The sequence below is a fragment of the Calonectris borealis genome, chromosome 15 (genome assembly GCF_964195595.1).
Source record: "Calonectris borealis chromosome 15, bCalBor7.hap1.2, whole genome shotgun sequence".
NCBI classification, from domain to species: domain Eukaryota; kingdom Metazoa; phylum Chordata; class Aves; order Procellariiformes; family Procellariidae; genus Calonectris; species Calonectris borealis.
The window spans coordinates 21,824,102-21,964,713 of record NC_134326.1 but is presented as its reverse complement, the minus strand read 5'-3'; the positions used below and the strand labels follow the sequence as shown (position 1 = coordinate 21,964,713).

Below are 140,612 nucleotides of genomic sequence, written 5' to 3'. Positions count from 1 at the left end.
GGCGGGAAGGACCGAGCTCCAGCCTAGCACGGATAGAGATCCAGAGAGGGCCTGGGATTCCTAGAAAAATTAGTGCTATTTATTACATCCAATTAATGCAGATGGAGAAAACCAGCCACGATATGTGGGACACACAAACCCTTCTCCATCGGTCGGTTTAATTGCAGCCCCAGCTCCCTCCAGAGCGCATCCCAGCTCGCACCCAAAGGCACCCCGGACGGGGATGCTGGTGCCGGCAGGTAAAGGCGCACTCACCGCTGCGGAGCCGGTTGTGGGTGGAGAGCTGCAGGGCGCTCTCGGGGCAGTTCCAGCGCTCCCACCCGAACTGGAACTTGCACTCCTCCATCCCGCTGTGCGCCCCGGCCGCCACGCTGCTGGAGTAGGTCAGGTAAGCCTGGCACGGGAAAGAGCGGGGTTAGAACCCGCCGCGTTTTACCATTTATCAATGAAAACAGACATAGAGGGGTTGCAAGTCCTTTCCCTCCTTGCTCGGCAGGATTTGGAGCCGATATGCTCTGGGAAGTCTGGTTCCTTGGAAAAGTACTATTTCCCGTTTGCAAAACAAAATTGCTCTACTTAAATTCCTGACAGTCCGTGTGCTAATTACCTTAGGTCCTGTCATCAGAAAGTTATTCACAGACCTGAAACAGAGAAAAGGAGATGAATCACAGTTTACCACAGGCTGAAGAGCATCCCTAAAAAATGCCCTTTCCACTGAGTTGGACCCTACCATGCTGCTGCGTGGAGAACGGCGCCGTAGACCCCCGCGATGGAGAGGATGAGGAAGGTGCTTCTCTTCATGGCTGTCGCAAGGAGCGGGGTTGGATGCCTTGCGCTGGTCCGTAGCTCTCCGCACCGCAGGTCCCCGAGTGAGCAGGGCCGCCTCCCTCCGCTCCTTCCCAAGGTGAGCTATGGGATGGAGGAAAGCTGCGGGAACCTGCAACCCTGATATTTATAAGGTGAAGTTGTGAATAGTCAAAACCCCCCATTCATTTGCTACCCAATGACTTAATGTGGTAAAAAAGCTCCCGCTCCAATGGGTGACAAGGCACCGCCTAAGGTTGCACTTCAAAAGGCGGCGCGGTGTCCCTGGGAGCGGGATGGTCTGAAGGAGAGCAAACTTCCCTAACAATGGGGCACTTTTAACTCTCTTCCCCACCGCCAGCCATCCCTTTCTCTTGGCCCCAAGTCCGCTTGCCTTCTCCTTTTCATCCCCTGCTTGCCAGCGGAGGCTCAGTCCCTGCGTCCCTCCGAAATAACAAGCTGATGCATTTCTATAGTTCCCCTGCTATCTGCCTGCTCTCTCCTTCGAGAACTCCCCGAGGAGTTTTAACAACCCTTCTGTAAAGATCTATAGGGGATAGACCTCCCAGGTCTTCTTGATTTGAAGAGATGCGTTTAGTGGCGGGGCTTTTTTCCCTCCGCGCCTCTTTATGATGAAAGTTTCTGCATTTCCATCCTGATAACAGCGTGCACGGCTCGGGAGTGTTTGGAAATCTCTCTAATTTACGCGGCTGCAGCTTGGGAACACTGTGTGAATCATTTATGTGGTTTGCTCCATGCTCCAAAGCTGTAATTAGGGGAAGAGTTTTCTGGGGTTAGCAATTTCCCTACGGTGAAGGCTGCCGCAGCAAAAGCTCGGCTGCTTGCTGGCTCTGCAGGCAGGAGCGCTGCCCGTACCCCGCGCGGAGCGAGGGGCCTCCACCGCTGCCGAGCCGTCGGCTGTGCTCAGGAAAGGAAAATCCTTATCAGAGGAAACCCAAAAAAGCCTCTTAATAGTTACGGCCAATATCATTAAGGGCTGTAAAAAGCTGTAATGCTGCGAGGTGGTGTTCATGGAAACTTCTTGGTCTCTTTTCCCTGGCTCACCCCGGGCAGGAATCCTGCCTGCCGAGCAGGGCAGCGTGGGTGCTTAGCCCGAAAGCAGTGCCGTGCTGTGCCGTGCCAGCAGTGCCAAGCAGCCCCCCGGCTCTGCCAGGCACTGCCCCGTGGCACACGGGTGCAGCACGCATGGCAGGGCAGCGGTGCTGCCCTCCTCCTCCTCTCAGCTCCCGGCTGACCCCTGGGCACAGCCGTCTCCTGGCGTTAATCGCTGCTACTGCAGGGGACCCCCGAAGGGGCTGCAAGTGTGAGGTTCAAGGGAATGGGACTGCACCGCACGCGGCACCCGGGGGGCTGTGCCACAAGCAAAAGGGGATAAACCCCACCTTGGCCCCCGGGCGAGCAGCCGCAGCCAGCGGCACTATGGTCAGGCAGGACGCTGCGCCTTAAACACGTTTGCGAAGTACTTTGCTGTCTTGCCGTGAAATGCATGAGAGCATTGCAAAGCCAGCAGCCTGCCCTATGGTTTTACACGTCGCAGCGCTGGATGTCTGAAGCGCAGGTCTATGGGCTCCGGTCCCAGGCGGCTGGGGGGCTGTCGCTCCTCTCCCTCCTTCCCAGGAGCGGGCAGACGAGCTCCTCGCTGCTCCTGGCTGCAGAAAGCGCGGGGCTCTCCCTGTCCTGCCGCCCGTCAGCACGTTAGCGAGCGAGAGGAGAACCCTCTCCCTCCAGACCTGCAGAAGGGACACCCGGAGTCAGCTGGGCAAAGCCGCAAACAACTGTTTGCAGCCAGAGGATTAAAATTGCAGATTGGTTGAAAAGCAGGGATGCAAAATACCTTCCAAGTGAGCACAAAGCTGGTGTAGTCCCGCCAGCATGGCAAAACCCTCTGTGAGTCAGCATTTTAATCATTACCATCCCGAACAGATCCTACTTGTTAGAGCTGTCAAAGGACTTCCCAAATTACTGGGAATAAAGTGTTTCCCATGTATCGGTGAAGTTCATTGATTAAAGCCCATGCATACGGTTTGGAAATCTGCTGTGCATTTTCTATATGCACGCAGGTCATTTTTTGGGTTTGTGCCTGGCTGTCCCTGGGGGCATATTGATGTTTTTTGGTTTTTTTCTTGTCTGAGCGAGCTCGTACAGCTAAAAAAATGTTGGCGTGTCTGCTATGTCAGTTCACACGTGATATTCCTATCACACGCCAGAAGAATAACAGCATCTCTGGGCGTGAAGCTCTGCCGCGAGCAGTCGCTGCAGTTGGCAGGATCACACAGCTATTTGCCTGGGCTATTAAAAATGTCCCTTCCAATTAAAGTCACAGGGATCTTAAAAGTCACCGGCAACGTCGCCACTTACGCTAGCTGTTAGCAAACACAGCAGCGTGCTGGGACAAGCCTTCCCGCACTGCTGCAGTTTTTTTCTGCATTTACAGCTCAGTCCCGGCAAGCGGAAGCCAGCGCTTCTGCTGGGTTATCCAGCCCGGCAGACGGATGGGACTGCAACGATCCCGGTCGTATTGCTGCTGGACTTCCCCACCTTAGGCAAAAGCACCTTTGGTCTTGCTGTGTTAATAAATTTTGCACTTATAGAGCGCTTCATGCAATGTCCTTGCGGTAAAAGAGATTAAATATAGCTGTCTCTGTTTTACAGTTGGGTAAACTGAGGCACAGAGCCAGGCGGTCTCAAGATCTCAGGGTAAATCAGTGGAGAGCTGGACTGGGCGCAGCTCTTCGGAAGGTGATTTTGGTGCTTTGCTCCGAACATGGCAGGGCGTGTGCGGGCGAAGCCCGGCCGGGCTCGGGAGGGCTGCAGCGGGGCTGGGTGCTGCCCGTCACCCATAGGAAGAGCCTGCAGGTCCCATCTCTGAAATGATGCTGAAGGAGTTTCTCTTTGGCTTTCCCGCTGCCTTGGGGGAAACTTGCTTTTTGTTTGGTCGTGGATGGGAGGAAAAAAAAAACTGAAAGGAAAATTCTGTTGAATTTACCCGGTTATGCAGAAAACTGTCAGTCGTTCTGGGCAGCCTCGGACCGCAAAGCGGTGGCACGGCGGGCGTTTGCCTTGGCTCCAGGCTGTTGCAGGGCAGGCTGTTTGGAAAGCCGTGTCTTGAATGCCAGCTGGAGCCCCTTGGCTTTACTGATAAAATGTTGATGCTTTGTTTCTTATTTTCTTGCTACGTGACCAAAGAGCCAGTGCTTTTCACGGGACGATCGAAATCCTAAAACATTTTGGTATCTGCCCCAAGTCAAGAGACAGTGATAGTTTATACAGCCCCATGCACCCATAAAACCCTCTTCACATCAGAATGTAGGTTTTGAGGGAAGGCAGACAGGAGATAAATCAGTTTATTAAAGTGCCGCACGCTCTGCCGGGCGGTGGGTCCCGCGGGGACGGGCTCTCGGGGCTGTGAGCCCCATGGCTGTGGACAGCAGGAGAATAAAGCGCGGACCACTTGCTAAATTGCCCTCGGCAGGTGACACATTCAGACCCCTAGCGTCAAATCCTGCACTGCTGGCTTCGTTACAATAAAAATCCACCTGGGTGATTAGAAAGCCGGCCCCTCGCTGGCGAGGTGGAGGGTGTTTTATGGTGCTCTCCCGCACCGCTCGCCCCGGGAAGCCCCCGAGCCCCCGCGGGTGATGCCGTCTCCTTGGTCTGGACGCAGCCAGCCACCCAGCACCAGAATACTCCACCACGGAGGACGGCAGCCGCGGGGCAATCCTCCTGCATGCTCAGCTTATGCAGGAATTGTTCTTTTTTTAAAATCTTCCCAACTTTCCCGTACTGGGGAAAATAGCTTGCTCTGCCTGCTGCGTGGTCCCCCCAGACTGCTGCGGTTCCCAGCAGGACCCCAGCCCCGGATCCAGCGATGCTGGTGGGAGTTTTGCCTGTATAACGAATATGTTTTGATTAATGAATGGTAATTGAGGATGGAGGTGAAACTGAAATCAGGTTTTATGCCACACCTATCCCACGGGTTTAGTCCTCTTCCTTCCTACTTTGGCACATAGAAGTGGCCCAACATTCACTGAAAACAAGGTTAAAATGTCCAACTGTGACGGTTTAGGTGTGCTTTCCTAGTGACAAGATTATCTCAAAGAGTTCCTGTCTCCTGCCCCTCTCAGTTGCACCAGTGCAACCAGTCTCTCTGTCTTTTAATCCTGATTCCCAACACAGCCCCACGTACGGCGTGATGGGCAAGGAGCGAACTTCATCAGAGAGGCCAGGAACGAGCAAGTCCAAGGTAAGAGGCTCTGCTAGTGAAGGAATCACATCCCGGAATAGAATACAGGACCATCAGGATGCCAAAACCCAGGACCACAGGAGGCTCCAGGTTGCACAGTCTGGGCTTTACGTCTTTTGGTTTCAGGAAGCAAAAAATTTGCGTTTGGAACCAAATTCTGTTTTTTCCAGCCACGAGCCAGCTGGGGACACGGATGCTTCCCAGCAAGGGCTGTCAAGGGGATTCGGGAAGAGCATCAATGGGGGTCTTAGAAATGGCCCCAGAGCACCACAGAGCCCTGGGGCCTGGGTGCACAGGACGTTTGGGCTAGAAAAGAGAAGGAGCAAATGAGGGAGGAAAAACCTCTTTTCTCCATCAGCAAGAGGCACAGCAAGAGGCTCAAGGGGGAGATTTAATTTGCTGCGGGCCCATCATGTGTCAGGACTGAGACGGGCAGTGGCGGGGGCACGGGCTGGGTGATGGGTTGGGGCCCCTCCAGCCCGATCGACTGCTGCTCCGCTCTTGGGGGCAGCGGCTGGGGGGGGGGTTCACCCTGCGAGCAGAAGGGCCCGTTTCCCTGGGGAAAGCCGCTTGTTGATCCCCAGATTCCCATGCGGCGCTGCCAGCCCTGGATCCCAGCCGCCGTCCCCCGGCACCGGGGCGTGGAGCCGAGCGGCTTGTCTGGCTGGGATGGCTGCCTGTCGGCGCGGGGCGAGCCGGGAAGGCTGCAACCCCTGGCCAAACCGTCTGGGGAAGGCTGCGGGCGCTGCTGCGCTGGAGGCGCGGGCGAGCTGCACGCCCGCCGAGGCAGAAGCTCACACGAGCGTTCGAGACAGCAACCTCAGCCCAGGAGCCACGCCGGGACATCGCTGGTGGGAACAACAAGGCTATTTCACTTGCAAGCAGATAAAGGGCACTTCTTCCCCTTCCTTCCCCCTGGTTTTGCATTGCGTGTTTCAAAGCTGTACTTCTCCACTATCTTCTCACTCCTGTGACTTCCCCACTCCCCTCCTAAGCCTCCGTCTGCCTGTCCTCGCCCGGCTCCAGGCTCCCAAAGGCAGCTCCCCTGCCCTCCCAGCATGGGGGCCATGAGCAGAAGAGCCTGCAGAGTCAAAGGTCTCGACAGAAGCTCTGGCACATCCCTCTGCGGGGGGAGGTCACATCTCCTGCCCCAAACTTTCCTGGCCCTTCCGGTGGAGCAGAACTCTTCCTTGCTGAGCATCTGCCCCTGGGTAGGGAAAGGGCTGTTTGTCCCTCCTGGCTGAGTTTCCTAAATCCCAGTGACCACTCCGCGCCTCCATCTCCACAGCATCCAAAACCGATGCAAAGCTGCTTGTGGGCAACGACATGTCTGAACTTGGTCCTGCCGCGTCTCGAGCCGCCCCGAAAAGCGGGGCAGAGTAAAACGCCCGGGTTTAGATCAGCCTCCAGATCTCAGCGACTCTGGAGAAGACTCAGCCGCCCGGTTGGCAGCTCGGTGACCTGATCAGCCTCACCTCACCTGCCTCCTTGAGGTGTGTCCTTCAAAATACAGGGCTGTTTACGCGGCAGTGCTATAAAGCAGGGACAAGTGTTTTGTTTCCCTCTCCTTTAAAGGAAGCGTCATGCAAAACGGCGTTAGTGCAGCAGGTAGGTTACTGCCTGGGCATCTGCATGGGGGGATCCTGGGACAGATCCCTGTCCCGGCAATGTGTCACCTCAGCAGATAAAAGCCCATCCAGGAAGAGATTGGGCACTTGATAGGAAGGAAAATTATCGCCTCTTTCTTAATCATTCCTGGCCAAACTTGAGTTAAATTAACTGATTACAGCCTGGCTCATGTGGTGCTCCCCAGCCTTTCCCAGTGTGGTTCCTCGCACTGTCCCTTCCTGGCCGTGGCTCTGTCACCCCTCCTGTCCCCATCCACTTTGTGTCACCAGGAACAGATTAAGCCCAAAGATCTTCATTTCTGAGCTGGAGGGTACGTGTGACAGTGCTGGCTGTGTCTGGCGCAGCGAGTGTGGGAGGTTTTGAGACTTGCAGAAGAAAACGGTGATTTGAGCTATGAATATTTTCTTAAAACTCATCTTTATTTCTTTGGGCAGAGGCGATTCTGAGTGCAGAAAGCTGAGGCTTCCTCTGGGGGATCCTGGGCCAAAGAGCAACTTTAAAAGCACTTTGAGTCTTGCTGGGAAAAACAAAGCGAGGAGGAAACTTGCTTCTGGCACCTGCTTTGCCCCAAGAAGCGGCGGGGAACCTGCGCTGCTCGGGGGCTCGCTCCCCCACGGTGCCCGCTGCGGCTCCGGCACTTTGCTTTTCTCTGCCCCCCGAGGAGGCTCTTCTTGCCCCGCCTGCCTGTTCACAGGGGCCAAGCTGCCGATTTCCGTTTCTTAATGGCGGGGGCGTTGACGTCATGTTCATATAAATGCTTTAAGCAGCCTGCGGACGAAGGATTAATCTTTGAGGTGGGAGGAGACACCTCCAGTGTCACCTGAGTCCAGAGTGAGGTGACAACTCGTGGCAAGGTCTCTGGCTCCACTAAACCAGTTTTAAGCCTTTACTGTTTGGTTTAAAGCTGACACAATGGGAAGGCGTGAGGTGGGGATCGGTCTCACCGGTCCGGCTTGTCAGCATCCTCCAGGCACGGAGACCCGTGAGGACCCTCCCTGGACGAATTTTTCCCAGTGACACCCTTGGATTTCCTTGATCTTCCCCCCCGAAAACCTGAACTGTGGTAGTTTTGGAGGGAGCTTTGCCCGGTCCCTTTGAGGATGAAAACAGCGCATTTTGCATCCGTTAACTCAGAGAGGGTGGAAATGGAGCAAAACCTACAGTGCCGGGATCAAACACAGCGGTGCAGCGGAGCATGAGCAGAGGGTGCAGCGGCTGGCGGGGATGCCCGGGGCAGTGTCCCCAGGCAGTGTCCCCCAGGCAGCGTCCCCAGGCAGTGTCCCCAGGCCGTGTCCCCCAGGCAGTGTCCCCCAGGCAGTGTCCCCGGGCAGTGTCCCCAGGCAGTGTCCCAGGTCAGTGTCCCCCAGACAGTGTCCCCCAGGCAGTGTCCCCAGGCAGTGTCCCCGGGCAGTGTCCCCAGGCCGTGTCCCCCAGGCAGTGTCCCCGGGCAGTGTCCCCAGGCAGTGTCCCCAGGCAGTGTCCCCCGGGCAGTGTCCCCCAGGCAATGTCCCCGGGCAGTGTCCCCAGGCAGTGTCCCTGTGCAGTGTCCCCAGGCAGTGTCCCCCGGACAGTGTCCCTGTGCAGTGTCCCCCAGGCAGTGTCCCCGCAGGCTGGTGACAAGGCTCCCCCCTGTGGGATGTCCCCGCACCGCACACCCGTCCCACCCCCCCACCGCCGGTGGCCCTTGGGTGGCCGGTGGACACGTGTGGATGGGACAGGCTTGCAAAGTCCCCCCACTGAGCAGCTGAAGCGGCAGCTGGGATAAAAGCCGCCCAGCGACCCCCCTGCCGGAACAACCTCCCGTGATTTTTCAGTGCTCGTTGCTCGGGTTTGCTGGCTCACCTCTGGGTTTTTCAAGCTGTATCAAGAAGAAAAAAAATCTGTATTGTGGCTCTGTGGTTCGTCTGGCCACGCTCGGAGCGAGGAGGAGCTGTATTTTAGCAAAATGTCCTTCCAGGGACAGGAAAGTGTGTCTGCACGCAACTATTGGGACAGAACGGAGACTGTATTCGGGGGTCTGCGTTGCACCGGCCTTCTGCTGCTGTGTGAACAGGGGGGCGGCTGCCCCGGCGCCTCTTGCACCCCGGGGTGGCCAATGTCACCGCTCCCGATTCACACGTGGTGAAACCGAGATGTAATGAGATGATGGCACTTGCTCAAGGGGAGCAGCAGGAGCAGGCCCGGAGCGCAGGTTTCCAAATCCTGCCTGGTTCACCTCCCCAGCAGTGCCCTCGCTTAAATCCCCCACAGTGCGATCGGCATCGTTAGTATTTAGTAACCGCGGGGTAAGCGAGGTGCTGCCGGTCCTGAGCGCCGGCAGGTCCGGCTGGAGGCTCCGAGTGCCTGCAGGGAAACCCGGCCTTGCTCCCGTCGGTGTTTCAGGTCCTACTTGGCTTATGCAGGAGTTAGCACGGCCGGGGTTAACCTCAGGGCTCAAGAAATTGCCTTTCCGAGGGGTCCGTGTGGCACCGTCCCCCGAAGCAGGACCCCTCCCCAGGGACTCGGTGCACACTGATGCAGAGACCAAAGCCGCCGACGGGTGTTGCTGGTCGGCGCATTTACCCCAGTGTTAGAGAGAAACAGCATCCCTGCCTTTTGAGCATGGCTCGGGGATTTATATTTTTTAGCCCATTCTGAATAGTGAGTGCTATTTTAGGTTAACCTCTTTTGTTTCCTCCTTGGCCATGCACCACTGAATGCTTCAGACATAAAGTTTAGAAAAGAGGTGAGTTGAAGCTTTATTAGTGCTTTGTACAGCTAGAAAATAAATGAAACCAGGGTCAGCACCGTGAGGAGCCAATGCTCACATCGAGGCAGCTCCTGTTTGAAATAGTCTTCAATTATCTATTGTGAAGGGAGGCAGATTCCTGCGGCCGATACAGCCACGCTGGTCTCCTGACATTTCCAATTCCCCGGGTACTTTTGAAACACATTAAAAGAGAAATAAAAATTAAATTGGAGCCCCAGCCGTGTGCATCACGCTTGGGATGTTATAGCAGCGGGATAATAAAATGGTGCCAGAGGTATGTTAAAACAGAAAGGCGATGATTTTCAGCTGGGTGCGTTAGAAGAGGTGATGCCAGCGCGGACCCAAGCGGGGTGGCACACCCCTGGGGGAGAGCGCTGTGCCGTGCCGTGCCGTGCCGTGCCGTGCCACTCCGGGGCTGCCCCGCGGCTGGGGGATGTCTGGGCAGGCCCGTATTTACCGTGCGGTCACGGCAAATCCCCACTTGCTCATGCTGGGAGCAGTTTCCCTGCTCTGAAGCCCTCCGTAGAGCAAACACCTCCCTGTGCTACCTGACCAAGATGTGGGGAGCGCTGGGTGGGCAAGAGCAATTCTCCAGCGGCGCCCGCAGCCTTCCCGCACCCAGGCTAATATCATTTTAGCTGCCCCCATCTCACCTGGGTTAATGCCACCAGTCATTAGCGTTACTGGGGATGTCTGCCAACGCGGGAGAACTGCAGCTGGCACGAAAGTTGTTTGACGCCCCCTCCCTCCGAACGCCCTCGCTCCTTGCCACCCTTGCCGGTACCAGGTGAGGTCTGTGCCGGAGCCGGCACGAAGCAGCGCCGCGGGCTCGGGTTACCCGGCTCCTGCTGAACTAGGAGCCTGGACAGGACAGAAATAAAACGGTACAAGTCAGGAGGAGCAGCGGGGAGGCTGGAGCTATTATAAAGCCATTACGGAGCTATTACAGCACTATTAGCTATTGCTGCTCCTGCTCCCGGGAGAGAAGGGTCCCAGGAGCAATGCTGCTGCCCCGGGGCATCCCTGCTGCCTCCATCCCCTGCCCTTGGGCTCAGCCCCGAAAGGGTACGCCTTCACCCAAGGCATCTCATGGCTGATTTCTGCATTGCTAAACGAAATGTGATATAGGACCCGCACGTGCGTTTCTCTAAGACTTTGAGGTGGTGACTCTGGTGCTACCAGGGATGGGGGGACCAGCCGTGGTCAGGCATGACCTGGGGTAGCTCCCATGGTGAGACAGAAAAAGAAAAACCAAATTCTTTCCTCTGAGGAGGAGAAATATTTCCAGCATCATGAGAAAACAAAGCAGACCAAGAGGGATTATTTTCCCCAAAGAAGATGCTGTTTGAAAACACCCACTTGGAGTCACACATCATTTTTTTCTTCCCTGTTTGTTGCAACTTTGCCAAATCCAAAAATTTCAATACTGAATTGGCCTCTAAATTCACGAGACCAGCTTAAAATTCCTGAGATTGTTGTTTTATTTTGAAAAATCTCATTCTTTTCATTCAGTGCTTACTGCTGGAGCCCTAAAAGACCCCATTTTCATGTGTCTCTCTGACCACAGCGGCTAGAAGCACCCTTTTGCTGCCCCTCTCCGCCCTCTATTTTCCTGATTCCCCATCGATCGAATGAATTCTGGAGCCGGGCCTCGAAGCAAACACGAAGCGTTGGGAGATTTGCAATTGCTGCTAGGAGTTGTCAAGAGCTGCTGTCAGCGCAGCGTCCAAGTTGTGTGTGAACCATCCCCAGCAACTGTTCCTTCCCAAGCCAGCTCTCCCGACAAGACAGAGAGCACACGGCGCGCCTTTCCCAGCACAGATACCCGCCGCAGAAGATGAAACGAGGGCTTGCCCTGCTGTCAGTTTGAGCGGCGTTGGGTGTGAGCTGGAGGAGCACCCCCGCAGACGCGCGCACCTGCTCCCACACACTCTGGCCCAGCCCCAACCGTCCCCGCGCCGCGTTCCACGCTCCAGGCTGAGCGGGTTTTGCTGCCAGGACAGGTCTCGGTGCCCAGGATCGGGCTGGGACGGCCGGAGCTCGCCGGGCACCCACGGACCCGCTGGGCGGGAGCAGGTGGAGCGGCCGGGGCCGGCTGCCCGTGCCCGGGCTCTGGGAGGACACGGCGGCTTTGTTTGCCCGTGTGCGGCGTGGGAGGCTCCCCCAGCTTGGCACCAGAAGGTTAGTGCTTTCTAAAAAAGACTATTGTTTTCACCCTGAGTTTTTGGAAAAACAACAGGGGAGCTGGGCAGAGGCACAAGAGCCACCCTGGCTTCTTCTGCCTCGGGTTTCTGCTGCTGTGGGCACCTCGCCGGCTGCGCTGCTGGCCCCGACCTCCTCCTTCCCAGGCAGCCGCACTCGGACCCCTGATCCCGCGGAGCCTGTGTTCCCTCACATCTCCCCCTTGCCTCTTTCCCTGTTCTTCCCTTAGTAGGAGAGGCCTCCGCTGTGCCAGGAGCACCGCCAAGAGCAGAGCAGAAACGCACAAAGGTGTTTCCCCAAAGCTAAGGCTTGGCCTTGCACGGGCATCTCGGCTTTCGTTGCGGTAAACCAGCCACCCGGCCAAAGCTGACTGCCCTCATCGCTGCAGAGCTGGACCTAAAGATCCGCTGTGAGATGCCTCCGCAACCACGGGGCTAATCACCCAAATAAGAGAGAACCCCCAAACATTTTTGGAAAAAGCCCCACGTGTGCTTTGGGACTCGGTCTGTGGCATCTGAGCTGGGGTCAGCAGGATCTCTGGGGGGTTTTAGCTGGGCTCCAACTGGGAAGCCACACACACATGCCCTTTTCTTAGGAGAGCTCAGGATTTGTCCTCCCTGGCTTTCACTGTTATCAAATGCCTGCCTAACAAGATTTATTAGATCAACTAACTTCTGTATAATAACGATAGGAATGCAGATTTCCTCTGCTCAGCCGGGGCTTGCTGCGACTGTGCAGAGCAATTAGAGGTGACTCACGGGCAGGTGGACTCGGCCAGGATCCCGAGAGGGCTGGCCCTGTCCCCGGGATGCAGGGGGCAAGACTGGCTTCACGGTGATGCCAAGAAAGCGGGTGTTTATCTGTATATAATTATTTTTTTGCTGTAACTCGATTAGCATGGAAGGTGTTTTTCCTTTGGAAGAGTTGCAAGGTAACGTCTCGTTATGTAAAGGATCCAATCAGCAAAGGGCTGTTGCTAATTGGCGAAAATATTTAAGTTTCCCAGCTGGAGCTGGTTGTGTTTGCTGATGCGGTTGTCTGCAGCTCAGCTGCCCGCCAGCATGGAGGCTGGGGAAGGACCCTGGCTCCTGGAGTGGGTGGCTGTGGGTGAGCCCTGGTGCTGGAGGATGCTCTTCCAGGGAGTGAAGGTCAGGAGCAAGTTAACACCCAGAAGGTATTTCCTAGGTGTGGGCAAAGTGTTTGGTTTGGCTTGTCTCGTAACTCCCTCCCAATGGCAGGAACAAATATTTCCTTAGTATAATGACTGGAATGGTGAAAATTCACTGTCTCAGCCTTAAATGATGAGCAGCTTCCTGGTCTGTGTCCCCAGCTTGCCCCCCAGATAAGGGCTGTAATGCTCTTTGATTAAGATAACAGGGAGCCAGACCTGTCCCTGCTCTTGACAAATTTTAATCTCATGATCCTGTTCCTGGGCTGAAGTGGTTTCGCACAGCAGCAGCTTCTTAAATCGGGGTACTGTAACTGCATGTCTTTAACTTTAAGCCTCTCTTAACTGCTAATGGTGAAAGAAACAGTCTCCAAGCCCCGCCACAAAGCCCAGTTCCACCTGGGGCGGGTGGGTGAAGGGTGGGAAGATCTGGCCTTTAACCCTGAGGAGTTTTCCGGGCGTGCAGCTGTGCACTCTGCTGCAGCTCGATGGCTTTTGCAGTCAGATCCAGGGCTGGGGAACTTGGCTAAAGTGTTTCTTGTCTACGTAGCCTTTTCAGTGGGATGAGACATGCGAATAAAAGCGCTGAGACTTTGGGTTTACAGTGTCAGGCTTCAAATGCAAACAGCTAAATGGGGAGGAGGTTTCGTGGGGGCAGAGCGAGCCCTGCACGGCACCAGGAGCAGCTCCGAGCCCAGCGCTTGGGCAAATTTGATACCTCTATCTCCAGAGCTGTAGGCAGTGCTCTGATCTCTCACATCACTCCTAGAGCCACACTGCTAATCCTTTGTATCTGTGCAAACACGAGAGGAGGATCTCTCTGTTGTTTTCTTGCTCCGGGCAGACCTTCCTTCCCTTCCTCCTGCACAGTGCAGGCTTGGGGACACAGCCCAGACCTCGAGTTCCTGGGAGAGCTTGGGGCCACAGGCACTGGCCACTGGCTCCGCTCCGCCACAGAGGTTTTTGGTGATTTACAGCTTACTGTGCTGAGCGAGTCGGCAGAGATGCTCTGAGCTGGCAGAGAAGGAGGGAGATCGTCATGTGGAACAAAGTGCTGTCTCCTGGCAAAAACAAGGAGAACGTCTACTCTGCGGGCTTACCGCCGAGTGCAAGACTGCTTAAAAGTCATCCTGCGGGACAGGAATGGGTAATCTGGTTGAACGGTGTTAGCTGTATGAGTTTCCAGTAGGTGTTGTTGCTCTAAGTGCTGTCTCTGAATGCTCTCTCCATGAAGGAACGGTCATCAAAGTAGATATTTAAATAATGTCAAAGTCCTTGACCTCGAAGTGTGTGGGGGTGAGGGGAGGGCATGAGTCACAAAGAAGATAGCACCGCTTTCCTTGTGCTCAACCTTTCACATTCTTCACCCTTTAAATAAAAACGAGTATTAATAAACCCAACAGACCCTAAAAAAACCCCTTAGAGTCAGGTGCCAAGGGGAACGAGGTCCCGAAAGGAGAATGTGCAAAAAAACTTGATCGTGAAAAGAAAACAGCCGCAATGTTGAACGGAGCAGTAGTGATTCAAACAGCAGTCTTGGCCCTTTGAACATCATTGACGTTAATGAAGCTCTGAAATCACTAGTCCTGCACGCCGTGTGTTTTCCTGTGGTGTCTTGGCCACCTCTGTTTACTTTTTGTTGCCACTGAGGGTCACCTTTTTGTGGCTACACTGCTATTGTTTAATTACAGTTCTGACTATTCACGTTAAATGTCAAGTGTCTTAAGTGAACGAGAGCTTTCTAAACACCACCCCAACCATTTGTTTCTGTTTTCTGAAGCCTGTAGAACAGCTTCTGCCTCGCCTTACGCAGGTACGAACCCAGAGTAACCCTGCTGAAGTACACAGAATTATTCCTATTTCACAGCGCAAGTAGGATCAAACGGGAGCTCCAGGGACAGCAGTTTATCTTCCTAGAGTAAACACTTGTTTTTCTAATATGATTGCAAATTAATTCTGGAGATAATATGACACCATGTAATTGAGAGTCCCCTGAGCTGGTACCAGAGCTTATTTTTGCCAAGCCCTCTGCAGACCAGTGTTATTGCACCACCAGAAGATTTAGGGAGTCCTTGCTTGCTTTGAAGGTTTGTGTCCTACACCCCTGTGCTGCTGAAGGTCTCTCTCTCATCCCAGAAAATCAGTGCAATAATAATTTTTCTTTCCTTCTCCCACCTTCCCACTTTCCTGTATTGCTTGATATTAGATGGGCCAAAGGCTATGTGTGCTGCAGTTGTCCCAAGGTTGATTGGACCTTGGCAGGCTAAAGAGAGAAAAAAAGCTGTGGAGAGGGTGCTGCAGCCCTTCTCCCATCTGGGACGCTAATTTGAGTATTTCCTCAGCGCCATCGATTTTTCATGGAATTTGTAAGCAGGTACTTGTCTCTGAGTCCCTCTAACCTACTGTTGGACAGGACTGAAGCAGGCCAGCAGCTTCCCATCTTATTCATGTCTGCTGCCAAGCGGGGGGGTTAAAACCTTAGGAGCTACTAGCATACAAAATTTGCCCCTCGGAGTTCCCCTGAAACACCCTTTTGAGCGAGACAGGGAAAGGCAGTGAAGCCTGCAGGCGGCTGCGAAGGCAGTTGGGGGGTGCCTGGGGCTCCGGGAGCCTGCAGGACAGAGGTGCTGACGGAGGGGGGCTGTGTGCTGGTCCGGGACCTGTCGGTGCCTGGGGTAACTCTTCCCAACCTGGCCGTGCTCTCTAGACGCTGTGGCAAACAAAGCGAGAAGGATGCTAGTAAGAGTTGCAATGTAAAGCCTATTTCTGCAAGGCTCAGAGACAGCCGATCAGAAGAAATCTGTTTATTGTGAGATTTAGGAAAACAATTTTTATGCAAATTGCTTTTTTTGGCAAGTAATGGGTTGATACAGAACTTGGAATTACAGTTTTAAGAATACAAATACATAGTATCTTGTTCAGCAAACACAAAACAAACTTCTTCCCCAGGGAACATTAAATGAGCAAATGTTTGCTAAAATAAATGGGCAAAACACGGGACGGGACGGGGACACACAAACCAAAACAACCCAACTCGGAAGCCAAAACCCCACGAAGAAGCAGCAGTCACATCTTCAATTCTACACTCAGGCTGTACTTTCACTTTGCTTTTCCTGTTCGATAGCTGCCAGAAAACCAGAGGAAACAAAAACATCAATAAACATTACAATGATTCTGCAGGATACAGATTTCTACGGTCATTCTTAAAGCCAGGCGATGGTAAGTCCCCACTTGCTTTCTCTGGCCACCTGGAAATGCCAACCCGTTCCCACGTCTGCGTAGCTAGCGGGGTGCAGTTCATGATGTGCGAACCTCCTCTCGTATTTACAGCTTTAGCATCAGTAGGGATAAAAAAACAGGGGAAAACCCAGGTATCTTATGTGGAGGGACAGTGCGTCTCCATGGCTATCAGTACCGACAGATCCAAAGTGCTTAGTGATACTCTCCTGAAGGCAACCACTCACAACGTCTGGTCCAAGTGCAGAGAAATGCCATTTTCACATCCGAAGCTGAATGTGAATCACAACCCTCACCTGGCTGCCGGTGTACGGCAGAAGACGCTGCAGGAGAAAAGCCCAGGGGTGCTTTGCTAAGGAAGACTGCCTGCTAGATGAGGAGGATGATGGGTTTCTCTTGCTGCCTTATTCCCAGAGAAGGTGCCTGGAGCTCTCCTGGCCAGGCTGACAGCAGGTACCAGTGGCAGGCAGCAGCTCATCATTTAACACGTTAAATCCAGAGCCCAGGCACCTTCTGGGGATGCTGCCTGGCCCGCCAGGGACGTGCAAGGGTTCCCCTGTGCGTCGGTGCCTCCGAAGAGGCTGGTAACGTGGTAATTACAAACAGTTTGATCCCGTTACCTGCAACCAGCAGAAAAAACTGGTCTTGCTTTTAGCAGAAGCAAGAGCAATCTCATCAGAAAGGATTTTTCAGGCAAAACGCACCATCAGTTATAACTACTGGTATCCTTGGAAGCCCAGCATAGAGTACAAGTCTTGCTATTATCCCCCGTTAAAGTCAGGGATGAGTTTGAGCCTGTAATCCTACGATTAGTATTCATTTTGCATATGAACTGCAATACAGATTGTGTCCTTGCTACTCGTAGTTCAAACAGCCTCATAAGCACTTACTTTCTTTAGTGGGCAATGGATTTTTCTCTCTGGTTTCTGTCTTCTTCAGCTTGGTCTTGTCAAATGTTTCAATTTCTGCAAAATCTGGTTTGTCGGACATGATGGGTCCTGACAAAGAAAGGAAAAACACACCCGTGGCTTCATTAGCTAGTGCTGTGATATCAGCCATCTGCAAAGCATTTTCTGCTCAAAAGAAAAAATATGAAAATACTATAAAAATGTTTATTCAAAAAACCCCCACAAATCTAACACCTCAATCTGGGACCTCTCCCTGAGGCTTGGCTCTTTCAGAGCAAAAGAGGAAAGGCATAAATAGAATTTTATCTAGATTTCTCAGACAAAATTTCTAAACATCATATTTTGCACATGGAAACAAGAATATCTCAGTAAAGAAAAGACAACGCATTAATTGCCAATAACCCACGGTGCCTCCTGACGCAAACCTCTATTTTTAGGAATGCTACTAACAGAAAGTCTACAATAAACCCCAAATCCAATATGAACAAAGAGCTTCCGTTATGATTTTGTCTTAATTAATAGGATTTGTCTTTAATTCTGAGCACCCTGTCCTGAGTGCGTACATACCCCCGTATCTGGATGAGCTGCTGTGGACACTTGTGCTTAACAATAGAGGACCGGTTCACCCAGCCCTTTGTTTGCTCTCGCACTCAATATCCCAGTCGCAGGCTCAATGGGTTTGATTATACCCTATTATAAGAGAAATCCACAAAGCACACTGGCATTCAACACTTCACCTGTCAAAACTTCCCTAATCCAATTACTGTTTTTAATAGAAATTCAAGTTAAAATCCAGCCTGGCCGTTATTCCCCTGATTTCAGTGGAGTTTCCCATCAAGGCGAGGTTTGGCCCGGAGATGGCTGATACAATTACACTTTTTCCTTCCCGAAGACTTCATTGCTATCTGCACTGAGACAACAGAAGTAAATATTCACAGGAAAAAAAAATAAGATGAAAAGCTACTAAAACCACATGGCATTACCGTCTGGCTGCTCTCTCCTCAGCTGCTTGGTGGCCGTCTGAGGCAGTGTGAGTTGAAAAAGGTCAGGGTAATCCCTCCTCTCCTCTCCTCTCCTCCCCCCGCCCGAGCCCATCGCTATTAATATTGATTAGTTTAGTGCTGGGATTGCTCGGCGTTTAGGGAAAGGACAGATTGCTGCTGCAGAAAGCGCACAAGGGAGGGAAATGGGAAAACTGAGATGGAAGACTACCAAAATACATCTTGATTTTTTTTTTTCTTTTTTCTCTTCTTCTCATTTACCAGGACAATAATATTTAAGTTTCCCTTCCTGCCCTTCTTTTACAGCGCTGAGGTTCAGAGTTCATGTGAGGTCTGGAGTTCATTTAAGGGCTGGTGCTGCATTCGCGGGGAGATTTTAGGTGCATTCAGCAAAGCGCCTGGGGATCGTCCCCCTCCCGCCCGGGCTGGCAGAAGCACATGCTCGGGGCTCGGGAGGACTCTAAGCACAGTCATGGTACGATTGCCGCAATCGAGGGCCAAATCTGAGATAAGCACGGCCTGAGCACCACGCTGGTGTCCGGGAATGTGTCCTGAAAGGAAGAACAATGAATCTTTCATTCGCTCCCATTTTGGGAGCTACAAACCCTCCTGCTGGTGCCTCCCCAGCCCGACGGCGCGTGGCTCTGCAAGCCGGACCGGGCAGCTGCCCGCGGCCGACCTTCCTGCCTTCCCTCGGGAAGAACCCGCGTTCGCCCGTCCTGCTTGCGTGGCCGTTCCCTGTACTCCACCCATCCCGGTGGCGTGGACCGCGCTGGACTCGCTCCCAGGGAACCTCTTCAGTTGCAGCGAAGGGAGAATGCGCTGTAGGCGCCGAGTGATGTAATTTCAGAAAAACCTTTAAAAGGGAAGTGGTTGAGTCACCATCCCTGGAGGGATTTAAAAGACGTGTAGATGTGGTGCTTAGGGATGTGGTTTAGCGGTGGACTTGGCAGTGCTAGGTTAACGGTTGGACTTGATGATCTTAAAGGTCTTTTCCAACCTAAATGATTCTGTGATTCTATGAAAATGGCTAATAGCTCTTGCATTTATTTGCAAGCCGTGTTTTGTATTAGATGAGAAACTGCATGGAGACAAGATTGTGCAGTGTGTGAACACTACCTGTACCAACCTCCTAGAGGCACCGCTCTCGAGGGCTGTGGACACCCCTGTGGCTGTGACGTGGCTCCAGCTACACCTCCTGCTTTGCAGCACAAAACTACTCAGGGAATCCTTTTTCAGGGCCCTCGGGTTTGGGAGGGAAGGGCTGTGCGCAGGCTGTAACTTTGGATGTCTCCATCTGAATTACTTGTCTAGACTCCATGATAGTCAATAGGGAGGCAACTATCTTGGGATAAAATTAATTGTGCCCTAGGAGTATCCGGGTTTCTCTATTGACTATAAAGGGAGCCTGGGCAACGAGCTCAGAGAGACAGAGATGTCTCACAGCTGATTGAGAGCCCCGGGAAGGTGCTGTGGATCCTTCTCTTGGCATACTAGGCTTAGGTAGAGTGGCTTTGAATCTGCTATGTGTTCATGGAGAAAATGGTTTTAATGTGTTTAAATGTGTTTTAAGGACTTCTTCTTCCAATGTGTGTTTAAATTAAAATAAAGAAATAAATGCAGAAAAAAAGACTATTTTTACTCATCAACATTCATAAATAGTGGTTCCTTTCCACCCAGTGACTCTTTCCTCTATCCATCCTGTTTTCCGTATCTTCAGAGAGTGCAGGGGTTGCTGCATGCCCTGTAAACAGCAGCCTAAGAGCAGGTTTTCTCTGTGGCCATGTCTGCAGTATTGGAGGTAAAGGAGAACGGAGGAGTACCGTAGTGGTGGAAAAACCTGCACAACGCTGCTCAGCTGGAGCTCCGAAGGGATGGTCTGGGTCCCACTGAGCTCAGCCCTGTGCAAACCTGGCTGTGCTGCTTCTGGACTGAAAATTGTCCTGGCACTAATGTAGCTACATTTTTGTCATGCTAAAAGCTCAGTTGACTTGTGCAGACTGGCTTGGTTACCTCTGCATCTGCACTGACTGTCCCTGCAAAATCAATGTGTGTGTGTACCGCTCATATTTAGCATCAGGACTCAGTTCCCTTGCTTCCACCCCCTTACTCCAACCAATCGTCAAAACTAAAAAGCTGTGTTCTTGACCGAAACCCCCTGGGAATAAGCAGGAAGGCGGCCGCTGGGTGAATATTTGGTGTAAGCCATAGCTCAGATTTGGCACTGAAAAGTCTTAGTGTCTGTTTGAAGAGAGAGCATTAGCCTCTTCTTGTTAGGCTGGACACCAGATTTAGATCGGAAGATCAGAGAACACTTTAAAACGCAATCTGAATCATTCATGAATTCAGGCAGTTCCTGAGTTTCAGTTTTTAAAATATTTGTCCATTTTTACAAGTAACAGAATTCTTATCTGACAAGAGATTATAAAGGGGAAAAACTAAGCTTTTAGACTGGTGCAAATTCTCTCAGATGCAGAGAGCAAACAAAGTGTTCAGGACAGCGAAGGAGAAGAATCTCGCTTCTGGTTTTCTGTGTACAGTCACGGGCTTGGCCCCTAGCATCCACAGCTGAGCTCAGACTTCCCTAAACATGCTAAGACAGGGTGGGCACGCGTGTGTTTTCACCACCACCATTTTACTTGCCCAATTTATTGGCAGACCTAGTATTAAGAACAGTTTGGGGGGAGTTGTTTGGGTTTTTAGGCTGAAGATGACCAGGCTTTTAATTGATACTGGGTTGGGTTTCCAAGGAAGGTGCAACAGTGTTAGTCCACGTAACAATGATGAGAAGTTACATGTTCTCACTCTCAGTTGAAATCAGTAGATACTCAGCTCCATAACGAACATCTTGACCATTGCATAAAGTGCCTGTCAAGTTTCTGTAGCTTGTAAGTACGGTACTGCGGTGAAACACAGCTCATGTTGGATACAAGCCCCATGTTTACATCCTCTGTGAGGACAGACAGCCGTATGTAGTTTTCATATAGGAAGTTTGGAGTTGGCCTGAGGGCGTTGCACAGTGCGTTGAGGCTGGTCATGGGAGGGAAAGACGGGGAGGTAATACTTTACTCAGATGCCTTTTACTTTCACTGGGAACAGAGATATTCTTGCTATATAAGCAGCAAAGCAGTTATTTGACAGGTTTTTAATGGCAGGATTTCAGAGTCACCACCTTCAGTAAAGGGAACATGGCATTTGCCTGGGCTTGGGATGACTGTGGTAGCAATGAGCCATAATGGTCTTTGGGGTGCACAGAGGCAGCTGAATGATCCAGCATACAGCAGTGAGAAAAACCAGCAAACTGTAGGATCTTTACAGATCCTATACACACAAAGCACGTAAAGCCATATTGGTATGGCCATGTCCGAAAAGCTGCCTCAGATACAATGGCAATTGCATTTTATTTCAATCTGCTGCCAAAGGATGAAGGGCTGAGTCAAACCTGCCAGGACTGACACCTCTGATACCAGTGAGTCACCCGCCACTGACAGCATTAAACCGTGCCTGGCAGCCACCGAGTGTCTGTCAGACACCCACAGAGAAACAGGGGAAAACAAATACTTGCTACCAGGATGCAGTAATAGGTGAGAGGAAATGTTTAAAGGGAGCTCAAGGGCAAAGAAAAATTTGGAGGGGAGTTTGAAGAGTGAGGCTGGGAGGTTTGAAGCCTGCTGCCACTCAGCTCTTCCCCTTGGCTGTTGTCACTTGGAAGCAGCGAGCCCAGCCTGCGCGGGGCTGGGGCTGCAGGGACATACATGTATATGTATATAGAAGGACCATAGCGTTTCACGGGCTGGGGCGATGCTGTGCTCATGATTGGCACAAGAGGGAAATGCCAAGTTTCATGAAGACTAGGTGGGCAACTGCAAGAAGAAGGGGTTTCTTTCTCTTTGGTGCAGCAGTGGGAATCAGATCGCGTCTATTTCTATGCGGAGCTGAGGAGGGACAAAGCACCCTAACGCGAGCAGCCGGTTAGAGGAACAGACGCTCGAGCAGATCAGTGTCTGTAGCTGAGCCAATAAGCTGACACAACTGATTTTATAATCACATTAGCGCTGTCTCGAAATAACACACCCACTCAAATATAACAGTGATTTCATTTTCAAAATGTTGTGGTATTTTTGGTGCTAAAGGTAGGGGATTAATTTTTCAAGGTCAAAAGCTGGGCTGGAATCTGCAAGCACCCTAATTCCTTTAGGTCCCTATGAGCGTTGAGCACCTTCCAGAAAGGTAGCAGGATTGGGCGTGTTATAAGCTATCCTTAGAAGGTTTCCCGTCCTCAGGGGAACAGAAAAAAAGACTACAGCTTCACTGAAAGGGTTTTCTTAGTTCTCTTTGTGCCTTTTGTTCTGTCTTGCTGCCAAAAAAAATATCCATGTTTGGGAACAGAGACAGGTTCCCAGGCTAAGAGACAATGAATCCTGGGGGTGTAAGGAAGGCAATGATCTCTCTTTGGCAGGGTGTCTGCTGTAATGCTGCACTGCTAGTGTGGAAATACTCGATTCTTGTCTTCTACTGTATGTTTTATCATCACCTAAAGTGTTTCATTTTCCTTATTGAGACCACTGAGCCTTAAGGGTAGGTGCGTATAGAGGATGAGGGGAGAGGAGGGGCTAGTTGTAGATAGTCCTTCTGCTTGGGCTATTTTTTCCAACCCCATGTTTTCCAAATAGCTCTGGAGTTTAGACAGTCTGTACTAGGAGCTCCATTGCAGCAAAGAGCAAAAAGAGAAAACATAAGCTAGTGGGAGCGGAAATTTCCTCTCTCCCTCTTTTTTGGTCTTACAAAACTCAGTATGGGGGTGAATTTTTAAAAGTTTGACCAGATGGAGATTCTTGCAACAGAACTTTCTTGAGAACTGACCCAAAAGCGTGTCTTCCAGCATAAAATACTTGGCTTCGGCCTCGCCTTTTCTAGCAAAATGCAGTGACACATGCGTGCATTATTAAAGGAAAAAAAAATTAATACAAAATGTCCATGCACATGCTTCTCTCCCAAAGACAAGGTGGGGAAAGAAGCATGTGATTTATTAGTCACATTAGTTAATATGCTATAGAGCACGTGACAGTTTGTGATGAATACTGTTCTAGAAACACTAGTTTAGCATGACGTCCAGTCTTTACTCACAGTCTTTTTTTCATCTCTCTCCTTTCTGTCCCTGGACAGAAGCATCTCTTGCAAGCAGCAGCTCTGAGGGCAAGAGCGAGACAGAGAAGTCTTGGGTGAGCGTTGGGAGTGTGCGCAAGCGTGGCTCTTCTCAGTGCCACTGGCTACTCTGGAATTAAACAATCCACTGTTCTCACTCTCTTTGGTTTAAACAAAAGGAAAATCGCCTTGAAGATTAAATTGGGGCACCCAGTGTGCAGCAAACAGATAACCAACATAATCCAAGATAAGATAATCAAAGATAAGATAATAAAATTCAGAGATCTACTATCGATATTAATTTCAGATTTTCTTTTTGCCCAGAGGAAAAAGGACAATAGGTGGGTCTGTCGTGCTGGGGTAGATACGGAGGCGTGGTATCCTTGACTTTTGGAACACAGAGCTGTGGATGTAGTTTTGATGGGTGCCTAACCAGCGCTTCTCTTTGTGTTGCCAATTCATTCCACTTTCGATAGCCTGGGACCTCCTGGCAGCTTAAGTATGTTTTATGTTTCGGGGAAAAGAAGATAAACCCGAAGTTTTTCAGCTGCTTAAGGAAACAAGGCTGCTGAAGCAGAGGAACAGACTAGGCAGACAAGTATCTCTTCTAGCTGATCTCTGTGAGCAATTTCCAGAATAAAAACTTGTATTTCTACTTGAAGGGATTCATACATCATCTTTTCCAAAAATCATTTTCCAATTTTATAAGCTTGTTATACAGTCTAAGCCAAACACATAGGTACACAGACTGTGTACAAGGTCAACAATTATGTAAGAAAGTGGTAATCAGTAAGTTCCACATCTGTTAACTTCTGCCTGTTCAAAAAGCTGTTAAGTATATTGTGTTAAATGCTGTTTTTCTTCCCTAAAATGTCAAAAAAAAAAAAAAGATGACACTATTTTTCTCTCGCAGCATCTATCTCTTCAGAACCTGACCAAACTAGAATGTTTTCAATGACTACTTCTATGGCTTTTTTCTTGCAAATATACATAAAGTGCAGAAATCTGTTGCAGTCTTATTAAGGCTATGTCTTCCTAACAGGGTTAACTTGAGCTCTGTGCACTCAAACCGACTCCTCTGGAGTTAGTATACTTTGAGTGTGAGTGACCACACCATGAAATAACATGGGAGCAGCAGAGAGTGATTGTGTTGGCAGCAGACAAATTGTGCTAACTTGAACTGTAGCCTTTCCCCAGTTCAAGGTAAAAGCAAGTGTAGATCCCTGTAAGCGCAAAGAACAGGAATTCAAAAGGGATGGGGACATTCAAGCTTTAATTCAAGTTAACTTTTCAGTGGAACCTAGCTTTAGGGCACGAGTTCATGTCTGTCCACAGCCCAAACTGGTGAATGCAGAGAAAAGCAAATAGGAAGTGAAAAATGAAAGTGTGCAATATTGTAATTTTCGCTTGTCTGATGCATACATTGACTGATTTTTCCCTTTGGATGAATACTAGCTTGCATAAAATTCAAATAACTCAGCTGTCTACAGATGGGGGGGGGAGTGTGGGAAGGGGAACAGAAGGAAGGAAATGGAACTGAGAAGACTGAATTAACCTTTCAATGTCTTGAATTTCAAGAAGGGAAGAATTATCTCCTGTTAAGTCTGCAGCCATGCAATTAAAATGTGAACAAGCCCTAAAAGCCACATTTGCCCCATATTCCTAGATCTCTACTTTAAAGACAGATCTTCCAAAACCAAGATTCAGATCAAAAAAGTATTCAAAGGCAGGAAAAAAAACCTTATGCTGTAAATGTTTATTTTAATCACAGAACTCTGGTAGAAAAATGAGTAAAAATGTCTGACATTTACGTAGAACATGTGCCTTTGATACTGAATTCAGTTAAAAAAAATCCTTACATATGTGTCTAGTAATGGCAGACAGTCTTTGAAAAGATGAATGGTTTTCTCTGTGCTGGATTTTCTGTTTCCATAAAACAGATTCTTTCACCTGTTTGCTTGAGCATTGTGAAGCTTCATTTGTGCCCATTCAGGGCAAACCTTTAAAAATGGACTTTGATTCTTAGGTGCCCTTTCGGACACCGTGAGTCAGAAGAACTGAATACTTGCTGATTCGAAAGCCTCCCTGGAGAGTTAGGGATGTCCAACATGGCCAAGCGTCTTGTGCGGGGCATCCTGAAATAAAATGTTTGTTAGAAAATTTTATAATGCTGGAAGAGAGGAGCAAAGTAAAGACTCCGTTTGGGGACATGTCTCTGTTTCTGGATGAAATATGCAGGAAAGGAAAGCATTTTGCAAAGCAACCAGCTGGAAAGTGTTACTGTTTGCTAATTCTTCTTTGGTGTTGAAAGGACTCACATTTGTTAATATTTTTGCAAGATATCAATAGGATCCATTTAAGACAAAAATTGAGCCCTTCCAAGTCCAGGAGAGTATACAAAATAATTTGTTTGTAGATGGACAATTAAACCCAAAACCAAATACTTTGCTGACACAGGGATAATTTTCCCCCAAGTAAAAACCGTTGGCATATAATATACAAGTATTACAGCAGACAGTGTCTTGCTTCTCTATGCATCAGATTTCCATTTCCTTCCACTAAGATAATGATCCTGTATGAAGGTAAAGAATTGCATGGCAGGTTATCAATCTTCAAAGGATTGGGTGGCATTGCAAAATTGATTTAAGTTCTGGAGTATTGTAGCTCAGTTTGTACTAAGCCTTGTACAACAGTGAGCACAGTTCAGATAGGGCCATTTTTCTTTCATTTGCTTCAATTTCTGATGAGGAGTAATTCAGGGCTGTTGCTGGAACCAGACTTAATTGGAAACTGAAGTGTAAGAGAATATTTATTCTAAAGTCATACTAAGTTGGGACTGACATCCAGGACCCATGAAGGAAATACGGCTCCAGTTCTTCTGTGACATATACTGGTAATAATGACTTGTGCTCATGAATAGCTCTTCCTGAAAACAAGGGAATTATACTAGTAATAATGTCAGATCTACTGAGTTACTTTGTGAGCACCTAGCAGCTGAATCTCTGCAAAACTTTCAGGCTGAGCAACTTAGCTGGGCTTGTAAGGTAACACAAGGAGCTCGCCCTTCGTGGTGTGGCCCTGGATATGGATTTACTGATGAGACAGGGATGCCATGGCACTCTGGCTCTTCAGTCCTAAGAGCCAGATGCTGACCAGACGCATCTGCCAAGCTCCCGGAGCTGTGCAGCAGCTGGGGAATGGGTCCTTCTTCTCGTGAGCAGCCCCATGCTGCGGCCTTGTCACTGACTGCTTGCAGGACAGTGCATTGTCATATGTCCTGACATGTGGGTGGCAGTCCTATGTCACGCGGTGGGACGGCGGCCATGCACCTGCACAGCCCCTGCTCCTGCTGGGGCTGCTCCGCCTGTGCCTGCGGGTTCGGAGGGGGTAAATGAGCCTGTGAGAGCTCCACGCCGCCTTGGCTAGACTGCTGAAACTGGGCTGGGTGTCTGAGCTCTGCGGCAGTCTGCGTACCCTGTCAGCGGGAGAATTACAAAATGCTACCGTAAAATTTGAGCTGTGCCCCGAGATAGTGGAAAACGGATGGGGACAGCTACCACATTGCTCCATTGTAATTTTTAGCAGTGATCCGAGAGGCAGACGCCTTCAACAGCTGTATTTTAGGGGTGTAACCACGCAGCTGCTCATTAACTTGTTGCCTCCATTCCCTCTATATTTACTATCTTAGAAAAAGTGGCTAAAGCACCAAGACTCCCAGGTTCTCCTCAACCTTTCAGAAACAGGCAGCGAGCACACAAAGTGAGCAGAGACGACTAAAATGGCAGCCTGGGACTGCATATGTCTGCCCCCTGCAAGGAACGTTGGAAGCATTTGAAAGGAGGGAGGATAGGCTGGCACGAAATGGCGTACTCGGAGCCAGTTCAGAGGAGGGAAGACGCTGTCTTGGACTCAAAACCAGCAAACAGGTGCTGTGCAGCGCCTGCCTACCTGCCTGCCTCTGCTGTCTGCCTCCTCTCGCCGCGTGTGTTTTCTGTGTCAGGTTTCTTGCAGTTTTATTCCTGTCAACTGGCCAAGATATCTGCTGAGGAGCCAGCTGGAGTCCGCTCTCTCCCATGTTTCATCAACAAAATTGCCAGCTTGTTCTGATTCAGTATCTTTATTGTTGTTGATGAGGCTAAATGAATCAGAAAGAACACAGCGATGTATACAAAATACAAATTCGGAAACCTCATCCTGATGCGAGGAAATTTTATTAGCTGTTCAAGTGGAGAAATCTCCTGTGGAAGCAGACTGACAGCAAATACAGACCTCCTGAGAGGTCGTTTCCCCTGACCCTACGCATTTTATTGTTTTTGTATGGCCCTCCTAGTGATACCGAATCTTCTAGCAGGAAAATATAGTTTTAGATCTGATTAAAACCAGTCTAATTTACTGTGGGATTGTGACTCTCCCTTCTTCGGATTCTAAATGTAAAACCTCTTAATGAGTCTTATAAACGTATCTCTAGATAAAATTTAGAATCCATGTTGGAAAATCTGAAACAAAACCCTCCCAGCTATTGGCAATACAGAAGTTTCAATTAATCCCATCCTACTTCTATGGTTTTTCTTCCTTTCATATATTCCTTGTCAGTTTTTCACATGAAGAAAAGGTTTTCCCGAGAGGATTTTTACTAACTAAACCCAAATTTCCTTAAACGCTTTATTAAACCCACTACCTATGGCTGCTGGCACTGCACGACAGAAAAAGCTGTTGTAGTTTCAACGTGGCATGTGGGAACCGCAGACTGCCAGGCACGGCTTTTAACACTTCTGGTGTGAGCTCGCATCGCCTCACCAACTTACGCTAACTTAGTTTAAGGGTGCTAAATTTTGTATTTCAAAATGCATTAGCTCTTTGTCAAAGGGCACTTCGTTACTTCTGGCGCGCTTGTGCTTGGGAAATGTTTGGGAGCGATCGCTCTTGACGCTTTCATTCAGAAAATTTACAGGAAATGTTTTAATATGGTCACGAGAAATGCAAAGCTAGCGGAGCAGGAGCCTGCCCGGTGACACGAAGGGCCGTGGTCACGCTCTCCGCGCCCCGGAGCCCGCGCGGGCCGAGGCAAGCGGATGGCTGAGTCACTGTAAGGTTAAGAACAAGAGAAAAAAGTTAATCCCTGGGTCATCGCTCGTTGTTCCCGCGTGCGGTGTGGCAGCGGTTGAGGCTCCGGGCAGCCCGGGGCCATAACGGACGGCGGCCCCACCGGCCCGGGGCAGGCCGCGCCAGGCGTCCCCCGGCCGCCAGCCCCCTTCCTCGGGCGGCTCTTCCCGCCCGGGGCCCGCGGGCCGCCGCGGCGGTACCCGGCCGCCGGCCCGAGGGAGCCGCCGCCCAGGGCGGGAGCCGGCTCCCCTCAGCGCCGCCCCGCCCCGCCGCGGCGCCACCAGCGACCCCTCCCCGCCCCGCAGCACGTGACCCCGAGGGAGGGGGCGCGCGCTGCACCTGTCAGTCAGCGCGTCACTTCCGCCAGTTGCCGCCGCTACCGTTGGGGACCCCCCGCTCGCGGAGGCGCGCTCGAGCGACGGAGCGGCTCTGGGGACGGACGGCGCCCGGGTCGGCAGCGCGGCGGCCGCGGCAGACGGCGGGGGCGGCGGCGGCCGAGGGAGGAGGCCTGCGAGGAGAGCGGAGCGGCGAGGAGAGGCCCGCGCCGGCCCCCGGGGTAGGAAGAGGCGGAGGAACCTGCTGCTGGTGCTGAGGACGGCGGGGAGGGCGAGTCACCCGGCAACGGTGAGGGGCGGCGGGGCGCATGCGCGGCGTGCGGGGCTGCGCGGGCCGGGGGGGGGGTCGCCCCTCTGCCGCGGGGGCGGCGGGCTGCGGCCCGGCCCGGGCTCCCCGCTCTGGAGGCGGCTTGTGGGGCAGGGGGGGTGTCACGTCAGGCTTCAGGAACCTTCTGGGAGCAGCGCTGATAAGGGGCGCGGGAACTTCCTCGTCTGGGCAGCGGAGGTGGCAGAGCCGGGCGTGTCGCAGGGCTGTGCGGTGGCAGAAGTTGCTAGAGCCTCTTGGAGGGAGCTGTCAAGCGGTGCGTTCGTTTCCCAGGTTGCACTTGTGTCGGTAGGACCTTCGAGGCAGCCCTGACAGCCAGCAGGGATTTCTTGGCTCTTCCAGCGGAGTTGTCTGCCGAGCCCGTTCCCTCCTCCCACGGTGGATCAGCCTTATCCCCCCCTGCGATGGGACTTGGCGCGCTGACAGCGCTAGCCTAGCAGCTCCCTGCCAGCAAAGTTGGTTACAGAAGTTAAAGAAGGGTAGTCACTAAATCTTCTGTGAATACGAAGGCGGCGCTGGCATTAAGAACGCTAGCTTATGGACTTAACGCTCCAGCCTGTGACCAAATGTCTCTTCTGAGGAATCTGTCAGGGTGGGTTTCCATTGTTCTTGGAAGCTCCTTAGGGGTTTAAACATTTGATTGTAAATGCTGCTTGCTACCAAAAAGTTGCTTTAACACGAGATGCTCCAGTGTTAGGGTACTTTTTCCAGGTTTGGGGAACAAAAAAAAACCACCAACAAAGAAACTGCGATCAAACACTGCAACTTGAACTTTTAATACACAACTCTTTTACTCCCGAGTTCCTTGGTCTGGCTGCATTTTTAAATTTTTACAAAATTTGTAACTCCTGTCAGGCTCGAGGGGGGAGAAAAAGGTAACGAATGAAGAAAGTAAATACCAGCTAATCACTCTTGCCTGTTTTAAAAAAAAAAAAAGAAACTGAATATACAAAAACCTACACAGTAATTTATTTTTGTCAGGCATGTACTCCTGAGTGTCCTCAGGGATGGAATAGTTAGTATGTGACTTTGGAATAAATTGTTGAACTGGATTAGCATTTAGGTTTGAAGTTTTTCTGTCTTCCGAGCAGGTTAATCTGCCAGCATAAAAAAAAAAAAAGCTAGTTTGTTGGCCTATATTATAATAAATTCAGCTGTCTTGTTAGTCCATTTGTTTTCTATCTTGTTTTTTTTTTACTGCTATTATTAGTAAATTGCTTTACGTGTTCTTTGTTGCATAGATTTGAAGGTATTTAGAATCTTTTTTATCTGCTTTGTCTATATTTTGTATATTGTCTGGCACATAGGGATCCTTTCCTTGTCTTGACAACATTACAATAATGAACCAAATATCTCAATGTTTTGAAAGCATCGAACTGGAAATTTACAGTATTATTTTAGAAAAAATCAATCAAGTAGACTGTTTCATGGTTACATTTAAAGAAGTTGACTAGGAGAGCTCCTGATAATTTCTAATGCTTGCAGATTTTGACATGGACAACATGTCAAAACACCTGAGTTTAGCAAATGATAGTTCTTATCTGCTCAGTCTTAGTCAGTTTGGGCTCTTGCTGTATGCACTGCTTGTAACACTGGAGGACTTTCTAACAGCCCATTAAAAGACTTAATTTAACATTTGTCATGTGTGGCTCATAATATGAAACGTGTGCAAGCAGTGAAGCTTTTCTTTCTAATGTACATAACAGCATGTTTGCAAAAGCAGGTGAGGCTGAAGAAATATTCCATGCATTTGGAACAGACATTGGTTAAGTTTCGTGAAACCCCCTGCTTTCTGTGCATGAAGGCTTTTTGTGGTGATTTTTTCCTTTTCAAATACTCAACCTTTTGATCTCTGGTCAAATGTTTATAGCTCAGCAGTGATACCCTTTTCTAGGGCTCATTAGAAAGTGAGTAAAACTTGCCAAGTCTGAGGTGATTTTTTTTTTTTTGGTTGTTGTTTTGCCCCACACTCCCCCCCCCCCCCCCAAGCTGCAGTGCTAAGGAAGAGGAAGTGATGTTGGTAGGAGAATGCCTTCAAGTTGTCCTTAAATTCTGTGTGTAACACCGGGTTATTTTTTGCTGCCATGTTAGCACACAAAACAAAAATGTAAGCCATTGGGTTGAGTGTGAATTGACATCTTGCAGGGCAATTGAGTATTTGGATCTGTGAGGATGAAAGATGGTAAACCTTTTAACTTTTTTTCTTTGGTCTGGTATTGCAGACCCAGTTATTTATTTATTAATCGTTTCAGATGTGAGGACTGTTACTTAGGAACCAAAAAAATAACACTTTATCCAAAACATCTGAGGAGGAGATACAGAATTGAAGTAATATTAAATCCTCTATGAAGGGCTCTGGAAAAAGGGAGGTTTGTTACTTGTCATGCAGCTTTTAAAGTGACTGATGTATCAGTTATTCAGCAGAGAGGCTGTATGTCTCATGTCAAAATCGTATTCAGGCAAAGATTAGAGGAATTTTGCATTGCTCCCTGGAAAGTTAGTAAAATTGGGCCATTCATTTTTGAGTCTCTTGCTGTTATTTTCTGTAAGTTATAAATTTTATCTGCAAAAACTTTGTTTGAGAATAATGACTAGCTGACTCAACGCTTTAGTAAATTCAGATTTGGCTTTGTAGTTTTGTACTGGCTTCATAGCCAACTGTTTGGATTTGTGAAAGTTCAGTCAATTCAGGTGAATTCTATGTATTCTTACAGCCTAAAAGATAATGTATTTGTTACTGCATCTTCTCTGGGGCTTTTTTTTTTTTGTAAAGCTGATTGTTTTGAAGTCTTGAAAAACATAGTTTAGAAGGTGGTTACGGTGCTGAAAACCTGTTCTGTTTGCAACATATGGGTGGAGTCATTCAGTACAAGAAGTGGGTAATAATTTGCAGCTGGATCTAGGACCATATTCTGATTATAGTGAAATGAATGGTTCTTTTGTGATAGTAACAAACAATTCTGCTCTTATGGTTTCTCACCTGTGAATGTGTGAAATTTTATCTTGTATATTTGTCTTAAAAGAAGAAAAATATGACAAACGAGCTTAAAATAAAGGTACTAGATTATGTTTGTGTATGAACAGTTTGTAACAAAGACTGTGGTTGCAGAGGCTTTTTTATATTGAGAGATTTAAATTGTTTATTTTCTTCACTGTCTAGACATTTGTAAGAATATTTGGGTGGGGCAGCTGCCTGATCAGAACAGAGTATCTGGTGGGAACCCTGAATTGATTGTCCAGGTTCCAGTCTTGCGAGCTGCTCTCTTCATACGTCTCTTCTGTTCAGTGTTCCCTGCACTGTATTCAGGATTAAAATTTGTGCTCAGCTGTGTAGATTAATAATACTTGGACGAAATTGAAACTATGAGAGCTGGAATCTTATGAATGTGGATCTTTCTTCCTTTATACTCTTTTTTTAAGCGTGTATATTTGAAAGGTTTTTTCCCCTTTTTGCTGAACTTCACCTTTCATTAAATCTTTTGTTGTCTTGTCACTCTTTTAATGTAATCAGGTTACTTAATTTTAGTCTGCAGTGTTATTTCTAACCTTGTGATTTCTGGTGGTATGTTCAAATTTGGTCATGATCAAGTTGCGACAAGAAATGGTTGTGGAGGAGATCTCATTAGCAGTCCTCTCCTTCTTTCTTTTTTTTTTTTTTTCCCCCTCTCAAATTCAAAGAGTCATTGCTACAGAATTGAACTCTTCATTGAAATGCTTTACTCCTTCAGTGGGGATGCTAAGACCGTCCCTTATTTTGGTGGCACGTGGTCATCGTTATGACAGAGGCAGTGTTTCTATCGCTAATGGGTTATGTATTCCATTTGGTAATGTTTTGAGTTCCAATGTGTATTTCTGCCTACCTTTTTGGGAGGGGGAGAAACAAGCTGATGATAAATGTATGTAATATGATAACTTATGTATAATAAATTAAGTGCATTATATATTTATAGTTTGCTTTTTTGGTGTCTCTGAGGTAGCTTGACTTCTGTTCCAAAGTCTGTCTTAACAGCAGTGACGATTGTTAAACTGCTTTGGTTTTATAACGTGAACCTCTCAAGTTGCATAGTTTTACTGATAATTTCTTCCTGTCTGTTACTTTACCGTACTTCTGTAATGCCATTGCACTTAAGTTCTGTATTAGCTGATGTAGTGGCAATTATATACATGTGTGGTTGGTGGAGCACGGCTTTACTTTGGGGGGAGGTAAGTAGGATGAATATAATTAGCTGTTATACAAGATACAAAAGCCTTTTTATTTATTAACTACTGTTGTTAAGAATGTGATGGGATCTGTGCAAGCAGGAAGTTTCTTTATGATTCTGCACATGTGCATTGGCAGCAGCAGCTGAGAGCAAATCTGGCAGTGTTCAGTGGTGGGTGTGAAGCAGCAAGCAAACACCTACTTTTTTCTAGTATTGCTGATGGTTTTATTTAATTCCTCTTGCTACAGTATAGTTGTAGAAGGATTATGAGTTGCTGTAATGCTGTTAAAAAGCCTTTGGATGTTATCTAGTAAGTGCATATAAAATGTTATCTTTGCATATCAAAACACTTGAAAATCAGCTAACAGGTTTCGGTGATCTCTCAGCTTGCTCTTTTAAAATGTAAAATTTTTTCAAATGTTGCTTAAATCAGTGACTGTATTTGAGGCTTTACTGATGTTATTGCAATACAGTTGCTAAATGCTTAATTTGCTTCTTAAAATGTGAAGTTCTGTGGTTCCTCCCCCCTCCCCCCCCCCAAATTTTGCATTTAGTCTAACTAAAGCCTGTCTACTTTTCTGGAAGTTTGATATGCCTCTCGTGAAGATCTGTATTTGATGATGGGCTTTTTCAGAGAAAGTGTAATCAAGTTCTGTCAGCTGAAATTGTAGACTAAACTTTAATGACTGGAGAATGAATACTAATCAATACTATGGTTTCTTGGCTTGTAAATTTTAAAAATAAAATCCAAAGTTCTATCAATTTTAGTGGTATCTTTTTCAGAGGCGCTTTCATGAATTGTTTTGTTGCTTTCTTCCATGGTAAGGACATGAGGCTTAACTTGAATTGTTCCAATTTGTAAATTAGAAGGCTTGCTACTGCATTTCCGGGAAACAAAAATTGCATTACAGTTGCATTCTACTAAATCTGATGTTGTATCCTTTGTGCTTTTATTTGCTTTGTCAGTATAACCAGTATTTTGTCAGTTGAGTATTTTCTCAGAAGTGCTAGTGGCAGAGGATGGAGAATTTCACCTAATTTAGTTGAGGTCATGTGTATGTGTGAGTACACATGTGAAGGCACATACATGCAAGTAGTGAGCTTATTAATTAAAGAGCCGGTGTTGCGTGCTTCTGACTCCTTTTGTGGTTGTGTGCAAAACTGCAACAAGCTTGTTTCCTATTTAACCAGAAAGCAGACATGTCAGTGAAGAGTTAATGACTATACTGAGAAATGAGGGGAGCAGGAAAGTCGCATCTGCTTGAAAAGACATTTATTCTAACATGGTTTCCGTCAACACTGCAAGTTAAATTCTGTAGTTAATACTTATTTTAAAACATTATGCCGTTATGGGGATGGGGAATGTATTCTTAAGAAGACCAGCTTGTTAAATTTAAAATAATAACTGAGCCCAATTGTCTGATTTGCCAATCCAGACTTTTGGCTAAAATGCCTTTCAAAAGCTGATTTCACTGATGGTCAAAAAGAGGAAATATTGCTTTAAGAATCTATTTTAAGCTAATCTTGCTGGTTTTAAAACTTCTTTCTTTAAATAATTTTTGTTTTCACTACTTGGATATATTAGTGAGTACTTACATGTAGCTTTAAAATTGATTATTCTTTTTACATGGAGGATATTCTTTATCTCTTCATATTCAAGCACTTGCACAGCTCTGCATGCTTTTAACTGTGCTCTTGAGACCAGTATGATTTGTCCTTTTCTGTGTCTTGAGTTTGTGGTAGTGTTCTGTGTGTTTGCTTAAAGCTTCAGGTGGGGTTTTTTCAGTTTTCGTTTTTTTTATTTTCCTTGAAGCTGTGTCCCCTGCTCCAACCCGGCCATCTTTTCAATTTTGACTGGATTAATTCAAATGACCAACATACTCTATTTTCACTTGTTAGCTGAACAAAAGCTGAAAATCATATGAGCAAAAGCTCTTCTGCCCAAAAGCATTTCATCCATTGGGAATGCTCACAGTAGTTTGAGTATACAAATGGCATAAAAATCATCAGCGTCAGTTGTTACGATCATGATATTAACATGAAAAAAATCTGTTTCCTTTTATGTCAATAAAACGTAAGAGCAAAGAGAAGAGTGCTGGTTGCCATTTTTTTAAAAACATAAATTAAATAGTGTGTAGTACAGCAGTTGCCAAATGGGGCTATATGTTTTACAGCGAGCTGGTACACAAAAGTTTCCCAGCAAGCCTTGCTCATGCTCACACCTGGCACTGGCTCTGGATGATGTCATTACATGAGGAAAGTTTCTGTGATTCCAAGCTGGAATCTGTGTCATAAGTTTAGGCCATCATTTTGAAATTCTTAAAATCTGTTGTAACTTTGAACATCTCAAACTTAGCTAAAAAAATTAATTCTTCATTTGGATTTAAAAGTATGTTTACTACATGCATCTAGAGGGACATCACAGATTTTGTGTAGTTATAAGTAAGTTATATAAGTAACATAATACATTATTTTTATTTATCCAATATAGAGTAAGAAATTAAAAACTAATTTTTTGAGACACCTTAATGTTTTTGTGGAATTTTATTTGTAAATAAACCTCCTTGTATTGCAGAAAACGAGCACTGATCCCCTTTGTACCGGAGGGTGTGTACGTGTTCTGTTCGGACCCTGTGTGCAGGCATGTGGGTGGCTCACAGAGTAACACCACTGTGGACTGAAAAAGCCAAAGTCTAAACTTGAGCTGTATTTCCTGAGAAGTAGGGACAAGCGATTTTGTTGCCTTATAACTTTTTTTCCTATCTGAAAACCTTACATTTAGTTTTTACTTTTCATATGTTACAAAAAAATCACTGATGATGTCTGCTAATCCCATAAAATAATATACTAAAAATAGAGTAGAACGGCAGTCACTGTTAGCTTCGTTTTTGGCTTACCAGATGATATGAATTTCTTGGTAGGTAAAACAAGCAAAGTAAAGAATTGCTTAAAGAATTAAGACTTGCGGCAGAAATTCTACACGCAGAATTAATGTTTTCATTCCTATGGCATGGTTTCAGTTTGTAGCCTTTTTTGTTTATTTTATTTTTAATTCTTGTTGTTTCGTTCCTTTGTTTTAAGGAAAGGTGGTGGAGTCCTGAGGACTTTAATTTAAAATGACACCTATATATTTGTAGTTGAGCCAGTAATGTAAAAGCTGAACTAAATTTAAGTTTAAACTTTCATATGTATTCCTCAAATATTAACAGTTAGCCATGTATTCTGTGTTTTCTTTAGTGGCATTTCACATGTGGGTGTGAATACTTCTTTAGTTGCCAAGATAAGTGAATGCTATTATGATGGCAAAATGAAACTCGTGGTGCTGTTTTCCCAGCAGACTCCATGAAGTACTTGCCTTACTTAACAAAACAACAAAAAAAAACCAAAACCCCCGAAAACAGTTGTTGTTTTTTTTTTTTTTTAAGTAACAAATGAGAGCACTGAAATACACAATACAGAATGAAACTCGGTGTTTTACCCTTATTTAAGATGCTTGGCCTCAAGATGTTGCATAGGACATAGTATGTTTTTTTTCCAGCCTCTTGTAAAATTGTGGTATAATATATGGTCACAATAAGGTGTATTTTTAGTTTTCTGTAGTTAAGTTTTGTAGAACATTATTGTAGGTTAGGGGATCTTTGTAAATGTTTGTAGTAAACAAGGTGGGAGGTAGATTGAGAAAGATGCAACCAGAATATTTATAATAAAGCACAACTAGTTGGGTGGTGTGGTAGTTTTTTTTTGTTAGTTTTTTTTTTTTTTTAATTACTGTGTTTCTCTTGATAGGACTTGTGAAGCATGTAGGTTGTGAAATTGGGAGGGGGAAGCACATGTTCAAAAGGATCAGGATAATATGGACAAAAGTAGGAATAATTGACTGCATGGATCAGCTCCTGTTTTCTGAGATGTTTGATCATAGCAAAAAAAGCTCCAATAAAAAACCCCACAGTATTGCTTAGTATTTGTAAAAGACTAGAAATCATTTTGAAGCTTATATATCTTGTCCTAGTTTTCATACGTGTCTGCATTGAAGTGGTGTACATCCTGAGTCAAGGGAGGGCAAGTAGGAAAGCTGTTGATCAATATAAAAAGTGGAGATACAATTTTAATTATTAACAGTTTCTGAGCCTATCCTTCAGTTCTACAATGTTGGAAATAACAGGAAATAAAACTCGCTGGAAGTCAGAAAACTTTTTTTAAAGTTTCTAGCTTTTTCTAGACTTGGTAAATACCAGATGCATTGTATCACAGCCTGTGAAGATTACACCAAAGCCTGGACTAAAAGGCAAAAGACTTAAGTGCTCTGAAAAGAAACTGAATATAATGATATATTGAAATGTGTGTATATAAGGATGTGTGTATCTGAGAGGGTGAAAATTAGGCTTTCACTAATTCATCTTCTAGATGATAAGCCATATAAAACTTTGTTTAAAGTATAAGCTTGGGTTGTAAATCCGGTTTTGCTCTAACAGTGAGACAACCAGGCTGTTTCAACTTCATTGTTACATTGCCAAGCTAGTTAAAATAGAAGTCTTTTTTTTTTTTTTTTTTCCCCATGTCTCCTGAATGAAATTAATATTCAGGTAGCCTATTCGTCTGCAGCACCTGGTAAAAATGGCTATGCTTTTATGTCAGCTAACTCAGCACAAAGTTATCTTTTCTAAGAAAGCTGGACCTTAGGATTGTTCATTCAGTGCTGAATTATAAAGAAGTGGTTGCTTCTAATTTGCTCTTTTTATTAGGTGATGTTTGTTTTGAAGGTTGGTTTGTTTGTTTTAGCAAGGCAGCCTGAAGCATTGTGGCAGATCCATCAAAGATTTTTTTCCCAGCTGCCATTAACCCCACAGTTGGCTAACATGAGTGTTTCTGGTTCATTGTGGATAGGTTGACTTTGATAGAGAAAATAGACTGTGTGCATCTTCGTATTTTTAAAATTGCATGATATATTGGGATTGATTGAAATCTACTTGCATGCAAAGATTATGTTGACTATCACTTAATATACCAAAATAATAAAAATGGCTGGGCAGTGTCTTCGTAAATTATAGGAGAGTCATGAATTGCGACTGCTTCACTGTTGAAATCTGGCAGGATCTTTTAGTAACCAAGAATACACAATGACAGATTTGAACATGATTGGTTAAAAAAAAAAAGTAAAGCCTGTTGACTGGAATATAACTCTTCATTTTCTGTTGTCAGCTCGCCTGGAGTCCTGATCTCAGACCAGGATCCACTTGTGCGAGACACGTGACAGATTTACAACCTGTGTGTAATACAAGACAATAGACAGAGACAGATGACAAAGAACAGGAAAGAATATTGGTCAGTATTGCTTATATCAATAGGCAAAGATTTAAACACTTTTAAACCTGAAATATTTGTTCCTCTAGGCCTCAATGCAAGAAAATTTTGAGGAGGATGAAGCAGTCTTCTATGGAGCTTATGGCCAGCTCCCTTAACACATGGGTGCAGTTTGGGGAGGATTGGGAGCAGAAAAACGTTATTTGTTCAAACTATTGGAAGGACTCTGGATTCCTGGTGTCATAGGCTAATGAATGGACTGGCATTTTGGTACTGAAACGAGAGTAGTAGGTTGTCAGGACTTTAAAAGTGAAGATGACGTTGATTTGTTCTGCTGTTGTATAGAAGCAAGAGCCAATGTGGGGGGACAAAGAGAGGGAAAGTACTTTTCTCAAGTCTATCAGCTGACTTCTCATATTGATCTCAAATGTTGAAATGGAAGGTTTTAGTATGTATACTTTAAAGCCAGGGAAAGCCTTTTTATTGTCTAGTTTTGGTGATGTGTTTGTGTGTGGACATGTATGTTGCAAGCTAGTTTTGCCCAGTTACAGTTGCTTGAGTTTAATTAGAACAGGTAATGGGTGAGATCAAGGGACTGAGATGACCCTTTGACTGTATCTGGACGTTAAATCAGCTCCGCTGTGTCATGAAGCTGCAATTTAAATTTTTAGTACCACAGAAAACCAAAAAGGCTATTGCTGTGGTTCGTAGTTATTTTGAGAGCTGAGAACATGAAAAATGTCCAGATAACCAGAATTCTAAAAGGTGACAAAAATGTGGGTGGTTCTGAGGAACCTGATCTGGAGGAAGTTGCTTCCTGTATCCAGATCTGATGATCACTTAGACTTTGAACTGGCAGTTAGGACATGTAATCAACTTTCTAGAAAAGGTGAGGTGTACCACTGAAAACTGGTTAAGTCTCTATGTTCCTTAGTTAGGACTTTGTTTTTGGTCTTGCCATTTAAAGATGGTGTGTTACACCAGTACCTGAGATCCTTCTAAAAATTTTATAGCCATTAAATGTTTTAATATGGTAGGTACCGTAAAACACTTCTGTCTAACCTACTTAGCCCTTTGTGATTCTTTGGAAGAAGAATGAATGCGTCTGACAATTATTTCATAATTGTTAAGGCTTAGATGTCCCATGCTAACTTTCTCTTTAAGTTTGGTTAACTCCTAAGTGAAAAAGGGGATTTCCTTTTTTGCGTGCTCTCCCGTGAGTGATGCTGATATGGTCTTTATGCTTTCTTGTTCAGAACAAGAAACCGATGATTTGACAAGGAGAATTCCTCAAACGTGATGTTTAGGCTTGTGACTGAGTTTAAAACTGTTGAAAACTTTATGGTCTAATAATATTTTCCTTATTTTCAGATTAATTGCTGAAGTACTGATCGAGTTCTGCTATTCTTCAATGAGGAACTACAGGCTGATCTTTTGCCATAATCTTAAACAACCATAAATGACAAAAGAATGCTTGGTCAGTGAGGGCAGCTGGCGCAGAAAACGTTTTTCAAACTCGGCTGTTTAAGTACTCTGAGGTAGGTTTCTTAAACTACTTTACTCGGGCTATTAAAAAAATACGGATTTCAGTATGCATAATCTATTAGAATTTATCAAGCCGTTAGTAAACAGAGATTTAAGTTTGGTTACAGTGCTTTAATTAACAGTATGTACTTTATGTTATATATGCCATCCTCTATGAAAGTGATTGCTTGCATTCAAGCAAGTATGGAGTTTTTTTAATTATTTATTTTGAAAAGACATTTTTTTCTTTGCTAGAAGAAATATTTTGACTGGATAACAGTTTAACTGAGTGACTTATACTGCCTTTGGTAATACCTTTGTTATCTATTTAGACCCTTTATCAAGCAAAGACTTGCAAGTAAAGCTTGAGCTTCTGCATGATAGGAAGAATGGTATCACTGAGCATCTAGAAACTAGTTTTGGGGGTTTTATTTTCAGTAAAATTTTTAATTTGATGCAGGTGTTGAAAGCTTTATTGTGTAGAACAGAAAATGCCAAATATATTAGAATATGATTGCAGTGCAGTTGTGTATCACAAAATACTTAATCATTTCATGTATCTAAAACTTGGGGTTTTGGTTTGGGATGATCCACTAGTTTCATTTCCTCTCAAGAGGCTTTTGTGTTGGATTTTCAAAGCCTGACCGATAAATACTGTCAGAAAATGTACTGAAGAATCTAGCTCTCCCAAAGTACCTTAGAACTTAAGTAATAATGTTGTAACTAGAATTTTCTGAATTTCCTTTGCTGCTTATATATGTTCTTCTCGGTCTTCTGTTGAGGATTGAACAGAACACCTCAGTAATAGTCATTTATCTAGCTAGCTGTCATTTGGAGTCATTACAGAACTCTTAAATCAGTGAACTGATTGAGAAAGACTGGAGAGTATTTGCATTAGGTAATTAAAACATTGTGTTACAGATGATACGTTCAACAGCATACACTGAAGTATGATTTTTGGTTTTAATTCCTCTTATTTGACAGAAAAGACAGCTTTGATTTTTGGCTGCAAAAAGATATGAGGAAGAGCTCCTCCCCTTCCTTGAGTAACTGCAACTCTGTTCTTGCTAACAAAATATTTGGAATTCCACTTGATGAGCTGCAGCAAGAAGGGCAACCAGACAATGAGGTTCCATTCATAGTCCGCCATGTTGTGGACTATATTGAGGAACATGGTATGTATTATCTTGCTGTACTCTAAATAATATATTTAGCTGTTATTCTTACACAATAGATTGTGGTTTTTTTGAAGAGTACTTGTTTTCTGAAGTTACTTATATTTAATTGGATGTGATTTGGTTGTTTTTTTGTTGTTTTTTCCTTTTTTTTTTTTTGGTGATACACACTTCCTTTCTCTACTTCTATTATGGTTTTTTATCACTGTTTTCTAGCCAACACTAATGCAGTCAGCTCAGCAGAGTACTTCATAGGAAATGGTGTGTTTTAGGTACTGCTAACATTTACCTTATTATTGTATTGTCAGCTGGGCGTAAGAATGTGTTTGCTGGGAAAAGGCCTGCTGGAAGTCTTGCAAAACTGTTGTCCAGAAAGTGTTTCATTTAGTATGTGAATTATGCATATCTGATTATCAGTATTTTCTGATATATTTGTCCATACTAGATCTAAAAGTTTATTCCTGCAACTTCTTTCTAACTCAGGGGGTCTGGAACAAGAAGGACTTTTTCAAGTCAATGGGAATGCTGAGACAGTGGAGTGGCTTCGGCAACGATACGATAATGGAGAAGATGTGGACCTGGTTAAAGAAGCAGATGTACCCTCAGCTATTAGCCTTCTTAGATTTTTTCTTCAAGAACTTCCAGAGCCAGTTATCCCAGGCAGTTTGCACATACATTTGATGCAACTTTCTCAAGGTAATAATTATTTTTGATTCAGTGTTTTTATTTTATTAGTTTAAGAGTAAAAACCAGTATTAAATTGAGATTTGCAGTGGCACTAGCGTGTCTTTGCTGTACTGTGTAATAATGTGTGTATCAGGAGGCATTCAAATATACCTTTTCTTAGCACAAAACCCAAATAAATAGGTCTTTTTTAGGAAACTTGGTCTGGGTTCAAAGACACAGTTTATCCATCATGCAGGAAAATAATGAAACTGCCACATACCATGCTGATTAGTTCTGAATATTCCATGTTCTTGTGCGTGAATACTGGGACACTGGTCAAAGCCACTGGAATCAAAGTTGTTTGACAGTTTCCCACCACTGATGCTTTAAAAGTGATAGGGAATGCTTTTGTCTGTTTTTTCTCTTATTTCCTCTGAATTTCACTTACTCTGCCTTTGCTTTCATGGCACTTAAGCTTTCGTATACTAGAGAAGAGATCTCAAGCCCTATACTCATGTCATATTTGCTGTCCCACTGTGGATTTTTTCAGTTTAAAATTCATTTGTAGGAGGAAAAAAAAAAAACCCAGTCATCAGCATATTGTTGTTGCTAAGTATGTTTTTTCATATACTGCAAAACCTTGCCCTTTCAAATTGACATCCGTATGCTGCCACAGTATTTTCTTTATCAGTTCCCAGCTTGTCTGTCTGTATCCACGCTCCTGGGTCCTTTGGCCTCTGCTGTGTTGAGTGATGTTGGAGTTGATTCATAACTTGACTAGTAAAAACGCTTGTCTTGCAGCACTACATTACTAAATGTCCTTAAAGGGTATGTTGATGTCCGAGTTCCACATCCTGTGACAAAACTGGGTTTTGCCTGGTTGTCATTCTTCAGGAGCGTTGCTCATTTTCCAGTGTCAGTTTGTACTTCTCTCCAAGTGCTGGGCTTGTTTTGCTTTGTAAGATGCACATTTTTGCTTGATTTGATTTTCTGTTGTTGAGTTTATTCCAGATAAGAACTTGATAACCCTCGTGATAGTCCTGTTTGTTCACAGTGGGAATTGGTTTGTAGGATGAGTGAGTATAGCATCGTTTTCATATGCTGTTGCGCTGTATTTATCAAGTGCTGATCTGGAGGGTCATCTGCAGCAATGTGAAGCTGCTTCATTTTCCTCCCTTGGTAGCCTGTATATCCTGAAACTTTGAATGTGGGGTGGTTACCTGGATAGCTGGTGAGCAGAGGGTGAACACTGATGTGTGAGGCACTAGATAGTCTTGTGCTGGAAACAATTTTTGGAAGCTACTGACCAGAGAAGCTTGTTAAGGCTGAAGTTCTGTTTGCTTGTTGGTCCTGTGCAGTAATGAGAAACTGAAGGGGATAGGGAATGTCATTAGTGATATATCTGCTATATGCTTTGCCTTGCTAATGCCATGGTTCCTTGGACCTAAGTAGCTAGTAAGCCATTGTTTGGGGTTTTTTTTGTTGTTGTTTTTTTTGTTTGTGTTTCCTCCCCCCCACCCTCCCCTCCCCCCCCCCCAAAAAAAAAAAAGAGATGATAAATAACAAAAGGATTGTTAAGACAGTAATGCAGAATGCTGCTGGTTGCTCAGCTAATACCGCTATACGGCTTCGTTTGCAATGTTATCTCTCAGGACTGGAAATGGGATTGAGGTATACTCACTTGGTGCGACAGTGTAATTCCCTTCTATGACTTGTAAAATACAGTGTGAAGATTGGGTTTTTTCCATCTTTGAATAGATGACTGTGGAAGGATTTACATATGGGTTGCTTTGGGAAAAGAGCTGTTCTTCAGCATGTAAGTCCCCATTTAGTTCCTTTTTGTTAAATATACAGAGAAACTTCACGTAAACTTGCAGCTTATTGTCTTTACTGTCTTTTTTTCAAGTGTAAAATAAAGTGATTTCAGAAAGATTTAAAGTTATCTGTACCAAGGAAACCAAAACACATAAACCTTTAAACGTTGTTTCCTGATACTAAAATTAGAGTTTCAGTTTCCTCTACTCGGGTTTTGGCTTTTGATATTTTCATATGTCTGATAGACATATCTCAGTTTCCAGAATTACAATATCAGCTGCATTTTAGGCAGAGGAATTGCTTACAGAAATGCAGACGGTGGTAGTAATTTTGGATCCATATGTTACTTCTAGTATTTTCCCTCTTTAGCAGGCTTTCCGTATCATTAGGTTAAGCTTAGTTCTCAAAACAACTTAGTTATACAACAAGGTGTGGCCTATATACATCTTTTGAGGCTTGTTCCGTGCAGGCCTAATGGTGGTTCCTCAAAGGCAAGTGATTTTAGTAATTGAAGTGTGAATTTGACCCCAAAGCACTAGGCCATGTGTCCCAGAAGTGCGTATCCATGGTTTACTGTCAGAGGACTTCAGTTACAGGTAAGAATGTTCTCACTTTAGGTCTCTGGCTGTTGTTTAGAACCTAAATTTTAGGACAGATTGGTTAGACAAAACATCTATATGTGTATGTGCAAGGTGGTCTGACTATTACCTCTTTCTCTTGCTCTTTTTGTTTTTGAAAGTCTACTTTGTGAAAGTATTTTTTTAAGTTCTCTTTTGCTGTTCTGTTTCCTAAATGCGTTTCTGGAGTAAAAACTAACAACATTCACTTTATTCTGTTACTGTGTTGAGAGAACTATTTTTCTGTGCCTGGTTACCTGTATTCAAATACTGTAGATGTTGACTGTGTCTGAGATAATGAAGTCCTGCACAGTTACTGCTTGGTATTACTGTGCATACACAACAGGGCATTGACTCACTTTGATTTGCTATTAAGGACTAGGATGTCTCAGCTCTCTCATCTAGAGAGGCAGAGTGACTTATCTTCAAACATCTTTTTCCCTTTCTAACTGATCTGAGAAGAGTTTTCAAACTCTTAGTATCAATTTTTCCCCCGTTTTGCTTTCCTGACATTTCTTCCTTTATATGGAATTTCTCTGTCAGGTACAAACAGTTATAAACTCTTTGAACTTTGTTGCCTGTAAGGCTGATAATGTAACAAATGAGATTTACGGGAAGGTATTTTGATGAAGCATATAGTTAAATGTGGGGTGAGAATGAGGAAGTTTTATGGTCACCCTTCTTCAGGTCTGAAATTGCATCAGCAAGCTTCAGGCTAAGTATGTGTTAAGATGATTGCATTGAGATTGCTTGTATTCATAAGTTAAGTATTATAAAAGGAAGTAGAGTGTTGAGAATGGGATGCTTGTAGAGGAAAAAGTGTCCAAGAAGCTTGTGTGAAACGGGGAGAATCTAACTAGCTTTTAAGTTGGCTTGCTATCTCTGGAGCTGTTGCTGTCTCTAGAGCTCTTCTGCAAAGTGAATATGAGAGTGGTAAAATGAAAGGATACGAGGAGCCAGGCCTATGTGATCAGAAACTTGAGTGAGCATTAGTTGGGGAAAACATGCGGGAAAACTACTGATTGGACTTGCAGAGGAGAATATGGTAGAAATCATTGGTTTAGGTTATCAATTTCTGCTTCATAGAAGAAATCAAATTTATAGTTTAATATATCATTAGGGAAAGTAATCTAATGGTACTATGCTATGGAAACAAGACTGGGGAGGGTTTTTTGTTATGTTCCTCCGCCTCTTCACCACCCCTCCAAACCTCTGACATCATTGAAGAAGAGTGATGGAATAGGAGATGAGTTATCAGCCTCTCTTGGAAAGATCAGAGAGGAAGAGGCTAATCCAGAGACTGAAATGAGAGAATGGGATGCTGGGATAGATTGTTATGAAATACTACCATTGTAAATACCGTTCAGAAATGTGGGCTGGATGCTTCAGTTTTTGGGTTTAGCGTGGGTTTTTTTCCTTTTTCCATGGAGAAACTTGGTATGAGAATCTCAGAACGAACAAATGTAAGTCAAATTCTGACATTTTAGGCTGTGGTCTGACCAAATTAGTTGTACTTCAGAAGTAAGTAATTGTCAGACTCAAAAAGTTGATCAATATCAAATGTGAAAAAGCAGATATCTTATTTCTGTGATTAAAATATTTTTATTACATTTTTCAGATTATAATAATGAAGATGAATTTGGAAGAAAGTTGAGGTTCCTCTTGCAGCAGCTTCCACCTGTTAATTACAGTTTGTTAAAGTTTCTGTGTAAATTTTTAGCTAACGTAGCATCGCATCATGAAGAAATTTGGTCAGCAAGTTCTTTAGCTGCAGTCTTTGGCCCGGATGTTTTTCAGTAAGTTAGTTATAAAAGTTCATGCAGTGTTTTTATGTGAATTTGACAGTGTACATCTGTAGTCTAAAGTCTTTCCTAGTCCATGAGTAAGAGTAGCAAGTATACAATATGTTTTGGGCAAGATCTTTCTTTCTGTTCCTCCCTTACCCCAGTTTTGTCTTACAGTTTTTGCTCGGATTTAAACAACAGCTTGTCTATGAGCTATGGCATTAGAAACCACTGATTTGATTGTTGCATTACTGTAATTATACTGAGGTTCAAATTTTTGAGACATAGTATGTAACATTAGGGAAAGAGTGGTCAGGCCTTGGAACAGGCTGCCCAGGGACGTGGTTGAGTCACCATCCCTGGAAGTATTTAAAAGACGTGTAGATGAGGCGCTTAGGGACATGGTGTAGTGGGCATGGTGTGTTGGGTTGACAGTTGGACTCGATGATCTTGGAGGTCTTTTCCAACCTTAATGATTCTATTATTACTATTTGTAGCAAGAAAGCAGTTCTAGGAGAAAGCTGCTAAAGTGCAAATGTATACTGGAGTTTCCTCTCAACAGGAAAATACTTGAATTTTAAATATTCCTCACAAAAAGTTAATTGACTAACTAGTAGTTACTTCATCACTTTTAAATATAAAATAGTATAAAGCTTTATAATGCAGTAGTGTGAAGGCACGTTTAAAGTTCTGTGTGTTCAGAATGGATTAGGGATCATGGCGTGAAGCGTAGCCCTTAGTCACAGAAGTCATTCACAGGAGTTCTTTGGGGAAATGGTTGGATTTAGATCTTTAAACTAAAACAGTGTCACATTCTTTAGCATTTACACAGATGTGGAGGATCTGAAAGAACAAGAAATAGTTAGCAGAATAATGGCGGGACTTCTGGAGAACTACTATGAATTCTTTGAAAATGAAGAGGAAGATTTTTCATCTACTAATGATTTAAGCTCAATAACTGAGCAGGTAAGAATATTTTAAATGGCAATATGTTATCACTTAAGTATCTGTTATACACATTTATGTTTATGAAAGATATGTTGAAATATAAGTATGCCTTTCTGTAGTTTCTTGCAAACTGACAAAACCTGGTATTTCCTTAAATGCATTTGCTTACCATCGGTTTGCTTGTGAAGTTGTTGCTTTGTAGTAAGTGTAGCTATGCTATGTAGAAAAATACATAGGAACTAAACCAACAATGATATCCTGCCCAACATAGACGTTGTTATGCTATATAAACAGTATAGGTTTTTAATTACCTTTTTAGGAATGGAGAACTGTTTTTTAAGCGAACGCAGAACCACGCTGTTGTTGGTCTTGGTCAATAATATTTCTAGGTGTGTCTTACAGGAACATGCAGGGTCTCGCACTCCACTTGATGATGTTATCAGTCGTGTTTCCGTATGCCAAAATTTTTGAATGGTGTTTCTGATTCTAATACTTCAAAATATCATCTTGACATTAGTGGGGAAAAGTGTTGAAATTGGAGAAACAAAGTTGAATAGAATAGAAATACTCTGGGTCCTAGTATTCTGCCAATGCTGGCAGATTCACCTGTGCATCTGACTGATGGTGTCTATTATCGCTCTTCAGCCTTTCCTCACAACAAATTTAACTTTGTGAAGTAAAATACCATGTCATGCTGGGATAAATAGAGATGGAGAGTTGTTAGGGAAATGAAAATATGGTATTGTGATACAACCTTCTTCTGTTGGCAAATATTTTTAATTCTAACAAGTCATGGTATATAAGTGATAATGCACGGAAGAAGTATTTTTTGTATCATCAAAGCCAGGTTCATGAATTATTAATAAAATCTTGGCTCAAACCCTTCCTCAGAAATATGGAAAGCTATAAACTAAATTTTCTCATATTCAGTTGGCTTAAGAAATTATGTATTTTCTTTAAAGAGGAAAAAGGGTAAATAACCAGCAGTTACTAAGGAAGGTAACAAGAAATACTGAATTTTTAAAGCCTAACAATCCTACGAACCCCTCCTCTAGCAAGACAGGTAAGGCAAGTAATAGAGCAGCTGGTTTGCTTCCTCTTCACTGCAGTAGACACCTCACCCATTGGCCTGGCCTGCCAAGCGTGGGCAGCAAGCTCTGGATTGAGCAGCTTCTGCTCTGCTGGCTCTTCTAGCAACCTGCTGCAGCTTTGCAGTGTTTGCTGTCTCTTCAGCTCTTTGCAGGAATATGTCTAGCACTGGGATCTGACACAGCCCTGCTGCATGCAGGAAGCTGTTAAATAAAGCTGGGCTGTAACTGCTGCAACTGGAGGCTGAGGGCTGTCGCCTGAGGTCGGGATGACGGCTCTTTAAAGTATAGTTAGTTGGTCTGTGCTCTCAGGCTTTAAAATTACTGACTTGTCTGTGGGTCATTATATGTTTTAGCAAAAGGGTTTCCCAAGCGTAACGGTCTGTGTGGTGTGTGGTTTTGTTTTTGTGTTTTCCCTAAGTTTGGGGCCTGGTGGGGTGTCCTTGAATTTCGTGGTGTCTCCACCAGATGTCAACCGTGCACCTCTCTTGGGCCCTGCTCCCTCCCGGGCTGGTGCGGTGGGGTGCAGAGGGGCCGCGCTCCACACTGGGCGCAGCCCCGCTGGCAGCGGACTGGGTGCGGGTGGGCTTGCCCTTGGTTCACTGGCACATCCTCTTGCAATTACGGAAGAGGGTCAGGGATAAATACGTTTCTTGCCTTACATGTAGTGCCATATAACATATCACACCCCTCCTAAATGCATACCTTCTCTCTGCCTCCTGTGTAGTCTTAAACTTCTAAAGTTTCAATTTTTTTTAATTCAGTGGTTTTGTTTTATACTTGTGTGGCAGATACTATAAAGCATATTTTCTTGAGGCTACTGCTGATACTTTAATTCTTGGGTTTGGAAGTTGGGAGATCAGTAATCAATCACAGAGTTGTTTTGTGAATCACAACTTTGTTGTGTTTACCTTTTTATGTTTTAGACATGGTTGGTTTTTAAAAAATGAAGATGGCTATATTGAATTGTCAGCTAGCTATATTGTTTCAGTTTTTAAATTGACTATATTTTACTGCTTCAGTAAAAACATGTTCTGTGTTTGGAAACAAAGAAACAAAAATAGACAAGGGACTTAACAGAAACTTCTCAATGCTCTTGCTCTTACATTTGCCATTATAAGTATTCATTCAGTACGTTAAAGTTTGGATTCTTAGGCTTCTATGTTGCCTTCCATAGAAGGGTTTGAAAATGCGTCTCATATATGAATAAGGCTACCTATGGAATAGAGGAGAATTATCTGTCCCTGTTTTATACGCAGAGGAAGAAAGGTTCTATGCCTTGTGACTTCAGTGGGGCTGGGATTTTGTTGTTTCTTGATTCTGCTTGTGTTCATTTATTGCATCAAAGGTGCTTCTTTTCAGTTTTTGTCCAATGTTTCAAAACGGTCATGTACATTTTTTATGATGTGGAATGTATGGTTTTACATAAAAGCAAGTATAATGTTCCTGTTTTTCTAAAACTGAAAAATTACAAGTATGTTGTTTTTATACCTCTCATGCTCTTATAATTCCTCGGCCCTCTTAAGAGAAGTTTTCAAGCCATTAACTGTGAATAAATCTTTTTATTAGATAAATGATCTCTTGGAAGAGGAGGAAGATGTAAAGCTTGAGCAGTCTGAAGAACTTCCAGAAGATGGCACAGAGAAACCTGTTGAAAGGCCAGCTGTGGTGCATCTAGATATGACAGGGAGTCTCTCGGATTCCAGGAGCGTTACAGCATCAACAAGGTAACTTGTTTCTGCCTCTGAGTTTGGATTTAAAGTTTGGAGTATAGTCTGTTCTGTCTGAGAGAGAGAAGCTGTCAGGCATTTGAGATAAGTGGTGATGTCTACAAACTGAAGCTTTAGAAGTAGGTGCAGTTCTTGTAGTAGTAAAACATGGGATAAAATAACTGTTCCCAAATTCAGAAGAGGAATGCCTGTAGAACTCAGATTGAATTAACTATGGTGATTTATGCAGAGAAAGGGAAAAAGGGCATATTGTAGTGAAACTGTAAAGTGGTATTTAAACAGTAAATTTTGTAGCAGAAATATAAAAAGAATCTGAATATTGGTAGATGCAAACTCATTCTGTGCCATCTTTCCACCACTCTCTTTGTGGTGGAAATCCTAGGACTATTTCTTGTCACGTGCTAGCAAGCAGAGATGTGTCCTTACATGACCCTAATTCTTTTCTAAACCTGTGAGCATTTGTTTGTTCAGATTTTTTTCATGCCCAGTTTGGTCAGGTCTTAGATGAGGAAAGTACTTTCTTATTTCACTAGAGTACAGTGGAATATATTTCATAAACAATTGTAATGAAGACTCTGTGATTATTTCCTGAAAATATGCTAGAGAAAGAAAATGCCAGGGATGAAGAGGAACTATATATGACCAAAAGGACAGTGGAGAGCAAGTGGGATAATATTGACCATTAATGATTTTTAGGTTGGAATTTAGATGTTGTAGAAAGGCCTTTAGTAGGATCAAAGCGGAGGAAACTTTGAGCACTTTAAAGGTGGCATTTTGTAAGGATATATGTGAGACTTCGTAGAATGGATTGCTTGCAAAAAAACTTGATTTGAGGGTCCAGAAAGTCTCCTTAATTTGAGTTGAAATGAAGGCTCTGGATACCTTGTTTTGTGAAAGTTGACTTGCTAATATATTTGTAAAATACCTGAAGATCCTTCTTCAGTTAATTTAAACATGGCCAACTAAATTTATCTCAGAGGTGATGTTTCTTTGTGATATCAGTGTGGGAGTGACATGACTGGCACCTACGCATAAGTTGAGGTTTCATTTGTTAACTGCTTTTTAGAAAAAAGTTGTTAGAAAAATGCACAGAAAGCCAAGGTCTCACATTGTCCAAACAGGTATAAGGGCTGCTGAAGCTGGAGGGACCTGTGTAACCTGCCTAAGAGCCAGGCTCTGTGGAGGGATCTGTTTGGCTGGGCTTTGCTGGTAGAGAGCTGTGAGCAAGCTTGGAAGTTGCAAAGTGTAATACAAACAGAAGTATTGGAGTGGGAGTCAGATTTTAATTAAGACCAATCCTCATAAAGGAGATGCATTAACTTAAAATGGTACTTCCATTTGAGAGCTTATTTGTACTTGCTTGCAATACACAGGTTTATGTTTTACTTGCTTGTAGTACACAAGTTTTAATTTTTAAGACTGTTTACTTGTATTATATTTATTTAGTTGTATTATTATATTGTTTACATAGCTCTACAGCATGTGTTAGGTATGGGCATTGCATGTAAGAACTTGGAGGGAGGGGTGAGGAAGAATCTATAATAAAAGTGTGACTGAAAGCAGAAGAAATGCAGGGAAAATCACAAGTAAGTTTACTGCCTAAGACTGAGTAGTCTCAAGAATGTGGATTTCAGGTTGAAATCTGTTCAGCTGCTTGGCTGCACACTTCCTTCTACTTCATGGCAAGAATTTGTAAAATATAAAATAATTGGAGAAACATAATTCTGTTTTGTAATTTAAATTATATTTAATAGTTAATTATCCTTGTCAGCAATAGAGCTGTTTAATTTTAGTTTGAGTTAAATTAAAAAAAAAAAAAGCTGCAATTGGAATTTCTAGAGAAGTGCTCCTTCCAATTAAAGTTTTAAAGCAATTTAACTATTCACAGGTATTTAGTTGCTTGTGGAATGTTTAAGCGTGGCAATAGTGACAAACTCAACATGTTTGAGAGTTTAAATCTGATAGCCTGAAGAGAAAATCATCTTTACTTGATGTTTAGGGTTAATTAAAAATTAATAGGCATTAATTATGGTTGGCATTTTACATAATTTGTGGGAAGGATAAGGAGGAATCCTGTAGAAGAAGAAAGAAATTTTGACTGTAAAACCAGAACAACTACAGGAAATGTGTTTTTAAAAAAAAAAAATTACAGAGAATGAGAAAGTTTGCTTTATTAAACTTTTAACCACTATAAATACTGTAAATATTTTTCCAAACTTAACAGCTTTCATAGTATGCATTTAATGGCTTTAATGGCCTTTTTTTGTTTTAATTTCTTGATGTAAAAAAAAAAAATTAAAAAAAACAAATGTTAATGCAGGTTTATTGGGATGTTTGTCTTGACATAGGGCCTGCAGCAGCTTATAAAGGAAAGAGGAGAAGTAGATCTTAAACATGATTCTTGAAGTTCCTTAACCTGGAGTTTTGTTGCCTCTTTGCTGTTGTCAGATTTTGGAACCGAATGTCTGTGTATTTTGGCCTCTTTGTGGAGGGAAGGAAAAGAACGCTGAGGTTGCATGTTCCGCATGTTAAAGATTGTTTATCTTGATTCATACAATGGGGTATATGACCTTCCTTCTAGTTATTTGGACTATAATTTGCTTATAATTTTGCTCACTACCTTTTTTCTTTGCTCGTTCTGTTTGTTCTTTCTGAAACATATGACCTTCATGCACTGCATAGTGTTAATTTGACTTTGAGTTAGAGAGAGATCTGGTGAGAACGTGGATAATCATTAATGCAGTTTGATTTAGTGACTGCTTGGAAATGGTATTTAAGTAAACCTGTTGAGTGATCTTTAAGGCCATTACCCAATCAGGGAGCATTTGTTGCACCCGCGTTGACATTGTGTATGTAAAGGAAACATCATATTCTCCGTTATCAGAAGCCTTTTCACCCTGGCGCTTTTGGTTTTGCTGTCCTGACTTTTGGAGAAAAGAATTACTGACTCAGCATTGCAGCTAACTTTTAAGACATGCTGTTAAAATAATCACTTTGGAATCCTTCTCTGTCATTATTCCAAATTTTTCATCACTGTGCTTTGCCAAGCAGTATTTGCTTTACTTTTTGCAGTTCATCTCAAATATTGTCAGTCAAAAGCCTAATACAAAAACTCCTGGTATGTTCTTTGGCCTTTTCAAAATTATATGTGTAAAAATATGAGATATGACAAGTAGTAAGTTCTGTAAACAATTTGCTTTGTCTATATTAGATGCAATGAAAGGGCGAGTTCCTCACTGCTTGTGTAGTATTTTTGTTAACCCTTTTTTATTTTAATTAGCTCTGATCAGTGAGAGAGAGGCAATGATATTAACAGCAACAAAGTGAGACAAGATGCATATATAGTAAGGCTAACCAAATACAACTGCCTGAATTGCTAGAAAATATATTATTGTTTTAGTTCAGCGCTCTCTTTAACATCCAAATATTTGTCCCTACTTCCGTCCTAGAAGATCTGTGAACAACAGGTTAGGGAAGCTTTCAAGTGTTGATTGGGCAGCTTATTGTCAGGAGTGACCTCATGTTGCAGTCTATTTCTATTTAGACTGCAGGGTTTAGTGCAGCACTCCAGAAGTACTGTCTGACAAGCAGCCGTTGAATCCCAGCAAGCAGTATGCATCACCAGCAGCCAACATCACGCTTTGCTGTTTTTCAAATGAAGCATTTTTACACGAAGTGCTCATTTGGGATAGCAAAAATAATCAGAATGGCCTGTAAAGTTCTGCTGCACAGGTAAATATATGAAAGGAAAATGTTGCTTTGATATGACTGCAAATAAGACTTTTTTAAACTTTAAAATTATGTGAGATTAAATGTATTTTGGAGATATTGTGAAATGAAATAATGTCTCAACTAATTTTTTTTAACGAGAAATAAGAATCTGTGTACAGTCAGTAAATTACCAAGAAAAACTTTGAAATGTTTTGTCTCTAGTTAATGTATTTTTCTATCTCAAGGTATGTTTTTACCGGGACTTTTTATGGGTAGGGAGTCAGTGCAAAAGAGATTCTCGGGAGTGGGTTAGCATTATGAAACAAAGATGTTTACCTTTCTGTGTCTTGCTGTGTCATGCTGCGTTAAGGCTCTGTGTAGCAGTATAAATTACAGCTTTTAAAAAGTATCGTTGAACTGTGGTGCATCTGTTTGGAAGTTGTAATGTATCTTCAGCTAAGAGCAATTGACACATTTCTTTCAAAAAGTGCTTAATTGCTGAAGTGATTAGATGAAGACGTAGTAAGAGGATTCTTCAGGCTTTGCAATACTGCTGATTTATGCACATCTTTTGCTGAGTACCTCTAATGCATCTGAAGGTGTTTAATAAAAGCACTGGTGAACGATCCTACGCTGGGGGCTGAAGGTTATGCAGTAAGATGGAAAATTTTATTGTGAACCATGTCTGAAATCTTTTGGATTCTTTGGAGATGAGTTTGATTCTCCCCACTCTTGACACAGTTCCTCATTGTCTCAAGTGGTAGAATAAAAGGATTCCAGGTCATCACAGTTTCCTATAAATAGTATTTGTACTTTGTGCCCTTGACTGAATTTTTTTTCTCTTTTTTACAACTAGAGTGTTGCAGTGTTCTGTGCTCCGATTGCCTTCCCCCCCACCCCCCCAATTTGTCCTAGGAGTGACTGTTTTAATAGTAAATTGATTTCAAGGTATACAATTATGTATTAGTACTTTTAAAACATAAGCATACCTTTTATAATGCAGCTTTTGTAGAACTTACTGAAAATACTGAGATGGAATACTTAAAACTACGTTTTTAATCTTTTGAAATCTTACTAGTTTTTTCACTGAGATTCTTGCTCATGCTCCTCCTCTGTCTTGTTCATGAAGCTGAACTGATTCACAGCTTCATGTCTTCACTTTTTTAATTTCAAGTATTGTCAAAAGAAAACGTGTTTATCAGAAAACTTACTTTGTACAAGTAGTAGGGCTATGCTGAACTTCTATGCACAGAAATATCAATTGAATGTAAATATCTTAAGTTGTAAACTTTTTCTTACCATTTCTTTGTTTGAAAGAAAAAAACGAAGTGCCCACGTGTTCATCCTCAGTTGTTTGATCCAGCAGCTTTGAAAGAAGTGGCTACAAGATCTGGCTTCTATGTCAGGTGTTTTAATTTTCAAAAGCTACGTGGCCATATCTATTTTGAAATAGTAGTTTAGAGCTCCCTGTTCTGTCAAAGCATTTGGAATAGATCTGCTTTGGTTTTTCACCTAGGCAAACAAACACACAAATCATAAAATGAGCTTGATTCAAAATCAAGTTTCCATTAAAAAAAAAGGAAAAAAAAAAAAGAGAGAAAGAAAAGAAGTTAAAAACAACTGTGAGCACCTGCTTGTTCAGTTGTTACATGGCAGTGTTTAAATACAGTGCACTCTTGCTATTGGCCCAGTACAAGTTGTCTAAGGCAAAAGGGTATAATTATTTTTAAATAAATACTTTAACCACTTTCCTTATCAGCTAGTGTTTAATTGGAAGTCCTTTATTGGTTGTGTTTCATCTACTTAGAGGAAGTCTGCTTGAGGTGGTCTAATTATCTTACCTCTTTGGTGGTGGAACTACTAATAAACTTGATGAGGTCTAACCTCAAGATACTCCTTGCTGTATTAAAACTATTCTTGGGTAAGCAGAGAGACTGTCTACATTTTTTAACACAAACAAGACTAGTTATCAGTCAAAACTATCTTGCAGAGGTAATAGCTCTTCAGTTCTCCAGTGGTGTAGCAAGCTCCCTCGTATTTCAGAGTTTACTTTAGATGTTCATGAAAATAATGTTTAAAATCAACTTTGGCTGCCAACAGTGTTGTTGCATGGCAAATAGTAACTAAAATTTTGATTTTGAGCTTTTTGAGCTTAGTTACATATAATAATAAGAAAAAGCATTTGCTTACCTCCCTCTCCACCTTCTAGTTGAAATGAAGTTAGGTTTTTTTTTCTGAATAAGATACGTAAGTTGCAACTCATTGCTGTTTACAGTAGTTTTCTTCTTTTATTTCATTCTTAGCATATTTCCCATCACTTTGTCTAAAATTTAAGTATTAAGTATTTAATGCTTAAATATTTAAATATTAAGTATTTATAATAAGAGAATTTTGATCATATTAATGGAAAATTTTAGAGGGACCACATACACGAGTTAACTTACTTGTGTTAGTTACACTGATTTCCACCCTTCCATCCCCCCAGGAGTTTAATATTCTAGGCTGAAGTAGCTTGTGCTAGGAGATTTCCGAACGCTTTACAAATGGCTAGCTCATGTCTCAAAACCTCTGGAAGGTACCTGCCTTGCACTTGAAATGTAGCTGTCCTTGGAGAGCACTGCAGATCTGTTGAACGTTGCAGAATAAAATTACGCAACAGTCTGACAGGCAGGGAGGAATCTCTATGAATTGCAGCAGTGGGGGAAAGCAGAGTAATTTGGAAGTTGCTTTAGGCAGCAAGGTTAAAATCTGCATTGTTAAGCAAGGTGTCAGGAAATCTTTGGAGACTAAGTGATTAGTATTTCCCATGGGAAAGACCATACATCTGAAAGCTTATAGCTGCATAATATACTGAGTATTGACTCTTGAGAGGCAGAAATCTGCATTGTTCTTCTACAACTTTCTGTCTCATGATGACATTCTTTAAGATTTCTTTATCTAAATAATAAAGGGGCTGCAAATCAGTGTTTTCTTTACATATTTATTTTACTTCTATTAGCCGCATTTCATGCAGTCCTTAAGTATTTTCTAAGTTGCTTTCTGTTGACTTCAAGACTTTTATTTAGTGTGATAAGTTTTTGCATTACATTAACTTATTTCTTCTTTATTGCAGTGCTCATATCTCTCCCATTAGTATCTTGCCAGCCTCTGCAGAGTAAGTATAATGAAAATATGTTTGAATTGTGCTGTTACTAGAACATGCATAGAAGATATGTCTTCTTTCAAGAAAAAGAAATGCAGTAGGTTTGGTGATTACAGTTATGAATTAAGATACTCTAGTGTGAAGTATTTCACTTACAGCATTTAACACCAATGCAGGAAAAACCTAATGTGTGTCAGTGTTGTTGACTCTAGGAGCATGAGAGCACAGTATGGTAGAATCTAGGTTCCAAAACACTTCGGTTTTATACTTAGATAGATCAGAAGTGTTTGACTTTAAAATTATGATAGCTTTCACACTGTATTTTTAGCACCACTCCTAGTTGTTAATGTTGAGTACAGTTCAGTGGAATTGCATATACAAATGTGGAAGAAAAATAAACGCACAATTCCAGAATTAAAAATGGGCTAAAATAGTTTAAGATTCTTACGGGAGGATTTTTTATAGGCCTAATCGCTTATTTTGGATGAGCTAGCTAAGAAGCACTCAACAGAGTAGTCTGTTTTTGAAGAATGTTGTTCTTTTCTTGATGTGTCTTTTGGGTATATCCTGTGTCCTTCATCAGGTACTTGCTCGTTGTCTCTGCTACTTGTGGGCTCTTGCCTTTTAAGATGCAGCCCTGTTCAGGAAGGGTTACAACCAGCTGTGCTGAAGTGGTACCTGCTCCAGGGTTACAGGATTTTACTGTCACATTAATGTATTAGGCTTTTATAAGTTTTTGTGTATAGTTATTTTAAAAACCACTTACTGTAATGTGTTGATTACTCTTAAAATACTGTTAATAAACTTCATAATACTTCATGTAAATCTTACGAAATAAAAGATAGTAGGTGCAGTAATTTCCAGTGCTTTTTTGGAAAAGTTAGTCTCTTCTTGCCTTGAAGTACTTGTCATCAAAGATTCCTGTCGTGTGTAAAGTTTCTTATCTCTGCCTTTCTGCATAGTTGGTCAATGCAAAAGGAGTTCTCAACACGAATTTTGTCTTTTTTCTTTTTAGCATTTTAGAAAGAACAATTAGAGCAGCTGTGGAACAGCACCTTTTTGACCTGCAGAGCAGCTTAGATAACGATCTTAAACATATACAGCAACACAGACTGGGCTGTATCAATGAAGCAAAAAATCCCAGCGGGGATGAGGAAGGATCTAACAACCAGTAAGATTTTTTTTTTTGTATCTGTAATGAATTCCCTAGGATTGTATATCTTAACTCTTCCAAAACAAACCATGCCAGTTCCCCACCTCAACCCAAACAAAAATTATGACTTGCTATTAACTTCAATTTATCTCATGTGTTAAACCAAATCAGCTTCCATCAGTTGCCAGTAATCAACAGCCCTTGAAGCAAATATTTTAAATTGATCTTATAGCTAAAAATGTTGTGAAGTATAACTGCTTCACTACTGAATTCTGTGCAAGTGGCACAAAACTTAAATTTACCCCAGTGCTTTCATTCTCATCTCACTGATGTTACTTATGTCACAGTTTCACCATACGAAAGTAGGTGCCGTTTCAGTTTCTTTACCCTATCTTTCCATGTCAACATAGCTATTTTACTGCTCTGGCTGCCAGTGTCAACAAACCAGCTAAAAATAGAGAGAATGAGCACTCTGAGTTTATTTGCATAGAGTTTCAGCCTCACTTGATCAGCTTTTATTTTTATTATAAATCTTGCCAGGTTATGGGTGTAGTGATTGCCATGGCAGCATTGAGAAGTTGGTACGTTTTGGTGCTTTAATAAAAAAAAATGGTCATGATTAATACCCAAACTCCAAAAATGTGTAGTTAACTAAGACTTCAATACCTAAATTCCTTCGTGGCTCAGAGCCTGAAATACATGAAGTATTCAGAGACTCGAATGTTGTTTTCTAAATTGTTCAGTCTTTACTGTTTTTAAAATTCTTATCTGTGACCAGAGGTCAGACTAAAGTTAGCAGTTGATCGTAAAAGTAATAATCATTGCTGGTAATGATCAATTAAAACTGAGTTTTAGTGTTAGAGATTTAATGTCTTTGAAGTAATTTCTGAGTAAGTGAGTAATCGCCTGAAAGACCTGTTGTAGCTGAATTCCTCCAGTTACAGCGTAAGTGCTTTAAAGGCTGGCTGACTCACAGCCAGCAGAAGCTAAAAGTACTATCACTGCAGGTTTGAAACCGATATACTTTTCTGGCACAGTGACTATTTCAAATGCTTCTGATCATCGTTCCACTGTGGATTAACCGTAATAGAGGATACATGATAGCATTCTTGAAAGAGGTCGTCTGGGTCCTTTAAAGCAATGCTGCCAGCAGACTATGCACAAGGCAAATACACAGTTAAATGAGTAACTAAAAAATGAAGTGATGCAGTCCAATTTTTTTAGAACTAACTTAAAATAATTGCCAGAATTAAGAAAAAGGAGTTAATATGTTAATTTCTGAACCATCCTGTTTAGTATCTATATATCTGATAGAGGAGGAACATGTTTAAAAGTAGTTTGGAATTCTTTGTGAGCGAGGAGAAGGCAGGCAAGGAAGTCAAAGGCTTATGATGAATTACAGAATCATGTGGTAACAGAGATGGTGGCATGTAAAGAATATATGGACGTAAATATAAGTTAGTTTTATAATCTGGTTGTACTGTTACAAGCCTTAAGTGGAATTCTAGGAAGATTAAATGTTAGAAATAATGGGATTTCTCACTGGAGGGGAACATAGTGATACTAACTGTAAACTAGCTGGCTTCAGTATTGAGAGGAGTGTAGCCACAGCAACTTCATCGGGTTGCGGTAGTTTCAATATGTCATTGCTTCTGGCTGTTGGCACTTTTATTCCTTAGGTCAGCATAGTAAGTGGTGGATGTATGCCTGACCCTTAATACAAGAATCAAATAAATAAATTTTAATATGTCTATCATGTACTGTTGTAGAAAACCTCAGAAGTATATATAAACTACATAAATAGTATATGTAAGTATATATACTTATATGTAAGTGTGTATATATAAAAAAGTATATATAAACTACATACATAAATTTGCCTACAAGTGATTGAAGTTGTAGATATTACCAGTATCTTTGATCAGAATAACTTTGTTGGGGGAAAAAACCAACCAACCAACCAAAAACCAACCCTGATATTTGATACTGTTTAAGGAAAAAAAAAAAGTGGTGTGTTTTTTCCTTTTAAAGGTGGAACAACAGGTTGCTAAAGTCTTTCTGTTCTTATCTTTAGGAATGATGTTATTGAAGATAATGACACTGGTAGCAGTGAGAACACAGGAGACTGCTCTGAAGTATTGGTTTGCACTGATTTAGACAGTGAAGCTATGAAACATGGTACTGTAACTGAGGAAGAAGAAAGCGTTCAGGTGAGAGGAAGAGCCTCCTGTATATGAAAATCATAAGTTGCTGTGACTTTAGCAAAGTGCTTTAGAGATCCAAGTTTTCCTAATAGCTCTGATGTAGCCTTACATGGCGCTGTTGCTCTGTGCAGTTAATTGCCTTCTCTGCTGTGCACGTTTCGTAGACACGTAGAGAGAGAGTTGTGTACTTCGGTGCAACTTGTTTGGACCCTGACTACTGTTTTTCTATTGGTCTTTCACAGGTACCAGCACTTCCTTCTGCTCAGGTAAGTCAATGTATCAACAAGCATAGCACTGGTTAGAATAGCATCTGTGTTAGTAAAGGCTTCCTGAGGAGCAGAAGATCTAGAGCTGTGATTGTAGCATAGCCCACAGTTAGTCACACCTTTTACTGTATCAAGAAAGGGTAGAAGCAGCAGTCACCTTGAGACTGCAGCCTCTTGACTACGCTTGCGCTAGGAAGGTGTGGTTTTGTAATTAGCTAATTACACCCTTTTCTCACTGTTTCCAGCTTCTTCTGTAGTAAGCATAGATGTCCCGTTCTTTTCAACACATCTTCATCTCCTTTCTAGTTGAAAGAGGTTCTGTTACTTCTCCTTAGACCTCTTTGCTTAGATATTTGACTTCTGCTGTGCTGATAGCTTGTGTCCCTCCATACTGATGTGTTCACTTAGAATTCTCACACTTGAGGTGTTCAGCAAAAGAAAAATGAAAGAAAATTAGACTTGTGGCCTCCTGAAGAGGTTCAACACTTAATATTGTCATCTTGAAAAGTATCAGGATTGACCATTTGTATTCCAAAGCAGAAAAATCTGTCCAGAGTGCTGCATGAGCACATATTAGGATGTGATGCTAACATGCTTGTAAAAATAAAATACTTTGCCGTATTTTACTTTTTAAAAACGGTTTTGCTCAGAAAATACAATGTTCATGATACTTGAAGTTGCTGTTAAAGTTCAGAAAGCAACTGAAAATGTAAACAACAAACCACAGGATAATCAGGTGTCATAGATTTAATCTTGGCTTTGCTTTTATATATTATGCTTGAATTGAACAGCTTCATGTCACCGAAAGAAGCAAGTATTGTATACAGTTTGAATGGAAGCACAGTATTGTAGCAACTGTAAATGTTGAAATAATTGTTTGCCCTATACAACAAACATGCCTCAGCTTTGCTTTGAGCTGCAAATTATTATATCTTCACTTACAATGAAATCTAAAGGTTTGTAGTATGTATGGCCTGAATTTGTAACGATGGCCTGAACTGTACCAGCATTTTTTGTTAGCAAGCAGACATCAGTCTCTCATTCAGGGTATGTTTATCTGATGAAGCAATGCTGTAAAATATATGCTGACAAACATGAAATAAAGTATAACAGTAATATGCAAGAGAATATAGTTTCTACCACTTTCTATGAAATAGCACATAGGCAGCTGTCAAATACGCACTTCTAATGAAAAATTCAAATCTATAATTCCTTATTTATTTGGTAAAACTTCTGTTGTCATAAATCTAAATGATGAATTCTGTGGGTAGAGAGGTTTGCTATACATGTGTAGAGAACTTTCTACAGTGGTTTTTAGCTTCTTGCCTGTGAGTCCATAAATCTTTCTGAGGGTTTCCTGAAAGATAACTAGATAAGCAAACCTATTGTTAGTAGACTTAAATTAACTAGAAGAATTTAATGGGTCTGTGAACTTGAAAAGATAGAAGTGGATGCCTTAGCATAGTGAAACTGTGAGTCTTGTCTGGAATCGATGTTTTTATTAAAACAAAATGTTGCCGTAGCACTTTTCACTATTCTAATGTATTCTTCTCCTAGCCTTCTGTTTGTTTCCATGGATCCCAAATGACTCTTTTGAATCACCCAACAAGCCAAATTTTTCAATTGTTCCAGCTAAACTACCATATTGTTTTCAAATGCCATTCTGTGAATTAAAATTTCACAGAATGTATTGATTGTCCAGGTTCTTTCCTGATGCATTAGTACCAAATCTTGTTACAAAAGAATTACTAGATTGTTATCCTATAGCGCAAAATACACAAAAAATGGTATTGCAACTAGATGATACTTTATCCAGTTCAGGTGAATACTATGTTTGCAAGAACTCTGTTGAAAGTACAGGGGTAGAGTTCCATATTTCTGCCATAAGTCTTTTTCTGACTGGCTATTTTAAGCCGCCTTTTATTTGTAGTATTTGTTCTAGGTTTTCAGTCTTTGACAATGAAAGCCTTCAGAAGCAATAGAGAGCGAGTTTCTCATGTTAACTCCTAACACTTTGCTTCGTCCTGACTTCCTACTTAAAATATATGCTGAGCTTTAGAAATCAAACCTCAGAAAATACAAATGTAAATGGAGAAACAAAAATTGCAAATTTGTGGGTTTTCATGCATTTTATGCAGTTTCAATGGTTTCAAAGAACAGCTCAGAAATGAGAACTACAGGTCACATGAAGTATGTGCACTTTGGAGTTCCAAGTGCGTTACTGTGCTAAGAATATAAAGGGGAACATGATGCTTGGGAGTGCACCGTCATATGTAGATGCACTTTTGTTGTCATACCTGTTGTCATTCTTGGCCTCTGTCGCTTTTTGATACATTTCTGTCCATTGATACCAGTGGTAAGGCGGCATTCTGGGATGAAGTTTTGTTTTTTCGATGTTAGTTTCTACCTTCTTGTTAATACACCATTTCAAATGTTATTGGAGAATTGTATCTTTCGGAGAGATGTTAAAGGGAAATATACTGATTCTTCTGTATGAAAGGGTTTGCGAGGGGCATGTAGGGTTGTAGGAAACGAAAGATGTGCATGTGAGCTCTCCTTTGGGTCTGAAATGGAAACCGAAGCAGCTGTTTCCACAACTACAATAAGTGTGGCTATGCAAGACTTGCACAGCTTGTCTCCAGGATGGAAATTATCTGCTGGAGTATGACAAATGCACTGTAATTAAAAATTGTTTCCCCAAATTGGAATTTGACTTGAGGACTGAAATGATCTTAACAGAATAATGGAGCTTTGTCTGATAAGGGTGAATATTACTGTCAGCAGTGTAAAACTGGCAACTGTTACGTATTTTTGACCTCTCCAGGTAACTTGATTTTATATTCAGACATTTTAAAGATCATTTGTGAGAACTTCTTGAAGTCTGAAACCAGATGTAATCTGGTCTTTTAAAATGACATATTTTCTATTTCAAATTTCTTACATTCCCCCAGATAAGAAACTTTTTGAAGAAATCAAGTACTGGGCTTTGGTGTAAATGCTTAAAGTAGTCAGTGTTCCTGTGCCAACTTTTAGTGAAAATGTTGACATGTATTCATCTGAACTTGTTTTGTGAGATGGTGTCATAGAAATGCCAGCATTTCTTTATCCTCTTCTAGTTCTGTTGCCGCTTTATTTAGTAACAGGGATTAGTAGCTCCTTTTAGAAAGTCTGTCAGACTTGTTTCATTTCATATATGCTGAGCACAAGTCTACATCCAGCTCAGTTATTTTTGAGACTAGGATATACTTACTGCCATGATTTTAGTCACCCCCGAACTTCATGCTATGATTGACAATTTGCAGTAGAACTGTTGGTGTTAACATTTAAAAGCAATGATAAAAAATGATTTGAAGATGAAAAGTCATTGTCTGTCTTCTAGTGATTAGAACACCTGGTTACTGGCCTTACTTTAGATGTAAAAATATCGCATGGTTAAAAAGTATGATTTCCACCCCCACACAAAAAGCTGTGCTTCTAGTTCTTGAGAGTTTTTTGTGGTCGCTGATGATTACAGAAATGTTTTCAGCTGAGAATGCTATTACCAAATCTTTCTAAACATACTTTTTGCCAACAGACTGCAGACGTATTATTAAAACCATGTGATAAAGGTGAAGATGTTGATGGCGAAAATAATAGTGAAAGGTATGTATTTTTCTTTTGTCACTTACACAGCAGAACATATAACTTCAGTTTTGAAAAGTGAGTGTATCGAACTGATGATTTGTGACAATACAGTATACCATAAGGGAGGTGAAACCAAACATAAAACTTTTCACATGTGAAAACAGAGAGGATAAGGTGGAATTACCTTTTTATGGTGATGATATAAAAGGCATGGAACTTTATGCACTTAAAAGAGAAAATGAGTACAAGCCTATATGAAATATATAATGTTTTTTTTGTGAACAAGCCTATGTTCTGGGCAAGAGAAATAGAAGAAAAAGTTACTTTCTTTAAAATATTTTGGCATATTTTATTGCTCTTAATGATTGAAGAATTGATGCTGGTAATAGTGACTAGCCAGAAAACTTTAAGTTCAATTGCGGTTTGAGTTCAGCACTGATTGAAATTTCAATTTGAGTTTTAAAATATTTACCCCCAGTTTGAGAATAAAGGTCTGAGCTGTTTTTATTTCCAACTTGGTTCAAGTCCAGTTGTTGTTTACATGCTTCAGCTTGAAATTCTGTGTGAAGAACAAAGCGGGGGGGGGGGAGCAATGTAACCTTTGCTCCCCAGGATTTTAATTATCACTTAAGGAAATACATTGCATATCTGCTAAAACTGGATTAGGGTATGTAAGAATAAAATGTAAAAAGAATGTATAGTATTTACTGTCCCTTAAGAACTTGTATTTAAAATGATAACTAGGTCTATATCTTCTTTTTAGGCAAAATAGTATATTGCTTGGTGGCAATGATAGAATATCTTCAGAGATGTTTCTGGTAAGATTACAATTTCATTTATATACAGATACGCAGCATCTTATAAACTTAAATGAAATACAGATATGAAGAAAACCAATAAATTTAGCTTTTAACATCTTACATTGGTTGACTTGCTGCAGGGTTTGCAAAACTTCTGTTAAAGATCTCATCATCCCGCTTCACAGAAACTTTCGGTAGCAGAGCAAGCTTGTACTTATGCATCTCATGTAAGGAATGTTTTGTAATGCAAATAATTGACTACTGCTGAGGGGGAAGCTTGTTTATAATTCCTTGAGTTAGGAAAGAAGAATTTTTTTTTTCTTCAGAAAATTTCCGGAAGTGCTGGAACTGGCACTGATTAGGTACCTTCCAGTTGCTAAATAATAATAAAATTGTTCTGTTATGTTATTTGAATACAGGATTCAAGTAGCAAGACTTGTGATCTTAATGCAAATACTGATTCAGAGGTGTCAGGGGATGGCAACGTTAATGTTTCTGAGGAAGCTCTGGGTGCCCAAGTACCACGTCTAGATCTGAAGAATGTATCTGATGGTGACAAATGGGAAGGTAATTTTCACCCTTTAGCTCACAACATAGTTAGCTAGTAACGAGAAATAGAACATTTGACAAAGTAGAAGAGGCAGACAACTTACGCTTTTTTCTTTAGTTCGATCGGAATAATATGTTCCTATAGACACGGTAAGATCGACCAAGGCATGACATAGGTCCCATCTTGTTTCAGACTATCTGCAACTTAATTAACGACCTTTAAAAAACTGTGAAGAAAAAATAGTCAAAGGAGCAACTAAAGAAAGCAAAAAAAGCCCAAGTTTCATACTGGAGGTTTGGGGGTTTTTTGTTTGGGTTTTTTTTTTTTTTTGAAAAGTGACTTACGGTTCCCAGGACCCCGAGTCTCTCATCCAAGTCCTTAAAAACACTTTCTCTGATTATGTCATACAGTTAATATTCACACTATCTTGTTTGTTTGTTTGTTTTAAATATAAGCTACTGAAGTTCTAATACTAGCTGAATTTGACTTAAAATCACTAAGCTACTAAACGCAGTAATTTGTATTTCATTTATTCTGAAAAATCTGTTGGTTGTTTTGTTTAAAACATCAGGAATGTCAGATGTTGGTTTCCATGTCATTGGACAACTTGAAACAGCTCTAAATTTTCAAATAAAAGTTAAAGTTGCAGATGGATATTATTTCTGTGCCCCTTCTCCCTCCATTGTTTGGATTTTAGAAGAAGCAAAATGTTTGAAACATAGTTTTCTCTCAGACAGGATTCCTTATGTTTGTGACCTTATTCTTTGTGGCCTTCCAGGTTTAGCAAGCCCCTAAGCTTGTGACTTTACTGAACTTTGTTGCTCAAATGTCTGGCAATAACTGTTTAGTCTGTTCTACTTGTGTAAAAACATAACCGCTTTGTAACCAGAGCAAAACACTCTTGTCAATATCTTCTTTTCAAAGTACTTATCTTTTTACGTGTTCCTCATATCTTGTTTCCTCTGCCTAGTGTTGATATTCTGAATCATCACACCTTAAAAAATGCAAGTGATATAGTTTGCTAAAATACTGTGAATTGTCACCAACAGTACACTTGTTTCCAATTTTAAAAACTTGCAAATACAACTTGGTAGATACAGTACAGATTTACTACGCAGGGACGAGGTTTTAACTTCCAACAGGCTGTTTCAGGTAACAGCTATTCTTTGAGATGCCTTTATAAATGTCACGGTCAAATATTAGTAAGACACTGGTAACAAAGAGTGACTGCACTTACCTTCTGGTTGCTGTGTTTATAAATATCAGAATTAATGAAGTATACCTGGGATGTATGTAGTTTAACGGTGCAGCATATAGTTGTAGCGTGTCAGCACATAAAGTTTTGTCCTAAAGCTCAGATGGTGATAACTTACTGTTAATTTGTCACCAGTGTTGACTGTTTTCCAAATTAATTGGCTGCATGAATCCATACTTCCCTTTTAACCCTTTTACAAATGATGAGGTTTGCAACTTATGATTGGCTTACTTAGATTTGCTGGTTGGCCTTCTTGAGCCCTAGCAAACTGTGCATTCCGAGTATGTCATGTCATGTAGAAGTTGATTTGCAGGCATCCGAAGGCACTGAGTCCAGATTTTCATTCTTGTGGCCCAAGTTAATAACTTTGTCTAAAATTAAAAAAAAAAAAAAGAAAATCCTGCTTATGTTCTCAGTGTTTACTTACATTAATTGCTTACTTGCACATTACATTTTGTGGCATCCTCTGTTTGTGTTAATCTGACTTAATACGTATTCTCAGAAGGTTTGTGGCTTCCCTTTTCATTATTTCCTTAAATCTGCTCATAAAAGTTGCTTTGGTTTTACTTACCCAAATAGCTTTATGACCCTTACTTTGAAAAGAAAGTAGCATATCTGTATGTAAATTTATATCATAAGCTTCTTGGTAGTAAAATCATGGTATTTTGCAAGAGGTGTTATTTCATTGCAAAGTGTTTTAACTCTGGCTATTCTTCGGTCCTGTTTAGAATGGTTATTAGGATCTCAGCCTTCCAAGGCACTGCAAGTCCCTGTGGCATTCCACTGAAGTAGATTGGCTGTGTAAAGAAATCTATACTAGTCCAAATCCTGTTACAAGATTTGGGTTATTAAAGCCTATGTGATAGAAAACTTACAGGCCTGTGACCAGCAGAGTTCTTGAAAATGAACATCAAATGCTTGCTGGCTTAAGGCAAAAATGCAGATCAGTTAATTTATAATTCTGAGTGGTTTTTTTCTGCATTTGTCCTGCTTTTTGGAAATTATCACCATCTCTATTCACAAGCTGTGAGCAAAAACATATTTAGAACTCGTCTTTTGTTAATGTGAGGATGCATGAGACTCCTATTAAACTACAATAAGTCTTTACTTTTCCTGTGTCAGTTCTTTGTAAACCTTTTCAGTAAAAAGTTCAAATTTGCCAAGGGACTGAGCATCCTTACCTGCCACTGAAATTGCTTGGAAGCTGAGAGTGCTCAGGGCCTGGCCCAAAAGATGGGATGTTTTTCCCTGGTACTGTATCTTCCTGCTTTACATGTTATGTATAGTTTGTTCTGACTGTGCTGTGTGTTCACTTTAGTATTTTTGCCATTCTTTTTCATTTTATTAGCGCCATGCCCTATCACTTTTCCCCTCATTGATTTCAAAACAATGCATCTGCAGAGAGAAGGGGAGGGTAAGTATGGTTCGCCATACGTTCAGTTATCTGCCTTTTGATAGTTTATGGTTTGCTTTCTAACTAACCCTTCACCTGCTGTCCCTTATATATTGGGAATGTTCTGATCTGCAATTTTTTTGTTTACTTTTTTGTAAAAGGTCCCCTTCTTGTATCTTGTACTGTGTAAACAGGCAAGATTATAGCTTAAAAACAAAATTAAAAATCCCAATAATCCTTAGTAAATGTACAATGGAAAGCAGGTACAAGGGTTATTTTTTTAAAGATTACTTTGTGGGTTTTATTGTTGTTCTGCACACTTTGAACCCAGTTTTCAAATTTCTCATTTGAACTGGAAAATATAGGCAACTCTCTGAAAGGAAAAGAGGGGGTGGGATTTTAAATAAAAGTGCTTGGAAGGCCATGTCAGCTTTTTGTTAGACAGCAAGAAAACCATATCTGAGAATTGTAAGGGATGTTAGCAACTAACTTTTTATAGGGATTTAAAAAAATTGATTGTTTTGGAATCCCCTGCCTGAAAGAAATCACCTTCCACAAATTAAGAAATCTCTTTTTCTCAGTGGTGTCAAGAGGGATTTAAACTTAAAAACCCAACAACAATCCTTTAAAAAGACTTAAGCAAATGGGTATTGTACCTAAAAAGGTATTGGCAGGCTTACCTTCTTCAAAACCAAGAGGACAGTCTTTCAAAGTACATGCGTAAGGTATGAAAATTAATTTCCACAGCAAAATATTGCAATGGACAATAAGTATGTTCTTCTAACTTTGGATTTCTGATACATAAATAAGGCTCTTTTACACTGTTGAACTGTTCAGAAATGCATACTCCCAACATACACTTTGAAAAAGGGATCCTAGTGTGCATACTTCATTTCAGTACCTTTTTCTTTCAATTTTTATATGACAGAATTTGTAGCTTTCTGATGTATTTCAATGTTTTTATTCACTCTGTGTATGACACCACATCCTTTATAGCACACAAGACTAAGCATTGGGTACGCATTTTTGTTTCCTTTTGACTCTTGTTTATAATTCTGTTAACAGAAAAGTACCATTTTGTGTCCCTTTTCTATCTTCTAGATCCGTTTCCTGCTTTCAAATCTTGGCAGGAGGACAGTGAATCTGGAGAAGCTCAGCTTTCCCCGCAGGCTGGAAGGATGACTAATCATCCGTTGGAAGAGGACTGTCATCCGATATTGTCACATCGTAGTTTGGATTTTGGGCAAAGCCAACGTTTCTTACATGATCCAGAAACGTTAGATTCTTCATCCAAAGCACTTTCTTTTGTTAGGTATTTATTTTAATGCAATTTGGTGGGTGTTGGCACAGGAGATATTACTGCCAGTGTGAAAATACAGCTGTTTAAAAACCTTGTGGGTTTTCACAATATGAATTAATTGAAGACCAAGGTCAAATGTAGCATTATATGGCCATTTGGCTGTTCTGCCTGCCCAAGAACTGCCGTAGTGAGTCAGACCAGCGTTTCGTCTAGGATGGTATCGTGTCTCTCAAAGTGGGCACTGGCAGATGCTGAAGGAAGGAGTATAAAAACAGGGCAAGCTTGCACAGATTTCCCTGGCATTTGGTCAGGGCTTCTGACAACCTGCTATAATGGCACTTTCTGGGCTGAAGATAGTATTTATATCCTTTGTTTACCAGTCTTGACTGGACTGCTGGTCTATGATTTTATGTAAGTTTTGGCCTTTTTTTTTTAATTTTCCTCAGTAGTATGAGTGTCATGTTGCATAATTTTGGATTTGTTTTGCATAGCGTCTTATCCACTCCCAGTAGGGAGAGCCGGGTTATACAAATCATTGCAACTGAAGTGTGCAGTAATGGTCTGGGCAGATTCTTCATTTGGGCTGTGGAAAGCCTTCATTCAGAAGGTTTATAGGAAAGTATCGGCTGTTAGAGGGAGAGGCGTGGGATAGCAGTACTGTGAAGAGGTCGGATTCTTAATGCGGGCCTTCTCATGCAGATTTAGAGGGTTGAGCTTGTTTAACCCATGAAAGGAGAGTTGTAACTAAACAAGCTGCAAGTTAGTTGTGTGACACTGGGGAGTGTGACCCTCCAACACTGTAAATAACCTGTGACCTGTACTGTCTACTACTGTTACTACGAAAGGGAATTTAAGAAGAATTTCCATGCTTGTTAGGGAAGAAATAATCTCATAAAAATGAGGAAAATCTGGAACAGGAAAGACCGAGTTTAAAATCTCCAGTTCTCTGTCTGACATAGATTTATTGATGCAAAAGATAGTTCAAGTACTGTTGAAATGATGCAGAAGACTGACCTGCAGAAAAGTGCTGATTGTAACAGCTGCTCTCCTCATTCTGAAACTAATAAGGATCTACACTAGTAGATTATTAGATTAGTATTTCTAATATCTCGAACTAGATGTCACTAGCTGTGTTGAGGGATTGTTGAGGGATCTTTCAGGCACTTTGTGTAATAAGCGTACTAGAAAATTCTCATGGTCAGTCTTGAAATAAAAAGGCTTTTCACAAGCAGCAAATGTCGAGGAGGTGAACAAGTGCAAAAGATGATTCAAAACCAGAATCACATACTCCAGAAATATATTAATAAGGACAACAGATTAGATGCTGCAGATGTTTTTTAGATAAGCATCTAATAACTTGCTTAAGACAGTTTAAGTGGAGCTGTCTAATTACCAAGGATTGTTCAGTGGTAGCTTCTAGCCTAGGCTTTATTCTGTGCCCAATATTTCAAGAAGTACCAAGTATCTAGTAACTTAGATAAGTAGCCTAGCCACCAGAAAGATGTGAACTGTTTTAATGACAATGTAATTAACAGAATGCTTGAATTTCAAAAATGCTGTTTTTCTGTTAGGGGTATTACTGAAATTAGAGAGGAAAAAATAACACATCACACAGCAGATCAAAGCATTTTGGTTCAGTAAGTAAATAGCTCCGACTGAAAACCTGAAAAGAATGGATTATGAACTGGAGAAAAAAATTGAAATTGTATTATGTTACACAAATATACAAGTTGTTTGCACTTGTTTAATTATTTAAATGACATTTTAAAAATATTTTCAATACAGAACACGAAGAGCATCCTTTAGCTCAAAAGATGACAAAAGGGAAGACAAGACACCTTATCAGCTTGTCAAGAAATTACAGAAAAAAATAAAGCAATTTGAGGAACAATTTGAAAAAGAGAAAAACAGTAAGGTAAGTTACCACTTCTGCTTTTACTCAGGATGAATGACTGCATGGTAGAGCTAAGTTACTTCTTGTAGTTCATCACTGGATAACTGTGGGTTCACAAATGAGAATAATTTTGTTACACACTGCTGTCTGCGAAAGTGAACTGAGCAACAGCAGTACTAGAAAATGTGCCATAATGCCTGAGCCCAAAGAAGGGCAGACAGTGACATTTATGCAGTGAGACTGAGGGGATATCAGATGAGATATGTGGAGAGACAAAAGCATCTTACCACTCTCTGGTGTAACTTCTGATGTCTTGTTTCAAGTTTATTTTCACAAGTGTTGTCCGTTATGTTGGCACTGAGATCTGATCTGGTACTAAGTGTCATCTGTGTTACTAGTCTCATTCGCTGTCATAAATATTACCAAATCTTGAAAGAAGTATTTATAAACAAGGTTTTAGTGTGTGTGTTTTCATAAAATGTAGTTTGTTTGTGTTACTTTTCAGCCCTCCTACAGTGATATTGCAGCCAATCCAAAAGTTTTAAAATGGATGACTGAACTTACCAAATTGAGAAAGCAAATAAAAGGTAAGGGATGCTACAGTTTCTGGTTTTCTACAAACACAAATTATCTACATGACTAAAATGGCTAAATCATTCAGTAAAATTCCACAGAACAGTAAAAATCTTTCATTTCTAGATTCTAAACTATTCAAAAATCAAAATCAAATTATTCTTGTGGCTTTGTTTTTAGCTGATCAGAAGAGAAACTTTGCCTATGCAAACCATTTATGTTCCTTTATTTGCAGTTCAACTGAGAGTGTTATTTGTTTTAAACCTTTGAACTCAGCAATTTTTCTCATTTCAGATGCAAAGCAGAGGAGCTTAGATGGAGAATTCATACCTCAAACACGTCCACGAAGTAACACTCTTCCAAAAAGCTTTGGTTCCTCTCTTGACCAAGAGGATGAAGAAAATGGAGATGAGATGCGGGTTGTGCAGAAAGAGAAGAAGCCCACCAAGGAAGCTACACTTGAACTCATTTTGAAAAGATTAAAGGAAAAACGAGTTGAGAGATGTTTGCCAGAAGATATAAAAGTAAGCATAAGGTTATGGATAGGCTTCTTTCTAAGAGAGAAACAGAGGGAAATAGAGCACTGTCAGATGCTTCAGATATTACTTTATCAACAAAATGATGCCTCTGTCTAGCAGCCCTTTACCAAGCCCTCGAATTTCAGACTCTGTGGGGAAATGATCAAGATGAACCACATTTTCCTTGCTCACTCTTTATTAAAATATTTACAAGTGTGGGCTGACAATATTGGACAGCATGAAATGGATGAAGGTGGGATGTGTGGTATTAAGTAAGCTAAGTTTGGCTAAGGCTTCTGTATGGCTGGTAATGTAGAAAAACTGTTAAAGTGACTTGTGTTTGATTAGATACAAATTATTCTTCTGACAGAAAATGACGAAAGACCATTTGGTAGAAGAGAAAACATCTCTCCAGAAAAGCCTCCTGTACTATGAAAGTCAACATGGACGGCCGGTAATACTTGGTTTACTTCATCAAACTATATTAATGTATGCACAGTCAACAGTAACTCTTGTGAGGCAGTAATACCAGAATGTAATGCTGGTGTATGGGTTTGTGGTTTGTTTTTTTTTTTTTTCCCCCCCCCTTCTTCAAAACACAAAGTTATCTACTGGTTTCCATGTTGCCATCGGAGGAAGTTATTACATTGACTTCTAAAAAAAATTTATGTATTAATAGGCCCATTTCCCACAGATCAGTAGGTTATTGGAGTTTGCAAAGTGATTGGTGTTGTTTGGTGCCTTATATGTCTGTGAAACAAAGAGAAATCTTGAAAATAAACGATGCTATTGAATTTCCTGGGAAAAGGAATGTTATTCTGGATTTCACAAAAACAGAAACGAAAAGACACTTTTTTCTTCCCCCCACCCAAGTCTGTGGCATGTGTATCTTAAATAATTGGGGATATGGAAGTTAGAGTAAGTGACTTGCAATTGGTCTGGATTTTTATCTTGGACAGTGATCAGCATCACTAGTCCAATCACAAGATCTTTCCAGTTACTATTGTATCAGCCTTCTTCTATAAAGCGCATTAGCTTTATAATCAGCACTGCCATATAAATCGACCAAGCCTTTCAGTCTAAAAGCCAAGGAAGAATAATGGTCTTGGAGATACTGGCACTGGTTCTACAATCCCCTTAGGGAGAAAATGCCAGTTACTGTTCAGGATAGCCTTTAAGATTCATTATATTAAGAGTACACAGTGGTCAAGAATTGACAGTTAATCACATACCAGATAAAATCTCTCTATAGTTTCATCTTTTTCTTTTTTCCCGTCATTTCTGTAGAATCATCATCATTGCTAGGCACACAGTCTTCTCCCCCAGTTCTTGGTCCCTTTTTTCCTCTTTTCTATGGGTCTTTAAAGGTAGAGGGTTTTCTTCTACTGAAGCTCCCCTAACTTTTAGGAAGTCTTTAAAACTTCTTCCTGAAAAATATAGGGAGTTAAAGTGAGAAAAGAGAGGAGGAAAAGCATTATTCCCCTTTATCTGCATAAACCCCATTTCGTACACACAATTTAAACTAGTTTTATGTTCCTAATTGGAATATATGTGGCCTGGCATGAGAAGCATACCGCTTTGTGTTTGCTTGTATATTATTGAGTGACTGGTATAATTAATTCTGTGGTTTCTCTGCCTTTAGGTTACTAGAGAAGAAAGACATATTGTGAAGCCACTTTATGACAGATACAGACTTGTAAAACAAATGTTAACTAGAGCAAGCATTACTCCTATTCTTGTGAGTAAAACAAGTGCTATTTCTATTTTTTTCCACTTTTGAACTGCTAGGCTGCCTTTAGAAGAGCTAGTAAAACTGTTCCATAAAATACATCTTTCTTGTGGAAGATATAAGACGTTGTTGACATTGTACTTGAGGCATTTGATTTACTGCTGAGAGCAGAGCAGTTCAAAGCTGTCTGTGACCTTGATGGCTCTTAGAAAGTAAATGGTTCCCAGTGGAAGTAAACAAGCGGTTCTAACTTGCCGTGGCTGAAACGTTCCCAAGTCACTGTGCTAGGTACGGATCCACAGTACATACTGTACTTTTAGTCCTCTCAAGAATAGTAACACCAGTTGCAGTGAAGCTTGCCACTCTTCTGTGCTGCAGGTTACTGTCACCAGAGGCACGAGTGATAGGATGGCCATAAGAACCATTTCATTCCTTCATGCTTCCCCAGTGTGAGACATGTTATCAACGTCTGCAGCATCTTTTCATTGTGTTTTCACGTCATTTCCTCCTAACTTGCAGTGCTTTCTATTCTTTTCTTTCCTCTCTCGGTGGTCTTGTAAGAGATGAGGAAGAAAAGTTTTCATACTGTGCGAGGAGATCGATGTAACCTTGTTTATAGTACCTGTAAAACAGTTGTGGAGTGACAACCAGCCGGCTGTCTTTGTTCTTCGTGAGCTATAGTCAAAATCTTGCACACTGACCCAGACTTGCAACAAAACAGTTTTGGTATTAGCTATTTGACCCTTTTAGAAGGGAGGGACTGCATAGCTGACGTGAGATAATCTCTTTACATACAGACAGTTCTCTACCAGATTTGCATAGCGGCTTACTCAGCAGCAACTTAATCAGCTGTGTACATTGACTCTGACTATCCTTAGCTAACCCCTGTAAGCTGAAGTACGTTGAGATAAAGGGACCAGTTCAAGATTGTTCCTTTCTTGCACGTACGTTTTTGGGTAGCTGCTTTTATAGAAAAATGTTATTTACATTGCAGTCATATTTCAGTTTACGGGCAACTTGAAGGCTTTGATGTCAGTATCCCTTTCTGAACTCCATAAACACAGGTTACTCTTAAACACCTAACCATTTCTCTATGACTGGTGAGTCATAAGTTATTGGTGGTGCCCTTGACCAGTTGAGTTTTATCCTATCTCTCACCTCAAAAATCTGAGTCTTCAGCTGAGATGTTGGACGGGGCTCTGTGCAACCTGATCTAGTTGAAGATGTCCCTGCTCATTGCAGGGGGGTTGGGCTAGATGACCCTTAAAGGTCCCTTCCCATCCAAACTATTCTATGATTCTGTGATTATCAGTAGCCTTATGATTATATCATAGTTGCTGTTTTTTTTGGCTGTGAAATAAAGGGATGGGTAATAGCCAACCAAAAGAATTTTAAATTCAGAAGAGATCTTGGTAACATAATTCCTAATCCATGCCATAAGCAACACTTGTAAAATATTTTTCACAGGCCTCTGCTTTTGAAACCTCTAAGACAGATAAGTGGAGCTCTCTAATTACCAGGGATTGTTCAGTGGTAGCTTCTAGGTAGGACATATTCAGTGCTGGGTATTTCAAGAATTCTTTTTTGGTTTATATGACACTTGCTTCCATGAGATCTTTCTTATGGCATCACGGTATACTAATCACATCCTCTGAAGCCTGTATGGAAATGTCCGAAGAAGCAGGAAGCTATTTACTTTTCATGAACTAAAGTTTTTTGACAGATCATTGTCTGCGTGGCTTTCGTGTTCCACCTTCCTCCTGTTCAAGGAGTCCCTCTGTTGAAATTGCTTATGCTGTCCAGGGATAATGGATGAGCAGGGCATAATTGCCTGTGTGCAACGGGCAGCTAACAGCAACTCCTGCACAGCACAGCGGCACCTGTTTAGGCTGAAGTTCAAAGGATCTTGACACTGAGGTGGCAATAGATAACTCTTACATAGCTCTTCCAACTGTGGGGCTTCAGAGTAGTGTAGAAAAAGAAACTGGAAGAATTGTTCCCAATGTATGTCTGGCAGAAGATAAAAAACGGCTCAGGCCTTCTGTAACTTTATAATCTCCCTGTGGTTTGGTTTGGGAGGAACAAGAGTAAATACGAAATTGAGAGATATCTTTGTGCTTTATGAATTTTCTACAAAACATGGAGAGAGTGAGTGCTTTTTATTTTAAGTCCGAAGAAGAATATTTTTACATAAATTATGAGCTACAACATTTACTTCTATGTCAAGGATACTTCGGGCTTTTTGGGTTATATGGTTATTTTGTTTGTGCTCTGTAAGTATGTTTGCAATCTTATTCTTCTGAAAGAAGAAATACCTTTAGGTATTAGGTGACTTCAACAAAATTCTGACCACACACAGCATTTAAGGTCTAATTGCATATAATGAAACAAATCTAAAATATTGCAGGGGTCACCGTCAACCAAGAGGCGGGGGCAGATGTTACAGCCGATTATTGAAGGTGAAACTGCCCATTTTTTTGAAGAAATTAAGGTGTGTACAGTGCATTTTTTAAAAATACTTCCTAGCACTTGTAATAGCAAACGGAAATATTTCATATTTGTTTTTAATTTCTGCTTTGACTTTCAGGAAGAAGAGGAGGAAAGTGATGGTTTGTCTACAGACCTGAACGATATCTTAAGAACTGCTGTCCAAACACAATCTGTTTTAAGCCCAGTTGAAAACTCTGAGTCTGATGTTGAAGATGGTCAAGAGAAACTGACCCGGGACCTTAGGCTGTCAAGCACCCGCGCTGCTTCTATGTATGTAAAAATAAGAGTGATAATTCTATTATAGAAGTTGCAATTATTGCACTTACAGTCGTGATACCAAATATATGATGTTGGGTGGAAGGGAGTGACGTGTTCAGCACTTCTCAGGAAGTGTTTGGCTTGAATGAGCGTTCTTTCCTCTGACGTGTCTGACTAAGATCTTTTTGTATCAGCGAATTGTTTAGTATCTTCTAAACCTTCTTCAGCCTTAATTGAGCCGTGTAGACAGCAGAAAATTTATACCCTTTTATTAACTACTAGTTTGTTCTCAGTATTTCACCGTCATATTCCTGATGAGCAAGACAGATATATTATTAGTGCAGCTAGCTCAGTTGTTTTTGAGTATGCTTTGAAGAATTTAGATTTAATTGTATGGCCAACAGTTTTTTTCTTTCACTTGAAATTTTTAGGCCTGAATTATTGGAGCAACTGTGGAAAGCCAGAGCTGAAAAAAAGAAGCTACGTAAGACATTACGAGAATTTGAAGAGGAGTTTTATCAGCAGAATGGAAGGTTTGTTTAGCACAAAACCAGATGCTGGACAGCAGCCTCATTTTGTAGCCAAGCATTTATTCTAACTTTCTGTATGAATGTTGCCAAATAGAATCTGATCTGGTTTAGTCTCTATTATGAGTAATCTCCTGAAGAAGATAACATTCTTGAGTATTTTTAACAGCAGAGGAAGCCTGCTCCTGAGTTTTGTTTCCTGTATGACAGCTGGTAAAGCCTAATAATGAAAATGGAAGAAGTGACTTTTTTATTTAAAAAAATTAACATTTTAAAATACTTATTAAAAAAAAAGTATTTTTTATACATTAAAAGAAACCCCTCAGATTAACCTGTTGTTTTTAACATAGGGCAGGGAAGTTTGCCGGTTTGTCCTTTGTTCCAGTAGGTCAGTCCTAACAGTGGATATTTGCTTTACCAATAAAGGGGTTGATCATTTTTATTCTTCTCTGTATTGTTTAGTTCTTTTAGACTTCTTATTTGAATATATATTGTTATGAATTTGATTGAACTGCTGCCCTTTGTATGTAATAGGAGGTTTTTCGAGGTGTATCACCTCATGAACAAAACTAACACCACTTAAGAGGCCAGTCACTTTCTTGACTGGCAGACGTTCTCATTCAACTATACTTTCTATTGTATTTCTCCTTAACTAGAAACTCCTGGACCATTGGTCACACAAATTCCACTAACATAGCTTCATCATGCACTTACTGAATTTGGGACATAACTCCTTTTGACTTTGATGGCAAAAAATGAGGTTGTTAATGAAGATTTGATTTAAAAATAAGTCAGATTAATAGATTAATTTATTACAGTTCAGTCTTAAATAAGAACAATTCTCTGCTGTCCGTTTGTGGGTCAGTCTACATACAGTGAAAAGGTAGATCGACTTAAATTTATTTGTATTTTTCTGTAATGTATACACAGGATCTGAAATGAAAGTCTTCATATCCTGTTGTTAAAATCTCCAGAAGAACTTAAGAGAACAAGTTATAAACAATGCTGCGACAGTTGTGCTGAATAAATGCTGCTGGGTTTTCTATTCAGTTTTTTAGGTGATGGCAATTTTAACTACAAGGAACTGAAATATAACGATGCCTATTATTGGTGAACCAGCTGCCAAAAATGTTTTTATCTGCCATAAGATAACTGCACATTGCTGCTTTTGTGTTTGACTTGCTGCAGTACGGAGATTTTCTTGAAACTTAGTTATGCTTCTCTTTACAGGAACGTACAGAAAGAAGATCGGGTTCCAATGCTTGATGAGTACAGGGAGTACAAGAAAATTAAAGCCAAACTTAGGCTGTTAGAAGTCCTTATCAGCAAACAAGATTCTTCAAAATCAATTTAAATTATGTTCCTCCAAACCATTGAATAACATGTTTCCGTATACAACCACTGTACTTATTGGGTGCTTGTGTTCATTTGTCATGCACTGTTGAAAGAATCCAGTTTGTGCACTTTATTGTGGTGCCACTATAACATGTTTGAAGGGTAAGTAGGTCCTGTCTAGAGAGCAAGTAAGATTTCTAAGTTTGAGACTGCTCTATCCAACTTTAGCAAACACAGTTTCTATCAGAGTTTTGTATGACAGATGCATCCATCTTGTTCCAAAACAACCATAGCTTTTTTTCTTTAGCATTCAAGAACTTTGAGACTTTTGTTATTACCAACTTTTTGCATTATTGAAGAAATTATTAATACCATAATGCTACACTGAACTACTTCTCTTGCCTATTTTTTATTATGGGGGAAAAAAGTCAGCAAATTAAACGTACAGCTCTTTTTCCTGGAACACTTAAACAGACTGAAATTCCTTTCAAAGGACTGCTGTGGAACAACTTTAATTTTTGGTATTCTAAATTGCACCTATAACACAGTAATAATTAACATCTATGGATTTTGCTCATTGGTGGTCACATTTCCTCCTTGATAAAGATGACAGTGGACAAACCAGAAAGTGACCTTGCTTAGTGTCTTTTAAAACTTGGAAAACTGTAAAGTTATATCACATGCTGCCTACAGGACTTACGTTACTGTTGTTCATTTTATCATTTTATCAATTATTGTTTATCAACTAGTGGTGACATAGTGTTTTGTCTGAATTGGATACTGCATCTCCACTTTCGGAAGATTTGAGGAACATAATGAACATTTCAGTGTATGGGAAATCTGATGGCGCTCAGACTTGCGTAGCTCCAGCAGGAAAGAGCTGGCTTAGGACAGTTAAAATTCCACTGTACCTGAAATAAGTATGGTATCAAGGGCTAAAATCAGTGTAGTTAATGTGCACCATAGGGTGAACTGTTGGTTTTGAGTGAAAAAATTACTGCTGTTTATCACGATTTTGTTTTACAGTTGGAGAATAAATATAAGTTATCTAACCCTTATGATGTAAGCAAAACAGTTTATGGGCCTTGCATGATTTAGCTTCAGAGTCGAAATTAAGTAATGTTTTGAGTATCACATCTGCTGTGCTGAATGATGATTTAGCTACTAGCTTTATGCTCTGCAACAGCCATCAGCAGCTGTTCTTGATCTGGCAGAATCTAAGTGTTAATTTTAACTGGTGCTTTCTGAATTTTTTTTTCCTTCAATGTATCAGTTTGATTGTGGCCATGTTTTGCATGCACCTACTCTCACTGCATGTTTCTGTGACTGGCTAAATGTCAACATAGCTATTATTCACACTGCTTTATGAAAGACCAAAAATAACTTTCACACAACGTAAGAAATGGCTAGCATGTAACCTCATAGACTTGCTGTTCTGTCATGAAGCATATGAAATAGGCTGAAAGTAGGATTTTTAGTGCTCAGATTTCATCTGTGTACTGTAGAATACTTCTTGTTTTGTTTTACTCTGCTTGTAGGCATGTAATTTTGGAATTCAGAAGAAAAAAAAAGCACTAAAAATATTGAGCACTGGTGGTATGCCTTTTTTTTTTTAAACTGCAAAATGATCTGGGACCTTAGAGAATGACGAGGTTAAACTAGTCTTGAGACCATTTATCAATTTTATTCAGTTCCATTGTGCAATGTACACTTCAGTTACTTTTCTATCAGTCTGCAGACACGGGTGTATCCAAACATTGAAACTAATGTGTACTGTATAGTGTTGTACATGAATGTTTGTGTTTTATATACCACATGCAAAATGTCAATATGCACTATTTAAATGTTTTAAATAATATATTCCTCCTTTATAATGCTTAAATCTATATGATTCCAATATTTTTATAAGTGAGTGAGTGATCAGACTGGTTCCAATTCAGAATTAACAGCTGCTTTGTGTTTGTTATGCAGTGTTTGGCTGTTTATTCAGTATAGTAGATAAGCATGGCAACAGTTATGCTGAGTGTGTTTTGTGCCATCCTTGTTGAGCAATAAATAAACGGTAGAACTAGGCATTTTGTGATATAACAGTTTTACTTTGGTAAAAGCAAAACCTATATATCTCTATGGATATATAGATATGGAATATATATAACTAAACCAGATATAATTGCATTGCTATGTCTGGTGCTCATTGTATAGACTTTTATAATAAAAGTACCTTAACCTTTATTGTCATATATCTTTGTTTCTCATCATGCTTTTTCCTCCACTGCCGTCTCTTAAAAACAAGTGCCGAGTCCTTCGCTATTCCTACATGTGTTTGTAGTTTCAGGGTGTTGCTGCGGCAGGTCCGAATTCCGCAGCCTGCCAGCGGAGCCACCAGTGCTGGCAGTGGCTCAGGTGCTGAGACAGCCCTTGAGGAAGCTACAGCAGTTTAAGCCTTATTTCACCTGTTTAGACTGTGCTCGGCAGCGACAGCAGGGAAGTGACCAAATCGGCTCCTGAACTGACAGCTTGGCTTACCGTGCGATGCGGGCTGCAGTTCCTGCTAGGGTGCCAGCCTGCTGCGCCATGACGCAGGAGCAAACTGTGAGTCTCGCTCATTCCTGCTCCAGCAGTAGCAACTTCGGGAGTAGATGGGGTAGAGAGCTGATTCCGCCATTACTGGGCTAATTAATTCACTGCCAGTGAATACACTTCAGCTGATGAGCAGTATTTGGTTGTGTCTCTAAGAGATCCATAACGATCTCTTAGCCTTAAAATGGGTGTCACAGCAGTTACCGCAGTTTGTGGCCAGCAAACACTGTTACTGCACACACTTCTGTAAACACAAGAGGATGCTTTTCCTCTGGACCAAATTGATTTTTTTCATAGTATATTGATGTAAGTTCATGTGAAAAGTGACTGAGGTCTTTCAAACTGACTCTTGTGTTGTATTTTGTGTAAATCCACCTTTCTTCAGCCTAAGGCCTGGCAGGGGACAGAACTCCTGAAGGTGAAGACTGTGGATGTGTGGCAGTGCAGGTAAATGGGAAGAAGAAAAACAACTAGGAAGTCGAGGAGCAAGTGAGGGAGAGGAGACAGAAGGCAGACTTCAGTACGTTCTTTAGGGTGGGACAGAACAACTTTCCCTCTGATGACACGTCTTTCCTCTGAAGATAGCAGAAAAAGAAAGCACAAATTCTTAGGACAGTGGCTTGAAGAATGAACAAGGTTGCTATAGATCTGTTCCACATCTATTCCTCCATTTTCCTTAGCATTATTTATTCGACAAAGCTTGCTCTGATCAAGATGCTAATGAGAGGACAAAAGTCCCTCAAATAGTGGTTGCTGGGAACTGTTTGAAACCCACGTGCTACAAAGCAATGAACTAAGAAGATTTTTATGAAGGAAACGCCGTTTTAAACGCCGTTAGCCAAAACGGAGGAGAAACAGATATTTTTGAGGGTGCAAAAAGCTCAGTGATACTGAGACAGATCTTCCTTGCTGAAGAACCAGTTCTGAGACAATGCAAATCTATAGTATTCCAAGGTTCACCTCTTCAAAGAGGTTTGCTTGAGCCGTTATGTGACTGCAGGGCAAAGAGCCTGCTGGGAAAAGTGAGGCAGGCTATAAAGAGGGTTTCTGTGCCCCAGAGTAGTGGGGCAAGGATGAGGAGTGCTTGAGAGCTCTTCCATGAAGTTCTGGGTAAGTAACTGTGGCTAAAGGTTTCGAGACCTCTTTGTACGAGAGGGGTTGCCAGAGGAGGAAAGGTCGGAGATGCCGAAGGTGCGATAGATCTGCTTTCCTGCATGTCAGGCTATTGAGTAATCAAGATAAAAAGATCATTGGTGACCTATGTTTTCTGGGACAAGGGTCCTGGGATACTGCATAGTGACAAGAACCCTTTGGAAGTGAAGGGAAGAGGTGGTTTTATTTTAAACTGGTCCCTTTTAGAAGAGAGGGTGTCTTGGCTTGGCCAGGAGACCGAAGTACAAAATCGGTGAACCCCGACAGCAAAGCAGTGCACGGCAGCGTTGTGCTACGGGGCTGAAGCGATCTCTTTCTGGGGCCCTTCAAACGCCTGTCTGCTCCCCTCCCCATGAGAGCTCCTCCACAGCGTGATTAGACGCAGAGACCAGAGACTCTGTAGTAGCTTGATAGCGCTCTGCAGGACATAAAGCTTTATAATATTGTAAATCCTTGTAGGATTTATAGAAGTTTCAGGATACTTTGGAGGCTGGGGGTTGCGTGTCATGCATGAGCCGAGATACCCAGCTTCCCTAGGGCAGAGGCTGCGTGGTGCAGGTGTTGCAGCCTGGTGATGGCCCCGTGTTCTCACGGCATGGTCAGATGGCATTTGGACATGTGTCTGTCTTCCTCCTGTGGCCGAGTCCCAGTAATGAACAAATATTAATGACTACATAGGAGCAGACAGTTTCTGGCCTGAACGTAACACCTTGTCTCTCAGGCAACGGGTATAAATGGATTTAGGAATAAAAAGGACGTTCTGAAAATTCAGGCTGGTGCAAGGGTGAAGCAATCGCCCTCTGGTGGTTCCAGCCGTTAGGGCCTGATCAAAACAAATGACTGATTTCCGGAAAGAATATTTTTTTTTTTCTCTGAAGGCAACAGTAACCTGTTTTGGAAGCAACAGGTGCCTGGAACAAGAATTGTTGAGAAATCAGCATTAACCTTGGCCGCAGGTGCACTGGCCCAAGAAAGCGGTCTGGGGAAGGGAGGGCTGATGACCCGTGTGCTGGACTGTGCCTGGGATTGAGGCTGGCACGGGGCTACGTGGGGCCAGCGAGCGAGAGGTTCGGAGCGGGCCCGGGGTGCTGCCATCGCTCATGACCTGCCCTCGGTTACACGTCTCTGTCCCACAGCAGCCCCAAAACAAGGCGGAGGAATAAATGTCGCTCAGGCGTTTGTGGAGATGCCTACCAGAACTCCAGCAAGGTTGGTCGGCTCTTCTCAGAGGTAAAGCAGCACCTGAAACTCTCAGAGAAAAGACCGAGAAGCAACAATGGTGTTACCTTTATTAACATTCCCGCCTCTCTTACCCAGAAATAGAAAAAAATGGGGGGGGGAATGGGGACTCTGGATTTATTTAAACTGTGAGGAGTCAGGCCATCTCTGCTACCAGATGAGCTCGTGCATTTTACTGTGCCGTCTTGCCTGCAGTATCCTTCAGTTGTTGCATGCTTTTCATAATTCTCCTGAGTGTTGCGTTAGTGCTATTTAATTCCTTCCCCAACTGGGCTGTATAGCTGAAGAGCCTGGAACACACAAACACAGCCACGTATCCTTGAGATGGCGCTGCCCTTACGCTTGCATTTGCAACCTCCTCTCTGCTCACTGGTGTCAGCTGCCAAGGCTCCAGGTCCTGAAACAGCCCTTCACAAGCACAAGGTCTTAGTCTCTGTCCCCCTCCCTGGCAGCCACACGGAGATCTTCTGGAAGAGTGACAATATTTTAAATTCTTGTCCCACCTCATTCTTGACTGATGTCCTTACAAGCTGCTCTACTAAATTCTTTTGTTTCCCTCTTCCCTCCCGGAGGGCAGCTGTTGTCAGCCAGTATAAGAGCACTTAATGTATCTTAAAATCCCTGACTTTGTGTTGATCTGTCTCAGGTTGTCACTCAGTGAGGGTTTCAGCTAGGGCTGCAGCTGCCTGGGGATGGGAATAAAACCGCAAGAACAGACTCACACACACTTACTGCTGAAATTCTGCAGTGGAGACGTAGCTCTGAGCTGTGACCGAGTCTGTCACAGTGTCCTCAGTAGATGGATACTTCTGACAAATTTTTTCTTCCCCTTCCTGCAGCTTTGATGACTTCAGATGGCTCTATTCAGCACCAGAGAGATTTAGAAAAAAAAAAATGGCAAAGCCAGCATGGCTCACTGGGACACCTGTAACACAGTCACTCATGCAGGGAGGGGGCACGCATGCAGGAAAAGACATGGGCAACTTTGGGGAGAAAAATGTTCTCCATCAGATTTTCCTTCTGGCCCTTCCAAAAATACAGGATCTAGGAATACACATTTCTTTTCAGAGTTGAGAGATTGCAAGCATTGTGTGTAGTAGTGTTTACAGCCAGCCAAGGGGCGTTCCCCTCTCGTGTTGTAGAAGTGGTTTTTTCAAAAATATGTTTTAGAAGTACTTGCATAGGCTTACCCCAGATATGGAACTACCAAAGACTGCTGGAAACCTCCTTTTTGTAAAGCAAAAGGAAGCTACAGTAAACTTTCTTCTTGCTGTAGATGCAGCCTGTGACCCAAGAGATTGCTGTAAAACTTGTTTGTTTTCCGTATGTCTGTTTCTGTTTAACATTTGGGCAAATGCCCAGCTCACAACTTTATACCCTTGCTAAGACACACTGATCTCGTCCTACTGCCAGCTCTGCTATTGTAGTGTATGGCCTTGCCTGAATAAGCTTTCATTTGAAGTTTTGGGCATAATTAGTGATTTTTCTTTATTTATAGGTCTAGCTTTTGCTATTCCTATGATGTTAAAACTAGTATCCTGTGGAGAAATAGCTTTTGTAAGTAACTGTGACTCCTTTTGTATTATTCAACTTCTGAAATATAATCAGCAGTTTCTAAGAATATAGGAAAGAATAAAGCCTACCTTTTCATTAGCACTGTCTCCATTGGAAAGCTTAGAAATATCCTCTCTTTCAGTGGCTGAAAATTCCTTGCTTGTCATTCACACAAATGAGAAGAGACAGAAGTCCTGTGAGAATAGGTCTGTGCTCAGTACAGGGGGTAACGGCAAATGCTGAGATCCTACCTTTCCAAGCTCTCGTCTGCTGCGTTTGTATCCATCTCTGGTTTCTTCAACTTGAGCTTAACAAGGGCCTTATTGCAGCTCTGAACATAGACAGGGAAAGTCAGACATGTTAAATGGCTTGCGTTTAACCAGAGACACTTTTGCACAAGGACTTGAATGCAAGGAACAAACCGTCAGCATAATGGCCTGGCAATTAAACAGAAATCCCACCAGTCTATCGCTTTCTTTGTTCCCTTAGCTCAGCTCAGATTTGCTATATCTCAGAATTGTCATGAAATTCCTGAAGGTAATAGCCAACCAAATCCAGTAAGAGCTTCTGTTTTCAGGCATATTCAGTTTAATCTTACTATAGTCCCTGTTAAGTAGGAGAAAGAGCTTGGGTGGGGGAATCTAAGCTGTGCTGTTGCTGACCAGACCAGCTGTATCCTGGCCAGGGACCACTCCTTCCTTTTCCTTAATGAAAGCTAGGCTTTGCAGAAGCGATGTAACTTGTGTCTATGCCGCTCATAAAATCCTACAGGAAAATGTCAGGTAGATACGGCTGCCAGCCCTCCTCTGGAGTGGTCAGGGTAGGCCAGCTTGGAGAAACGCAGTCTGAAGGCGCAGGTCTCTCGTCCCACACCTATCTCAATCTTACTTATCTCGCTGGTGATGCTGTGTTCCCCAGTTAAGTCAGGTTTCTAGGCAGAGGTACTGACTTGTCCCAGCAACAGAACTGCATGCAATCTCTTTGGCTTCCGTGTATGCATTTGGCAGGAAAGGAGGAGGTCATAATTTCAGGTTGAACTGAAAAGTTAGGGAAAGATTTGTTCCCCTTTTGTACTCCTGGCACATAAAAATGGTCTGAACTTTGTAGAGTTTTAAAGGTACATATTTTAACTTCTTTTGCCTTCCCATGCAGAGATCATCTTTAGTTTCTCTGTTTGGAAGAGCAGCAACTGTAAGCTCTGAAGAAAGCTGATAATGGGATATATCACAAACCAGGCTGGTCTTAAATACTGTGTTTCAAAGGGTGAAGTAAAGGTAGGCTCCTTGTACCCTAACTCATATGCTACTCTTACCATTCGGAGCTCCTGTGGGTTTGATGGAAGGATGTCTCTGTATCTGTCAAATGTTTATTTGAAGTTAAAAATAAAAATATTCTTAAATGGTTATGGCCCAGCTGTTTAAGGCTCTTTGCTAGTGATGTAGCTTAGAATTCCTCCTCTTATCTTGAATTAAATGAGGTAGTTACGGAAGTGTTTACTTACCCGTCTAAAGAGGTCTCTGATCTGAAGTTCTTGAGTGGGTATCACTTCAAAGTCTGCCTTGACTTCTGAATAGGTGTCATTTATAATAGCCAAAAACATGTTCTGCACAGGAAGAATGCAGTTAGGTATTTGCTTCTGGAAATTGCATTTGTATTATGCTGGGGCTGTTGTTTTGGGGGCTGTTCCATAACGGAACTGAAGAGCTTTGATGGGTGCAGACGTGCTCCTAATGCAGTTAAATTATCTGATAGTCTTAGGGAATATTTTTGGGAGACAAATCACTTATTTCCCATCTGCAGTATCGGCTAAAAGGCCCAGTTCCTTGGAGGTAATGGATTTCCTGTCGTATACTTGTAGCTTTTTCAGATGATGTTTCAATCTGAAGTAATTAATGAAAACATCAATCTAACTGATAACCTGCACCTACACAGTCCCATCAAAGTCTCTCTTTAACCTTCCTACCTGACAAGGCTGACATTATGCAGTTTTCATGAGCACCCAATTAAGTTTTTGTCCTGGTTTCGGCTGGGATAGGGTTAAATTTCTTCCTAGTGCTGTGTTTTGGATTTAGTATGAGGAGAATGTTGATAACACACCGATGTTTTCAGTTGTTGCTAAGTGCCCTCCTAGTCCAAGGACAGCTCCCGTGCCTACTGACGGAGCTAGGTGCACAAGATGGGAGGGAACATAATCAGGACAGCCAGCCCAGCTGGCCAATGGGGTATTCCATACCATGTGACGTCATGCTCAGTATATGAATGGTAGGCGTGATCCAGGAAGTACCGATCGCTACTTGGTTATCGGTCAGCGCGGGTGGTGAGCAATTGCATTGTGCATCACTCATTTTGTATATGCTATCATTATCATTATTATTTTCCCTTTTCTGTTCTATTAAACTGTCTTTATCTCAACCCACGAGTTTTTCTCACTCCCACCCTTCCAATTCTCTCCCCGCCCCACCAGCGGGGGGAGTGAGCGAGCGGCTGCGTGGTATTTGGCTGCCTGCCAGGTTAAACCACGAGAGTTTTCAGAGATTAAAATCTCAAGAAATGGGTGGTGCAGTAGAGTGAAAGGTGCAATATACTTGTTCTGTGGTGCAAAAGCCCCTTTTGTGGCTGTTTGGAGGAAGGGAGAGCTGCGAAATGTCTTGCCTGCTGGGAACTCCCGCAAGAGAGTTCGGAGTGTCTCTCTGCCCAGGTGTACTGAGGGGCAGCCAGAGCAAGCCCAGTGTCATCTTGGGGTGAAAAACACTGTCTCAGAGCACTATACAACAGTTCTTCTCTACTGCTTATGCAAAAAGATAAGCATTTTTAAGATGATACCTACCAGCAATACGAAGAACACAAAGAATACAAATGTGATGAAGTAAATAGGTCCAAGGATTCTGTTTGCTGCTTCTACGGTTTCAAAATTAAAATCTCCCAGCACAATTCGAAACTGTGTAAAGCTGGGAGTAAAAAATACAAGAATGAGGTTGACTGGCCTCTCTAAAGAGAAGTATTGTAAGCATTATTTTAAAAAAAAAAAAGGCAGTAGATACAATTGAGACTGATTTACTGTTACCTTAGTCACTGAAATCAAAAGGCAAGCCAGGATAATACTGCAATGGTAAATTGAGCATTTAGCATATATTTGAGAATTTGAAAGTACAAAGGAATTTTTAAATGGCTTGTATGAGAAAATACTTTCATTTTGGATAAATCACCTGGTTTTGTTTTGGTTTGTTTTTTTTGGGGTTTTTTTCCCAAATTATTTCCCCTCTGTTCTAGCTTCATGATCCCTCATCTTCTGTTAGTACAGAAGGTAACAGTGTGGGTCCCTATGTCCCCCCCATAGGGGATTTTATTCCTACCTAAGACAAATAAATATTTCTCTGTATTGCAGCATCTTAGAACTGTCTCACATCCAAGAGGATCCAAAACGAGCTGTTTTGCTGCTTTAGAAGTGCCTTAATTTTACATGAAAAGCTGCTTTCAAACAATCTGGTACACTAAAGATATCTCTCTGAAGTTGTAAAAAATGTAGCCATGGGCTAAAACACAACGTACACTGCGGGTGACAGGTTAGGGTTGCTACAAGGTGCAAGGACCATCAAAACCAGCTCCAGCTGGCACCTGGAACTGATCTGATGTTGCTGCTACAGTGAGTGGCTGAAAAAAATCTGGGGAAGAAAGTTAACAGAGCCAGCAGATGGGATTTGGGACTCTTGGCTATGCAGCTGGATGTTTTCTTAAGAGCTGTAATTCCTGTTTGCAAACGTGCTCAGCTTGTGCTCTGAGCCACTTGGGTGTCTCAAGCAGTTCTGCTGTGGTTTTCGTGCTGGGGACTGTATCACGTACCCAGTGGCATGTCTGCTGGGTAGTTTCAGACTCCTGCTTTTGGAAGAGGCAAAAGAGAACAGCCCGCTGCCAGGCTGGCCCAGTTGTCCTGGGGCCTGGTTACACATGGCAAAGTTGTGTTGAGAGCTGTGGGGACTATAGCTCCACTGGGTGAACTGCTCCCGAGCTTCCCCTTCTTACGGTTCCCTGACCTGTTTAATGTACATGTGGTCCTCTTGAACATATGAAGGCTTTGGTAAATAGATTGTAGGGCCAATGAAGTTGGTTTTACTCTATGAAATAAGCTTAAGTGTTGGAGACCTGTGCTCTTTAGTTCTGCTTAGCAGAAACTGGTTTGCACCTGCAGCAGCTGCGGGTTTTGTATCAAAAAGTTTAGAATGTAGCATACATGCAGTTTTGGAAAGTGGAAAACTCTTCAACTTGCGACCCGAAGACCAGATAGCCTAACTGGGCATAGGCAAAGAAAATGATGAAGAACATGATGGCAAATCCAATGATGTCTTTGGCACAGCGAGATAAAGTGGAGGACAGTTGTGTCATTGTTTTGTTAAAGCTTACATATTTAAATATCTGCAAGAGAACACAACATATTGTTATTGGGGGATCAAAATATACTGGAACATCTTAACAGAATTTCTGGAATATTATCTGTAATTGTAATTTACAGGTGAAGTCATACCTAGAAATAAGTTGCATGGTATGTATCTGTAAGGAGAACTAGGATTTGGTGTGTTTCTGGAGGAGATGAATATTCTGCAGGGCAAATACCTTTATGTACTAAAGCTAATAGTGTGTAGACAGGTCTTTGCTGGGTACTGGTGTGTGCAATTAGCTCTAGCAGATGTGGACCCCTGGTCAAGGAGACTGCAAGCCATAGCACCCTCCTGCATCGGGGGATTCCCTGATGGGCTAAGTTGGTAAGGATCTCTCCTTTACTTTGGATCTGAAACAAGGCCTGAACAAAAGACTTGTTCAATGACAGTCATTAATTATAAACACAGTTGTGCTACTAAATTAATAGTAATCAGTCTGAGGGGAGGATGATGCAGGGGGAACATGCAGCTGGGGTACAGAATGGATGTAACGAGGAAGACTGCCCACAGAACTGGTTAACAACCAGTGCTCCCAAACAGCTGCTTCCTGCAGCCTTGGCCTGGGAGGTGGAGGAAGACCAAAAGCCTGTTTATTTTAAAAGCACATGACCTTTCATGATAGCTTATGTTCAGGTACTTGGGGCATGACTGTAAAGTGTGATCTCTTCTGGCAGATGTGAACACCTCCCCTGCCTGTTGCCCAGCACAAAGCGGCTGCGAGTTTTACGAATACGTTAGGGGAGAGAGGGTCTGTAAGCAGTCTGGGATCAGGCAAAGCTTTGGGAAGTCTCATCCGTCACTGGGAACACTGAGGCCATCCAAACCAAAGTCACTGAAGCCTGCCCCAGTCAGGGCCAGCAGGGTTTAGCAGATTAGGGGCAGTGGCATGCAAACATGCAGGACTGGTTTGGCCCCAGAGCACCTGGTTAGGAACAGAAGTAGCCTCTGATCTTAAAGAAGTTTGCTACTCTGTCCAGAGATCAGCAAATCTATTTGCAAGTAAGAATGAAATTAAAGGTGTCCTGGCACAAACCTACTTCTGAATCAAGTTCAGTCACATTTTGCCTTCCTCTGCAGTTAAAAAGGTAGCTACTGTTTTCATAGCTTTTGGCTACAAAAGCTATGAATAACTTCACCTATTACAGCCATGCCACCTGTATAAGTCAGGCTGTGACCTAGGTAATACTGGGTCTAGGAAAAGACCGAGTTTGAGGAGGCTGTTTGGCCATGGTAATTTCCCAGCTGCTCCAATGGAGACAGCTGCCCATGTGCAAAATTTTTTTTAAGATGGGCTTGGAATCTGTGTGAGCCCTGTTTACGAGAAGGAGGTAATTTTAAACTCTTCTGGAATCTTACAAACGAAAGTCTCCCTTTTAGCCCCACCTTTGCAATTCACCCATGAAAAGGCAAAAGTGAACATTTATGCTATGCTTAGAAACACTATGATTCTCGAGTACAAAAAAAGGGAGTAAGAACCAATACCTTTATCCAAGCAAAGAAGATGTTGACAGCAATCATGTTGTTGTAAAGGACTTGCCAGAATGCAAGGAAATAGAAGTCTGGATATACGTGGGCATCAGACAACAGCTCCTCCATTAGCAGGGACACTTGTACAGTGCGGTAGATGTTGAAGGCAATGGCAAGGATGGATACCTGAAGGAAAGCAGAAGCCAGTGAAACTGAAGTCCAGCTATACCCCCTCTCTTCAGACTTGTCACTTTGCACAGGAAAGACTGTACTGATTTCAAAAGGCCCTTGGTTAGATTTGAAGAACCTGAGCTTTTTAGATGTTTTGTCATAAACTGTATATATGAGACTTTATTGGCCAAATCTTTGTAATTGTACTGTGATAATTCTGAGCTTGTGCTATGTAACATGTAACATGCTGCATACGTTCTAATTTTACTGTGTTAGCTCTGTTACGTGCTAGTGCTTCCCTGCTCTGCAAAGATTAAGGCTAAAGCAAACAACGCGGACAATGAGTAGAAAGGACATGGAACCACAGCAAGTTGACAGCAAGGCTAGAAAAGAGTTCGAGCGTGCTGAACTGTGGTGGGCCATGTGGCCTCTTCAGTGTAGAACAGTGGGTGACTGACTCCAACCAGACACAGATTTGGGCTGTTCTAGCTCGCTGGGTGTCTGTCCAGTGCTAGCCTAGGCTGGCAAGCAGCAAGGTGAAAGTCAAGGGGTAGCTCACCACCAGCAGCAGCAACTCCAGCCAGTTCCAGGCACTTCTGAAATATTCCATTTTCAGTTTTACTATTTTTATAGCTTCCTGGATTATGAATGTAATGATAAAGAGGCAAAAGGCGATTTCGCAAGAAGCCAGGAAGTAATCATAATACGTGACGTATCTGAGGAGCTTCACAGAATAGAAATGTGAGGAGGTGAGAGCACCCCCGGTAGCAGGGAACTCTACCACCAACCTGAAAAAAATTGGGGACTGGTGTTAGTTACCATCCCTTTAAATCATCTCAGCCCTTAATTTTCTAATATTAATTTTTACGACATTAATAATACCTTACTGGAACTCCTACATCCGCAAGATTTTCTTGTAAGGGCTACGCTATGTCCCTCATGAAAAGAGTATTACATGGTAGGGAAGGTTGAGGGGAAAAAGAGAAGCTCTTGGGATACTTCAGCTATGGCGTTTGGTTAAAGGTCTTTAAAGAAACTGTGTCTCAGAAGAGCAAACGTTCACCCTACCCTGAGTCTTTTTCCTCCACTAGCTGACAACAGGACTAATAATCCAGCCTTTGACCTTGCAAAAGGCTATGAAAACTATTCCAACAGACAGCAGCAACCAGCTGTACAGACCAGACACCAACTATTCAAAAAAAAATCTGTGAAAGGAAGGATCTGAGTCTGCTCCCTGCACTAACCGAATTTCTGTATTTTTAATGAATTACTGTCTTGCCAGCTGCTACCTGAGAAACATGGCTACATATGCCCGAGGTGACCAGCCTTTCCTTGCGTCCTTATGGAAGCACCATGCCTCAGTAAATTGGATTTCATATGTAGTAAAGGTAAGAACTCACTTGATTACGCAGAAGAGGTTTATGTTAGCATTGTATGTTGAGAAGTCGATAAATACAACTCTGGTTCCTCTAGTGAGCCAGCTGTTCTGCCTGAGAAACACCAACTTCTCCACGCTCTCCTGCTTCGATTTAGGTAAGGTGAACATATATCCTCCACTGCTGTACAAGCCCATAGATCCCCAGTACCATGGGGATAACGAGGAGGCTGAGGTGTATTTCCATCTATCAGAAATGGGAGAACAGAGCAGCTCAGCTTATGGAAACTGGACTGAAGTAAGCTTTAACTTTTATTTTATACAATCCTTGTATAAACACAAGAACAGTTCTTGTGTTGTTCTGCATCCACAACTGACTATTTAAGCCAGACCTTTAAAAAACACTTTTCTTTACAGGAAGTATGCATGAGACACATGGCGTGAAAACATTCCCATTTCTCTTATTTGCTAAATACTCAGTACATTCACAAAACAGCAATTGCTTATCAATCTGGATTTCACCCAACGTCGGCCAGACAGTTTATTACCGTAAAACCTTTATAGGTAAATGGAATATCTCTGGTTTACTAGTTCATTGTTACTGTGCCGTGTTCGCCCATTCTTTCATTAAGTTAAATCAATGCTAAATGCAGTATGTGAAGCAGGCCTTTTGGCTCTGTTTCCAGCGCATTTTAGCATGATTCCAATTTATAAACATGTGATTTAAATTCAGGCCTCATAATTGAGCATTTCTCCAGAGATGTTAGTGGAGATAGGTCCACAACATGAGCTTTTGCTGAACTGGGCTTGCTTTTCCAGTTCTTCCTGTCTCTCCACTATAAACTTCCCATGCCAAATTCCTGTCTATAACGTTGGCACAAAAACAAATCCATGGTTTATCTCAATCTAAACAAGAGAAAAACTCAGCTAATTGCATTTACAGTTGTTACTAACTGAAGAATAGTGGCATTAAGGTTTTCAAAAACATTTCTGTGCTGAAGTAAGATGACTTACTCAGATTCATTCCTTAGACCAAAGTCAGACCTGTCTTCAGCTTGATAATGATATTCACTGTAACAGCCTTCTAAAAAAGTATGAAAATATGGGTAGATGGAGCAAGTGTTGTTGTGTACTTTCAGCTGGCGAATCTGGGCTACTCCTAACAGCAAATTCTCATAGTAAATATGGCTGTTGTTGTTCTGGAGGGTTAACGTCATGTTGTTATACCATTTGTCCCAGTAGAGTCCATCCAAGAGGGGTCCCTCTGCAAACTATATGTACAAGTGAGGTTAAAGATTCAAAAGAAGATTTAAATACCAGGATTACCCCACTTTTTAGCGTACAAATCTCTACAGGGTTCTCAGGTTACTTTTAGCTACAGAGTCTAAACTAGAATACAAACAATTCCCACCTATATAGTGTCTTATGAATACAACATATTTACCTTTTTTTGCTATGAGACAATTCTGTTCCCTATGCAATTTTATCAGAGACATGTAACGGGATTATTCAGGGTAAGACTACAACATATGTCTGTTTGGGGTTTAATTGAAAAATTCTGAATTCTAAACAAATATGTTTAAACACAAACATTATAGGTTGTTTTAACAAAATCTGTTGGTTATCTTAATCTCTGAAGATCTGTTTTGGCATGTATTTCTGACTAGGTTTTTAGTCATCTGCATCTAAATGAAGAAGTATTTATTTTTGAAGGCGGGGAAAAAATCCCTCTTTTTTCTGTGTGTTTCTTAGATGCAGATAAAGAGCATTAAGCTTGGGGATAACGTTATTCCGAGTGCAAAACAACATGCCCCCATGGTCTGGCACCATCTGAGCATGTATTACAACCATTTCTAGTACATCAGCACACACATTATACAGCAAGGGCTCACTATTTTATGGACTAGCCATAACAAACACCATGATAAGAGGGAGTACAATTCTTCCAAATTAATTGTTATAACCAGGCATTTCCATTTTTAAGGAGGAGTAGGGTGAGAAACTTTGCCTTCTGCTGTCAGCTGGGCGATGCGAGTAATTTTGGGAAGTCCTCCACCTAGTAGTAAAAACAGAGATGTGTTTTGCAGCCATCACTGAAATATGATGTAACAGCAAACCAGGTGAATCAAGATGGTACATTCTCCTGGCTGCCCCAATGGAAATCATAATTTTTTTTCTTTAACAGCTGAAAGTCAAAAGAACTGTAAACCCAAAATCTGTTTTTATTGAAGCTCTTTTCAGACCAAGCCTAATATTGAGAATATGATGCAGCAATTAATTAGCCTATTGGTTTCCTTGACTGACTATTCAGAAGTATCAGTATTATTTTTTGTACCCAGAATTTCTCTATATGCATTTTAAGAAGTTATTTGCCTTTCTTCAGCGGAAAGCTCAACATCTAGCACATGGCTTTTAAGAGAACCGCAAGACTCTCTTGCTCTGAATTAACACTAGGAGCTTCTTCCCTTGGTTGTTCTCCAAGAAAACATCTTTGCAATGAAAGCCTTACCCTCCAGAAATCATCTCTGCTCCTAATACTCCCGAAACCACTCCTGTCGTCCTCGGAGGAGGGCTCCAGGAAGAGATGGGACAGGACTTTGTTCAGGTAGTACATGTCTGTGCTCACCATGCCAAACGTCACTGGAAAGAAGGGGCAAAGAGGGGATGCTCGTAGGCTGAAATTAGAGGATGACAACAGCTTCTAACCTTGCTTCTCCCCTTCAGTCGTCATTAAGTCACACTGCTAGAAAAAGGCAGTCAGAGCAATTTTGACTGAAGTGACACTTTTGGGTGGATGACAGGTGGAGTAAGGAGTAAATACTGAAAGAGCTTACAGATTCATTATTGGTAAACAGTTGAAGTCGCCTCAGTCATTTGATAACTTACGTATGCAGAGGTCTGTCAGGAAAACGATGTAGATGACCACCTCCCGCAGGGTCGTCTTCAGTTCCAGTTCTCTGCTGCAACTGACCCGCGGTTTCACGGCACCTGCTCGGGGACATGGCGGCGGGGGCAGAGTGGAGTCAGAGCCCTCAGTCCCCGGCGAGGCCCGCGGCCCGCTACCCTCCGGCGGGGACGGTGGGCCGAGGCCGGCCCCGGGGTAGCGGCGGCCGCGGGTGGCCCGGGCGGGGCCGGCCCTGAGGGGAGCGGGGCCGGCCCTGAGGGGAGCGGGGCCGCCTCACGCACCGCTGCCGCTCAGCCTCTGGTCCACCGCGGGCCCCTGCCGCGCTACCGACGACTCCATGGCGGCCGGGCCGGGCCGGGGCGGTTCCCGCCGCTCCCCCGTTTGAATCCCAACGGGCGGGAGGGAGCCGGCGGGGCCGATCCCCCGCCTCGGGCCGGTTCCCCTCCCCGCCTGCGGGAGGCATCGGGCTGGGGGGCGGGGGCGGAGCGGCCACGGGCTGCCCCTCCCGCCCTGGGGGCTTATTACTGTCGTCGTTGTACTTTCGTTAGCGGTGTTCAGCGGGCTGTCCCGGCCTGCCCCCTGAAAGCCCCGCAGGCCCGCAGCGGCGGTGCCTGGTAGAGCCCGCGCTTCCCGCTCCCGTGTTGGCAGCCGTTCTTTCGGGGAGGAACTTAAACGGTAAATTGCAGCGTCTGGTTGCCTCCAGGCTAAATCCAGCCAGTTAGGAAATTCCCTTCCTGCTGCGAAGAGCGGCGGGGAACGTAGGATATGTTACTTCAATGTGTATTCGCGCAAACGCTGCGAGCTCAGGTGCTGCGGGGGCTCCCGGGCGTGAGGAGGCCCTGGGACGCTCCCGCCCCGGACCCGGCGCGGCTGCTCAGCACCCACCGCGCCCTGCCCGAGCCCCGCAGGGGCTGCGGCCTCAGGAGCAGCCTGCGGGCGGGCTGGCTATCAGTGCATTCCGTCAGCTCAAACCCGCAAAAAGCGCGGCGGGGGGCCGTTGTTTTAGTGTATTTCGTTGCTCGGGCAGCCCAGAGGGGAAGCGTGGTGGTAGAGCTGCGGGATTTTGTTGGGAGTTTAATAGTGTTGTGCAGTTCAGAGTTGGGAGTTTTATGTAATGCAACAGCAGTGTGGCGTGCAGCCAGGACCTCATTTTTTTCCGTTCTGGAGGATGCTCGTGGGGTTTTCTGTCTAGCAGCAGTGTTACTGTGCACCCCTCGAGAGGAGGTCGGGCAAGTCCCATCCTCACAAATTTTCCTGTAGCAACTGCAGTTCAAAAATCTTCAGAGAATAAGTTTGTCGGAGTTTGGAAAAATCAGGTTCTGTGGTGTTTATTATTATTTTGAGCAAAGTGGCTGTGAATAGCAGCATGCAAACTGATGATTCAACTCAACAGCTTGTTGAGAGCTAACAGTCAATAAATCACAGCCACTCCTTGATTAAAAGAACAAGAAGGGGAAGAAGTGGTAGCCTTAACACTTCATATTATACAGCGCAGCTTTTGGGTCAAGTGTGCAAGGAGAAAAAATATTCACTGGCATGTTTTAGCGTTAAGGGAGTATCAGCATCTAGTTTGTGCTAAATAGTTCATAGCTATCAGAAGACAAGTAACGGGGAGAGCAGGAAGGGGAGGGGACCAGTGGCAGACTTAGTAGGGTAAGGATCCATCTTTGCCAGGCTGCAGCTGATGCCAGACATCCGTAGCTGGTTTCAACAGATCAAGGAAGAGTCGCAGCCAATGTTGGATATTTAAAATTTTATTTGCCTCTAACTTATTCTCATAAAAACACTCTAGTCTATTTGGTTTTAGTATTCAGACAGTACAGACTTCTGACATTATCAAGAGTGGTATTAGAGAAGCAGTACAAACCAATCTACTTTAGCGTGTAACCAAGCACAGGTGGAACTAAACCCACCCACACTTGTAAAAACTAATTAGCCGGCTTTCTTAGGCTTTATAGTTAAAATACAATACTCAGTAAATGGTTATATTCACCAACCCATATAAATAAAATCTAAGATGGTAAAATGGGAACAGCTGAATGTGCAAGAGTGAAAGTAAAAATATGTAGATAGGTATTTTGCTAATTAGAGCAATCACCAGTTAACTGCATCTATGTTGTAATTGTCTCTTATAGGTGTGAATTTTCCTCTTCGTTTCCAGTTAAAGTTCATCACTTTCATACAGTCCAGACTGCTCAGCCAAACGCTGAAACTCTCCTTCTGGTGAGAAAGCTTGTTTCACATCCAGTCCTCTTCCATTAAGTGCCAAATACTTGCTAAAAGTTGGTCGAACCCGTAACTGCTTGGGGGCTGGAACTGGCTTGTTTGCATGTGCTGGAAGAGAGAAAAAAGCCTCTTTCAGTGGCTTTCCAGACTGTGAAAAGACCCGTGGTAGAACAACCCAATTGCTTTTTATCTGCAACATGAAACAGGAACCCCTTAGGAAGAATTTAAGACAAGCCCATATCTCAGACATCAGAGGTTTATGGAAAGGACTATATTCACCTTCCTTCTTGGTATCAATCAAGTTGTAGACTTTAAACAGTGCAGATAGCAGATGCATACAATATGCAAAGAACACATCGCATAGTGTCTTGGCACTAAACAAAGATGAGTTTTTCTGAGATAGTTACTTTCTGTCTAGTTTCAGTATCTTGGGAAAGAAATCCTGCTGGCAGTCCAAGCTTTATTAGGTTAGTGTTAGGTTTGCGGTTGGACTTGGTCTTTTCCAACCTAAATGCTTCTATGATTTAATCTTGGGGGTCTGTTCTGAATACAGGTGGTGGTGGCAGTTTCGGTTGTGGTTGTGGCACTGTGATGTGGTACTTACTTGCAACCTCCAGCCTGGCATGGCATGTGGCCACACCTGCTCCGTTGACAGCAGATACGGTATACCAACCAGCATCTTTCTTGTTTGCATTATGGATCAGGAGGCAAATCCTTCCAGTGTTGTCATGTAACAAGCTGAAAAATGAAGGTGTTTACGTGTAAGTGCTTGGAGGGGGAAGGAGTGAAGACACTGAAATCAGAGAGTCAGTTTACATGCTGAGGAGCTGAGAAAGCCCTAGAACAATTCTTGCAGGGCACTGCAAACTATTTAGACATAAACACCGCATTTGTGTTACGAGCCACAGCGATTCACATCATGTACCATTCAGGTGGCATCAAGGCCCTTCTGTAGCCCCACAGCCTCAGAGCGTGATGAATGCATTGCATGTTTGAGTCCTAAAGCCATGCTTCTCTGTGGGCCTTGTAACTAGAATTCAGAGTGGCATCTGGTCAGAGTTTTCTCTCTGTGCCCTCAGCACAAGGCTCTGAGCATCGTGCCTGTCCAGCACGTGGGCCTGTTCACATGTGTCGTGAACGAGGGGCAGATCTAGCTTTCCAGCTTGCTGCTTTTAGAAACCAGCCAATTCAAACTTGACTTAACAAATACTGGTTATTGTTTTCTAACATGCCAACGGCCAACTCATTGGTGGGATACCTTATTCGGTCTGTATTATATTGTACCATTTCGTTGTTTCTTTTCCAGTAAATCCGGGGTGTTGGGATCGCAGAGATCTGGCATTCGAGTCTGGCTGTATCTCCTTCAAAAACCTTTTTGCTTTGTGGCTTGAAGATGAAAGTTGGAGGTGTGTGATGTTCTTTTGCTAAATTAAAGAGGAAAGATAAAAAGGAGTTACTGTAAGTATTGAACGCTAATATCACGCTTGTTTTTTTAAGATCTCAGAATGCTAAATTCAGGAGGGCATACGTTCCTTACTGCAACTCCTTAGCCTACAGGCAATTCCCATGAGCATAAGGGTGTAGTAGTCACAATCCACTTTAGGAGGAGAGTCAATCAACATATATTATCAATTCTGGGAGATTAATAGCTCCCAAATTCTGGACATCCCACTACATCCAAATATGCCGCTAGAAGTGCTTTGAAGAAATATGTAATCCCAGATGTATGTATTAAAATAGCCGTGGAAAAGGTAAGGTGTTTGTTATAGTTTGAGCCTGAATATCTGGAGATCTACCTCTGCTTCTTAATTGGTTTATGTCCCAAACACACAGAGGAAGGCATTAGATTACTGAGATTTTTCCATGTGTGGCCAGGTAATTAATCAGTGCTCTCAGTCTTACCAATTACTTCCACTTTTACTGCAAAAGATGCTTCTCCTGCACGGTTGACAGCCACGCATTCATATGTCCCTGCATCAGATGATTTGACTGCTTCAAAAATAAATGAGTGGAATCCCTTTTCTGACACTATCATTTTATGGAACTGATCTTGATGAACCATCCTTCCGTTCTGATACCACATCACATCTGGAGTTGGCAGCCCACTAACCTGTGAAGGAGAAGAAAGCAGTGAAGAGTTAAACAGCTTTAAGATAATAAAAGCCCTTCAATGCTATAGGGAGTTTGATGCCAATAGATGATCAAATCATGATCCTACTGCAGAATTTTACAGTCTTGCCTAGTTTTGAATATTAATGTGGTGCTGCACAGAGAGGAAGGCTCATGAGGTGCCATGGAGAGATGAGCTTTAGCTACAGGCCAGTGGATGCTGTTCCTGCAAACCCGTTCCCATCCTGTGAGTTAGTTTGGATTAGGCCAAAGATATTCATTGTGGGTTCATGGAGGGTGGGAACTCAGCCTTTTAATCCCACAGCTAGCACTATCAGCAGTGCTGACATTCATACTGTTTTGATTATGTAAATAAACTGTCCTGCAGACATGCTCCAGGTTGTCCATGACATTCAGAAGTTAAGCAATTTGCAGCAAAATGGCTAAAGGTCATGCCAAAGTCTGGCAAGAGTTTACTTAAGAAAAATGGATTGGAAGTGATTAGGAAAAACCAAGCCAAACCACAATCAGCAAACAGCCTTTGCAGTAAAGTTGTACGTGTGGAAGACTTAGGTTCTTTCTTACCCTAGGATTGGTCCAATTGCCATGCAGCTTCAGGCCATTCTGACATTTTGTTTGTTTGTAATTAGGGTATTCCCTTGCCAGATGGTCTGCTCCAGCAAGGGCACAGTTACCTCAGAGAAGACTCATTAAAGCCAGGCTAGTCCTAAACAGGCCTTGCTGGACATGTGTCCAGTATGTGTCCACTGAAGTCAATGGAATCCCAGTGCAAAGCACAAGGTCACCTCCCTAAATGCCTTCTTTCAGCAGGGCCTTAATATTAATTCTTCCCAATGAGGTTTAGAACGTCTTCTATGGTGGTCCCTGTTTACCACTATTTAGCTTTAACCATATTCTTACGCAGCTGATTCCACTTATATTTTCCAAGGGAAAATGCTGAAACATTTACCCATCTCCTATTTCTTGTTTATGTTGCCTGGAGAGACCCTGCACCACCTGCCATTAGTGCTCTGGCTTAATAATGTGCAAAGACACTGCGGCTCAGAGACCTCTCTTCATGCCACGCACCCCACAGAGCTAACGGGACTGAAAGTGAAAGGCTGGTATTACTTTGAAGTCGAGCCTGCAGAATCGCCCCTCTTCAATTATTACGTCTTCAGGCACTTGTGTAAAACGTGGCTGAAAAAACTTCTCCTGGATTGAGTCACGTCCACGTTCATCTCCTCTTGAGGATGGTCTGCTCCTAAAAAGTGGACAGAAACAGTTAATTGTGTAAAAGTTACCATAGCACAAATGACATTGAAGCACCGATTGCAGCTAGAGTCCCTCAATACGTTTAGGAATCCAACACTACAGTTCTGCTTTGTTTTTCAGCTGTAAGGGGCAAGTTTTGATCAACCACTTAATCTTGCTCAAGTTGTTCAATTCAACACAGAAGCATAACATATGAAACCTTCATCTTTGGCCTAATATCCAAAAGAATTTACAAGAGCAATGTAGGCTGTGTTTCATCAAGCTATGTTTCATCATTCACATTGTCGGACCTTGCTTTGACTAGAGACATATCTTCTAGAACACGAACCATATTTGCCCTAGGTACGTGGAGTCTTTAAACCTTTAGTGTTATGCTTAGAATTGACTGGATTAAGATCATAGGCATCATCAACCATCTACAAATGGTAGTGTTTTAGTTGAAACAGAGTGAATGAATTTTAGAAAAATTGATAAGTAGTGAAGTAAACCTAACATTGTCTAGAAACATTTGAAATAAGGTCTTGAAGAGCAGCGCAGCACAAATTTATGCATTACCTTACATGTGTCGTAGGAACCTGCAGCCTGATGTTTTCTGCATTCTGGTGCTTGGAAAGAGGAAGAGGAGAGTGGGTTAACTTAGAAAGTTTTATCTGTAAACTGAACGAGAAGCCATTTTAAGTTAGTATACTGACTGCTGCTTAAAAGCAAACTGAATACTTCAGAAGTCACTGGGAGGTAAAGAAACTTGCATCAGGAGCTAATATGCTCTGTTTTCACCCTAGGCTTTGACATGACAGTAACAAGTACTATTAATAGAATGGGACGGCTTCCCATCACTCTGCACAGGTGGTAGGTGCAGCAGTTTTGTTTGGCACACAAGGCTTTTGGCCAGCCGATAACCTTTGTTAGAAGGGAGTAGTACTACTGGTGGTATCTAAAATGAGCGCTAAGTACGGAGTGTCCTTCCCTATAGCAGGAATAGAAGTGGAATTGCTGGCAAGAACACTGTATTGTGCCCACTTAAATATGGTACCAATAGCAATGAACACATGCTGAGCTGGAAAATATTTTTCTTTCTAGATCACAGCACCAACTAAGCTTGCTGACAACGCCACAATCACATGAGTAAATCTGCTAAAGTATCCAGGATTGATACCTGCTAGGAACTTGGGTATCTGGAAAATACAAGCAGAGTTTATTACCAGTGACTCATTTTAGCGATGGATTCAGATAGAGGAAACACTGCATGGAAATTTCTGGGATGTTTGCATTGAGCCTTCACCATGCTTGGTTCTGTGCTCTGTAACCCAGTCCTGTGGAACGTTTAAGCCTGGGTTTAAACTTCAAGCACAGAAGCAGTCTTCAGTTCAGTGGGAGCATCACATGAATAAGGGTTTTGCTGGACTGAGCTCAATGCTGAGTCCAAAGGCAATCGCTTCTATCTGCTCATTTACACAAGTTCTATACAATTATTACTTGTCTTGTGAAATGATGCTGTAGTGACAAAGTTGCTGATGATAATTCTAATGCTCTGTTATATGGACTGACTGGGTAGTTAAGTTCCTGAGGAATCAGGAGGCTGAATGAATCATTGACTACAATATTTAAAAATAAGACTGTACAGTTGGAATAAGATCTTCCAAATGTAAATCTCTCCTTCCAATGCTCCTTTTTATGCAGTGTTTCACACACCCTCAAAAGTTGTCAGTCATCACGTTTTGACTGAATGTTTCCTTGTTCTCTGCAAAAGATGAGGTTTCCCTTGCTCTCCGAAATCCATAATGTTCCCTTTTTGCCTGCTGTTGTCAGGTGATTGGTGGGGAGAAATAGCTCAAATTCTATATTCCTCCCTTGCTGTGATCTTAAGTGTCTCTTTCATTGAAGAGTTTTGCTAACTGCACTTTGAAAGCTGTATGCCAGCCTGCTGCCTCTCTGCGTGCATGCAGCAGGAGGCATGTTTTCTCTGGCTGCACAGGTACCCCGTGCCACATCACAGACATTTCCACTAACTTTGGTCACAGAAGTGCCAAAGAGAGCTTTTAACTGGCCCGAATAACCAATGAATGATGCAAGTCTCCAACTGAAATGCTTTTGAAAATGCCAGTAGTAATAGATTCTTGTCTATCAGCATGTGCTAAAATAACTGCTTTGCCTTCTCTTAATGATTGTAGGCCCCTAGAAGGGCTAAAACCCAACCGATGCCACCCCAAGGCCCTGACCTCTTGTAGTCAATGTCACTTATTCCAAACAGTGACAGCTGTAAATCTTGCTGTCCTGGCCAAGTCTGAACTGGGGCTGTTAGAGCGCGGGTACCTGTATCCCTCGCTGTGCTACTCCCAGCCTGGCACCGGCAGGGTGTAATGTGCTGTGCAGCAGCTGTTGTAATTCCTCCCTGGAGAGGTCATTCCTACAGATCGGGCCCAGCAAGGGGATGGCGCTTAAATTCCCCGCCTCTGCCACCATCCCCCCCAAAAAAACCCAAATCCCTACAATGCAGAGCTCTGCCAGTGAGAGCTGTCCCCTTCCCTTCCTTCTCCTGCACTGGTACCAGGAAAACCCCAATTCTCCACCCTTCTCAGGTGCGAGCAGGTCACAGCACAGTCACCAGGAAATCATTGTTCTAGAGACAGGTCCCCATTTACCTGTGCGTTCTGCATGTTGTCTTCACTTTGTGCTTCCAAGACAGATGCAGCATTTACTGGTCCGAGCAGCCTGCGAGCCATTCTTTCTTCATAAGTTAATCGCTTAAAGCAGAGCGGAGAGGAATTCTAGTCAGAAGTCCATTTACTATTTCAGATCAGCTTGTAAGAGCACGTTAATATGCTACAAATTCAGGGTGCTGTCAATGAAAGCAGCGGCTGAATAGAAACACCACGTCTGTTCCAGAGGGTTTGCAGTCCGTGATGCCTACTGAAGTCAGCCTCAATATATACAGTGCTGAAATGCATAAAAGATTAAACTGCCTGTTCATCAAAGCCTCCCTAATGCCATCTGTGGCCTTCCACTCCTCCTCTTTCTCTGCTGGGATTATTTATGGGTAGCTGATGGCATTATCTCAAAAGCCAGAGTAAGTCCCAGGGTACCTTTCTGTTAGCACTGGGAAAACTTCCCAAGTCATTCAGCTGTGGATTTGCTTCAGGAGCTGGTGGCATGATGGGTGCTAGCGTCCCCTATCCCAAAAAAGCAAGAGCCACACCAGAAGCAGACACAGCCAGAGAGGAGCACCAGTATCCCTGAAAGAACAAGGGAAGCTTATGCCAGCGCAACAGCTGCCTTATGAAATGTTGTCTGCTGTCCTGAGAGGAGGCAAGAATGCGTTTCAGTCATGTAAGTTCCTACGATATGGATGCAGTACACAGGGATAAACGTGAGCAGAGCTAAATTCAAGTTCAGTCAGTTGGGTTACTTTAGAAGAGACTGAGTATGTCAGTCCCCTGAGCACCAGAACACCTCACGCTTCGCTTCCCACAAAGTTTACCTTGGGTTTGGATTTTGTGAAGTGAGGACAAGCTCTGACTGAATTTCTACTGTTTTCAGGACATGTATGTGGCTACTCCTGGATAGATAAGGCTTTGGGGAGGCTTGTGGGACTTTTCTTTAGAAGAGAGCGAGGGAGACCTTTTGCAAAACCTGTGAGACCTTAATATCCCTGAGGTCATTACAGCTGTATCAAGTGTGGCTGAGATTGGCCAGTTGGTTCAGATGTTGTTGGAGGACAAGGGGAGGAGGACACAGAGTGGCGATTGCATAAGCCTTATTTTTAGCCTGGCTTCCTCTGGGAAGAAAAGCTGGCTTGCAATGGCCAGCTTTCTTACAGCAGATAGCACATTCCTGTTAGGGACACATTAAGTCAGATTTGACCTAATATATTTGTTTTCCTTCAATATTTAAAATCGTATATATGACACAAACCTGTTCCCACTGATGGTAATGGAAAAACTCCTTTCTACTTCAGGGGAAAGAAGATGGAAACTATAAATACTGGGCTTTTACCAGTCTGCCTCCAGCCAGCAGGAAGGTTCCCACCTTAGAGACCTGCTCGCTCTACCTTGCTGTAATGTGCTTCCCTACTGGTAAGCAAATTTTTCTCCCAGATTTAGATTTCTTCGTAAAGGGGATTGCATTTTGTCCCTTTGCAGAATAAATAAGTAGGTACTGAGACTAAGAGACCTTCGTAGAGGAGACAGACTTTATGATAAAAGCTCATGTAATTTCTTTGTTTTGTTGTTGTTTATATAAAAAGAAATCAAAGATGTTTACCACATGTGGTGATGGTCTCTAGAACGAGCTTTCAAATACTGGTACTTCTCCAAGTTTCTGATGATTTGGGGTGGTTTATTAACTCCAGCATTGAAAGCCAGGATGAAATTGTGTCTGCAGAACTGAGGGATTCTCCCTGGGCTTCTAGTTGTCTGTGGATGTGATGTTCAGCAGGATCCCCAGCAGAGAGTTCAAGTTTGTGCCATGGCTCTAAACAGGTACCTTTCTCTTGTGTGTATGTACCTTACTCCTGTCCCTAGCCTTATAATTTGATGGTAGAAATTCAAAGACAGCTTGAATGCTGTGTGCTGGCCAAGAAGGTAGATAAGAGGGAAAGGCAATAGCAGCTCAAAGCCATCTTGCTGCATCAGATGGCTTTCAGAAGTCAGTGCATCCCTTACTGAAGTCATAGGAGATGCAGACATTCAGTTGCCACAGTAGATGCCTACAGATAGACTTACAGCAACCATCTCTTGCCACACATCATGCTTTCATCATGCACTAACCATGTGCTGCTCCTCTACTGGGAAGGGTCTTCTGAGGGCTGAGCTGAACCTGGCCCACTAGTACAGCTATTTGCATTCTAATAGCAAAAATAACAGTGAAGAGGGTGTTGGGAAACAAAGAGGTTGGATGTAAATCTTTCAGAACCACACCTTTTACACCAGCCCTGAGCCATGATTAAAAATGGAGTCGCTGTTGGAAGAGATTTTTTTTTTTACATTTCTAATGGAAAAATTCAGCCATCTCACACTGAAAGAATATTCTGGTCAGAAATGGCTCAAAGAACTCTTGCTGGGATCTGCTGAGGTTCTGAGTAAAGGTGTTTGGGCAGTGTTGCTCCTGCATTTCTTTCTGCTTTCAGCTCAGTTTGGAGGCTCCAGCCTCTGGAGCACTAGAACTAGTCTGCATCCCTGCTTGCACTACCGAGAGTCAGAGCAAACTGGTTATTTAATCAGCAGATTTCCCTTACCTGGTTGCCATTCTGGAGAAGGTTGTCTTTGCATCGGAGTTTCTTTTCCAAGTCCTGAATGAGGGCCTCTTTTGTTCCTCGAATTTCTTGGTCTGATGTCTTCTGCATAGAGTTGATGCTAGCTTGTTTGTTATACATTGGTTGTGAGTAACTACTCATGCAGGAAGAGAAAACAAAGTTATTCCTGTAGGCCTGCTTGACTGTTTGCTACAGCTTCATAGAATACACACAAAAATGTGAACCTGCTACCTAGGTTCAAATGAACCCATAAAGCATCTGGGAGATAGGCTAGGTGACATAACTGAGTATCAAAAACTTAAGGGGAAGCATCATGATCTAGCCAAGTGTCCTCCCACAGCACTCACAGCAGTTTGCTGTGGGTGGCTTTTCAGCATCCCTGCACCCTGCAGAGGCCCCTGCCCTGACTCGGGTGTGTGCAGTAAGACTAGCAGTGTTTTGAGGGAGCCACGAACTCCGCTGAGCAATGTGAGTCTGTCCAGGAGCAAGTTCTCCCTCAAAAACCGCATTCTTCTACAATTTCAATTGTTAAAAAGGCCCTGGGTGCTGCAAATCCACAGCAAAGTCACAAACTAGTTGATTAGGTATGAACAAATAGCTTATTAGTTGTCCTTTTCTTCTTGGCCCCAGAAAGTTACTTCGTACAGCATTTCTGTCCAGATGTTCAGTAGCCAAGCGTACCCAAAGCTAGGCTGGGTCTTTAAGAGCCCTTGCTACAACCCATCACATAGCCTGATCTTGTAATCCATAGTCAAGAGACACGATAAAATCTTGGAGTTAGATAGTACACTTGGTTCTGAAAGGTGCTAGGAAAAGAGGCATCCCTCAAATGGGGTTGCGAAGGTCTACTAGAGGTCACAGCACTGCTGACAGGATCTAACCCGGTTTGTTACATGCAGCGGGGCCTCGTACGCTGCAGTTGTGTTCAGCAATTATTTCTATTCAAAATCCTCTTCCTCCTGTCGCTTGGGAATTTGTTCTGCTGATTAGAATAGGGTAGAAGGGTTATAATTCTGGTACATATTCCCAGCACTGCTTGGACTTAATAACTTGCCCAAGTTATAACTTACAAACTTTAATAATTTGCCCTACAGATTAATATGTCTCATTCCCTGTTTGCCCATTTGTAGGATGATTAGGAAAATAATTCCTCAACTCACAGGATGTTGCCTTTAAGAGCAGCTTATATGAAAAGCATAGTGAGGCACCAAAGCCCTTTGCTATGAAAACAAACAAGCCCACACTACATACACAAAACCCAGCCGTTACTCCAGATGTGTACCTAACACCCCACACTCCTGCAGTACTTTTAAGAAACACTCCTGAGTGCCCCAGCCAGCCCACTCCGTCTTACCTTTCTGCTTCCCGCAGTGCTGCGGTTCAAAAAAACCTCAGAAACATTCAGATTTCCTGAATACAAACTGACACTTAAACCTGAATTTATATCCAAGCCAGCAGGACCCCCCTGCCCCTGTCACCTTTCTAATATCCTCGGTTGAGTGTTTGTTACATATTCTACGCTGACTTTCCCCAGGACCTCCAGCTGATATTGGCAGGAATACAAGTTGGTGAGAAGGCAAGACCCAGCTCCCTTTGAGATCTCACTGACCTTGGGAGATATTTGGATTGCAGCCCAAAGGCAAAATGATATAATACATATTCAGGAAAGAATTTGGTCTTTGGTCTGAAGGGGTAAAATTTTCAAGTGGCTGCCTTTCTGTTAGCACGCATGATTAATGAAAACTGTATTGTAGGTGAGTGTAGAGTCACATCATGATGTGGAACCTGAAAATACTGCTGAGACTTACTAGGAATCTTAAAGTTGTTTGTATGTGGGAAATACTACTGCCTTCCTCCCTGCCCCCCATTCATAAGCCATGTTTGTTGAGAGAAATTCATGTGAGACGGGTGTCCATCTGCTGTTCTGGATACCCTTAAGCAAGAGATTTCCATCAAATCAAACTAAACTGTTCAACCTACCCCAGAAAACCTGCTCAGCAGCCTGTGACGTGACTTCTGGCAGTTTAATTCCCGGTGGATACCCATCTCTCCCGCACAGACCCCAAGGGCAAGTGCTCAGCCTCCTAACCCGGTGCATGCAAAGCCCTGCCTCGAACATCAGAAGTCAATGGGAGTTGTACCATTGGCTTCGGCCGAGCTGGCGTTTCACCGGACGGTTGGATTTGGGATGGTTAGTGCATGGGAGAGGCCAGGCCAGAGGAAAGCAAGGGGAGGTTAGAAGCCTGTATATACTTACTGAGGTTCCATAGGAGAAGGAGTTTGGCTGTTATAGTCGGGCTGCGAGGGTAGCACTGAGCACAGGAATGCTGCGGGGGGTTGGTTAGGCATGGATATAAGCCGTTGCCCGGATGATGAGCTAGCAGGAGACTGCGCAGATGCAGGTGTGACGGGATATGTGGATTCCTTAGGGGCACTACAGGAAGGCGAGGAGAGCGTGATTGAAGAGCTCAGCGATGACGAGGAGGAGAATTTCTGCCCACTTGGGTTACGAGGCTGTATTAGGATGGAGGACTGTTTGATTTGTCTGCTTGACTCGGTAGAGGCTGCAGGTCCCGGAGGCTGCTGTTGCCCTTGACACATATTCTTAGACTGGATAAAGTGTTTTGGACGTTCGTAGTTAAACATGGTTGGTTGGCACATAGAGGAAACGGATGGGAAATTAGGGACACTCATAGGAGAGGTTTCACGGCTGTCCTGGGTTTTTGTTGGTGATAATTGGCTTTGGACAGGTGGCTGGTAAAAACTAGGTGGTAGGCCACAAAAGCTTTCTTGGCTGGGCTCCTGGATAGAATGGAACCCTTGCCTTGCAGAATAGAGGCTTTCCTGGTGTGGATTTTCCCTTAAGGAAGACAATACAGATAGAATAAATTGTACATCACCATTTGAATCACAAAAATATGTGTCGTGATCAGTCATTAGCAATCCAAAGAGTATGAAGTTCAGGCAACTGACAATTAAAGCTTGAGCTTAAAATAAAGAGATTTAGGATTGATTAGAACTATTCCAGAACTGTATGAACATTTTGGATTACAATAAGAAGTCACGCACTCTGACTCAGGTGCAGTGCTCATCACGGCTATCTTGTCTGCAAGAGCCCAGTAAATTCTAAAAGAAATAGCAATTGGTTTATTGAGATGACCCACCACCTGCCTAAGTCTACAGATAACCGTAGATACTGCTAAGCAAGGTAATTTGCCACATATCGTCTTAACTAAACATCTCTGGATCCTGCAGTTTTGTGCCCTGTCAAAACACTAAATGTACTATTACTTGGAGAATTGGCTATTTGTGCCGAGAAATTCCTTACACCATAGGGAAGCATGAAACAGGTTCCACTTTCTTTTAAGCCTAAAACTAAAGACTTATTTGAAACCAAGTATCCCGATTTCTTCTCTTACGGTTTTTGAATTCAGAGCTTTTTATATCCAGTTGAGACTTGGGATTGGAATGCCAAGGACTGTGCTTCTCCATTTGAGATTTGCTGTTAGGGCTAATAATTGCCCAAATGACATAGCTACAGGATAAAGTAGGGCAAGCCAAGCTGCTCAGAGGTCCTGCATTAATTTCGCAGGTCCTTGATATCTAAAAGTGGGCTTTCCATCAACTTACAAAAGAGGAAAGTTTAATTAGAGCAAACTGAGCAAGTTTGTTAAAACTGACAAACAGCTTCAGCTCCAGGATAAATAAATAACCCCCCAAAATAAATGTAAAGCTACTAATAAAAAATGAGAATATAAATCCACACAGTTACATGTGCTGGAAAAAATTGTAATCTTGCCCCACTGAGATCAGCTGTTTTGCTGCTATATATACACAGTATATTGTATTCCTCTCATCGGAGCGCCCGAAGAAGGGCTCCACGGGGTCATAAATTCCCGTGGGGGGAGATCAAGTGAAGACATCGCTGTCCTTTTAAAGATTCAAAGCTTTCATTTCCTAAAGGTAATTATCAATATTAGTTGTAAATTAACTGTACGTAAACAGAGGTTTTCTAGTAGAAATTCCCTAACTTTCCCCTTGTCACGCTCTTGGAATTTGAAGCTGGCTCAAATTTTTGGAGCACATCCACACTATGTTCTCATTCACTGGTGCAGAAAACTCGTTGAATCTTGTTTTTATACCATTTTTACATCGCTGCCTGTGTACACATTCATTCATTTTATCTACAGGCGATGTACAGAAACTGGTATTTACTTTCTTTTCTAGAATACTGCACTTAAACAAGATACGATGCACAGATTCACTTGTCACAGCGATGGATAAGTTATGTTTTCCTCAAATCATTCCACCTTGATTTGGGTGAAGAAAATAAAATAAATCCAAAGAGCCTTTTGATCTTACAAGACGAAAACAATAAGTAATAATAGAGACACTTTGCGTTTTAAAAACAGCAGGTATTTTCTCCTTTGTTGCCTCCCGCGTTACCTTTGACACCGCCGCACCTTAAGGCTACGTTTTCATCTCGGCGTTACGCAGCAGCTTCTCGTGCCAGCGCCCTCACCGCTTCGAGGTAAAAAAGCGACGTGGAACCCCCCAGCACCTTACCTCCCGCCTAGCCGCTGTCACCTGGGCTTTAACCGGTATTTTGGGAAGGGACCGCCACCGCAGCCCTCTGCGCAGCGCTGTGGGACCGGGGGCTTTAACGCGCTGCCGGCGCGGGCCCTGCCTGTCGCCCTGCCCGCCCCGCTGTCACGATAAGAGTCCCACCGCCCCGGCATGGCGGGGACACTTATTTAAGGGCCGGAGCCCGGGTTTTGGGCAGGTGCCCGTGGTCGGCAAATCACCCGCGTGGGCAGCGCTAAAACCTGCCCGCCGCGGGAGGGGCCGACCCCGCCGGCACCGGCCGCTCCCGGGGCTCCGCTGCCGGGGCTCCCCAAGCTCGGCCGGACTCCGGCCCCGGCCCCGGGAGGGCTGCCGAGGGTGGCGGTGGGCAGGGAGCTGCCGGCCCCGGCTCTCCTCCCCGCCCCGGGACGAAGTGGCTGAGGCTCAGCGCTGCCTCCCCTGCCCCCGGCTGCGTCCCTCTGTGCAGCAGGAGAAGGGGAAGGACCGAGGAAGTCGACAGCTATTGAACAGAAAAGCGGGTTTTTTGCCCGTAACAGCCCAGCGAGGAAGGACTGCTGCAATATGCTTAAACGTCCCTGAACCCCACTTCGTTATCTCAGTGAAATTCCTTTTTAAATTCATTTACTAGTTGGCTGTAGCTAATTGCCGCTGTAGCGATAACACTCCGTTACTGCTTTTACGGCTGTGCACTTAAAGGCGACAGATACCTGAAAGCCAGACGTCAGTGCCATTTAAATAACGGCCCAGCAGCAGACCCGGCCGAGCCCCCCTGCCCTCACCCCCGCTGGTGCCCGCACCTTCGCTCCGTACGGAGCTTAATTAAGAGCAGTGGTATTGCTTATGGATGCGTCTGGAGAGTCATAAACGGAATAACACAAATAAAATATACTTGGTGGTAAAATATTATTCGATATTTTGCTGTTTGTGTGTATTATTACCGATATTTACTTGGATTAAAAGATGCAACTGTGGTGTTTTCACCAAAACTGATGCTACTGGCAGATTAGGTGATTTGTATCCCTTTAATAAAAGGCTTCAATGCTTAATTACATCTTAAATTAACATTATAGTGTCTTAAGTATCTTAATTATACTTTGGCAACTCTTGCCTAACACACACGCTTTTGTTTAAAAACCCCAGCCCCGCCAGTGCCGCAGCTGGGGCTGCCTGTGCTCTTTCAGCTGCCTCTTCCCTCCCTTCACTGCCCGGTGAGTCTTTCAGCACAGCGATCTTCAAGAGTTAATCCACATTTGGTGTTTGTATTTAAACATCAGCCCACCGTTTGTGAACTAAATCTACATAGCAGGTGTTAATTGAGTGCTAATTTATTTAAATTTCTCGTGATGAAAGTGATTAAGGGAGGAAGTGTGTCCCTGGTTGTTGGAGAGATTATTTGCTTTTTAAGTTAAAACCAAACAAATTGGTAGTTTGCACAGAGAGAGTTGAGTACTTAAAAGAAGGTAACTGCAGCATGATCGTTTGCCCTGTGGGAAGCTGTGAGCCTGCTGAAGGTCAGACCCTGCTCAGACAGGCTCCCTGGCTTCCCATCGACTCAGTGAGGCTGCAGTAGGCTTGTTTCAGAACTGAAGTTGGCTGCAAGGCATCAATTTAAAGACAGCTTCATGCACTTAAAAGGCTGGACACAACTAGGACGACTTGTGTGAGAGAGAAGGAACAGAAAAACGTGAGATCCAGAAGGTAGGAAAAAAATAAATCTCGTAGCTTGTGCTAGAGTAACTTAGTAGTGCTCTGAGCAGCACTGCGAGGTGTTAGAGACCAGCTTTTCTGTACTGCTTCGGTTTACTTTCTATGAATGGTGACACGTTGCGTCTGATCGGGTTCTCCTAGAGGCTTCAGTCGTATAGCAACAAAGGGCTAGAAAAAAGTTAAGAATCTTTTGCTTATTTATTAAGGAATCTTAAAAGCTACCTAAAAGACCTGGCAGTATATTTAGTGCCTGAAGCCTCTTCTTTTGTACGGATTAACTTCCTTTAATAAAGGTAAGAATCAGTATAGATTTTGTTCTGCTTTTTTAAGGCTGTTGGGGAGGACGCTGTAAGCTGCAGATATAAAGGGCTCAGAAAGGAGTAGCTGGTAGTGACAGCCTTCTAGAATTGCATTTTCTAGCTTTCGTAGAGTGGCTGTTGCTAAGCAATAATTTGGAGAGGTATGAGTACAAGGACTTCATTCATTTTATAGTTATTCCCAGTAATAGCTTTGTTCTGTCATCACTGTTTTTGTCGGTATTTCTTTTTGTCTTTGGTAATACAGTTGCAACCCCATATGCTACATGAGAGAGTTATATGGCTAAATCTCTAACAAGACAGTTATTGTACAGCTAGTCATTAGAGATGATTGCTTAGTTTGAGGTAACAGCACCTACAGTGTTGAGTCCCACTCATAATGATGTTTCAAAGCACATGGCAATAAGACTGTGGGCTTTAAAGATATTTAAATGCTCATAGATGGGTATATCTAGAAATTTTAATAGTTTTCTCTCTGTATCTTGAGACGTGTAAATGTTTTCCAAAAGCTCATTCGGCATTGCTGTCAATCAAAAGCAATCTGCAGCTCTATACACTAGTTAATGTTTTATATAACCCAATTTTTTAAAAGCTATTACATAGCTGATTTTGGTGGTATGTTATATCCCTTCATGCAGGACATCAGGTACTGCATTTCAAACTAACCAGAACTTTAAAAATAAAAATGCAACCACAGCTCACTGGTACTGCTGCAAGCAATAAACTTTACAAGTAATCATGCTAAGCAGCAAGTATCATCTCAAAGAGCTTCCCCACAGGTTGCTTGTTAGAAATGCCAAAATACAGGCTTCCTGCTGCCTTTCAGAAATCTGGAGGGAGGTTGGAAAACCATCCTGTTCTAAAAGGACAGCTAGCGAATGTCTTCTACTGCCCCCATTCCTTCTGAGAAGTAATTATGCCAGAGATTTTATAAAAGGCTTTCATTTTTGCTCAGAAGACAATTAACAGTCTGCCCTTGTTTAAAACAGTCATATACAGAGGTAAAGACTACAATCAATGCAATGTTGGTCTGTGTTAGGTACTCCCAAGCGAACTCAACCTTATCTCTAGGTGTTTGGACCTGGGGTAGTGAAGCATGAGTTTACTTGAGTACGGTGCTGCATTCACATGCTTGGCTTGTGATGTTTGCAGACAACGGCACATGCACAGCTTCATCGCAGGCTGCAGGCAAGCCCTCCGCAGCTTTGCAGTGCTGCAGCCTCCTAAAGTGCAAGCAAGTTAGCTTCAGCTAACTTTTTTTGATTCTGCAGTGGGGTCTGCTTTGGGTCCCAGCTGATTTCTCTGGAGCAAGCCTGGATTTCATGGAGGGGCTTGGAGCTAAACTGAGAACCTCCTCTTAGCCATCTGCAGGTTATTGAAGCAAACCCATTGTAACTCAGTGATTTAGTAAAAAAACTCCTGTGCACGGAGAAATCTAGACTGAAATATGATCTCTCCTGTAGTGAATTTGGAGGAGGATGTTCAGAATTGTTAAAATAACCAGTTTAGTTGAAGTGGCTGAGTACATCCAGAAATAATCTATAACACAGAGAACGTTTTCTGTCGCGGACAGCCATTTACACACGACGTAACAGTATCGCTGCTATGCAACGCTGGCATTCAGCTGAGAGAGGAGGCTCGCGTCTGCCTCGTAGTCCTCCCCTTCACAAACAGGACTGAGGAAACTCCTCCGTAGTGCTGGGCTTGGACCTTTTAACTGTCACCATCTGAGGACTTCATTATGCCTAAAAACACCCGAGAAACACTACAAAAATCTGGGATGGAATTGCCAAGATGTGCGTTCTGACTTGTTTTGTTTCTCTGGAACAATTGAACAGAACAACTAATAATGCAATAAGTACAAAGCTACTTGAGAGCTGCATTTGGGGCAGAAATTGTATCAAGTCTTGTTTTAAGAGCGAACACTTTATTCTTGGGGGGAAATCTCCACCTCCTGGGCGAGGACTGTCCCTACCATGGTGTGGGACAGTTTTCATTCTATCCCGTGGGTCACCAGTGCAGTACTTTTCCTCCACAGAGTGCTTTGCAGGTACAATCTGTGCCACGCTTACAGGATCTCGAGTTCTACTGCTGCCTTACAGAATGGGAAACAGAAACGTGAGGTGATGCCACTTGGCCAAGGCTACAGAGGAAGGTGGTGGCAACAGAATTGTACCTTGAAATTTCCCAGGTACTATGATCTTTGCCTCATGCTCTGCTGTGGAGCCAAAGGTCTTCCAGAGCTAATTATTTGGGGTGATGCTTTTAAAGTTCCTTATAGATAGGAAATGCCATTAGGCACTTACCTGAGCCTTTAGATAGTTACATACTTTGTCAAATGGAGCCTGGTGTTACACGTTCCCATCGTCATTTAGGCAAACAGCTCAGGTTACTGCATGTGCACGTTTCCCCGTTAGGGTATGGGGCACAGGAGCTTTGCAGCTGTATTACCAGGGCCTCCAGAAAATTCATCCTCTAAGTATTGTGTCAAACTAACCCAGGGATGTGATTTTTCTCTTTGCCTTACCGCAGAGGTGAAGCCTGAGGCGAATTCTCATAAGCTCCATGAAAATCTTCAGCTTTGCCCTTGGCGTTCATCTGGCCAAAGTTTGTGGCTTCTGCTCGACTGCCCAGCGCCGGGGTCTCTGTGCTGTAGGACGGCAGGCCAGCCGCATCTCGGTCCTTGGCTCCCGTTTGGCTGTTCCTAGGGAAGGTGGGTTTCTTCATGGTGACTTGCACAGCTGGCCTGTGGGCAGCACCTGCACAGCTTTCCAGCTCTTTTGCTCCTGGAAGGAGAATTGTCCACAAGTCAGGTAGAGAACAGTGGTGGTTCACCAGTGTAGCATGCTGCGGTAACAGGAAGGGAAACTGGTACATCTGTGCAGGTGGATGAGAGTCAACGTGCCTGGGGTCTGCATAGACCAAAACCTTACAGCTGCATTAGCCAAACCTGACTTCTCACCAGGGCTGGTGAGCTTTGGATTACATGCAAGGTGCTGTTCTGTTTGGAGATGGCTTTCCTCACAAGCCAGACAAATCGTGTGTTACAATGAACAAGGTATAGATACAGCCAATGTGTTGGGCTACTGGGATCCCTGAAGGGATGAAGCTCAGGGATGAGACTCCTCTGTGAGAGAAAGCAACATCGCCACCTTGTCATCCTTGACCCAGGAGGAAGAGGGGCCAAAAGCAGAAATGTGGAACAACTTGCATCCAGCTTTGAGTAGTACCCAAGCAGACTGTGTTTTTGCGGCATTTCTCTTCTCTTGAGCCTGCAAAAGTGTTTGGGTCTGGCTTCTGCTTGGCAAATATCTGTGACGCTGCCTGATGCTGAGCAGCAGCAAATTCTCTTGTGCTTGGTTGCTCAGCTCAGAGATCCATGTGCTTACCTGGGGAAACAGAGAGACGTGCACTGGATGCTGCAGATCCAAATTCATTTTCAGCAACACATTTAAATATTCCAGAGTCTTCTGGAAAAGCTTCTGTAATAACCAGGGTGCAAACTTCCTCTGAAATGACAAGTTCAGGCATGCTGTTGTACCATAAAACCCAAATGTTAACTTGTAGGAATTGGTCCTTGCAGAAGGACTGCTACTTAGTGATGGGGTTTGGCAGCAATAACGTGCAAAAAAGTGTTGTAAAGGGCATAGGAAGTCAAGGGGTTCGGAGCAAAGGTGAAGGAAGGATCTTTCTTCCTGTGACTTTAAAGAAACAAGGCACAATTTTTTTGCTAAATTCTGTCTTCTCTTACACAAGTTTAAACCCCGGAAGAGATCACAGGTCAGAATGGTTGAGATGTTTTCCCTTAACATATAGGGTACTCTTCTTTGACTGAATGTAAAAGGGACGATACCTTTTTCATTGTGTTGTGAAACAAATTGGGGCCTTTCAGGTGCTTGTGTCAAAACCAAGAACTTGAAAGCTCTCAGCCTGACACTGAATGCTATCTTCTGGCTCCCCTTTGAACATTATTGTTTTATCTTGGATGAGATGGGAAAAACAAAGCTTGGTGTAATTAACCGATAAGATGTCTAACAAAAAATGCGCAGTGTACTTACCAGGAACAGCTGACGAACAAGCCTCTGCTCAAAATAAGAAAGGAAAAAAATTAAATGGTTATAATGCCAGCATGGAAGAAAGACCTTCAGCCCTCACCTCCTTTCCTGCCTCAGCTGTCACCCCAGTTACAAAAGGGACCATCTCCCTTTCTGTCCATCAAGAGAAATACCATCCGGATCGGGGAAGCCCAGGCTTGGCTGGAACCTGGTGGTACAAACGCCTCTCCACTGAGGTGATACAGAAAGAGCTCCGCTGACTTTGGAGCTAGTTGCGGTGAATCTGTCCCACTGGAGCTATGACCTCATGCCTGGGAGTATGACAAATTGTTTAAAATGTGCTTATATTGCAATTTTTTTCCTGAGTTCATCAGCAGTTATAATATTTGGCGACAATGCCTCCATGGCTCAGTCATACTTGCATTAATAACTAACGGCATGGCAACCTCCTCCCGTTGAGCCTGACCTGCTCACGCGTGGGCTCTGTACAGCAGTCTGTGGCTTCAGGTCGTTTGGTACTTGTAAACTTAACTTTGCCTCTTTGAACATGTACGATCTCCTGATTTTTATAGCAGTTCTTGTTCCTGTCCCAATAAAATTACTGTACATCAAACAGATGTAGTAATACCTACTTTTTCGTAGTATTCGGAAATCGGCAGAATCTATTATCTGATCGTATTCTCTGTACCAGTGCACCTGCAAGGTGGGTGTAGCGCGGATGCGACATTCAAATACCACTAATTGACCCTTTGTAGCTTTTATGTTTTGTAGACCCTGGAGGAGGAAAAATTGGTGTTACATGGCTGACATAAGTATTTCCCCATTGAAGCAATTACTACGGAATGATACGCCCTTCAGTGAAGAAGAGGATCTTGTGCCCGTATTTTTATTTTACTTACAATAGTTGATTTAATTCTAAATGCATTTGCATTGGTTTGTTAGTGGAGGTTTTTTCACCTGTAGACCCGTGCTCATTAAAAGGCTTTAGCTTGCTTATGCATTTAAATAAAGATACAAATGCAGGAAAAACATCTATTCCAGTGGATACAACGTAATAAGGGAGGTTACTATAAGAGGTTTCCACTTCAGCCTCCTTTGCAGAAAATAAATGAGATGAATTCATGTAAGTGGTTCTGTCTGTCTGGATCGTTTACCAATTAAGATGTTAGTTTGATAGCATCACTAATGAAGCATGCTGGCTTTTTTGAATTGTAAATGAACCGATGTTCCAGCCTCAAAATACCTTCTGATGGAGCAAGAAAACTCAAAATCTAAGGCTAGTTGTTGCAGAACAAGCTATGTTGTTCGGACGGCCCGTGCTCTTTACCTTTGTAAACACAGGTGCGCTTCCGTAGGCAGACCCGCTCAGGCTCGCTGAGGGACTCTGCATCTGTATAGCAAAGAAAAGTGATTTTTATAGCTTGAATTTCTCATATGCAGAAACCCGGCTGTGTTGCTGGCCCTTTACTTTAAAACAGAAGAAGGTGTCAGAGTGTTTTATCTGTTGTTCATGCGCCAGCCTAATAAATGCCCCTGGAGAGTCTCCGTTCAAGTGCTCCAAGAGGAAATGCCTCCCCGGGCTGTGAGCAGCAAGTTGGTGGAAAGAGGAGCTGATAACTGGTAAGTGTTGCTGGTCTTACAGCTATAAGCCAATTAATTGCTCACATCTTGTAGTCTCTACGTAAAGATCAGTGTTGCTTGCCAGCAGTTGTCCCCTTCTACAGAGATCCCTACCTGGTTTAGGTGATCCCAGGTCTAGCTCTTCTTTGCTTGTGTGGTGTGTGTGGTAACTACAGTGAGGCTGAATGTAGAGAAATGAGCAGGAACTTTGGCACTCTGTCCTGACACCCTCCTTCAAAGCTCAGCTGATGCAGAGGTTACAGTACCGTCTCTGATTAAGCAAAAAAGGCAGTTTAAAGATGAGCAAATATTTGCAGTGCAAGATATGTCCTTGTTCCATGGTGGAGCGTTGATGTGCACTCATATCCATCTCATTTAGCTTTTGAACCACGTGTCTTGCGTATAAATGTGCAACTGAAGTGCTTGGGTTTGTTTTGCTGTGGCACTTGTCTTTTTTGTAATGTCTTTTCTCTGAAATAATTCAAATTACCAGCTCTTTCCCTCCCAGCCTGAGTTAAGATGTGAGTCTGTCTCTAGATAGTCCGAGTTCCCCAGCTCTTGACCAAGTATGTGCTCTAAATCAACTATCTGTTCTGACGTGAATCTTTCAAGTAGGCCGACAAATGGCTAAGCTGCGTGGCAGCAGCTCGAGCATTTCCAGCCCTGTCACCTTCTCTTAGCAATTCTGGCTAGGAAATGTTCCAAGCCAGAAAGCCCTTTTCCAGAGCTTAGGGTCCAGACCTTGATATTCGTGATGACCCTTGCCTCTTAGCCGCTTGCTGAAGATGTGCTTGAGCCAATCCTTGCAAAATATTTCTAAAATACTGTAACTAATGATTTAAAAAATGTGTAACCTCCTCTTTGAGGGTCAATAGATAATGGCTGAATTAAAGCGGTGTAACTCTGGTGGACTGAACGGCTGCTAGAGACTTCATTGGCTGCGGAACCAATGGTCAGCAAAACACTGGTGGCTCTCCACTTTTTCCTAGTGTGTGTGGAAAAATAAACAGGGCAGGATGGAGACAGAGACTTCAGGAGGCGGAATATACTTGACTCAACAGTGTTTGCACTTACTGTGACATTCCTCTGGCTCTGCCAGGATGCTGAGACTTGCAAGGAGGCTCAGCCTTCGGATTTACCCTATGAACCTGGAGAGACAAACATAAATCAGTGTGTTTAGAACCATCTCCTTCTCCTTACAACAGACCGATGGCTGTTTTGTGAACTGAGCACATGCTGGTTGGAGAGCAAGTGGTATATGCCAGAGAAAATAGAAGCGTCTTAGTACTTGAGAGTAGGCTCAGGTCACCTCCAGAGCATGGAGACATTTAACCAAGGTTATTGAAACGGACCTTTGTAAAAGACTCGAGGCACCCATGAAACCTGGCTCCATGGTGGAGTTAGGGTTTTTCTGTATTTGGATGGAAGAGTCTAAAGAAAACCCTTGTTACTTTAGCTAAAGTGAAACCGGTACCTCATAAACCAGCTACCAGATCCTTCTCATGTAAGGACTGTAGCATAGTGGATTGATGCACAAAAGTAGGTACTGGTAGCTCATTAATAAAGGGTTTACAGGTTTCATCTTTTCCCTTTTACTATGGCGAGAGAGCTTTCTCTTGGTGGAGTACTGCAGGCTAATGATCTCATGTTACTGTTTCTCACGTTGCATCGGTTGCAATGCTGGTCTCGATAAATAACTTGCAGCAGCAGCAGTGCTGTTGTCACGCGCTCCGCTTCTGGAGTGAACATCAAAAGTGTGGCCCCGGGCTGAGAGGCAGCAGCATGCGTGAGACGTGGGGGCTGCCCTGCGTCTGCCTTGAGCTACAGCTGCGGGGAAGGAGTTGAACCTGGTTTGTCAGCAAGGAGAAGTCATGGAAATAACTGAACTGACTTTCTGCTGGCTGTAGGAGCCAGATATGTCCCCTGCTGATCTCTTTGGTGTGATGCAATACTCTCAGTTGCTGGCTTGCTAACGGGTGCCCTGGGATTTGCGTTCCCCATCCATTAAGCCAGCCGTTCACCCTCTCCCACTCTTAGCACCTGCGGCGTCAAATTCAGAGCCTTATTCTATGTTATCTGGTAGCTGATGTTGTTACGTGCTGCCAAGTCCTATGTTTGTGCCTGTATTGTCCATGGTCATGCAAACAGTACCTTAAGGTATTGGCAGATGGTTACACAGCTGCTGTTTGTTGTTTAGTGACCAGTTGCTAAGGCCACTGTAACTGTCCCCTTGTGAGCTCCTCGCCTGTTGAACCGTTGCCTTTGTGGCAGTTCTGCTTTGTGTCTGCAGCCTGCTAAGAAGCAGATGTGAGTGGTTGTGGCTTGGCAGGTAAGAAGTCTCTCCTTCAGGTTACACGTTTTCTTTGCACCCCGACAGTGCTCTAGGTCAGACAAACGTATGTTTCTTCAGGGTCTGGATCCTACACTTGATGCTCCCGGTTCCATATGGTATTGTTTCGTACTTACAGAATTTGTAACGTGATAAGTAGAGTAACTTCAAATGTGGGGTCTCCTAGCTGTCACCCTGCCTTGGAGTCACATTTGTAGAGATGCAAATAGGTGCATGGTGTAGAGATATGGAGGCACCTCAACAGACTAGGATTTAGTTACCTCGAATAGGTCAGGAGGCTACAAAAGCATCCATCTCATCAAATAAAGTCAGTATATGCATCTGAACTCTTCGGAGGCTTTGCATAGCCGTTCGGTCCAAATAATGTATTTGAGATCTGTTGTCTCTCTCTCCTGCTTTCCGTCACTCTCCAAAACAGTCATAACTGATTACAGTGAAGGATATTTTGCAGTCGAGTTGGATTTGACTGGTGCAGCCGTGTGACAACTGCAGGGAGCCACGTGAGACAATGGGCTGCTCCAAGGCAGTCAGACATCTCTGAAGAGAACATGTCACTGCGTGTCTCATCCAAACCTGCAGTGTGTTACCCTCGGCCCTGATCCAGCAGCGCGGTTACTCATGTGCTTGGACCACCCATGGCCTTCATATTTCTATCTGTTGCTCTTGAGTTATAAGTATCTCTCAAGCAGTTCAAGGATGGCTCCTGTCCAAGGTCATGTCACGTGGCCATCAACAGGGCTGTGCCATGATGCAAGGACTGCTGGATAATCCCAAACCCTTGGATGTGGGAGGAGGGCTTGGGAAGCCGATGTTATTGAGTTGCCCCGGGTTCCCGCCGCAAACCGATCCTGGCAGTACTCCACCACAGATCCCTGAGATGCTGTTTGCATTGCCTCCTTGCAGTCTATCAGGTAATGGTCAGTATAGTCACTTTTCAGGACCTGTAATATTGGCTGATTTGTTTTTTCAGTTTCTCCTCCAAAGAAAAAGGACGGTGAAAAATCAGACGTGCAGCTTGTCAAAGGAGTTCCTGGGCTGACATATCTGCGTTAAAGATCATTCCACACAACTGAAACAGCATTAACAAAACTGCATCGGAGGATCTATGCCCCCTTTTTTCCTGTACAACAAAAGACTTAATTCTCCTGTAGAAATGCCATCACTCTTGGTTGTTCCACTCTATTTCCAAGTTCATGATCAGTCTGGAATCAGGCAAGATGTGCACAGAAACAGAAGGCACAGACGTGCCCCTTAGCAAGAGCAAGTGAAGTGGTTGGAGGGGACTGTGGCAGGCTGCGGTTTAAGATGAAAGCACAGTGTGGTTTAAGATCAAAGCACAGGAAGCTTGCTCAGAAAGGTTGGACACACCTTATCTGGAGCGAGAAGCACGATTTTGGAGAGAGGTTGATCTACTGAACTGAATAAGAACAGCTTCTGACAAGTTTCCAGCCATGATAAAACAGGCACTGAACTTTAGCACTGAGCAGGAACAGCATTAGCTTGTGCATTTGTGCTCGAGACAGTTACTCAGTTGCGTGGCATTAGTTCCTCAATGCGATGATTACTGCTAAGACCTTCTGACATGGCAGAGACCACGGCCAAAGATGATGGCTGTCAAAGTTGCAAGTGAAACTGGACTGATGCCAAGTAACACAGTAAATACAATAATCTCTTCCCAAAGCAGACCCTACTAGTTCAACTGAGAGGAGACCCCCTGAGAAGTCTGTTTGTGCTCGGCTGCTGCAGGTGTCTACTCTTTAGAGCAGAAGCCGTCCTTGAAATCCACATTGCTTGCAGCACCCTGGTTTGTAGACAAACTCATCCCTTCACGCATGGTTTATGTTAGATGCTCTGTGCTCACGTCCTGTTCTGGGGTCCTTCCATTTCACAGTTTGCTTCTTGCGAGTGTGTTGGATGCTTTCACTGTTAACATTGGATTTGGATAAAGGAGAGTTCATGGGAATAGATAAAAGGTTTACAAACTTCATCACCAGAACAGTCACTGTTTTAGTCTGAATTTCCTGGTTTTGATTGAGACCTAATGACACTGGGGCTCAGGATATTTAGTGAGCCAGGAGACTTTCAGGTGTGCTGAACGTGGTGGCTGGTGCTGCTTTAACGGGCAGAGTGAATTTGGGAGAGTAAATGTACTGAGCGCATTTGGACTCTGGCTGCAGCGCTGACCAGCCCTGCTACTACTAATTGGTTTCACGTGATTGAAATAGCGTGTGCAAAGCTGACCTGTGTATGAGGCTGTGCTTGTGGCTGTCCAATGTAGCAGTAAAAATGAGAGGTCATTCAGCTTCCAGGAAAACACTGGAAGGTCACTCTGAGATAGCTGTTTTCTCTCTGACGTGTCTCCTTTTCTTTAGTTATGAGTGGTGCTCCAGGCTTCTTTAACTATCTCTTTTCAGACTCCTGAGATCCTGTTCCCGAGTCCTGCCGAGCTCCACGCGTGACGTGCCCCTCTGTCCGTGTTTGCCTTGCTAAGCACAGAGGCTTTCCACAGCAGGTCAGCGGAAATGTCGGCACTATTCAACTTACGCCCTTGAAAGAATGTATAGCCAAGGTTTTACCTTGGTGAGTCATTCTAGCAGTCCTAGTGTCTCATGTAAATGTCAACCTTTACTTAGTGTAACTCTAGATCTTTGTGAAGAGGACAGAATTAGACTCAGCCAAATGAAGAGTCCAAGGACCTTTGCAACCCAACACCAGAATGATGACAAGGTACGTACAGATCATGCTGTTGACACAAACTATAATGACGACATTCTAGCATTACCTGAATAGTTGACATGGCTGCAGAATTATGTTATATGCACTAGGACAAATTTAACACAGGGTTAGGAAAGTATTAAAGCTGCATGGAGCTCTTTTGCCAGGTGTTTAGATCATGGAAAACCCGTTAAATCTGTTTTAGGAACAAAATGAGCATCTGCTGGATCTGAAACACACTGCATTGTAAAGAGTGTGTGTAGGGGGGAGGAGTACGTTTTAAAATTTACGCTTAGAAGTGAGGCAGACCTAGGCTGCATCATCATATTAATGTACCAGCATGTCTTTTATTTAGAAAACAGGCTCAAGCAGATATACAGGATAACAACCTCCAGTCAATTTGAAAGCGATGCATTTTGGAAGCCATCTGCTTGTACCTGATGGTGTTACTCATTTTCATAGAGGTGTTCAAGCTTTGGGAGTGTATGCTAGACACTTGGATATCTCGCGGCATACCCTATACGGCTCAACAGTGATAGGAACATAGGACTGCAAAGAGTGAGGCTTTCCCACAGGCAGTGGGCTGGAGAAAGCTCTGTCTGGAGCTGTATTTCTTCTGTGCCGTATGGCTAAATGGGAAAATTGTCACCACTTCAGTAGTGAGCTTTCTAGTTGTGAGTTTCTTGGTGATGTGAATATGTGATTTGAAAGTGGCTTCTCTGTTGCTCCTGGGGTGTGAATAACAAGACTTCTGTAGGAAGTGGAGAAAAAAAAGATTTTATTTTGATATTATGATATTTGGATATTATGATCCACGCACCAAGGATCCCGAGATGATGGGTTAGATTGCAGGGAAATTTGTGATAGTTTCAAATTGTGGAATAATTTCTTAAAATGACTGCTCTTTGGGTGGGGAGAAGGGCAGGTTTGCATTGGCTAAGATATTCTGAAAATAAGCAAATAGCTGGAAGAGGTTGTTGTAGCCATTGATGAGGTATTTACAGAAACTGCAGAATCCTGATGTGATTTGAAGCTTGCTGAGAGCCTTTCTGAATTGTAGAAATGCAGCTGAACACTGAGTACATTTCAAAGACCAATTTTTTGTAGCATATTTTCAGAACGTGTAGCACTGAAGTGCTCTATTTCAAAGGCTCATTTTCTGTGCATTAGGTTTTTAATGCCTCCCATCAAGCAGGTAGGATATTAGATTTGCATCTCAAAAACTGTGTATGGAACTCCTGCGGGCATTTCCATACATGCTGTTCAGGAAGGGCAGAAAGGTACGCTGGCTTTCAAGGACAGGCTCACTCTGGGATTAGCAAAGATTTTCAAGCATGGAGAACAGCACGGCTGCTGAAATGCATGTACTGTGCTCCATGCTTGAAAGTCTTTGCTAAGTTTAAGATGAGTTTGTCCATTGTACAGAGCAGACTGTTGCAAGGAAAAGAACATCAGCAGTCTCAGTGTAATGGCACTTGGGCAACAGTAGCCTTAAAATAGGAAAAAGCACAGTAGAGAACTTAATCTTGGGATTAGTTAAGACGTGTCCCCGATGAGATGGTGAGCATTTGCAAACACACCCTCTGTGTGGCTCGCGTGGCGGTGAAATCTGTGGGATGTTGGTGTCCCCGGGCAGCGTGCAGGGGTGCACGTACTGAGGGTGTTACTGCTCATGGTACACGTCCCGCTCCAAGTGCAGCGTGAAGAGATGGGGCCTCAATATCTCTCCTTTCGAATCACCTTCCGACTGCCTTGAAGGTCCCCCGGTCCAGCCCGTGGACGGGCGCAGAGGTCCCTCCCGGCGTGGCGCTGGGGCCGCCTAGCGGGGTGCGCTCCCTGCAGCCCTGTGGCACCCGCTGCGGGGGTCCGTCTGTTCATCCAGCGGCTGGGAACGGCTCACAAACGAGGGCTGAGAGTGAATTCATTTTATCCCTCGTGCTACGTGCCTCTTCTGAGTACAGCTGTTTCTCAGGGCTGGAAAATCCTGGCTTTCCCTCCCCTTATTTGGATAACAGCTGAACTGCCGACAGATATTGGACACTTGAGTCAAACTGCAGTTCCTAGAACCAAGTGACTAAATCCCCTTTTTAAGCACCGACATTAAAAGACGCCTAGAGCTTATTTTAAGAGATGCTAAGCTTCCACTTGAAATCATGACGCTCCATACTTGTTCAAGTAAGTAGATCCATGTCAAACAGAGATCCTGGTCATTTGCTTCCTTTCCTCCCTAGAAAGAAAACCCAACATTGCCCCACTTCTTTGCATGCCAGAGCATTACAGGAATGCGGAAGGACTGTTTGCCCAGGCTGGCTGACACACGAAGACTGCGGGCCCTGGGGAGTGCAGCGCCTGACGAGCCTGGTGCCCGTGGCTGTAGCCTGCAGAGCACCTGCGGAGGGGAGTAACGGCAGCAGCGCTCGCGGAGTCCCGGGCATCCTGAGGCACCCGCCTGCTCCCCGCTGCCTGCGCTGTGTGTACCTTTGGCGTTCACCTTGCGCAGGCACATCCCAGCGGCTGCGTTTGGGGGAGGCTGGGGGTCCTTTACGTGGACCCTAAGGACAAGTGTTCGGTGCCGCGGAAAGAACGTTACTTCAGGAACCTGGAAACTGCTATTTCTGCAGTTAGGAAGGTATATAGTAACAAAGCTAGACAAAACTCTGGGGAAACACCCGCAGGCTCACTGTCTCATGGATTACTACTTCCTAAGAACTCCGTGTAGCCAGTGCTCGGATCGAGAGCTGGTGCACTGGGGCAGTGCTGAGCTGCTCTGCTCTGGTAGGAATCTGAGCCATCTGACCCATCGGTTCCCCTCCTTGTAGCCGCACAGTGCCAGGAGCCAGCGGCTCCTCCGGCCTGTGCGTGAGGAGGGGATGAATCAAATTCCAGCCCTCCCTTTCACTGCTGGCTGCTGGAGGATGCTTTCCCCATTCCCCCGTGGATACCTGCAGTGAGTAATGAAGCTGAGCCTCAGCCTTACTACATACGACAACCCACGGTGTTTTTTTTAAAGTAGAAAATATCACGGTACGCAATTCAGCCAGCGAGTAAGTTAACCTCTCCACCCTAGAATACGACGATGACTCTCCTGTGAGTCATAAGGAGGATTGCATTAACGGGGCCAAGGAGGAGAGAGAGCAGTCTAGCCAGCTCCATACTTCATGTGGGGCACACCTTCCAAGGAGGTGGAAATGTCATTCCAGCAGGCTTAGGAGAAGATCGGAGTTGTGTGGTCAGCGCACGTAACCGTGCGTGACTCCTGGCTCTGCTGTCCCGCGCTCCAGCGATGACTGGCTGTTCCTGCCGTCGGTGGCTGTGCTGTCAGGTCTGCACTCTGCAGAACGCAGCATGTTCTGATCTCTGCTGTCCCAAACCAGACCTGCTGCGTGTGTCCCTCCTTCTTCGTGAAGAAGGAATTTTTGTGAACGGCACTGTATGAATTGTGACTGCTGTAGCAGCCAGCGTAGCACGGGACATCTTTACTATACTAGTAACTACCAAAATGGAAAAAGAGCCTTTTCTGCCCCAGAGCCTCTTGCTTTTACTTGGCTGATTTAAATTGTTTTGAATAGGAATAAAAAGAAAGTATATCCTCAGGTGGGAACACATTCAAATGGGATGTCTATAGACTGATAGCAGTAGCTAAGTTGCACTCAGAAGCAAATAGGAATCTGGGGTAGCTTTTGCAGAGCCTGCTTAATGTTTTTCTCCGAAGTGCTACGCAAAGCAGCATGCGCCTGCTGTAGCTTCGGTCATCTCCTGTCACACAGGTGGGTCTCGGTGGTTATCCCACAGCATACCCTGACCGGTGGTCTGATGCTTCTGCCGTATAAACCTGATGTCATCAAAGCTGGTGGATCCAGAGATGAAGCAAGGCTCCTGAGCCTGCCCGCCCTCTTGTCCCACTGCTCGTGAGGCCCCTGCGCTGCCCGTGCTCTTGCTGTGCAATGGAGAAGGTGAAAACAGAGGCGAGTGACTGAGTTTCACGCGCCTGGTCTGATCTCGAGTGCCACGAGAGCTGCTTCCAGCCTGCGCCCCAGGCAGGGGAGCCCGAGCACAGGAATGGCAGCCCACAACCCCCCGGGCTGCCCATCGCGGCACTTCATCACCTCGCGTCTGTGCCCGCAGTGGATTCCGCCCTAAAAGTCTTGTCCTGGTTCAGCTCCACCGGCACCGCTCGCGCTGGGCACGCGTTCACACGGGGCTGCTGCCGGGGGCTCTGCTGCCGGGGGCTCTGCCGCTGCCCCCGCCCCAGCGTGCCGAGCACCGACAGCCGGGCCGGGCAGCGCCAGCGCTCGCACGAGCGGAGCGGAGTCAGCGGGCGAGATCTGAGCTCGTACACTCAAACAAGACACCCAGGATCCCCCGGAGACTGTTTGCTTGAGGGGAGCGTTATTTAAAGCTCTCTCCCCTCCGGTTTCACTGACGTGCCAGTGGTGGTTTTAGCTCGCTCGACTCCTGACAGAGGATCGTCTGTGGGGGCCGCTGGGGAGAGCCGTCCCCGTGTCCCCGCGGCGGGGGTGCGGGGACCTGACCGGAGGCACCTGTGCCGTTCCCCGGCAGCCGAGGGGTTTGTGGTGGGCATGCTCTGGTGAGACCCCCCGCAGTGCTGCGTCCAGCTCGGGGGTCCTCAGCATGGGACAGACGTGGACCTGCTGGGGCGGGTCCAGAGGAGGCCACAGAAATGATCAGGGGTGGAACAGCTCTGCCATGAGGAAAGGCTGAGAGAGCTGGGGTTGTTCAGCCTGGAGAAGAGAAGGCTCCGGGGAGACCTTATTGCAGCCTTTCAGTACTTAAAGGGGCTTGTAAGAAAGATGGGGACAGACTTTTTAGCAGGGCCTGTTGCAACAGGACAAGGGGGAATGGTTTTAAACTAAAAGAGGGTAGATTTAGACTAGATATAAGGAAGAAATTCTTCACAATGAGGTTGGTTGTGGCACAGGTTGCCCAGAGAGGTGGTAGATGCCCCATCCCTGGGAACACTCAAGGTCAGGTTGGATGGGCTCTGAGCAACTGATCTAGGTGAAGATGTCCCTGCCCACGGCAGGGGGTTGGACTAGATGGCCTCTAAAGGTCCCTTCCCACCCAAATTATTCTGTGGTTCTATGATTCTACATGAACCGCAGGGGCTGCCGCTGGTCATCAGGGATCGGTGAAACCGGCTCCCTCCGCACCGCTGCGTGCAATGCCGTGGGAGGAGAGCATCCGAAGGACGGGGCCAACACGAGGAGGGGATTTTCGGTCATTTTGGCCTTGGGTGGCTCTTGCAGAGGCTGGAGGGTTACTGTGCAGTGGGGCAGAGCTGGAGTCTCCTAAAGACTTGCTCTCAGTCCTATGTCTAGGCCAGGCCCTATCTCTGATCTCTTCACCAGAGAAGCTGGGGCAGCTGTAGGCATCTAAAAGAGAGTCTGAGTCTATACCAACAGCTCCGGTTCCACCAGCTCATGGCAATTATCCAAAACTTCTGGGACGCAGAGTGCGTCATACAACCAAGTCTGGAAGACCTGCCCCGGTCAGAGTACTGTCATCCCTTTGCACGTGCTGCAGTATCACCACGCAGCTCAGAACAGGGACCTACCTGTTGCGCTGTAAAACATGGTAAAAAACTACTCCAGCCTCAGAGCTTTAACACTGAGCATAAATCATGCATGCAAAGTGCAAATAATCAGAATGTCGCTAAACACTGTAGTTTGGAGGCATGTTTGTAGAACTACGGCGTAGACTATGAAGCAGTTAAAAGTGCCAATTCCCAGAACCGTCATTATTCAAGTTGCCTAAATTAAGCTGTCATTGTACAGTCAAAGGATGCTTTTTATAGGGAAATAATTTTACAAAACCTAAGCCATTTCATAGAAAATTGAGCTGGCAAAAAGTGTTCCATAAAATTAAATAACTTGCACAGATGTTTCTTGAATGAAAAATAAATGTACACCTGGTCTAATGGTTATTTTCTGTCTCGAGGAAGCATCAAGACTGGACTGTTTAAGCTCTCACAAACACCTCTTATGACGGTGACGTGTGCCGTGCCCTGTGTCCGAGGAGGAGAAAAGGTTAGTTTAAATGAACAGCAATGGCATTGGGCTTCCAAAAGCACCGTGTGCCTGGTTTGTGCCGAGCAGTGATCTCCCCACTGTTGGGGAGCCCACGCGCAGGCTGACGGTGGGCTGTACGGCCGAAACCCCTCCAGGAAATGTGATCGGTCTAATTTTAACTACGTGGACAGCATTTGATATGGAAGCAGCTGGTGTCATACAAATCCGCGGGCCTCTCAAGCAACCCGAGCGCATCGCTAAAGCAAATACGTTCATTTCCACCCAAAGGCAATCTAGAAAGCCAGGCCCAGTTTTAGCTTGCACTTGACTCAATATAAATCAGAGCTGTAGCTTTGTAACCATAGATGTGCAGTGCCCAAACTCTTAGGTTTTAATGCCATTTCATTAGAAAAGTGAGGCATGACTTATTTTTTTTGCCTCGTATTGCATTTCATGCTAGTGGTCTCTTGATCTACTAGACATCAGGCTAATTGCTCAGGAGTGTATCTAGGCAGTGATCTCTGGGTGCTCGGATTGCCATCTTTTTGGCAGCTGGGACACAAACTTCCTAGGTAGAAAAACCCTAAAAATAGAGCAGGCCTTGAATTTTCTGTCTACTAGAGAGTGACAGAGATAGCATGTCTGCTGAACTCAAGTGTCCCGTAAGCAAGCTATATTGCTAAATTACTGGAAAGTCTCAGGAAAACAAAAATGCCTAATCTAGGGCTACCCAGCCGCTCCGGACACACTTCACCCGCCAGTGTTCAGCGCCGAACGCGCAGTGTCCGGATGCTGTGGACCCCAGCCCTGGCAGTCAGCGAGGGGATGTCCCCGACAGCCACAGCCTTTGGAAATTAGGAAATGATAATATGAAGGCACGCGTGCAGCGCAAGGCACAGGAGAGCCAGGGCTTTGTCTCTGCCTGTCCTTCTTGCCAAAAAAAAGTTTGCTTCTGTTTAGAGAGCTGCTCAGTAAATGCATTTAAAACGTCATAGGTTAAATAAGCAACAGAAGTAGAGACAGGTTACGGTTCTTGTTAATAGTTTGTGGTAAATGGACAAAGTTCCTCTCTCAGGCAGTGAAGATGCACCACTGAATTTTCTTGCCACCTTTTGCAACGACAGCTAAGAATTTCTCTAGGAGATAATGTGGTGTTATGGACAAAGCTCTCGAATACCCCAGTCTACTAATTAATACAACTGAAGAGCAAAATATGAAAAGGAAGAGTTGATATCCAGGCAACAGAGGGAATAAAGTTCCTTTCAAGAGGCAGGTCCTGCCCCTGGGTTCGCCTCGCTCCCCGGTCCGCCAAGGAAAGCACTCAACTGTTTTGCCATTTGGAGCTGGGGGGCCCAAAACTCCCACCCACACCCTGGATTTCACTACACTCTGGGTTAGGCCTACAGATAATGCGCAAGATGTTTATTGTGCCCTAGAGCTGGGCTGCGGGTTAGAGCGAAGAGGTTGCTGCCCCAGCTCTGCCCATTGCTGGCGGTTACCCTCCGCTGCTGCCCTGTGGCAGGGGGCACAAACAGGGTCTCCTGCCTCCTTGGCTGCTGCAGAGGAATGTCCAGGTAATGTGTTTTTGAGGCACATGGTGGTAGCTTTTGAGTTAGTTCACTGGAGCGTGAACTTCCGTGGCTGCTAACGATGTGCTGTTAGAGGATCAGAGCAGTCTGTGCTGCTGAAAGGCGGAGCAGGGTGAAAGACTAAATCCACATCCCACGCCTGTGGGTCTGGTTACCTCCATTACGTGCAGTTCCTGGTGCTATGAAAAGACTCTCACTGAGAAGATGTACTATCTTTTCTGGCCACTTTCTTCTCTGTGGCATCTCCATCGCTTCTCTTTTCTTCTTAACCTGCCTGTGAGCCATGTTTAGGAGGCGGCTGTGGAGCCCAGCTGATGCTCTGCTGCACAACTGAGCCCGTATCTCAGTGAGCATCTTGTGGACCGTTTGCCTCTTCCCTCAGCCCAAGACACTAAATGAAGTATTGGTGGATTGGCAAAGCACCTCATTAATGTAAGCAGTTCAAGGGGGCAGAGCTCGTCATGGCTTCACCCCCTGTACACATGCCGCGGAGCCGGGATGCCCTCTGGTTGGCAGTGGAGTCCTCTCCTGCTTTGGAAACCAGAGTCTTCCTGGGGTTCCTGGGCGTGAGGGCAGGAGATGCTCGTTCAGGCAGGAGGACCGAGCCAGGCTGTGGGGTTGGAGCTCCTGGTTTGCCAGGATGCTCAGATGACCACCCTTGATGATCCTACAGGTAAGAGCAGAGCTCGGTGTGCCAGAAAGGGGAATGCTGCTACCTAAAATCGAAAATCATATCCCTGCCTCTCCTCCCCAGCCCCTGAAAAGCCCTCGTGTAGCCTGGGAACATGATTAGTATGCTAGAAATTAAAGCGTTACTCACCTCTCTAAGCCGTCAGTTTGGTTTTGGGGCTCTTGCTGCCAGCAGCTTGAGTCAGTGCCGGGTTTTGAAGTGGAAAGTCTCCTCTCCACCAACTCCCCTCCGAGGACTGAAGGCTGTCTGGGGTGGTGGGTTACATTTCTAATGTTCAGAGCCCTCCTTGTGAGTGATGGCATGGCGGGAATGTCAGCTGTATGGGAATAAACTGCAGCAATTTATTCTCTCCAGCCTGTTTGAAAGTCAACAGAGCGGCACCGTTAGCCGGAACAAGACAGGTCCACTGTTGTGAGATGCAATGGTGGCCAGATCCGTCGTTGCTTATAATTTTTCATGCTGGTAGTCCTGAGTGCTGGGAAGACGCCAGCTCAGGTTGATTGTGACTCTCTACAGTGAAAGAGGGTCAAGAAAGAGAAGTGAGGCAAAACTTCATTAGAAGCAGGACTCTCTTATGCAGATCTGGAATGTAAGGAATTTCCTATTCACTTGGGATATAAAGAAAACCTGAGCTACTCCCCCCTCCCCAAACGCTGAGGAACGCCGGAGGATAGCTTGGGTCCGGTGGAGCCAGCGTAAGTCTTGCTGACTTAAACGGTTTCACCAGACTTGGTAGAGGAGCTGTGTAAAGCTGGTGGGAGCTGAAGTAATAAAGCTGATGATGGCAGAAGCACAGTGCCGTTACGTGTTTAGATTTCAAGCAAGGTGCATTATTGGGGGGGGAGCAGGAGCAAGGGCATTTCTGAAGTGCAGGGTTGTGTCTGTGCCCAGCGTTACTGCAGCAAGCTCACCTGGAGAGTCCTGTGCTCCAGAACACCAGTTAACACCTCGTTTGGGGGAATGGCTTTGTGTAGGTGCATAAAGGGTAGGACGAGACATCCCCAGGCAAAGCTGGCCATCCTCTGAAAGTGTCTGTGAACAAACTGGATCCTGTCTTACACCGTAGCAGTGCACTTCCACAGCTGAAGGCCAAAGGGGTGATAGACGGATCACTCTTGGCATCACCAGCCTTCAGCAGTTTTGTGACCAAGAGAATAACCCGGCTGCTTTGTGAAGCCCTGCCCAGCAGCCTCAGGTACGCTGAATTACCTCCTGGAGATTCCCAGTTTGAAAACATGACTTGCAGTTGGGTTTCCTGCAAGCACAAGCTCCTAAATTTTTCCAGTTACCTGCCTGCTTCATTCACGCTGAGTCCCAGCAGCTGTGCGAAAAGGTATAAATTACTTTTGGCTAAAGCACCTCTCCTGGCACTGTTATTAGCGGCTGTATCGGTTTTTGTGTCACTGCAAAGTGCATCAAGGCCAGCTGGGCCCGAGGAGGGGCGGATCCTGCCCTGCAGCACGGTGCAGGGATGCTGAGGGAGCTGCAGCTGCTCGCGCTTGCTTCCTTGGCCGGTTCTCGGCTGTGCTGGAAGAGCTCTGAGGAGGGGTCTTGAGCTCCAGCAGCGCTGCTCGCCCCCTCCTCTGGACAAGCAACTCTGCCGCAAGCCAGCGGGATTTACGTGGATCCTCTAGCTAGACGATCTAGCCCCAGGAATTTAAACTATTATTCACCTCCTGATGGCGTAATTATCAGATGAACTTTTGACGCTGGCTTGAATGCAGGGGTGGTGGGAAGAGAGCGGGCTATTCCAGCCATCTTAAACCCTTCCCAAAAGGGACAAGCAGCTGGCGCAAAGGCCACAAATGCTGGGGCCCTTCTTCCTGAAGCGCTCTGTCAGGGGCTTCTGAAATGACATTTCAATTTAGACCACGTCAAACTCTGAGACAGATGAGTAGTGATTTTTTTTTTTTTTTATTATTTTTATTTTTCCAAAGGGGATTTCTGAATGGCGGAAGGTCTTGGTGTGAAAATGAGTGGACCTGCCCTGTGGAGAAACCAGGTATCTTCGCTGGCATGTTGGTGTCTGGGGTAGTTTTGACAGTAAGAATTGAATGAATTCCTACGGTTGGATCCAGAGTTCAGGCAGAAACTTCTCACTTCTGTGTGGAAATCCAGCACACCTTCAGCGTGAAGAAGCTGAGCGTAAGCTGGTGTTCGTGTCACCGGGGAGCTTAGGATGGGGGGGAGCTTGGCAGTGCTATGATTTCGGGAGAGAGAGGAGCTCCAGGTAGCCTGGCAGGCCCCAGCTGGTCTTTCCCCACGAGTGATTTACCTCTGGTAGTCAGAGGCTGGTGCAGGCGGCTGGAGCAGAGGACGCAGCGCAGACCGGTGTGCAAGGACAGTCTTCTGCGTCTGCCCGCGGTACGTCTCTGAAGGTGCCTGTTGCTGGTAGTAGGCAGGGCTCTTCCTCCAAGAGGTCCTCGGCGAAGTGCAATCAAGGTGGTGCACGTTAAAAACAATCATCTGCGAACAGAGAAGGAGAGACTTGGGGAGGTTTAAGTCACGCAGAGGTGCCATGGCCAGAAGGCGTCGGAGCCTGCCCGTGGCCCAAAGGCAGCGGAGGGGCTGCGAGTGCTGGGAGGCTCCCCAAGCCCTCCCTTTGTCTTCTCACCACGGAGGTCTCCAAGTGGGTGGTAAGCACTGACAGACTCAGCCAAGTTTGGCTGATTACACTTAGTCAAACCTGTCTGAAACTGGACTCACCAGTAGACTCAGCCAAGTCTGACTGATTAAGCTTCACCAAGCCTGCCTGAGACCAGCAATTGTTGGGCTGCCTCGCCTTTGACAGAACACTGCTCCAACCCCAGGTTTGGATTGGTACGGTTCCTCCGGCTTCAGAGGAGCAATGCAGGTTTATGAGGGCTGTGTTTGGGCAGCAGGACACATTTGACCTTTCTCCTGCCGTTACTAGTTGTTCCACGGAAGATCTGATGTTCTCACTCAGGCAGACAGATCAGCAGTTTTAGCCTAGCTACTTATCATGAGTATCTTGGTGTAAATTCAGATTATCTCTGATGATGTTAGGCAAATACTCTTCTAAATTATGCTGGCACATATTTGTAGGCTTCAAGGGGATTGAGCAAGTGTGGTGGAGAAGGATTGCAGATGAGCGTGAGTAATTTGGAACTGTGTTATCACGTAAAGAAGTGGCATTGCTGGCAGACGTCCTCGATCATCTGTCGGTATTGACTTCTGAAAGCAGCTTCGCAGAGGTGCCTGCTTGCTCTCCTCATCCGGATCCCAGGAGCAGCGTTTTAATGACTAGCCTCAAATTAAAGTTCACTCACAGTGTTGCAATAGAGACGTTACTATACGATGCCTCGAGGCATCCGCTTATTGGATGATCTTACAGCTACGCTTTCTGGCAGCATTCCCTTGGGTTTAACTTCAGACATTTTGACGTATCTAATATATTTTCCACTGTAACTTAAACCTGTGCCAGCCTGGGCTATACAGACTGATCTATAGGCAATTTGAGGAGTGGTGAACATTGCTGGATGTTTGCCAGTCCTGGACAGGACACTTACCCTGATATCTATAGAGACAGTGTATTGATGTGCCCCCAAGTTGGGTCCTAACACACCTCTGCAGGCTGCATCATGATACAGCTCCACAAAATATGTCAAAATTTTACATGGGTTTCCCCTGTGGATGTGGGTCTAGGTTTTATCCAGCTAGAGCTGAGATGTTTCCAGAGAGGGATGTTTTATCCTGGCCTTTCCCTAAGCAACCTCCTCGCTAGAGCAGAAAAGATTGCATTCATCATGATCTCTCATTCCATCTCCCACCACAACAGTGGTCCTTACAATTGGCTTTTCCCTTTGGTGCTTCGCAGACAGAGTCAATTTATCGAGGTAGAGAAAATGGCTAAAAGCAGAGACGTTTCCTTCTGGCGTGCCTCAGCCAGAGATGGTCAGAACAAATGCAGCATGTGGATCGCCTGCACTTTGCTCGCGCCGCCCCGGCTTTCTGTTTTTAGCTCTGGCAGAAGCTCCCTCTGCGTATTCAGAATGCCATCCCAGCAGCTGCAGCTCTCTTGATGGCCACACAAGCACCTCTGGCCCTCAAGCCTGCAGGTTTCAATGCCCATAAGCAAGGACATTTAAAAATTACGATGCCTCTGCTCTGCCAAAAATATTCTACCTGCCTTCTCTGTACGGCACAGCACTTTTTGCCAGCGGTTAGCGACTGGTACAGGTAGGAAGAGGCACGGTGTCTGGTGTGAAACCGGTTTTCTGGCTGGACAGCAGGCTTAAGTGCTTAAGGCAGAGCACAGTTGTTGGTAAAAATAACTCTCCGGAAGGACGCTGGAAATGATTCTCATACAAAGCGGCTGAATTGGGCCCCAGCAAAATAACAACCTCCCTTATCAGACCCAAACCAGCATCCTGGGAGCTGCCGCAATCTGAGCACCTTGACAAGGCAGTTGGGCACGTGGCTGCGTTTCCAGTCCCTCAGGTCACTGGCTGCAATGGTCTCAGCCCTGGCAGGGAGGGGGCAGGTCCCTTGTCCCCTCTGGGCAGCCGTGTCCCAGCGCTCAGCCTAGCTGCTGGCCAGCCACCTTGTCACAGGGCAGCACCTTCCCTGCCAGGGCAGCCGGGACCTGCTTCCCCGGGGATTTGTCACCTCCCGCCCTGCTGAGGGGGTCCTGAACGCGGGGGTGGCTCGGCTGGAGGGTGCGAGGAGGAGGGTGGCTGAGGAAGGCTCCGGGGGCGGTGGTGTGGGAAGGTGGCTCTCAACAGCACGAAGGGTGGGGGGTTGTGAGCCTCTGGCAGTGCCTTGGGCGGAGGGGCTGGATGAGAGCAGGCTGGGTTTCTGTCTGGGTTTTATATATGGAGCTGGTTCTGTGTGTCCTAAATAGTAAGTAAGTCTTTAGGAAAAGCGCTTGGTGCCCTTCTCCTCGGGACTGTGATTTATGAGCTCTGAGGAGCTACAAGTAACTCACTGAGTGAAAGCTAAAAGTACCTTCAACCCTAAAAGTAAGTGGCTGTCTCCGTTTTGATCCTGGCCGTTGCTTCTAGAAGGGCATTGTGTCTAATTTCATGCGGCATTAAGGGCTGTGTCAGCAAGGATTTCCTTGTGGTATTTCCCGTGTAAATAAATCTTGTCTAAAACCCCGTTTATCCCTAAACTGCCGCAGGAGACCCTCAGGCATCTGCAGGATTTTCGTTGATGCCAGATGCTAATTTATCCAGTCGTTTTGTTTAGCGGTGCTGCTGCCTGCTTTGCCCGGGGATCGGCAGGTGGCACCAGCCCCCCGCGCCGGCGGGCGGCGGCGGACTCCAGCTCGTCACCGAGCGGGGGGGTCGCTGAGCGCCTGGGCCGCAGAATTAAGGCCGTAGAGAGGTGCTTTGCTGTTATTGTGTTTTTATATACGCAACTTTCTAGGCAGCTGGTGGCTGTAATTCCTCCTGTAATTCTCCTTCCCCTCTTGGGTGTCTTGCTGCAGTTTGTGGCCAAACACACAAAAGATCCGATTTCTGCTTCCTGGCTGACGGGTGGGACAGAGCTCCGTGCCCCCCGGCTGGGCACGGCCCAGCCACCCGCGGGGGCGCGGGCGGGCGGCAGCTCGGCGGAGCGGCGGGGGATGGGCTGCTTTGCCAGCTCCCCCGGCCGGGACCGCCCGTGGGTGTGCGGCGGCCAGGAACGTCGGCCCCTGTTTTAACCGGGGCGAGCAGCCCGTCCTTCGGGGCGATGTGGCTTGGCCTGTGGCTGCGGCCCCAACCTTTACACCATTACAACCCTGTGTTCAACAAACACCTTATCCTCACCTGCTGTAAATGAGGTCGCTTCTTAATTATTTGCGTGGCTTGGAGGTGGTAGGAGCATAGAAAAAGCTTGTCAGGCTTTGGATGTCAGAAAGATGAAAGCTGTGACTACCTGAACAAGCAGAAGAAACTGTAGTTCAAGACCTCACAATCGCCATGGCGTGCCTTTAGTCTTCTGGCAGCTCAAACCACATAGATGGTTCCTTGTGTCCAGCCTGTATTTTAGGAGGATCCCTGTCCCTGCTTATTTCCTCTGTGTAAATAAGCATCAAACTCTGCTGCATGGAGTCTGTTAGTTTGCTCTGACAGCACTGATTTGCTTTGTTTATGTTGTCCATGTGTTGTAGAAAACAATAACCGCACACAAAAAAGTAACACGTCTCTTTAAAATATGTTGCCATTATTTTTTTAAAATTTCATATGTAAAATTAAAATGAGCAAAACTAAAATAAGCAAAAAAATTAGGCTCTTTTAGAGGTTTCTCATTTGGCAAAGATATGAGCTGTGGCTCAAAGATATCCTTTGTGTGAGTGCCACGAGCAAATACTGTGGTTATTTTCGGAGAACATATTTCCTGTCAATCATTTCTTTGATAAGGCTCTATTCTAACAGGATTCGATATAATGTTATGTTTTCCTGCACATAGTAATACGCTTCCTACTAACAGTCGGTATCACAACGCAGTAGGATCTTGCTGTTGAGAGTCTCACTTAATTCTGTTGAAGGTGAGGGAAAAATCTTCCATTGATTTAAACATGCATTGCATTTAGCTCCAAGTCTCCAGGTGGGATAGACTAATAGTAGTACGTGTACATGAAAAATCAGAATATGAGTTCTGGTGTATTAATTTATGAGTATGTAAGTAAGGAATTAGGCAATTTTTATTTTGCATAGAGCAGCTACGTGAAGTAAGTCTGTACCTGGAGACAAAGGGTCTGGATCCTGCAACACTGGTGTCAATAACTGTATTCAGTGGTTCTGTGCAGAATGGTCCTCAGTTTGTGTGTGAAGCAGGAGAGCACAGGCCTTTTGATCCGTTAGTGCACAGCTGGTCAGCTTGCTCCTCCGCTGGCACCAGCCTCTGAAAGCCGCAGTTTGCGCTCGGCAAGTTGCTGCCTGTTGCCGTGTGCTGAAAATAGCCAGTTTTCCGTCTGCTGGGTGTCCGTTACTGCCTCGCCATCCCGCCTCACTGGCATCGCTCAGCGTGCGGGGAGAAGGAATGGGAGAGGTTTGGGGTGAAGGCTGTTCCCTGCGCCAGCCCACCTGGGCAGGAAGAATAGGGACCCGTTCCTCCCCGGCTTATGCTGAGAGGTGATGTGCAGCAATGCCAGTGTCCTCTGGGAGAGGTTTGTACCGGCTGATGCAGCGCGATACAGAAATACCCAAGCCCCCCTGGACAGACCAGCGCTGCTTTCTGTGCAAACCCAGTGGGGGGGACAGTGAGCTGGTAGGACGTTACTGATTCGGGTTCCCATCCTGACCTTCTAAAGCTCGTTGCGTGTGCTTGCACACTGCTTTCTGCCTGCCAGACACAGTGAGACATTTGAAAAAGGAAAAAAAACTTGTGAGTTTTTACTCCTTTACACCAGTTTCTTTTCCGAGGCTATTTTTCGGGTCCTGCTGCATACCTGCTGCAGTAAGGCTTTGAACGTGGTGATTATTTTAGCGTCCGTTGTCTTGCTAAGTAGTTAGAGAGCTCAAGGATGGGAGTGCTGAAGGGCTTCAGCATAATGTGGACACTTAGAGCTTGGTTTGCGTAATCGTTTCCTTTGAATTGAAGGGTTCCTGAAAAAACAGCGCTGCTGCTTGTATAAAACCCTGCTTCAACAGCTAAGGAAAACTTAAATCCTTACAGTGATGGAGCATGCCATTTCCATTAAAATTATTGCCAGTGGCTCTGCAATCTGGGGATCTCGGCAGGGACAGCGAGTGTTGCACTCCTACACTTGGTGTTCCTGCTGAGGGTGTTGGGCTGCCCCACGCTAAGAAGTCCTCAGTTCTTCGCCTAAGAAGCATCAGCGCTGGCAGTTCTCCATTGCAGAGCCTGGACATGAATGAAACATTCAGGAGGTAGAGCAAAGGAAGGGAGTTGAAAACAAAGTCAGGAGATGGAAGATAGAAGGAAAGGACAGAAGAAATCACAGTCATTAATTGGGGTGATGTTGAATTGCTCTTCTTCACTTCTCTTGGTTACGGGAGAGTGCAAGAGCTCCGAGCATAGCTCTCATTTGCTATTTAACAAGCATATCTGCATGTACATATGCTTTACCTTGGGCAAGCTTATGGAACTATTAGTAAAAGCTTTTAAGTTGTCAGGTCAAATCTGCCCAAGCCAGCAGTGAGCAACCTTGCTGGGGCATGTGGCCTGGCTTGGTAGCCGGTCGTGGCCTCTCCCCGAGTGTCGTTGTCAAAGGAACGGACACCATCTGAGCCTCTGCTTGGTGGCTTTCCATGCATCTCTCGTTCTGACCCTGTGTCCGTGACCTTCCCGGGCTTTGCTCCTGAGCTGGGCAGGCGCAGGCGGGCGCTGCGGGCTGCCGCCTTGCAGGAGGCAGGGCAGCTCCTCCCGCGGGCTGCGGGCACCCGCCAGGTCCGAGAGGGCAGCTCTGCTCCGAGCGCGGGGGGGAGGAGAGCCTGCGCAGCAGCGCACGGGAAGCAAGATCGATCTTCTGAGGGATTTGAATACCCAAGTCCATTAGAGTTTCCTGGGAAATATCAGCTCAGATTCATGCTGGCACACTTTGGAAATCTTTTAAAATTAAGTACCAAAAATCAATGCGTTGCAAGACTCCCAGCATGTAATTCTGAACCCATTAGGAGATCTGTGCTAATTTTGAAAATAATCTTTCTATTTTAAATATTACTTTGAATGTATTTTGAACTTGTATATCTGGCAGAAGGGGAACAATTAAATCAAAGGAAAGATTACATTGTGTTACTTTAATTGTGATGGATTGAATCATTTGCTAAAGGAAAATATCTACAAAGCATATCTAAGTGCAGAA

The 140,612-nt window shown here is 43.9% G+C and overlaps 5 protein-coding genes and 2 long non-coding RNA genes across 18 annotated transcripts in view; 2 read left to right on the top strand and 5 right to left on the bottom strand.

Annotated features, from left to right (window-relative positions):
• Positions 1–801, bottom strand: part of WNT8A (Wnt family member 8A) — a 3,530-nt gene extending 2,729 nt beyond the window's left edge. The window contains exons 1-3 of the mRNA XM_075163922.1: positions 731–801; positions 608–641; positions 256–394 (exon numbers count right to left, since the gene is read on the bottom strand). Coding sequence (XP_075020023.1) covers positions 256–394; positions 608–641; positions 731–801 — 244 coding nt within the window. The remainder of the gene's footprint in view (positions 1–255; positions 395–607; positions 642–730) is intronic.
• Positions 802–15,606: 14,805 nt separating this feature from the next.
• Positions 15,607–17,112, bottom strand: LOC142088531 (thymosin beta-12-like). The gene is made up of 2 exons (XM_075163920.1): positions 16,944–17,112; positions 15,607–15,940 (listed from the first exon to the last, which is right to left on the bottom strand). Exons 1-2 carry the CDS (start codon positions 17,110–17,112, stop codon positions 15,903–15,905), a joined length of 207 nt encoding a protein of 68 aa, XP_075020021.1. The 3' UTR covers positions 15,607–15,902.
• Positions 17,113–24,847: 7,735 nt separating this feature from the next.
• LOC142088862 (uncharacterized) lies at positions 24,848–28,596 on the bottom strand. Its single transcript, XR_012676043.1, has 3 exons — positions 28,550–28,596; positions 27,056–27,242; positions 24,848–25,242 (listed from the first exon to the last, which is right to left on the bottom strand). It is a non-coding gene; the product is annotated as an uncharacterized LOC142088862 (long non-coding RNA).
• Positions 28,597–28,599: 3 nt separating this feature from the next.
• On the top strand, positions 28,600–82,913 carry FAM13B (family with sequence similarity 13 member B). Of its 10 annotated transcripts, XM_075164650.1 has the most exons (26): positions 28,600–28,834; positions 38,272–38,394; positions 39,745–39,911; positions 40,882–41,072; positions 41,556–41,768; positions 45,789–45,966; positions 46,776–46,920; positions 49,560–49,717; positions 56,544–56,585; positions 57,589–57,744; positions 59,801–59,936; positions 60,173–60,196; positions 63,771–63,838; positions 64,584–64,638; positions 65,040–65,187; positions 67,774–67,839; positions 68,920–69,130; positions 70,904–71,033; positions 71,518–71,599; positions 71,880–72,109; positions 72,474–72,557; positions 73,746–73,841; positions 76,240–76,323; positions 76,420–76,592; positions 77,012–77,113; positions 78,338–82,913. In XM_075164650.1, exons 4-26 carry the CDS (start codon positions 40,916–40,918, stop codon positions 78,459–78,461), a joined length of 2,862 nt encoding a protein of 953 aa, XP_075020751.1. In that variant the 5' UTR covers positions 28,600–28,834; positions 38,272–38,394; positions 39,745–39,911; positions 40,882–40,915; the 3' UTR covers positions 78,462–82,913. The 10 variants fall into 10 exon arrangements, with proteins under 10 accessions (XP_075020751.1, XP_075020749.1, XP_075020753.1 ...); XM_075164648.1 differs by lacking the exon at positions 38,272–38,394; XM_075164651.1 differs by lacking the exons at positions 28,600–28,834; positions 38,272–38,394 and adding an exon at positions 28,882–29,126.
• A 528-nt stretch (positions 82,914–83,441) lies between these two features.
• PKD2L2 (polycystin 2 like 2, transient receptor potential cation channel) lies at positions 83,442–95,766 on the bottom strand. The gene is made up of 14 exons (XM_075164659.1): positions 95,600–95,766; positions 95,300–95,401; positions 94,923–95,053; positions 93,428–93,684; positions 92,439–92,660; positions 91,598–91,826; positions 90,883–91,053; positions 89,196–89,377; positions 87,795–87,915; positions 86,469–86,570; positions 85,219–85,298; positions 85,057–85,126; positions 84,146–84,273; positions 83,442–83,703 (listed from the first exon to the last, which is right to left on the bottom strand). Exons 1-14 carry the CDS (start codon positions 95,655–95,657, stop codon positions 83,586–83,588), a joined length of 1,971 nt encoding a protein of 656 aa, XP_075020760.1. The 5' UTR covers positions 95,658–95,766; the 3' UTR covers positions 83,442–83,585.
• A 1,689-nt stretch (positions 95,767–97,455) lies between these two features.
• LOC142088859 (uncharacterized) lies at positions 97,456–111,674 on the top strand. The gene is made up of 3 exons (XR_012676042.1): positions 97,456–97,541; positions 98,851–99,002; positions 110,407–111,674. It is a non-coding gene; the product is annotated as an uncharacterized LOC142088859 (long non-coding RNA).
• On the bottom strand, positions 97,480–110,880 carry MYOT (myotilin). Of its 3 annotated transcripts, XM_075164645.1 has the most exons (10): positions 110,746–110,876; positions 108,437–109,039; positions 106,162–106,312; positions 103,571–103,672; positions 101,484–101,533; positions 100,785–100,917; positions 99,447–99,654; positions 98,803–98,968; positions 98,149–98,282; positions 97,480–97,652 (listed from the first exon to the last, which is right to left on the bottom strand). In XM_075164645.1, the coding sequence occupies exons 2-10, from the start codon at positions 108,871–108,873 to the stop codon at positions 97,480–97,482; spliced, it is 1,554 nt and encodes a 517-aa protein (XP_075020746.1). In that variant the 5' UTR covers positions 108,874–109,039; positions 110,746–110,876. The 3 variants fall into 3 exon arrangements, with proteins under 3 accessions (XP_075020746.1, XP_075020747.1, XP_075020748.1); XM_075164646.1 differs by lacking the exon at positions 108,437–109,039 and having other exon boundaries at positions 110,626–110,880; XM_075164647.1 differs by lacking the exon at positions 108,437–109,039 and having other exon boundaries at positions 110,746–110,864.
• Positions 111,675–140,612: the final 28,938 nt, after the last annotated feature.

Coding starts and splice junctions, on each gene's coding strand:
- LOC142088531 (XM_075163920.1), bottom strand. CDS start 17,112: ATGGCTGATATCACAGCACTAGCTAATGAAGCCACGGGTGTGTTTTTC. Junction 15,941..16,943: donor TCCATTGCCCACTAAAGAAA/GTAAGTGCTTAT, acceptor GTTTTCTGGCAG/CTATCGAACAGGAAAAGCAA.
- FAM13B (XM_075164648.1), top strand. CDS start 40,916: ATGAGGAAGAGCTCCTCCCCTTCCTTGAGTAACTGCAACTCTGTTCTT. Junction 76,593..77,011: donor AGCACCCGCGCTGCTTCTAT/GTATGTAAAAAT, acceptor TGAAATTTTTAG/GCCTGAATTATTGGAGCAAC. Junction 77,114..78,337: donor TTTTATCAGCAGAATGGAAG/GTTTGTTTAGCA, acceptor TTCTCTTTACAG/GAACGTACAGAAAGAAGATC.
- PKD2L2 (XM_075164659.1), bottom strand. CDS start 95,657: ATGGAGTCGTCGGTAGCGCGGCAGGGGCCCGCGGTGGACCAGAGGCTG. Junction 85,127..85,218: donor GCAGACGAGAGCTTGGAAAG/GTAGGATCTCAG, acceptor GTGAATGACAAG/CAAGGAATTTTCAGCCACTG. Junction 84,274..85,056: donor GAGACAGTGCTAATGAAAAG/GTAGGCTTTATT, acceptor GGTGCTGAATAG/AGCCATCTGAAGTCATCAAA.
- MYOT (XM_075164645.1), bottom strand. CDS start 108,873: ATGAGTGTCCCTAATTTCCCATCCGTTTCCTCTATGTGCCAACCAACC. Junction 98,969..99,446: donor AGTAAAAGTGGAAGTAATTG/GTAAGACTGAGA, acceptor TCTTTAATTTAG/CAAAAGAACATCACACACCT. Junction 97,653..98,148: donor TGCCAGGCTGGAGGTTGCAA/GTAAGTACCACA, acceptor TCTCTCTTCCAG/CACATGCAAACAAGCCAGTT.